At 38.2% G+C, this 115,363-nt stretch overlaps 4 protein-coding genes across 10 annotated transcripts; 1 reads left to right on the forward strand and 3 right to left on the reverse strand.

Moving 5' to 3' along the window:
- Positions 1 to 17,433: 17,433 nt before the first annotated feature.
- TERB2 (telomere repeat binding bouquet formation protein 2) lies at positions 17,434 to 52,989 on the reverse strand. Of its 2 annotated transcripts, none has more exons than XM_047861342.1 (7): positions 52,914 to 52,989; positions 52,718 to 52,799; positions 51,561 to 51,700; positions 49,179 to 49,240; positions 45,302 to 45,387; positions 37,653 to 37,741; positions 17,434 to 17,634 (listed from the first exon to the last, which is right to left on the reverse strand). In XM_047861342.1, the coding sequence occupies exons 1-7, from the start codon at positions 52,975 to 52,977 to the stop codon at positions 17,579 to 17,581; spliced, it is 579 nt and encodes a 192-aa protein (XP_047717298.1). In that variant the 5' UTR covers positions 52,978 to 52,989; the 3' UTR covers positions 17,434 to 17,578. The 2 variants fall into 2 exon arrangements, with proteins under 2 accessions (XP_047717298.1, XP_047717297.1); XM_047861341.1 differs by lacking the exon at positions 17,434 to 17,634 and adding an exon at positions 27,657 to 28,779.
- A 9,397-nt stretch (positions 52,990 to 62,386) lies between these two features.
- On the reverse strand, positions 62,387 to 113,628 carry TRIM69 (tripartite motif containing 69). Of its 6 annotated transcripts, none has more exons than XM_047861335.1 (7): positions 113,522 to 113,628; positions 77,247 to 77,723; positions 76,302 to 76,463; positions 73,002 to 73,235; positions 72,223 to 72,245; positions 72,016 to 72,140; positions 62,387 to 62,983 (listed from the first exon to the last, which is right to left on the reverse strand). In XM_047861335.1, the coding sequence occupies exons 2-7, from the start codon at positions 77,571 to 77,573 to the stop codon at positions 62,442 to 62,444; spliced, it is 1,413 nt and encodes a 470-aa protein (XP_047717291.1). In that variant the 5' UTR covers positions 77,574 to 77,723; positions 113,522 to 113,628; the 3' UTR covers positions 62,387 to 62,441. The 6 variants fall into 6 exon arrangements, with proteins under 6 accessions (XP_047717291.1, XP_047717292.1, XP_047717290.1 ...); XM_047861336.1 differs by lacking the exon at positions 113,522 to 113,628 and adding an exon at positions 101,832 to 102,035 and having other exon boundaries at positions 73,002 to 73,243; positions 76,302 to 76,397; positions 77,354 to 77,723; XM_047861334.1 differs by lacking the exon at positions 113,522 to 113,628 and adding an exon at positions 101,832 to 102,035 and having other exon boundaries at positions 76,302 to 76,397.
- LOC125167452 (G2/mitotic-specific cyclin-B1-like) lies at positions 78,529 to 94,465 on the forward strand. The gene is given in 2 exon segments (XM_047861590.1): positions 78,529 to 78,592; positions 93,401 to 94,465. Coding segments are annotated over 2 exon segments (1,101 nt in total). The 3' UTR covers positions 94,438 to 94,465.
- Positions 109,397 to 113,641, reverse strand: LOC125167339 (E3 ubiquitin-protein ligase RNF4-like). The gene is made up of 2 exons (XM_047861343.1): positions 113,522 to 113,641; positions 109,397 to 110,872 (listed from the first exon to the last, which is right to left on the reverse strand). Exon 2 carries the CDS (start codon positions 110,612 to 110,614, stop codon positions 110,045 to 110,047), a length of 570 nt encoding a protein of 189 aa, XP_047717299.1. The 5' UTR covers positions 110,615 to 110,872; positions 113,522 to 113,641; the 3' UTR covers positions 109,397 to 110,044.
- Between the last annotated feature and the right edge of the window lie 1,722 nt (positions 113,642 to 115,363).

The raw sequence follows: 115,363 nt of genomic DNA on the forward strand, positions 1-115,363 counted from the left end.
ATAGTGGTGGCAATGTTGCTGGCACAGAAGAGTGGAAGCAAGGGGACCCGCTAAAGGTTACTGCTACATGCCAGCTGAGGATGGTGACTGAGATAAATCTTGGAAGTGGAAATGGAGTGAAGCAGGTAGGTCCAAGATTTATTTTGGAGCTAGGCAAGGGACTTGGTAAGGATTGGTTTATAAGAGTTGAGGAGAAGGTAGCTAGAAGATTTACTCTCAGATTTCTGACATGATTACTGGATGGATGAAGGCTATTATCTGATATGGGCAGTACTGAGGGAGGAGGAACAGATTTGGGGGAAAGATCAGGCAGGTAATTTTGGGTAGGCTAAGTTTGAGATATCTGTGAGACATCTAGGAGAAATAAACCAGGTCTGGGAAAGTCTCGGTTTGAAAAGTCTATACTAAACTTGGAAACCATTGGTAATAGACTGTATTTAAAGGAATAAAAGAGAAGGAGGTAATGTAGGGAGAGTATAGAATGAAAAAAGATACACTTCAGGTCCAAACATTCAGCATCCAACAATGAGGGAGCAGGAAAAGGAAAAAGGAACCAGCAAAGAATCCTGAGAATAAGGAGAATCATATTAGGGAAAGGCAGTGTTTTAAGAAGGAAGCAGCCAGCTGTTAAATACCAATGAGAGGTCAAGATGGAAATCAAAAAGTATGGAGTTAGTGGAGTTAGCCATAAGGAGATCATGGGTGTTCATGGCAAAGTGTTTTGGCATGAAGATAGGAGCAGGAGCCACACTGGTTTGGGATCGTTCATATATTCATTTAGTAAACACATAGTAAGTAATTTATAACATGTCAGGTATAAAATATTGGGGAAACAATAAACAAGACAGAAACAATCCCCATTCAGGGAGGGGAATCCATTAAATAAATGACCACAGAAGTATTGATTCTATCATACTTAAGGTAAGGGCTATGAAGGGGCGCCTGGGTGGCTCAGTCGGTTGAGCATCCGACTTCGGCTCAGGTCATGATCTCACGGTCCCGTCCGGGAGTTCAAGCCCCACATCAGGCTCTGTGCTGACCGCTCAGAGCCTGGAGCCTGTTTCGGATTCTGTGTCTCCCTCTCTCTCTGACCCTCCCCCGTTCATGCTCTGTCTCTCTCTGTCTCAAAAATAAAATAAAATGTTAAAAAAAATTTTTTTTAAATACTAAATATTAAAAAAAAAAAAGGTAAGAGCTATGAAGAAAAAGGAAAGGATACCATGAAAATGTATAACAGAAAAACCCAGTCCAGCTTGAAAGCAAGGGAAGATTGCCCCCCAAGGAAGTGATGTATTAGCTGTAATTGAAAGACTTAGGTAGTCACAGAAGTGAGGCAAAGGAGAGAGAGGGTGTGTTCCAGGCAACACACACATAGAGTCCTAGAGGGGGAAGAGGTCATTGTTGAAAGTCAGCAGTGTGGCAGGGCCATGGTGAGCAAGGGGACCCAACCCAGGGGTGTACATAGGTCTTCCAGTATTTCATGTTGCTGAAATGCAGGAGTACAAGAAGAAATGTGTCAAGAATAAAGATCTTAGGGGGAAAGCTGGAAAATCACACTGCTTGAAGGTGAGGAGTTCCTTCTGAGGTACAAAGTCCATTTTTGTAACAAGGACAGGGAGTGTAGCTGGGAGCATAGAACCTCACAGAATTAGTTTGATTCTGAGAATCAGAGAAGATAGAGTTGAATAGGGAATCCTATTGACAAGTCTTACTTGCAGGAGACAATGGGGAGGAGCTGGCAGACGCTGTTATAAACAACCTGAAAGCTGTCTGTCTGTGGCTGGGAGAAGTAGGAGCTAAAAGAGTTCTTATAGGGGTACCTGGGTGGTTCAGTCCATTGAGTATCCAACTCTTGATTTCGGCTCAGGTCATGATCCCAGGGTCGTGGGATCAAGCCCTGTGTAGGGATTTTCTTGGGATTCTCTCTCTCTCAACCTCTGACCCTCTCTCCCACTCACACACTCTCTCTCACAAAAAAAAAGGAAAAGAAAAAGAAAAAGCTCTTACAGACAACCTGGGTTATAGAGGAATTTCCCATTAGCCTTGTCCTCTTCTCTTCATGTCATGTCTATAAATAGCTGGTCCAAAGTGATTCACTTCATTCATTAGTTATCAATAAAATTCCACAATAGGAACTGTATAAACATGATAAAGGAATAAAGGGAAGTGAAAAGAAATAAAGAATATTCACCAGAAAAAAAATATTGTTGAGGAACAAATGAAAGTTTTGATAGAACAGTTTGCCATAAAACTGAAGAGGGCATCCAATGTGGAGACACTCCACATTGGAGGTAAGGTGGGGGGAGGGGGCAAAGTAGGGGTGGGGGAAGGGCAACACAGGTACAGAACCTGAATGGGATGAGAAGGGCATCTTCACAGGGAAGTGGTATTAACATGGGGTGTCAAAGCCCTAAAAGGGTGAGGAAGAGAACACATGTGTTTAGCACAGCTCAGTGTGAGGTGAGGGAGACTGGGAATGATAAAGAGGATGACTATAGCTAAAGGCTAGTGTTGGGTATAGGAGCCTGAATATGTTGGGGACAGCATTTGCTCAGGTGAGGAGGGAGCCACAGAGATAAGAGATTGGTACACAGTGAGGGATTGAAAAAATAAGTACTACATTAAGGATGATGGGAGCAAGGTTTCTCACTATTGGAGAAGAGAGGTATACATATGGAAGGAAAAAAACAGAATGAACTCTGTGTGATGTTAGATAAAATTGGAGGGATCAGTGTGAGCTCATGATTTGCAATAGACAGAAATAAATAGAAGTATAAATATATGTGTGTACATACACACACATAATTCTCCATAGCTCTGTCTACAGAAAGAGCTTGGGTTGGGAACAGTGACACCTGATAGCAAAGAGTATATCTAGCACCCAAATCTTGGTTACCATACTCCACTATAGGAACCAGGGCTTCTTGAAGAAATGACTTAATCTAGGGCTGGAACAAGAAAAGTACAAGATGAACCTGGAACATCTTGTTGTGCCAGAAAGTAAGGAAATATTCCATGAATGATGGGACATATCAAAGGACACAGAAGCCAGCTTGAATTAACTACTACTGAACAAATCACAGGAAATTTGAGCATAAAAATAAATTATAATAATAACATATCATAACCCATTGAGTAAAATAAGAACAGTGAGTCCATACTGACAATAATCAATTAATAAATTGAAAGTTTGACAAAATATGTGTAGTTACATAACCCAAAGTACCTCCCTACAAAATATCTATTACATAGGGGAAAAGAGTAACTTTACAGTGGAGAAGCATGGTTATACCACCTTAATCAAGTGATCAGAATTACTATCATTATCAATGAGACATACTGAAATCATGTACCACTTGAAAGGATGTGATGAGAAGAAAACAGTTGAGATATTCATGCAAAAAAAATGCATAAGCTGAATCTAATCATGAGAAAATATTAGACAAGCTCAATTTGAGGAATATCCTGCAATAATTTGTCTGTAATCTTTAAATGAGTCATTGTCATGGGAGTCAAAGAAAGCCTGAAGAAATGTTTCAGATTGAAGGAAACTAAAAAGACAAGACAACTAAATCCAACACATGATTCTGAATTGTATCCATTTGCATAAAGGACATTATTAGGTCAATTGGTAAAAATTTACCAGGGTCTGAAGATTATCTGATAGTAATACCATGTATCACTGAGTTTGTTAATTTCATGAGTTTGATGGGGCAAAATGTTAACAATTGGGTTAGGAAATAAAGTTCTTTGGTTTTTTTTTCTAATTAAAAAAAAATTTTTTTTAACGTTTATTTATTTTTGAGACAGAGAGAGACAGAGCATGAAGGGGGGAGGGTCAGAGAGAGGGAGACACAGAATCTGAAACAGGCTCCAGGCTCCAAGCTGTCAGCACAGAGCCCGACGCGGGGCCTGAACTCACGGACCGCGAGATCATGACCTGAGCCGAAGTCGGCCGCTTAACCGACTGAGCCACCCAGGCGCCCCGGAAATAAAGTTCTTTGTATTGGATGGGAATGCAAGCTGGTGCAGCCACTCTGGAAAACAGTATGGAGGTTCCTCAAAAAACTAAAAATAGAACTACCCTATGACCCAGCAGTTGCACTACTAGGCATTTATCCAAGGGATACAGGTATGCTGTTTCGAAGGGACACATACACCCCCATGTTTATAGCAGCATTATCAACAATAGCCAAAGTATGGAAAGAGCCCAAATGTCCATCGATGGATGAATGGATAAAGAAGATGTGGTATATATATGATGGAGTATTACTCAGCGATCAAAAAGAATGAAATCTTGCCAGTTGCAACTACGTGGATGGAACTGGCGGGTATTATGCTAAGTGAAATCAGTCAGAGAAAGACAAAAATCGTATGACTTCACTCATATGAGGACTCTAAGAGACAAAACAGATGAACATAAGAGAAAGGAAGCAAAAATAATATAAAAACAGGGAGGGGGACAAAACATAAGGAACTCATAAATATGGAGAAAAAAATGAGAGTTACTGAAAGGGGGGTGGGAGGGGGGATGGGCTAAATGGGTATGGGTCACTAAGGAATCTACTCCTGAAATCATTGTTGCACTATATGCTAACTAATTTGGATATAAATTTTAAAAAATAAAAATAAAACAAGTTAAAAAAAAACAATGAAATAACATAGGATGCTAAATAGCCACATGCTCAGGATTAGAAATAGAGTGTAATACATGGGATGTTCATAAAATTTTAGGGATGAATGAAAATTTAAACATTTTGGGCATGGAGAAATGGCCCAGTATTATTTGCCTAATGTTTATATAGTATGTAAACATACTGGAAGAAACTTACAAAACTAAATGGTGTATATTCAAAACATTATTTTGTGTAATAAAAATTTTCAAAGAAAAAAGTTCTTTGTAGTGGACTTGCAACTCTTCTATAAATAAAATTTACAAAATTAATATGTATGAAAGAAAATTCAATAATTTTGAATTTGTATTTGTGTTGTATTTGCCTTTGTAAGACAATAGCATAAAGCAGAGATGAAAAAGAGAAGCAATAGTGAAATATTAGAAAGAAATGAGGGGCGCCTGGGTGGCTCAGTCAGTTAAGTGTCCGACTTTGGCTCAGGTCATGATCTCACAGTTCATGGGTTCGAGTCCCATGTCGGGCTCTGTGCTGACACCTCAGAGCCTGGAGCCTGCTTCAGATTCTGTGTCTCTTTCTCTCTCTGTCTCTGTCTCTCAAAAAAATGAATAAACGATAAAAATATTAAAAAAGAAAGAAAGAAATGAAATGTGAGCTGGAAGACCTCAGGAAGGAAAGTGGAATAAAACAAAATCATCCAAAAAAAAAAAAAAATGAAAGCAAAACTGGAAGTATCTCAACGGAGTAGGCACTGCTAAAACCAGTTAAGAGACATAGAGGACAAGATTGAGGAAAGTGAGCAAAATGAAATGGAAACAAACAAGTTTAAAAGGATTAGAGAAAAAAATGATAGATATGGAAGATAGGCAAAAGAGATCCAATAATTGCATAATAGATTTCCTGATGAAGATATCCAAAATAATAGGATAAAAAATAATTTCAATATATAATTCAAGAGAAGTTTCCAAAAATTAAAGAATAATTGAATCTCCCAACTGAAAGTTCATACAATGTGCAAGGAAATATTAATGTGGAATCTGAGAAAAGGTTACTTGATTACCAAGATAAATAAAGAATCCTTTGGGGAGCTAGGCAAATAATCAAGTCACTTAGAAGGGTGGAAAAATTCAGGCTTAGCTTAGACTTCTCCATAGCAACATTCATTGCTAGAAACAATACCTAAGAAGTCCTCAAGGAAAGTGTCACCCATATATTTTATACACAGTCAAACTGTGGTTTATGTAAGAAGGCACAGTGAGACATATTTGAATATGCAAGCACTCAAATATTGTTTCCATGAGCCTTCCTTGAAGTAACTACTAGAAAATAAACTTAAGCCAACCATGTGATGAATGAAAAACCTATGCCAAAAAAGAGAAGAGCTATTGATGGCAGAAGAAGGAGAAGAAAAATATACTAATTTCAATATTTGTTCATATTAGGGGATTGATAAGTAATGCCTAAGTAGTGAGAGTTAGGTGTATGAGTTACACACTAAAACAAAAATATAAGCCTTCTAATTTCTCAGAAAAAAATAAAAACAAATGCATGTCACATTTAGAGAGTTTTCAAAGAATCTGTAAAGAAATAGAAGACATCACATAAAATAATGTGAGAACTAAAATCAAATATACATCAATCTGATAAGTATAAGTAGGCCAAACTAATTTATTAACATAAAAGAAATTCAGATTGAATCATAAAGCAAAATCCAACTCTGTGCAGTATACAAGAGACCCAAAACAATAATTCAGAAATCTTTACAATTACAAACAAGAAGAGAACAGGGGTTGTAATTGAAATCAGGCAGAATTAATACCGGGACAAACAAGTGTTAAAGGTGACAAAGAGTAGTCATTTATAATGATAAAGAATGCAATTTACAATGAATTTACAAACTTATGAATATGTACCAAACAACATAGCATCAATATTAATATTAATAAATAAAACCACAGGATATGCAAGGAAAAATAGAAATACAGTAGTAGGAGCCTTATAGGTCTAAATTGCATAATTGATAACGTAGATAAAAGTTGGCATTCTGAAAAGAGAATACATTTTTTTTTAAATAGCCATGAGTAATTCACAAAAACTGACCCTATACTAGGCTAAAAGGAAAATCTCAGTAAAGTGCAAATGGTACAAATAAACAGGTAACATTTTCTAAACATAAGACAATCAAAAGATAGATAAGACTGGAGTGACTGGGTGGCTCAGTCGGTTAAGTGTCCGACTTCTGCTCAGGTCATGATATCGTGGTTTGAGTTCAGGCCCACCGCGGGCTGTGTGCTGACAGCTCAGAGCCTGGAGCCTGCTTCAGATTTGGTGTCACCCTCTCTTTCTGTCCCTCCCCTGCTTGCACCCTGTCTCGCTCTCTCTCAAAAATAAATAAATATTAAAAAAAAAAATAGACAAGACTTCTAACTGGTTTTATGATGCAAGCATAACCTAATACCCAAACCAGACAAGGATATTACAAGAAAGGAATGTTGCAAAAGAAAAAAAAAAAAGGAATATTGCCAGTAATCTGTCTCATCAATGTAGATGCAAAAATCCTAAACAAGACATTATCATGTCTAATTGCAGTAATACATTAAAAGCATGTATGGTTTTTAAAAGCTCAATAACATGATTAGATATGTAGTCAGGTTCGAACCACTCTTGTGCATAGTATAAGATGTCATCATCCATCACCAGGGAACATAATAGTAAATTCCCAATTGAGATGTCAGTTTGGAAGCGTGATTTTTCATAGTAATTTCAGTATTATGTAAGATGAGGCTGAACTTTGAAATCAGACTGATCTTGGGGCGCCTGGGTGGCTCAGTCGGTTAAGCGGCCAACTTCGGCTCAGGTCATGATCTCGCCGTCCGTGAGTTCGAGCCCCGTGTCGGGCTCTGTGCTGACAGCTTGGAGCCGGGAGCCTGTTTCAGATTCTGTGTCTCCCTCTCTCTGACCCTCCCCCGTTCATGCTTTGTCTCTGTCTCAAAAATAAACGTTAAAAAAAAAAATTTGAAATCAGACTGATCTTAGATGAAGTCATAATTCTATAATTTATGAAGCTATGTGATTTGGACAAGTTTGGGCAAGTCTTAGTGTCAGTTTTTTTCAGCTTTAAAATGAAAATGGCACTAGTTACTCCATAATATCAATTTATAGAATTAATGAGACAGTATTTATATGGGCGATGTGTTGGACTGACACCCCAAAGTAACCTCAAACTTAGAATAAAATCAGTGAGACCCAAATGAAAGGAATGAGATCGGACACCAGCAGATATGATATAGCCAAAGGGATTATTTGTAAACATGAAATAGATGAATCTCAGGGACATCCAGATCAAATTAAAGTGTCTCAGGAAAATGTAGACTGGATGGGACTAGATTAGGTTAGGCTTAAACCTAATCAATTACATAATGTGGGAAGAAAAAAATTCCTTAGCAGAAGGGGTTTTGGGTCTCCCAAACCGTCCTGGAGAGACAGTTCTCTGATCTGAGGATGTGAGGAGCCAGTCCTCAAAACAGCGACTTCCTGATAACATCTGTGGAAGCATCAGGCCACCCAAGCAGGGTGGCATCAGTCACTGCAAACATCTAGGCTTTCTAGTGACATTTTGACTGCCACACAGATTTGTTCACAGGAAAGGAAGATGAACCAATAGCATATCCATTCAATCCTCTTAGAGCTGTATGTGTGGAAATCCAAAAGCCCTAAGACCAGGACGTTGGCCACCTTACTTCTCCTAGTGCCTGGCAGATGCAAGTAAGGATACTCCATTACTTATTGTAGTTTCCATTTTTTTCTCCCATCCCAGCCTAGTCTGGTCACGTGTCCATAAGGAGGGAAAAAGGAGGCTTTGGTGATTCAGGTTTCTAGGGTGGCTGCTACATGATTCACCAAAGACAATGTTGTGATGATAATTTGTCAGATGTCCCAAGCACCAGCTAGAACTTACCCCCTCTGAAGAAAAACAGGTCTGTTAATGGGATGGCTCAATTTTTATACGGCCACTGCTGGTTCTTTATCTCATGTTTTAGACACAATCTTAATCAAATTCCCTCCCCTTCTCCTTGCCTAATTCTAAGCCTTTCTTTTCTTGTTTTCTTTCATCGTGTTTCATTATCTCTCAGAAATGCAGCACTCCTATCGCATACTTCTATCGCTTTTCCTTTATACTGTGCTTTTCTCCACTATCAGCCTGCTGGAATGCTTATCATTTTGACCTCATAAATTACTCTTTCTTCATAGTTTGTTTGCTGATTTGATCTTCTGTTGAATGATGCCCATATTCTACCCTTCCCGTAATAAGCTGAGTTTAACCACAGTCCCATCACGCCAGGAAGACTAGAACACACTGCTTTAACAAAACACCATTTATTCTTCATGGAACAAAATGAGACGTTTTCCTGAAGAAAAGTTATCATCTCTGCATGTCCCAGACGAATAGACTGACTGACCTTTAGAAGCTAAAGCTAAACTCTGTTTCAAGTCACCCTTCTCACTATGTCACCCTCTAAGGGTTGGCAAAAGAAGGATGTGGATTTTGTTCTGTCCACAGAGCAAAATTGATCAATTTGTCCACATTGATCAATTTGATCTGTATTGTTTGCACTTAATTCTTAATGGTCTCCAGCTGTGACAGTTAAATCAACAACATTGATTTCATTTTCAGTCTGTACAGAACACCAAGCCACAAGGGAAAGTGCATGACAGACTCCCAGTCTGTGGGGAAGGACCTCTCCTCCCCAAGAAAACATGCATCCACTCAAATGACTGAAATAGAAAAGTGGGATGGAGCTTCACAATTACTGTAAGGAGAGAGTAATAGGGGTGCTCCCCAAAGCCAGGCTGTGATAGTGGCTAAGAACATGGGCTCTGGGTTTAGTGTCTTGACTTGGAATTCCACTTGCCATCTGATTTTAGGCAACTGCTAAAGCTTTCAAGCCTCTTTTCTGTAAGATAGGGATATAGTCTCTACCTCATAGGGGTGTAGTGAGGATCAAATGAGATAATACACATGAAGTACTTAGCACAGGAATAATAATAGCTAATGTTTCTTAAGCATTTTCCTTACACCAATGTGGTAAGCTAAATAATGGCCCCAAAGACATCCAGGTGCTAATCCCTGGAACCTACAAATGTTACCTTATGTAGCAAAAGGGACTTTGCAGATGTAATTAAGGATCTTGAAATGAGGAAATTATACTGGTTGAACATGTTGTCCTTATAAGAGGGAGTCAAAGGAATATTTTACTACAGAAGAAGGCCATGTGATGCCTGAAAGCAAGACTCTACATGGCTGGCTTTCCAGATGGAGGAAAGTGCCACCAAAGAATGTGGCTCTAGATGCTGGACAAGACAAGGAAACAGGTTTTTCACTATGCCTTGGGAGGGTGTGTGGCCTTGCAGATATCTTGATTTCAGCCCACTGAAACAAATTTCAGACTTTTGACCTCCAGAACTGTAAATGTATGGTGGTGGGGTGCCTGGGTCGCTCAGTCTGCTGAGAGTCTGATTCTTGATTTCAGCTCAGGTCATGACCCCAAGGTCGTGGGATTGAGCCCCGTGTCGGACTCTCACTGAGTGCGGACGCTGCTTAAGATTTTCTCTCTCCCTCTGCCCCTGTCTGCCACTCACTCTCTCTCTCTTTCTCTCTCTCTCTCTCTCTCTCTGTCTATCTCTCTCAAAAAAAATGTGGTGGTGGTGTTTTTCAAACTTTATGGAGATATCATTGACATAACATTGTATAAGTTTAAGGTGTACAATGTGATGATTTGATATACATATATACTGGGAGATGTTTACTCCAATTGGGTTGGTTACATCCTTCAGCTCACATAATTACTATTTTGTTGCTGTTATGGGGAGAACATTAAAGCTGTGTTTTCATAGCAACTTTCAAATACACAATACAGTATTGTTAACTATAATCACCATGCTGTACACTAGATCCCTAGAACATATTCATTTTTAACTGAAAGTTGTACCCTCGGACTATCTTCCCATTACTCCCAACCCTCAGCCTCTGGCAACCACCATTCCACTCTGTTTCTGTGAGTTCAATGTTTTAGACTCCACATATAAGCAACGTCATATGGTATTTGTCTTTCTCTGTCTGACTTATTTCACTCAGCAAAATGTCCTTAAGGTCCATGGAACTTGTTCTCGCAAATGGAAGAATTTTCTTCTTTCTCATGGCTGAATGACATATGTTCCTTCTATATCCAATTTGTTGAGTGTTTTTATCATGAAAGGATGTTGAATTCTGTCAAAATCTTTTTCTGCAACTATTGAGACAATCATGATTATCGTCTTTCGTTCTATTGATGTGGTATGTCATATTTGTTGATTTGCATATGTTGAACCATCTTTGCATTCAGGGATAAATCCCGCTTGATCATGGTGTATGGTCCTTTTAGTGCTGTTGAATTTGCTTTGCTAGTATTTTTTTTTTTTTAATTTTTTTTTCAACGGTAATTTATTTTTGGGACAGAGAGAGACAGAGCATGAACGGGGGAGGGGCAGAGAGAGAGGGAGACACAGAATCGGAAACAGGCTCCAGGCTCTGAGCCATCAGCCCAGAGCCTGACGCGGGGCTCGAACTCCCGGACCGCGAGATCGTGACCTGGCTGAAGTCGGACGCTTAACCGACTGCGCCACCCAGGCGCCCCTGCTTTGCTAGTATTTTGATGAGAAATTTTATGTCTGTACTTATCAGGAATATTGGCCTGTAGTTTTCATTTCATGTCATGTTATTTTTTAGGAGTTTTTAAAACCTTATTTTAAAATATTTAAAAATTTTAATTCCAGTGTAGTTAACACACACCATTATGTTAGTTTCAGGTGTGCAATATAATGACTTAACAATTCCATATGTTACTCAGTGCTCATAAAGATACGTGTACTCTGATGTCATGTGGTGTTCTCACCTAGCGTTAGAATCGTAATGCAGGCCTCATAAAATGGGTTTGAGAGTGTTTCCTCTTCAAAGTTTGGAAGCATTTGAGACAAATTGGTATCAATTCTTTAAATGTTGGGTAGAATTCACTAGTGAAACCATCCAGTCCTGAACCTTCCTTTGTTGGGAGGTTTTCATTACTGATTCAGTCTTCTCACTTGTTATTGGTCGATTCAGATTTTCTTTTTTTTTTTTTTTTAATTTTTAAAATGTTTGTTTATTTTTGAGAGAGAGAGAGAGAGAGCAGGGGAGGGGCAGAGAGAGAGAGGGAGACACAGAATCCCAATCAGGCTCCAGGCTCCCAGCTGTCGGCACAGAGCCCAATGTGGGGCTCAAACATGCAAACTGTCAGATCATGATCTGAGCTGAAGTCAGACGCTTAGCCGACTGAGCCACGCAGGTGCCCCAGGGCTATTCAGATTTTCTATTTCTTCATGATTCAGACTTGGTAGGTTGTATGTTTCTAAAAATCTATCCATTTCTTCTAGGTTGTCCAATTTGTTGGTGTACAATTGCTCATAGAAATCTCTTATCATCCTTTGTATTTCTGTGGTATCAGCTGTAATATCTCCTTTTTAATTTATAATTTTATTTATTTGAGTCTACTCTCCTTTTCTTGGTAAATGTAGCTAAAAGCTTGTCAATTTTGCTTATCTTTTCAAAAAACTAGCTCTTATTTTTGGTGATCTTTTCTACTATCTTTCCATTCTCTATTTCATTCATTTCTGCTCTGATATTTATTATCTCTTTCCTTCTGATAAATTTGGGCTTAGTTTGTTCTTCTGTTTCTAGTTCCTTAATGTGTGAAGTTAGCCTTTTTCTTTCTTTCTTTCTTTCTTTCTTTCTTTCTTTCTTTCTGTTGGCATATAGTGCAACAATGATTTCAGGAGTAGATTCCTTAATGCCCTTATCCATTTAGCCCACCCCCCCTTCCACAATCCCTTCAGCAACCCTCTGTTTGTTCTGTATATTTAAGAGTCCCATATGTTTTCTCCCCCTCCCTCTTTTTATATTATTGTTGCTTCCCTTCTCTTATGTTCATCTGTTTTGTATCCTAAAGTCCTCATATGAGTGAAATCATATGATATTTGTTTTTCTCTGACTGACTAATTTTGCTTAGCTTAATACCCTCTAGTTCCATCCACATAGTTGCAAATGGCAACATTTCATTCTTTTTGATTGCCGAGTAATACTCCATTGTATACATATATACCACATCTTCTTTATCCATTCATCCATCGATGGACATTTGGGCTCTTCCCATACTTTGGCTATTGTTGGTAGTGCTACTATAAACACTGGGGTGTATGAGCCCCTTTCGAAACAGCACACCTGTATCCCTTGGATAAATACATAGTAGTGAAATTGCTGGGTCACAGGGTAGTTAGTTCTGTTTCTAATTTTTTGAGGAACCTCCATACTGTTTTCCAGAGTGGCTGCACCAGTTTGCATTCCCACCAGCAGTGCAAAAGAAATCCTCTTTCTCTGCATCCTCGCCAAAATCTGTTGGTGCCTGACTTGTTAGCCATTCTGACAGGTGTGAGGTGGTATCTCATTGTGGTTTTGAGTTGTATTTCCCTGATGATGAGTGATGTTGAGCATTTTTTCCTGTGTCGGTTGGCCATCTGGATGTGTTCTTTGGTGAAATGTCTACTCATGTCTTTTGCCCATTTCTTCACTGGATTATTTGTTTTCTGGGTGTTGAGTTTGATAAGTTCTTTATAGATTTTGGATACTAACCCTTTATCTGATATGTCATTTGCAAATATCTTCTCCCATTCCACAGGTTGCCTTTTAGTTTTGCTGACTGTTTCCTTTGCTGTATAGAAGCTTTTTATTTTCATGAGGTCCCAATAGTTTATTTTGCTTTTGTGTCCCTTGCCTCCAGAGACGTGTTGAGTAAGAAGTTGCTGTGGCTAAGGTCAAAGAGGATTTTGTCTGCTTTCTCCTTGAGGATTTTGATGGCTTCCTGTCTTACATTGAGGTCTTTCATCCATTTTGAGTTTATTTTTGTGTATGGTGTAAGAAAGTGGTCCAGGTTCATTCTTCCTCATGTCGCCGTCCAGTTTTCCCAGCACCACTTGCTGAAGAGACTGTCTTTATTCCATTGGATATTCTTTCCTACTTTGTCAAAGATTAGTTGGCTATACATTTGTGGGTCCATTTCTGGGTTCTCTATTCTGTTCCATTGATCTGAGTGTCTGTTCTTGTGCCAGTACCATACTGTCTTGATGATTACAGCCTTGTGATACAGCTTGAAGTCCGGGATTGTGATGCCTCCAGCTTTGGTTTTCTTTTTCAAGATTGCTTTGGCAATTCTGGGTCTTTTCTGATTCCATACAAATTTTAGAATTTTTTGTTCTAGCTCTGTGAAGAATGCTGGTGTTATTTTGATAGGGATTGCAGCTTATTTATTTCAGTTTTTTTTTTTTTCTTAATGTAGGTATTTCTGTCTGTAAACTTCTATCTTAGCATTGCATTTGCTGCATCCTGTAAGTTTTGGTATGTTGTGTTCCCATTGTAATTGCTTTCAGTATACTTTTTTAATTTCCCTTTTGATTTCATCTTTGTTTGTTCAGGAGTGTGCCACTTCATTTCCACATTATTTGTGAATTTTCCAGTTTTCCTACTGTTATTAATTTTTAATTTCATACTATTGTGATTGGAAAAGATACTTGATTGAGCTTTGGCTCAGGTCATGATATCATAGTTCCTGAGATCAAGCCCTACAATGGGCTCTCTACTACCAGTACAGATCCAGCTTTGGATCCTCTTTCTCCCATTCTTTCTGCCCCGCCCCCACTCTCTCTCCCTCTCCTAAAAATAAACATTAAAAAAATTATTACGGGTGCCTGGGTGGCTCAGTCGGTTAAGCATCTGACTTTGGCTCAGGTTATGATCTCATGGTTTGTGGTTTTGAGCCCTTGTGGGGCTCTGTGCTGACAGCTCAGAGCCTGGAGCTTGCTTCAGATTCTGTGTCTCCCTCTCTCTCTCTGCTCCTCCCCTGCTCACGCTGTCTGTCTCTCTCAAAAATAAACAAACATTAAAAAAAAATTAAAGGGGATCTGGGTAGCTGAGTTTTAAGCACCTGACTTCAGCTCAGGTCATGATCTCACAGTTTGTGAGTTTAAGCCCTGCTTCAGGTGAGCATGAGCCCCACTTTGGGCAAAACACGAGCCCCAGGTGAGCCCTGCTTTCTCTCTCTCTCTTTCTTTGCCCCTTGTGGGATTCCTTCTCTCTCTTTGTCTTTCTACCCCTCACTCACTTGTGCCCTCTCTTTCTCTAAATAAATAAATAAATATATATATATATATATATATATATATATATTTTAAAAAAGGAAAAGATACTTGCTACAGTTTCAATATTTTTTTTTATTTGCTGAGACTTGTTTTGTGACTTATGATCTATCTTGGAGAATGTTCTAGGTGTGTTTGAGATGAATCTGTATTCTGCTGCTATTGCTTGAATTGTTCTCTGTACGTTTGTTAGGTCCACTTGGCCTAAAGAATAGCCAAGTCCAATGTTTCCTTATTGATTTTCGTCTGGATGATCTATCCATTATTGAAAATGGGGAATTGAAGCCCCCTATTATTGTTGTATTATTGTCTATTACTCCTTTCAGATTTGATATTTAATATATTTAGGTAGTCCACTGTTGGGTACATATATATTTACAATTGTTATATCCTCTTGATGAACTGACCCATTCAGCATTATATAATGACATCCTTTGTCTCTTGTTAGTTTTTGACTTAAAATCTATTTTGTCTGATGTAAGTAGAGCTACCTCTGCTGTCTTTTCATTTCTACTTGCGTGAAATATATATCCTCTTCTACCCTTCACTTTGAGTCTATGTGTGACCTTGAAGCTGAAGTGAATTTTTTATTGGCAGCATATAGTTCAGTCTTGTTTCTTCATCTATTCAGCCACTCTATGCCTTTTGACTGGAACGTTTAATCCACTTACATTTAAAGTAATTATTGATAGATAAGGGCTTACTGTTGCCATCTTGTCCACTGGTTTCTGGTTGTTTTGTAATACCTTTCTTCCTTCTGTTCTCTCTTGCTTTCTTCTTTTGTGAACTGATGATTTTCCATAGTGGTATACTTCTTTCCCCTTCTTTTTATCTTGTATGTATCTACTATAGGTTTTTGTTTTGTGGTTACCCTGAGGTTCACTTGAAACATCTTATAGATATTATAATCTATTTCAAAGTGATAACAACTTCAACTATATATAAAACTCTCCCCTTTTAGTCCACCCCTGCCACATTTTGTTTCATGCTTTACATCTTTTTATATTGTGTTTATATTGTGTATAATTAATAATAAATTATTGTAGTTATAGCAGTTGCTAATACTTTTGTTCCTCAAGCTTTATATTAGAGGTAAGTGGTAAACACACCACTATATTACATTAGTAGAGTCTTCTCAATCTGACTGTATACTTGCCTTACCAGTACATTGTTTTCACATGTTTTTACATTACTAAGTAGCATCCTCTTGTTTCAGCTTGAAGAACTCTTTTCAGCATTTTTTGTAAAGTAAGTCTAGTGAGGATGAAGAGCCTTTGGTGGCACCAGGTCTGGGGGTCATAGTAACTTGTCAGCTCAAGCTGTTGGGGTCTACTACATCGACAACTACGTGGTCCTCATCAGGTGCTGGTTGCTCACCTGCTCTTCCTTTCCTGGTGAGGGGAGCTCTTTCTAACTTGGGAGTTCCCTCTTGGTGCTGAGCAATGCTAGCTGTGGGGGATGGGTTGATGCAGCAGAACAAAGCTATTCTTCCTTCCCTTTTTGTGCGGTTATTCTTAAGGTTTTTAACTGCATTGCTGACATTTATTAAGTGGATTACAGAGCTGTTTTTATTTGTGTATAACTGTCTAATGGTTGATCTTCATGAGGAGACCGAGGGGTGTCCTACTCTGCCATCTTGGTAATGTCACTCCCAAATGTGTATTGCTTTAAGCTACTGAGTTTGTGGTAATTTATTATAGCAACCTTGGTAAATGAGCTAGACATTATTCTAAAGACGTCCCTTATATTACTTCATTCAACTCTCACCTTTTCCCATCTCCTCATTAATCATGGAGAAGTGTGTTAGTAAGCAGATACTTACTAATCTACCATCCTCAGTTGGTGCCACCACACCCACCCTGTGCCCACATGTAAGAATCTTCCTCACCTACTTTATTTTTGAACAGGGAGGACTCTGAAGATCCTAGTGATTTCCCTCAAACCACTCCCACACAAATCCCATAACTCAGGGTCCAGAGTAAGATGGAAAGAAATTGCAACAGGGCAAAAAATAATTACATTTTCATTGGCTTGTTTTGTAAATCTGGCTTTTTGTATTACGTTAGGATGATGCATCTGTATTTACCTTAAGGTGAATTACAGTACAAGATGCATCTGTCTTTGGCTTCATCTATCAGGCTCTATTCTAAGTATTGTCCTTGGTTTGATTCCACAGGTCACACACACACACACACACACACACACATTCACACTCATAAACCATAGGTGAGTTCTCCTAGGAGAACCTGTCCTTTCTGCAGTTGTAGGAGGAATGGAGAGCAGCAGCAGTGTTGTCCTACTTCTGACACCTCTCTGCCTGGTAGTTTTATTTCAAGAGAATTCACTTAACATGCTCCATTGGGGCGACTGTGTGGTGATTTCTGATGGTAGATTTAGGGCTGTATGCTGGCTTTGCATGGCTTTGCCTTGAGTAACCTCCCTGTTCCCCAGTTTCTTCACCTATAGAAAATAGGATGATATCTATTTGTAGGGTTGTTATAAGGACTAAAATGATACAAGTGAAAGTGTCCTGGACATGGCAGTCATGGTGACTGGCATGCTCACAGCCCTTGCTGAAAGAGAACTTGGGCAGCCACTTTGGTCCACAGTTGATTGCACCGTGTGTGGGTATCTGATACCCCCAAGTCAGGCAGATCCACAGGCTGACCAGATACTAACGATGCAGTTTAATGGAGAAAGTTCTGTCTAAAAAGTAGGATAACAGCAGGTGGCTCTCTAAAACCTGAAATAGAAAATAAAGAGGGAATCGGGCAATTAGGGACAAGAACTGAAGCTAAAAAAATGTAAAGAAGGAAGAGGCAGGGCCAGAAGCAAGTTGTAATTGTGACAATTAATAAAAAAGAAACCTCATGTAGAAGGGATTCGAGAGGCCAGCAGAAGGGGCTCTCACACCCTACTACTTGTGAATTGCAGACCCTACTGGAAGAGAAAGATGTTGCAGACCCAGATGTTTACTATCCCAGCAGGAGGGAGAAAGTTTTTCCTCCTCCCCTGGCAACATCCTAGCCAGTGAGACTGTCACAACTTCAACCAAGAAGAAGCTACTTCGAACTTCCAGTTTACTGCAATGGACTTTTTGTTTATAAAAGCCTTTCCAACTTCCCCCTTTCCTCTATACAAGAGGCTTCTTCCTCTTTGTCTGGTCTTGCCTATGGTTTTGCTGTAGCTTGCTTGTCTACTATTCCCAAATAAACCCATTTTTACTGGTAAAATAACTGGAGTTTTATTTTTAAGGTTAATATAGTTTTTGAGGAGGGCTGAGTTACTGAGGAAACAGAAACTAGGAGTATGCAAAAGTAGTGAGGTGAGAAAAGACATAGAATGGATGCTAAGGAAGCCAAAAGTGGAGAACTCTCCCAATAAGGAAAGTCTCAGTAGCTGAGTCACATAAATGGCAGAACAGTAGAGTGAAGATTCATTAACTTCTGCCACTGAGATTCCTAGTGCCATCTTGGATTCAGAAGAGTTCCTGATGTTAGATTTCCATCATTTGCCTATCTTCCTTATTGCCACATACCATCTTAAAATGAATTCCTATTACTTGAGTTTGTCTATTGATCCTTATTTCTTGCAAAAGAGGTTAATTAAAACGAAAAGAATCCAAGTGGTAGTTCTGTGTCATTTTTTAAAATGGACCTTGAAACAGTGGGGCATGAGGGAAGCAGAATATTCCCGGCAAAGGAAATATTCAGGAGTCAGGTTTGGAGGTGAGAGAATATTAAAGATGTTGGTGGGTAGGCAGAATCTCAGAAAAATAGTCAGGGGATTGTGATCTCTCACAAAGGTAAGGGTAGTAGTGTAGAGTAGGGTAGTTGGGAACCTTGATGCCCAAAATGGACAACTTTACTCTGTTGTCAGAAGCTGGAGATCCTCTGCCAAAGGCTCTATGATTCTCACACCCTCAGGGTTTTATTTTATTAATACATATCATTTTTAACATCTTAAAGATCAGTCAACAATTTGTTATAAATTCTCTCAGGCAAGAAGTGTAGGAACTTGATTAATGACCAAAAACCTAGTTGTTATTATGGAAGATTCAGCCAGACCTGTCCCTTATCTTTGCTATTCAAAAGCTGTTTGTGTCTTCAAGGAAGCTGCTTGAAAGAAACACAGAAAACAAACCAACTCCCTGTCACATTTATCCATGTGGGCTGAGTCACAGGGAAATGCAGACAGGATAGAAACAAGTTTCCTATCTATGGACTGACTCTGCCCCAGCCCAGACTTTAGTGATGACTGAAGTCCCTGGGAGTTTAGATACAGGTCAGGACTGGTAAATACCATTGGTCCTGGGTCCTGATACAGTATCAAAATCTGTTTCCCTCAAATGTTTTCCAAATTTTTTAGGCTCTCTGAAGCTGAGAAACAGACTTTAGAACAGTGTTGCTCAATAGTAGTATAATACAAGCTTATATCTAATTTTATTATTTTAAGAAATTTAATGTTTATCTTATTTTTGAGAGAGAGAGAGAGAGAGACAGACAGACAGACAGACAACGTGGAGGAGGGGCACAGAGAAAGGGAGACACAGAATCCGAAGCAGGCTCCAGGCTCTGAGCCCAATGCAGGGCTCAAACCCATGAACCACGAGATCATGACCTGAGCCGAAGTTGGATGCTTAACCTACTGAGCCACCCAGGTGCTCCTGGTATGGTCTATTTTAATGAATATTCCATGTGCCCTTGAAAAGAACTTGTATTCTACAGTTGTTGGATATAGTGTTCTATAAATGTCAACTGAGTTTTTAATCATGTTACACAAACCATCTCTCTATAGATATATCCTTACTAATTTTAATCTGCATGCTCAATTTGATATGAGAATGGTTATGGAGATGTTAACATCACCTATGATCATGTACTTGTCTATTTTTTCTTTTAGTTCTAGAAAATTTTGCCTTATATATTTTGGGGCTATACAATTATATGAGTATAATTTTTATGTTCCTGCTGAACCTGAATCCTTTTATCATTATGAAGTGTTACTCTTTTTATCTAATAATACTTCTTGTGTTAAATTCTACTTTATCTGGTATTAGGTAAAGCTACACCAACTTTGATTAGTGTTTTGATGGTGTATTTTTTCCATACCTTTATTTTCAACCTTTCTGTGTCCTTATTATCTTATAATTGAAGTATTTAATCCATTTACATTTAATGTTATTACTGAGTTATTTGAATTTGAATTTAAATCTGCTATTTTAATATTTGTTTCCTGGGGCACCTGGGTGGCTCAATGAGTTGAGCGTCTGACTTTTTTTTTTTAATTTACATCCAAGTTAGTTAACATATAGTGTAATAATGATTTTAAGAATAGAATTTAGTGATTAATCACTTATATATAACACCCAGTGCTTGTCCCAAGTATCCTCCTTAAAGCCCCTCACTTGTTTAGCCCATCCCCCACCCAAAACCCTTCCAGCAACCCTTGGTCGTTCTCTGTGTTTAAGAGTCTGTTATGGTTTTTATATTATTTTTTTATATTTTATATTTCTCTGATTTTATATTATTATTGCTTCCCTTCCTTTATGTTCATCTGTTTTGTATCTTAAATTTCACATATGAGTGAAGTCATATGATATTTGTCTTTCTCTGACTTATTTTGTTTAGCATAATATACTCTAGTTCCATCCACATTGTTGCAAATTACAAGATTTCATTCTTTTTCATCATCAAGTAATATTCCAGTGTGTGTGTGTGTGTGTGTGTGTGTGTGTGTGTGTATTATAAATACACACACACACATATTCCATTGTGTATGTTTTTATATACATATATATACATACCACATCTTCTTTATCCATTCATCAGTCAGTGGACATTTGGGTTCCTTTTGGCTACTGTTGCTAGCACTATCAAAAACATGGGGGTGCATGTGCCCCTTTGAAGCAACACTCCTGTATCCTTTGCATAAATACCTAGTAGTGAAATTCTATTTTTAATTTTTTAGTTCTATTTTTAATTTTTTGAGGAACCTCCATACTGTTTTCTAGAGTGGCTGCAGTAGTTTGCATTCCCACCAGCAGTGCAAAAGGGTTCCTCTTTCTCCGCATCTTTTCCAACATCTATTGTTGCCTGAGTTGTTAATTTTAGCCATTTTGACAGGTGTGAGGTGGTATCTCATTGTGGTTTTGAGTTGTATTTCCCTGATGATGAGTGATGTTGAGCATTTCTGTTAGCCATTTAGATGTCTTCTTTGGAAAAGTGTCTATTCCTGTCTTTTGCCCATTTCTTCACTACATTATTTGTTTTTTAGGTGTTGAGTTTGATAAGTTCTTTATAGATTTTGGACACTAACCCTTTATCTGTCATTTGCAAATATCTTCTCCCATTCTGTTGGTTGACCTTTAGTTTTGCTGATTGTTTCCTTCACTGTGTAGACATTTTTTATCTTGATGAGGTCCCAATCATTTATTTTTGCTTTTGTTTCCCTTGTCTCTGGAGACATGTCAAGTAAGAAGTTGCTGTGGCCGAGGTCAAAGAGGTTTTTGCCTGCTTTCTCCTTGAGGATTTTGATGGCTTCCTGTCTTACATTGAGGTCTTTCATCCATTTTGAGTTTATTTTTGTGTATGGTGTAAGAAAGTGGTCCAGGTTCATTCTTCTGCATGTTGTTGTCCAGTTTTCCCAGCACCACTTGCTGAAGAGACTGTCTTTTTTTCCATTAGATATTCTTTCCTGCTTTGTCAAAGACTAGTTGGCTGTATGTTTCTGGGTTCTCTATTCTGTTCTATTGATCTATGTGTCTGTTTTTGTGCCAGTGCCATACTGTATTGATGATTACAGCTTTGTAATACATCTTGTAGTCTGGGATTGTGAGGCTTCTAGCTTTGGTTTTCTTTTTCAGGATTGCTTTGGCTACTGAGGGTCGTTTCTAGTTCCACACAAATTTTAGGCTTGTTTGTTCTAGCTCTGTGAAGAATGCTGGTGTTATTTTCATAGGGAGCCCTATATCTAATTTTAACTTGTCAAATAGTCATGTGACAAAAGTAAAAGGACATGGGTGAAACTTATTTTTATAATGTGTTTTATTTAACCCATTATATCCCTAATGATTTGGTTTGCTTTTTATGAATTTCTGAGAGAGATATATTAACAATCTCTCGGGGCACCTGGGTGTCTCAGTCAGTTAAGCGTCTGATTCTTGATTTCAGCTCAGGTCATGATTCCAGAGCCATGGGATCAAGCCCCATGGTAGGCTCTGCACTGAGCATGGAGCCTGCTTGGGATTCTCTCTCTCTCTCTCTCTCTCTCTCTCTCTCTCTCTCTCTCTCTTTCCCACTCTGTCCCTCCCCACCCCCCACTCACTCTCTCTCTCTAAAAAAAATTAAAAATTAAAATAATAATCTCTTGCTATAATTTCTGTATTTGCCTATTTCTCCTCTTATTTGAGGCTAAGTTACTGGGTCGTTGTGTCTTAAGAGCTCCCTAAGTCTACTTAATTCCTCCATATCCACTAAGTTGAGTTTAGAAAGTACTAATTTGGTGGGGTGCCTGGGTGGCTCAGTTGGTTGAGCATCCAACTTCAGCTCAGGTCATGATCTCACAGCTCATGAGTTTGAGCCCAGTGTCAGACTCTGTGCTGATAGCTTGGAGCCTGGAGCCTGCTTCAGATTCTCTCTCTCTCTCTCTCTCTCTCTCTCTCTCAAAAATAAATAAAGACTTTTTTATAAAGTACTAATTTAGTGATCTTTCCTCATCTGTTTTATTACAGGAACTAGAATATGCTAGTAATAATAGTAATGCAACTATATAACTTTTTCACTGAGCACCTACTAAGTACCTGGTGTTGTACTAGGTACTTTACATGTATTACTTCCTTGATCCTCACAATTTCCCTGTAACTTTGGCATTATGATCCCCATTTACCACAGACAGATTAAATAACTGGTCTAAGATCACTCAACTAGATATGCACTATATTGGAATTTAAACCAAGACGGTTTGACTCTGTGCTCTTAGCTACTCCTTTCTACTGCTACTGAGATGTGCCGCCCTTTCTAAGGCAGAAGATGTGAGTCCAGGTGTCATTTATGAGCATGTTTGCTTTGACATACTGCAGAATGCAAAGTGAATAGAAAAACACCAGATAAGGTACTCCAGGAAAGGTCTGTATATATTAATAAATTATTAATAGCTTCAAGTGAGTTCTTCTGGTATACAGTAGTAACAGGATGATAGATATGTCACTGGGTCACTAGGCCTTTCATTTGAGTATTTCAGGGAATCATTCATACTAAATAGGAATTTGTGCTAAATAGTATTTCTGGGAATAATTTGTACCTGGTAAAATATTATAGACATAGGTCTGGAAGGTCCCTCAGGGATCAATTATTCCAGAACACTTATTTATAGTACTAACAGCCATTATCTCTGAAGGTGGCATTTTAAGGGACTTTTACCTTTTATATTATTTATTTCTATGCTGTTTATTTTTTATAAGAACACACCACACATAATCAGAAAAATAAAATGATTATTCCTGCTAAGACAATTTAATAGGGAAAAGAATAGTCTTTTCAACAAAAGGTGTTGGATCAACTGGATATCCACATGAAAAAGAATGAAATTGTACCCTTACCTCATACCATACACAAAAATTAACTCAAAATGAATCACAGAACTAAATGTAGGAATTAAAACTATAAAAGTCTTATAAGAAAACATAGCTTAAATGTTCATGATCTTGGGTTAGGCAAAGATTTCTTAGATACAAAACCAAAAGAAAAATATAAATATTGGACTTGATCAAAATTAAAAACTTTTGTGCTGCAAACAATGCCATCAAGACAGTGAAAGACAACCCATAGAATGGGAGAAAATACTTATAAATCCATATATATGATATGTGTTTTATTTAACCCATTATATCCAAAATATATTTTAAAAACTATTATAGCTCAATAATAAAAAGACAACCCAAATTAAAAACGGGCAAAGAACTTGAATAGATGTTCATTTGCGAACTCAGGAGCTTTGCAAGTGAAAACTTTAAATGGCCTCAATTACAGAGGGCAAGGAAAAGAGTAAGGAAAAGGCAAAGAAAGAGTAAGACCACTCCAGATTGGTAGGGGGCAGATTTAATAAGCAAGGGAACTTACATACAAGGCTTGTCTTAGGCAGCTGAAAGATGAGTAGATCCCTGCACCTGCCTGCCAGAATCTTAAAAATTTATTTAGAGGCTTTAACTGATTTCAGTACATATATTGACCAGATGATCTTAACACCACATTACTCTCTCAAGTCTGCATCCTTGAAAATGGCTCTCACTGTGGGAACAGTGGGCAGAAAACACATTTCAGGGACATGGGAAACGATGAGGAGGCTCCAATTGCCCGGGTGAGGTTGTGGGTCAATCAGTGGTCACATCCTTTCCATAACTTCCTCTGACAATTAGACATTCCTCCAAAGAAGATATAAAAATAGCCAATAAGTGTGTGAAAAAAATGTTCATCATTAGCCACAGGGAAATGCAAATCAAAATCACGAGATACAATTTCACATCAAGATGGCCATATTAAAAAAAAAAAAGCAGATAATAACAAGTGTTGGTGAGGATGTGGAGAAATTGGAACCCACATACATTGCTGGTGAATATGTAAATGATGCAGTCACTTTGGAAAGCAGTTTGGCAGTCCTCAAAATGTTAAACATAGCTACCATGTGATCCAGCAATTCCACTCTTCTATACGAAAGAGAAACAGAAGCATACATTCACAGAAGAACTTGTACCTGAAATGTTCATAGCAGCATTATTCATAATAGCCAAAAAGTAGAAACAACCCAAGTGTCTATCAATTGATGAATAAAGTGCAGTATTTTCCATACAATGGAATACTACTTGGCAATAAGAAGGAATGATATAACATGGATGAACTCGGAATACATTATGCTAAGTGAAAGAAGCTTGTCACAAAAGGGCATTTTATATGATTCCATAGATACATTCATTCCATCCATACATTCCAGAATGGGCAAATCTATGGAGACAGAAAGATTAATGGCTGCCTAAGGCTGGAAGTGGGGATGGGGAGGTAGGACATGGGCAATGACTACCATGGGTAAAGGGTTTCTTTTTGGGGTGGTGACCATGTTCTAAATCAGATTGTGGTGGTAGTTACCCATCTCTGTCATGATACTGAAAGCCATTGACTTGTATCCATTAAATGTGTGAACTGTACAGCATGTGATTATATCTTAATAAAGCTGTTAGGAATAAAAAATGGCTATTCCATTAAATTGATGCAATATGATTTAAGGGGACATTCTATTCATTCATTATTAAGCAGTGAGATTATTTTCAGTTTTTCACATTGCTAACTAATGGTGTAACCAAATACTCCATTTGAAAGAAATATTTTTTACCAAAACTGCTATAAATCTAAACAATATGTGGGGCACCTGGGTGGCTCAGTCGGTTGAACGTCCGACTTCAGCTCAGGTCATTATCTCACAGTTCATGAGTTCGAGCCCCGCGTCAGGCTCTGTGCTGACCCCTCAGAGCCTGGAGCCTGCTTCGGATTCTGTGTCTCCCTCTCTTTCTGCCCCTTCCCCGCTCATGCTCTGTCTCTCAAAGATGAATAAACATTAAAAAAAATTTTTTTAAGTAAAAATTTTTAAAAACTGAAAGATATGTGATATGCCTATGGTCACCTATATATTTTCAACATCACAAATCTGTCAAGAGTTTACAGGTGTAAAGAATTAGTATCTTCCACACAGTTCTCTCCCATAGGATGAGGTCAGTGGCCTGTCCTTAAGCCTAACTTATGAATAGCTTAGCAGTAAGAGACACAAAATATAGTGCCTTAAACAAAACAGAAGTTTATTTGTCTGTCACATAAAAGTCTAGAGATAGGCAACCCAGAGCTAAGATGACAGATGTCTCCACAATGTCCTCAGGATCCCAGGATCCCGCTCTAGGCCCCAGGCTCAGTCTCTTGCTCTGTCAACAATGGGGTATAGTTCTTGCTATTATGGTTTAAATGATAGCTATCACACCCCCATTCCAAGCAACAAGATGAAAGAAACCAAATGAGTGGGGGAGGAAGGAAAGGGGACAAAGTGTATATGTCAGAGGACTTTAAGAAAAGCTCCCAGATGCCCTTTCTGCTGTGCCTCCATCCATTGACCGAAACATTGTGACATAGCCATACTTTACTTCAAGTGAGACTGTCAATATGGTCTTTATTCTAGGTAGCATGTGTCCAGATAGAAATTAGGGGTTCTATCATCATGAAAGAAAAGGACACATACATTCAGAAATAACAAGCAGACTCAGCCAATAACTCATAATTTATCTAATGTCATAAGACCCTACAAAAGCTAGAGAGAAAAATGGTCTGGTTACAAAGGATAAAAGAAATAAGATGAACTAAGAACTACACACTAAATTAAGCAGTATGAGGAAAGACTATGCCTAATAGTGAAAAGCATTAGAGGAGACATGTTTGCAAAAGCATAGAGAAATAACCAAAAGTACTAAAGTGGGGAGAGCATTTTTATAAGATGTGAGCCAAGGCAATATCCATCAGATACACTAGGCACATAAAAAGAAACAGCTTAAATGAGCAATAAGTAAAATCATACTGCCTTTCACTTCCCATTAAGACAGTAGACTTAACAAAACAGTTTATTGTTGCCTACTTTATTTGTTCATATGTTTCTAATTCCTGAAAGGCTCATGTTATCAACTGATTTTATTGATTCTGGTAGTATGTCAAGCATATACATTGCATCTGGCCTTTTCCATAGACTCCTAAAGATATAATTACTTTTGTTTGGAAATCATTTTGGTTGTAGTTTTTTCTCTACTAACACATGCATACTACATATATCAGAAAAAATACTTGAACGCTCCCAAGAAATCCCAGTGTACACAACTTAGTGTAAATTTACTTAATCCTTGTAATAAGTAATTTAAGATGCATAGACAGGCTTGGTTTCTATGCAAGAAATATTCAACTGAATGTGACTGAGATAAAATGTTCAAGAGCAATAATATTTAATATGCTTCAGGAAAAGGTCATTAACATTTAGTTTAGATTTTTTTTTAAATTTACAAGTTCAGAAGAGTTTAACCACAAATACAAATATAAATATAAATAAGGAGGGGCACCTGGGTGGCGCAGTCGGTTAAGCGTCCGACTTCAGCCAGGTCATGATCTCGCGGTCCGTGAGTTCGAGCCCCGCGTCAGGCTCTGGGCTGATGGCTCAGAGCCTGGAGCCTGTTTCCAATTCTGTGTCTCCCTCTCTCTCTGCCCCTCCCCCATTCATGCTCTGTCTCTCTCTGTCCCAAAAATAAATAAACGTTAAAAAAAAAAAATAATAAATAAATAAATAAATAAATAAATAAATATAAATAAGGAGAAGTTACCATATGGGAAAAACAGAACTTTCAAATGCTAATGCTGAGATTAGTGTTAAAATTTTGTATTATAAAGTTTGAGTCATGAAGAAAGACCAGGGCCCACATATACCCAAATGATCCAAACACTTAAAAAAAAGTGCATTTTCTTTAGTTAATTGTACAGTTGATATGCACTTCCTAGGTGAAAGTATAGTTTTGTTTTATTTTATTTTTTTCAAGTTTGGACTGCTTTATAGACAGAATCCCAAGCAGGCTCTGTGCTGTCAGTACAGAGCCCAATGTGGGGCTCAATCTCACAAACTATGAGATCGTGACCTGAGTTGAGATCAAGAGTCAGACACTCAACTGACTGAGCCACCCAGGTGCCCTGGAGAAAGTACAGTTTTAAAAAGATGATAGCTTCACAAAAAATATATATCATTTACAAATCTTCAAAAAGTACTAAACCCAACAGATTCGACACAGTATGACCATATGAATAAAGATAAGAAGTTGCTCTCTTGAAATCATTATATCTCATTACTATTTTAGCTTTTTTAGAAAACAAGCCAAGCATCTTGGCTTGTTTCTGGGTTCTCTTTGCAGATCTACTGTCACTTATATCTGTCACAGGCTACAGCATATACCATTGTGAAACAGTGGGAAAGCCCTGGCTTGGAAAATCAAGACAGTTGTGTTCTAGTCCTGTTTTGGCAACCAACTAGTCACCCTAGACAAGACATGCTCTCAAGGCCTTCACTTCCTCATTGTGCTCCAAGGTCCTTTCCAGCACTGTGATTCTAAGGTGACTTGAGGATTCATTCCAGAGGATACAACACTCATTTACATTAAATTCCTACTGGTACATGTTATCAGGAACTGTCCACACATGAAGTCTGAATCATTAAAGTGCTTCACTCTGTATTTTTCAAGCCAGAAACAGTAATTCAGAACTAAACAGTAACATTCTAATTTTTTAATTAAAATCATATGATCAGAATCATAAAACTTAACATTGAATCTAGAAAAACATATATAATTAATTGAATGTTAAAGCCAAAAGAGCATCTGGCAGAGAGGGAGAGAGAGAAAGACTGAGACTTCTTATAAAGTGTTTTTATGACATTTACTCTATAACAACTGTGTACTCAGGATTTGTGGACATAACATTACAAACTGGGGAGAAAATCCAGCCCAAATGTCAAAACACAGAGCCAAAATGATTCTGAATTTCCTTAAAAACACATTTTGAGAAGGAAAGAGAAAAATTCTTCCCCATTTCCCCAATCCCCTTGTCCCAAGGGGAGAGTGTAAAATTATGTACATCTTTGCTAATATTTTATAAAAAACAAATAACTAGATATAAGTACAATTTAACTTATTATTTTCTCTTCAATTTGCTTTTTATAGCTGACATGTTAATTTCATTTTGAACATGGTATGCCAAATATCCTGAGCTTCCAGGAATAAAGTCACGTAGCTCCCCAAGGAATTTCTTCATGGAATCAATTGATATATAACCTACAAAATTAAAAATATATATACATTTGAAATCCCATCGTACTATTACACTATTTGTTTTTCAATGTCTTTATTAGAATTAAGATTTTTAAATAATGTTTTTAGAAAGAAGTAAAAAGGAGAAATAATACCAGTGAGAAGATTCTCCATGAAACTTGATAATTATTAGGGAACACCTTTCTTCCCAACTCTCCACTCCGTCCAACCTTCTACCTCCTTTTATTTTATTTTAAATGTTTATGTATTATTGAGAGACAGAGAGACACAGAGCATGAGCAGGGGAGAGGTGGAGAGAGGGGGAGACACAGAATCTGAAGTAGGCTCCAGGCTCTGAGCTGTCAGCACAGGACACGGGGCTCAAACTCACAAACTGTGAGATCATGACCTGAGTCCAAGTCGGTCGCCCAAACAACTGAGCCACTCAGGCGCCTCTACCTCCTTTTAAAACACAAATATTTCGGGATGCCTGGGTGGTTCAGTAGGTTAAATGTACAACTTTGACTCATGTCATGATCTTGCAGTTCGTGGGCTCAAGCCCTGCATTGGGCTCTGTGCCAACAGCTGAGAGCCTGGAGCCTGCTTTGGATTCTGCATCTCCCTCTCTCTCTGCCCCTCCCCTGCTCACACTCCGTCTCTCTCTGTCTCTCAAAAATGAATAAATGTAAAAATATTTTTTTTAAATAATAAATAAAACACAAATTTTGATTACCCACTTTGACTACTGAGAGTGTAATGTCCAGGTTGGGGATAAAACATAAAGTACTTACACTAAAATAACTGGGAAATGTATCTGGCTTAGAGTGTAATCACTCAGAACCATCTATCCAACTAGCTACTAACAGCATCAACAGCTCATCTTCACCAGCAGAGCTGGGAACACTTTCCTACATGGCTAACACTGGGATAACATTGTTTAATAAGAAATTAAGGAAAGCCAGTATTACTGCTTAGTCAACAAGGGTTTTGGGTGTGAGCAATTTTGATGTCATTAATAATCTGAAATTGATAAGAGTATCAAACAACACCCACCTAGAATGCAGAGAGCTTAAGGACTCAATAACATTAAGCAATATTACCTTGATAGCAAGTGCTTATCTGAGTGATTATATTTTAAGTGTATTGTGTTTGTAGTTTATATTAAAACTGAAACCTAGTTTAAAAGTAAATACTGTATGAGAAAAACTCTGATAGAGCTCAAAGATGATTGAGTTTAAAACACCACCATCAACATGTGGTACATATGCATATAATTTGATTGCTTCTAATAATAGATAATAAATTCACAGCTAATAAATTAACTATGAATTCAATAATATAAAACTGAGTAGTGCCTTTAAAGATATTTTAATCATAATCATTTACTTCAGAAAATCTCTTGAAGTACTATCACTACACTCTACGTGGTTCATGATTTTTGCCTAATGACTAGGTTCTGTATAAAATAAACTAGTGCAGAAAAATATTAACATTTAGTTAACTGCACATATACACAGTATGTGAAGTTTCTAAAGATATGTATGAGGATAGGAGTTTTAAAAATAATTATTACATTGATAAAAATATTCCTATAATTATAAGAAGGACATTTATGCATCAGAAATAGATTATTGTAGCAGTTTTGAAGTAATTATGACTTTTGGCTGAAGTCAACTGATGCCCAATTTATACTAGCTTAAACAAAAAGGGAGTGTACTAGAAAGACATTGCCATATCAACTGAGCTTGTGAAGAAGGCAGACATGTTGCTGGGCCTCAGAAGTAACTAGCTCTCATTGTTGTCTCTTACTGGTATCCAGTTTTTCTCTAAATGTTAATTTCATTTTCCTTTCTTTTTTTTTTTTTTTTTTTTTTTAATTTTTTTTTTTTTTTCAACGTTTATTTATTTTTGGGACAGAGAGAGACAGAGCATGAACGGGGGAGGGGCAGAGAGAGAGGGAGACACAGAATCGGAAACAGGCTCCAGGCTCTGAGCCATCAGCCCAGAGCCCGACGCGGGGCTCGAACTCACGGACCGCGAGATCGTGACCTGGCTGAAGTCGGACGCTTAACCGACTGCGCCACCCAGGCGCCCCTCATTTTCCTTTCTTGAGGCAAGTTGGCTTTAGTAGAAAACATGGGCCCCCACTGCTCCCAGGTTTTGTATCTTAGAGCTATGGTTACCTGAATGAGAATGATTTGACTGGCTGCATTCCATGTCAAAAAATCTAGAGAAAAGCTGTGACTGGCCCAACTTAAATCAGGTAATCGTTCCCAAAGCAACTGTTAGAGGCGAAGAGCAAGCTCATGTTTTAGAAAATGACTGTTTCTGTGTAACCCAGATGAACTGGGGGGTGGGGCAGAGGGGCGAGAAAATAGAGTTCCTAGGAAAGGTATTCTTGGTGGAGGATTCCATAAGTGTCTGTGGTAACCAGCCTCCCAAATGGCCCTAAATGATCCCTATCTCTTAGTGTTCACAAGTTTCTGTAGTCTCTGGAAGGAGATTCTGTATTTGGGTTGGTCTTTGTAACCAATAGCACATGGCCGAAGTGATGGTTTGTCACTTCTAAGAGTAGGATATAAAAAGCACAGTGGCTTCTGTCTTGGGTAGGCTCTTTTCCTCTTGCAGTTCTCTCTCTGAGGAAAGCAAGCTACCATGATGTGAACAGTCCTTATGGATAGGCCCACTTGATGAGGAGTAGGGCCTTGAGCCAAAAATCAGCAAAGACCCAAGCCTGTCAACAACCACATGAGTGAGCTTTGAAATGTATTTACCAGTTCTAGTTGTGCCTTGGAGTAACTGTAGCCTGGCTAACAACTTGACTGTAACCTTGTGAAAGACTCTGAGACGGAAATATCTAAGATGCTCCTGGATTCTTGGCCCTCAGAAACTATCAAGTAATAAATGTTCATTGTTTTAAAACTGCTAACTTTTAGAGCAATTTGTTACACAGTAATAGATAACTAATAAAGTACCTATGATAGGTTCCCAAATTTTTAATTATCAGAACTTTTTGGTTTGAAAATTTTGCCTGCAAGATATTTACTATTTTTTTTATTAATAATACATGTAGCTATCAATCAGAACTTCTTCTGATAACCAGTGATATCAGACTGAAAGAATTTAATTCCAGTCAAAAGCAAAAAACAAACAAAAAACAGACCAAAAAAAAAAAAAAATCCCTTGATATTTTATAGGACATTTGGCACTATCTGAAGACATATTTCATTGTCACAATTTGGGGCCACTGGGTTCTAGGGCACAGCTCCAATTTGTATTTTCTGCAACCTAACATCTAATTAGTTCTATTTTAAGAGATTTAACATTCATTGAGCTAAATCTAACCCGTTTTGAGGAAGAGACAATAAAGTTATAGTCACAGAAATTACTACCACTGCCTAAATTAGAACTGTCATTCACTACATTCCAACAAGTTATTCCTTCCTGTACAAGCAGATGGGCATGATTTTAAAAAAGGAAGTACTTGTCATTTTATATCAAAATTAAAGACAAATGAATTATCTCTAAAAATTGAAACTTTCTTCCAAGAAAGTGCTATAAAATTTTAACATAGGGGCGCCTAGATGGCTCTATTGGAAAAGCATGTGACTCTTGATCTTGGGGTGATGAATTTGAGCCCCACGATGGGTGTAAAGATTACTTAAGAAAAATAAATAAAATTTTTTGTAATTTTTATTTAATTTTTTAATTTACATTCAATTTAGTTAGCATATAGTGCAACAATGATTTCACGAGTAGATTTCTTAATGTCCCTTACCCCTTTAGCCCATCCCCCTCCCACAACCCCTCCAGCAACCCTCAGTTTGTTCTCCATATTTATGAGTCTCTTATGTTTTCATTCCCTTCCCTGTTTTTATATTATTTTTGCTTCACTTCCCTTATGTTCATCTGTTTTGTATCCTAAAGTCCTCATATGAGTGAAGTCATATGATATTTGTCTTTTTCTGACTGACTACCCTCTAGTTCCATCCACATAGTTGCAACTGGCAACATTTCATTCTTTTTGATTGCTGAGTAATACTCCATTGTATATGTATATACCACATCTTCTTTATCCATTCATCCATCGATGGACATTTGGGCTCTTCCCATACTTTGGCTATTGTTGGTAGTGCTACTATAAACATTGGGGTGTATGAGCCCCTTTCGAAACAGCACACCTGTATCCCTTGGATAAATACATATTAGTGCTATTGCTGGGTATAGGGTAGTTCTATTTTTAATTTTTTTGAGGAACCTCCATACTGTTTTCCAGAGTGGCTGCACCAGTTTGCATTCCCACCAGCAGTGCAAAAGAAATCCTCTTTCTCTGCATCCTCGCCAAAATCTGTTGGTGCCTGACTTGTTAGCCATTCTGACAGGTGTGAGGTGGTATCTCATTGTGGTTTTGAGTTGTATTTCCCTGATGATGAGTGATGTTGAGCATTTTTTCCTGTGTCGGTTGACCATCTGGATGTGTTCTTTGGAGAAGTGTCTACTCATGTCTTTTGCCCATTTCTTCACTGGATTATTTGTTTTCTGGGTGTTGAGTTTGGTAAGTTCTTTATAGATTTTGGATACTAACCCTTTATCTGATATGTCATTTGCAAATATCTTCTCCCATTCCACAGGTTGCCTTTTAGTTTTGCTGATTGTTTCCTTTGCTGTTTAGAAGCCTTTTATTTTGATAAGGTCCCAATAGTTTGTTTTGCTTTTGTGTCCCTTGCCTCCAGAGACGTGTTGAGTAAGAAGTTGCTGTGGCCAAGGTCAAAGAGGTTTTTGTCTGCTTTCTCCTTGAGGATTTTGATGGCTTCCTGTCTTACATTGAGGTCTTTCATCCATTTTGAGTTTATTTTTGTGTATGGTGTAAGAAAGTGGTCCAGGTTCATTCTTCTGCATGTCACCGTCCAGTTTTCCCAGCACCACTTGCTGAAGAGACTGTCTTTATTCCATTGGATATTCTTTCCTGCTTTGTCAAAGATAGTTGGCCATACATTTGTGTGTCCATTTCTGGGTTCTCTATTCTGTTCCATTGATCTGAGTGTCTGTTCTTGTGCCAGTACGATACTGTCTTGATGATTACAGCTTTGTGATACAGCTTGAAGTCCGGGATTGTGAAACCAGCTTTGGTTTTCTTTTTCAAGATTGCTTTGGCAATTCTGGGTCTTTTCTGATTCCATACAAATTTTAGGATTGTTTTTTCTAGCTCTGTGAAGAATGCTGGTATTATTTTGATAGGGATTGCATTGGATATGTAGATTGCTTTGGGTAGTATTGACATTTTAACAATATTTGTTCTTCCTATCCAGGAGCATGGAATCTTTTTCCATTTTTTTGTGTGTGTCTTCTTCAATTTCTTTCATAAGCTTTCTATAGTTTTTGGTGTATAGATTTTTCACATCTTTGGTTAGATTTATTCCTAGGTATTTTATGGTTTTTGGTGCAATAGTAAATGGGATCGATTCCTTGATTTCTCTTTCTGTTTCTTCATTGTTGGTGTATAGGAATGCAACCAATTTCTGTGCATTGATTTTATATTCTGCCTTTTGCTGAATTCATGGATCAGTTCTAGCAGTTTTTTGGTGGAATCTTTTGGGTTCTCCATATAGAGTACCATGTCATCTGCGAAGAGTGAAAGTTTCACCTCCTCCTGGCCAATTTGGATGCCTTTTATTTCTTTTTATTTCTCAATCATGTCTGGTTGCTGAGGCTAAGACTTCCAATACTATGTTGAATAACAGTGGTGAGAGTGGACATCCCTGTCTTGACCTTGACCTTGGGGGGAAAGCTCTCAGTTTTTCCCCATTGGGGATGATATTAGGGGTGGGTCTTTCATATATGGCTGTTATGATCTTGAGGTATAATCCTTCTATCCCTACTTTCTTACAAGTTTTTATCAAGATGGGATGCTGTATTTGGTCAAATGCTTTCTCTGCATCTATTGAGAGGCTCATGTGGTTCTTGTCCTTTCTTTTATTAATGTGATGAACCACATTGATTGTTTTGTGGATATTGAACCAGCCCTGCATCCCAGGTATAAATCCCACTTGGTCGTGGTGAATAATTTTTTAAATATATTATTGGATCTGGTTGGCTAATATCTTGAGTATTTTTTCATCCATGTTCATCAAGGTATTTGGTCTATAGTTCTCCTTTTTAGTGGGGTCTTTGGTTTTGGAATCAAGGTAATGCTGGCTTCATAGAAAGAGTTTGGAAGCTTTTCTTCCATTTCTATTTTTTGGAACAGCTTCAAGAGAATAGGTGTTAACTCCTCCTTAAATGTTTGGTAGAATGCCCCTGGAGAGCCATCTGGCTCTGGACTCTTGTTTTTTTGGGAGATTTTTGATTACTAATTTGATTTCTTTACTGGTTATGGGTCTGTTCAAATTTTCTATTTCTTCCTGTTTCAGTTTTGATAGTGTATATGTTTCTAGGAATTTGTCCATTTCTTCCAGATTGCCCATTTTATTGGCATATAATTGCTTATAATATTCTCTTATAATTGTTTTTATTTCTGCTGTGTTGGTAGTGATCTCTCCCTTTCATTCTTGATTTTATTTATTTGGGTCCTTTCCTTTTTCTTTTTGATCAAACTGGCTAGTGGTTTATCAATTTTGTTAATTCTTTCAAAGAACCAGCTGCTGGTTTCATTGATCTGTTCTCCTGGGTTTTTTTGTTTTGATAGCATTGATTTCTGCTGTAATCTTTATTTCCTGTCTTCTGCTGGTTTGGTTTTTTTTTTTTTTTTTTTTTTTTTCTGTTCTTTTTCTAGCTCTTTAAGGTGCAAGGTTAGGTTGTGTATCTGTGGCCTTTCTTCCTTCTTTAGGAAGGCCTGGATTGCTATATACTTCCCTCTTATGACCACCTTTGCTGCGCCCCAGAGGTTTTGGGCTGTAGTGTTATCATTTTCATTGGCTTCCATGTACTTTTTAATTTCCTCTTTAACTTCTTGGTTAGCCAATTCGTTCTTTAGTAGGATGTTCTTTAGTCTCCAAGTATTTGCTATCTTTCCAAATGTTTAGTGTTTCATAGTGTTGTGGTCTGAAAATACGCATGGCATGATCTTGATCTTTTTGTACTTGTTGAGGGCAATAAATAAATAAATTTTTAAAAATAAAATTTTAATGTAGAAATTTAAAGAAAGAAAATAATTAGTAAGAAAATTTTTAAAAATCAGAAAATTTTACTATTGTTCTACCTATAAAATTAAAAAAAGACTATCACAAGTCAAAATTTTACTTTAAAAATTCTGGCTAATGATTATTTTTTATATTTTTTTTATTATTTTATTTTCATTTTTTATTTTAGAGAGAGAGGCAGGGGGTGGGGAGAGGGACAGAGGGAGGAGAGAGACAGAGAGAGAAAGAGAATCCCGAGCAGGCACTGCACTCAGTGCATAGTCTGACACAGGAGTCAATCCCATGACCCTAGGATCACAGCCTGAGCCGAAGTCAAGAGTCAGATGCTCAACTGACTGAGCCACCCAGGCACCCTGACTAATGATTATTTCTACAGTTCTTTTTCATTTTGTTTTTAATATAACACTATCATGTCTTTTGAATAGTCAGACAGCAATGAAACATAGAGCAGCATTGTTACGTGTCCAAATCTAAGCATTTGTCTTTATTGTGCTGATTTTAACATTTATCATTGATTTTTTAAAAATATTATCAAATGTTTGATATGTCCAAATGAACATGGGACATTTACTAACTGGTGGTAGAGTTGCCTGAAAAAAATCAATACCAGTAACATGCCACAACCATGGTTTAAGGGGTACTTGCATTTTATCTGAATGTTTAGGTATAGGGATAAGTCAGGGTAGCAGTCACTATTCCCAATATTAGAACTTAAGTACTTCTACATAGTTCATTGTCCTTTGCAGTCCACATTTACTCCTCAAAGCCCCAGAACTGACTTCTCCGCTATCAAAGCTGGGTAGCAGTTTTCTTTGATGTCCCTAAGATTCAGTCTCAACCTACACATTAAAAGTTCTTTTCAAAGTGTTTTTCTAAAGGCCAATTTATTACTCAGACGAACAGGAGGAAAAAAAAATGAAACAAATGGCTAGACAAAATGGTAAGAAGGAATAATACTATGAAAGAAGACATCTAGGAATCTGTGGACTACTTGCAAGAGGTAGTTTTAACACTCGTAAAGAAAGTGTGAGAAAAATACAAATGATTTTTAAAATGAAATTTCAAAAACCTGTATTTTTTAAGTTGCTGTATTTTAAAGACATTTTTTTTAAATCTCTATTTTAAAAAAAAATATCAATGACATTACTGAATACCACCCAGATCAAAGTATCTAACTATCCACCTCATTTAGCACTATCTAAGTCCCAGAGGCCACTTTTCAACTGGTTCCCTAAGTTCCATCCTCTCACATCAGCCTTAGTAAGCCATTTTTTCTTTACATCGGGCACTAGAAAAGCCAAATATGGAGTCCACGGATACCTGAGAACCTCTCTAAATTATATGTGAAGTTTGTGTATTATGTTTGTGTGTGTGTGTATGCTAGGGAAAGGGGTCTCTGTTTCATCAGATTCTCAAAGGAAACTATGATTAGAGTGGTCCATATAATTTATCTTCCAAATTGGTATGCCTGAGAGTAAAAAACTGATGCCAGGACAACAGGCATAAACTGGGACTGTCTTATGTAAAAACATGGATGTATATTCACACTACCAATAGACCAGTGTTTTAACAGAAAATATGGGGCCTATCTTTGGGTCAATTCTATAGATTTATTTAATGTAAATGATATCTCTTCTATTAGTATATGTAACAGAAGGGACTCTACTTGCCAGGCTAGTACAACAGCAGCTTTATTGTACAAAATATTCTTTTGTTTCTTCCCTACTTGGGTTTTCTCTAAATTTTATTTTAAATTACCTGTTACCATGTTGTTCACTGGATAATTCTGAAGAGGGAAGTACATCTGCTTTTCCATAACTGGAGTCCTTATAAAATGCTTTTCTGTGCTATAAAACAAAACATACAGAAAGTCATATTTATATTTGGGTTTTTTTCCTGAAAAATTATTCCAAGCAGTATGTAATCTATTTGCTCTTTTTTTAAAAAATTTTTTTAAAGTTTATGCAAGGGAGGGGCAAGGGAGGGACAGAAAGAGAGGGAGAGAAAGAGAATCCTAAGCAGGCTCTGCAATGTCAGTGAGGAGCCTGATGCAGGGCTCGAACCCACAAACCATGAGATCATGACCTGAGCTGAAATCAAGAATCAGATGATCAACTGACTGAACTGCCCTGGCACCCCAATAATCTATTTGCTCTTGATTAGATTTCAGTTTTTGGGTGAAAATGTTAAATGTGAACTTTTGTGCTTCTAAGTAATACAAGGGCCCATTCAGTTTTCCTGGCCACTTGACAAAGCAAATTTTTAATGTAGAAATCTAAGTCTTTTTTTTCAATATTCTGAAAAGCATAATAATTCAATAATACTTTATAATTAGATAAAATACATATATACATATGTAATCTTAAATATGCTAAAAAAAGCAGAGTGGGTTCTATTTTAAATAATCACAGCATTTTTGTTATTCAGTGTTTAAATAACTGAAACTCTGTCAACTAGTACTTCAATACTGTAATAAATAAAAAATGATATCTGGGAAAATCATGAGGTATACTAAGATTCTGAAGTAACTTCTGAGTTAAAAAGAAAAAAAGTTAAATTATTCCGAGTGTGGTTGTATAGTATAATTAATTACATTCTAACTTTTAAGAGCTAAGTAGTTTTCAACTAAAAGATCTTATTTTTTAACTATGCCAAATAACAATGTTTGCTATATTTAGCCTGTATATAATTAATAGCTAATATAATTATGAAAACAAAAACCTCAATAATTAAAAATTGGGGTCATCCTTTATTATTTTCCTTTAAAAATCTAAAATTACAGTTAGTATAGTAAAAACTTTATTTTCAATTTGTTTAAAAATTAGATTTCATCTGAACTCTTCTTCTTCTTCTTCTTTTTTTTTCATCTGAACTCTTCTAAAAGAAACTACGGCTCACTTAGGATAAGATCCTTCAAATAAAGCAAAATAATATTCCCAAAAGAATCAGAAACTGAAAAGGGATAACCTTTATTATTATTTATCAAGGCTCTAAAATTTTTGGCTAAGCAATGAGATGGAGGAGGAGAGGGAAAGAAATGGAAGACATATCTAGTTAAAAGGAAGAAGCAATCTTTCATATTAACAAATTACCCTGAAAAGCCAAGAGAATCAACTGAAATATTTCTAGAATCTTAAAGATTCCAAGTGGGTAGTTATAAGACAAATACTGCCAAATCAATCACTTTACTTTATAACAGTAATAACTAATAAAAAATAAAATGAAAAAAAAAGCTGATCCAATCCACAGCAGCAGCAAAATTCATAAAAATCTATAATAACCAACACAAGAAATATATGATTCTATATGTAGGAAAGTAGGAAACTTTACTCAGATACAGAAAAGAAAATTAGGGGTGTCTGGGTGGCTCAGTTGGTTAAGCGTCCCACTTTGGCTCAGGTCATGACCTCGCCGCTGGTGAGTTCTGGCCCTGTATTGGACTCTGTGCTGACAGCTGGCAGCATGGAGCCTGCTTCAGATTCTGTGTCTCCTGCTCTGTCTGCCCCTCCCCCGCTCATGCTCTGTTGCTTTCTGTCAAAAGTAAATAAACATTAAAAAAAATTTTTTTTAAATAAAGAAAAGAAAAATAAAGAAAAACAGAAAACATTCTTCTGGATAGGAATACTGAAAATTATAAAGGCCTAGGGATTCTCAAATTTAAGTTTAACACAATTCTCAATAAAACCCCAAAGGGATTTTAGAGGTTAAGAAAAAATAATTCTAAAATTTACCTGAACAACAACATATTAGAAAATCAAATAGGCAGACCGAATGTATAATAGAATGAAAAAAAAATACCTAGCAATAATCTTAAAAGACATACAAGATTTGTATGAAAAAAATATGAAAATGTTCCTTAAGGGCCAAAAAGAAAATTTAAACAAGTGGGGGAAAAAAATACCATTTTCTTAGATAGAAAGATTTGGTATCAAAGATAGTCTCCTTAAGTTAATCTATAAATTTTTTTTGTAATGTCACTAAAAATAATAATTTTTAAAAATATTAACAAGGTCATTCTAAAATTCAAATAGAAAAATAAACCAGAAAGAATAGCTAAGCATTAGGTAAAAACTAAGTAAGTACAAATAAACTATGGATTTAATTAATTATAAAAAATAAAATAAAAATAAAAGTCTTCTGTAAAAACAAAAAGAATAGCTAAGAAAATCTGAAAAAGAGTAAAGAAGAGAAACTAGCACTAGATACTAAATCATATTATAACTAACTAAAACAGAGTGGTGCTGTTGTATAACAAATGAATGGAATATAAAAATATAAAATCCAGAAATAGACCCAAATACTTACAGGGAACTAACCTATAATAAAGGTGGCATTTTAAGACAGTGAGGGAAAAGATGAATTATTGAATCAATAGCCACAAGTAGGGTAGCTATCTGTAGGAAAAAAAGAAAAAGAAAGTACATCCCCACCTCATATCTTATGTCAAGATATACTCCAAATGTGTCACAGATTTAAATTGGAAGATAAAGTCATCATTAAGAAGAAACCATAGCAAAAAATAATGATGATAATAATCTTTTTAAAAATTCTTTTAATGACTATTTATTTTTAAGAGAGAGACAGAGCATGAGCAGGGGAGGGGCAGAGAGAGAGGGAGACGCAGATTCTGAAGCAGGCTCCAGGCTCTGAGCTGTCAGCAGAGAACCCAATGCAGGGCTTGAACTCACAAGCTGTGAGATCATGACCTGAGCCGAAGTTGGACACTTAATGGACTGAGCCACCCAGGCATTCCACTGATGATAATAATCTTAAGAGTAGGAAGACTCTCCTAAGTACAATACAAAACCCAGAAAGCCATTAAAGAAAATGTTAATAAGTATGAATGTATACAGTAAAACATTTCTGCATGACAAAACCTAACTTTTTTTTAATGTTTATATTTGAGAGAGAGAGAGGGAGCAGGGGAGAGGCAGAGAGAGAGAGAGGAAGACAGAAGATAGGAAGTGGGCTCTGTGCTGACAGCAGAGATCCCAGTGCAGGGCTTGAACCCACAAACCATGAGACCATGTCCTGAGCCGAAGCTGGACGCTTAACCAATTGAGCCACCCAGGCACCCTCAAAACTTAACATTTTTATTTTTATTTTTTTAAATTTTTTTTTCAACGTTTATTTATTTTTGGGACAGAGAGAGACAGAGCATGAACGGGGGAGGGGCAGAGAGAGAGGGAGACACAGAATCGGAAACAGTCTCCAGGCTCCGAGCCATCAGCCCAGAGCCCGACGCGGGGCTCGAACTCACGGGCCGCGAGATCGTGACCTGGCTGAAGTCGGACGCTTAACCGGCTGTGCCACCCAGGCGCCCCAAAACTTAACATTTTTAAAGTCAAAGACGGGGACGCCAGAGTGGCTCAGTCGTTTAAGTGTCCAGCTCTTGGTTTTAGCTCAGGTCATGATCTCACAGCTTTGTGTGTTGACCTCACAGCTTTGTGGGTTCTAGCCCCAAGTTGGGCTCTGCGCTGACTGTGTGGAGCCTGCTTAGGATTCTCACTCTCCCTCTCTCTCTGCCCCTCCCCAACTTGCACTCTCTCTGTCTCTCTCAAATAAATAAACACATAAAAAATAAAGTCAAAAGACAATAGGCTAGGAATTATTAATTGTAATTTATTTCACAAAGAAGTAATTCTCTTAAAAGGTAAAGGGTTCTTATCAAAAAATAAAAATAAAAATAAAACTCAATCGATAGGAAAATGTGCAAAGGATATGAACAAACAGTTCACAGAAAAGGAGATACAAGTGATTCTCAAACATCTGAAGACACTCAGCCTCATTCATAATAATAGCAATTCAAACAAAACTAGAGTGAGATACCATTGTATACCTATTAGATTGGCAAAGACCAAAATATATGATAGCACACTGTATTGGAGAAGATGGTGCAGGTGAAAGAAGGGTGACTAACTATCCCAGTTTACCCTGGATTTAGGGGTTGCTCAGGAGACAGAGCTTTTCAGTGTTAAAACCAAGACAATCCTTAGCAAACCTGGATGTTTGTTGGTAAACAAACCTGAGAAAGGCACTTTTAAATATAACCAGTAGGAGCATAAATTGGTTTTACCTATATGGAAAGTAATTTGATAAGACCTATCAAGGATACAAATCTGCATACCTTTTGACCTAGCAATTCACCTCCTAAGAATTACCCTACAGATACTTGCACACATACAAAATGACATTACATGATCATCCACTGAAGCACCACTTTTAATAGCAAACTAGAAATGACTTAACAGTCCACTGAAATAAGGGACTAGGTAAATAAATTATGACAAATTCATACCGTGGAATACTATACAGTACAAAAATGAAAAAGCTCTTTATGTAATAATATGGAATGATCTCTAAGGTAAAATGATTGAGTGAAAGAAGGCAAGGGACTGAACAGGGCTTATAGTCTATCACTATTTGTGAGAAAAAGGAGAAATGAAAATATTTATATTAATTTGCTAGTATATGCACATATAAGAAACTAGTAATAATGGTTGCTTCTGAGAGAGCAATTGGCTTGCTAGGGACCAGTATTTTCATAGTGTCCCCTTTTGTATATATTAGATTTTGATAATTAAAATTTGAAAATAGAATAATATGTAGGCATGAAGAACTGAGGAAAAGATTTTTAAAAGGAGAATAATCAGTTTGGGACTTGCCTTGTCAGGTATTAAGATACGTAAATAAAGTTATATAATTTAAAAGAATATTATATTGAGAGAGAAATAGATCCACAGATTAATGGAATAAAACAGTCTAAAAATAGATCTCCATATACGTAAAAACAACCTATGACAAAGGGAAATTACCCATCAATTAGAAATAGATTTATTATTCAAAAAACCCCGTGGAAATTTCTTATTTGTAAAACAAAATCAATTTTGATCTCCTACTACCATAAACCAAAATAAATATCTGCAGAATTTAAAACTGATTTTACATTTGAATGGGCAAGAACTTTTCCAAGTATAAAAGCAATAGAAGAAATTATAAAGGAAAAGTGATCAGTTTAATGGTACAAAAATTTAAACTTGTATCTCTAAAATAGTATAAGCCAGACAACAAACTGAGGATAAAATGTGACAAACTGGCAAAAGGATAATATAGCTATTATATAAAGTTGTCAGACAAGTTGATAAGAAAAACAATGAGACCCCACACACACAAAAAAAGGGAGAAAGAATAAAAACTAACCACAGAAAAGGAAATATAAAATGCTAATAAACAAATTCAAAAAGGCTCAAAGCCATTAGTAATCAAAGAAAAATAAAAATTAAAACAAAATGTATTCGTATAAAATAGCAAGAAATGTACTAATGTTAGTGGTTATCTCCAAGTGGTGCGGTTGTTTATAATTTAAATTTTCTTTATTTTATTTTCTATTTTGACAAATCACATGCATTAAGTTTCCAACAGAATAATTAAATTCATGCAATTTTCAGAAGATTTTGGGAACATATTGAGAAGTGAAAATAGCATAGTGATTAAGAGTTTGGATTCTGGATCAGCTAGACTTAGCTTCAAATTCAGTTTCACTATGTAAGTAATGTTGGGTGACAGCTCTCTGAACCTGTTTCCTCAATTGTAAAATGAGGCTAAGAGTATTTATCTATCTTATAAGGTTATGAGAATCAAATGAACTGATTAGCTCACAGGTGTCTTGTTTTTAGCAAGTGTTTAATAACAGGTTCATCACTTAGTATTCAGTATCACTAGTAGTATGCCAACAAAAATATATGCTGAGTAGGTTCAAAGTATTTTATCTATGTTCACACTGCACCCTCTGGTGGTTCCACAAAGAAAAGGCTCTAGGTTAGATACCTACCTAAGGTATCTATCTATTCATATCTTTTGTCTATTGTTATTGTTTTTAGATTGGACATATTTTCCCCAGATTTGTAAGCCTCCTTTGTATTTTTTAAAGAAACTAGTTTTTGTCAGATGTTTTTCCCCAGTGTATATTTTTCTTTTGACTTGATTTATGGTATTTTTATTGCCACATACAAGTTTAAAATATCTGTGGTAGTCAAACTTAATCTTTTCCTCTATGGCTTCTGTGTTTTGCAGGACAACCATTTCTTGAAGAATTTATGTATCTGATATCTTTTCTAGTCAAGTGAATCACTGGGAGTTACCTTTTATTTTCGATTTCCCAGTCTTCTCTTACAAGGCCCTTAAGAATATCTTCATGGTCTTACCTCCTCTATTTTTATTTTTCTGCCTCTCTTTACCAGTTTCTTGTCTCAAACAGCATAACAAGTAAATTCAAAGGAGTGCTATACATAGATATCCCAAGCCTTAAAATATTGATTCTCAGACTTAAGTGGTAGAATATCTAGAAGTCGACCATGAAACAATGTTTTACTAAACTTAATTAAATACAAAACTTTGGGTAAATTAGATAACAACTAACTTTAAATTATAACAAATCAAATAGTAGGTACAAAAGGTATAAGAAAAAATTATGGAAGAAAAACTTAAAATTGAAAAAACTATATAAAATAAACCCGTTTTTATATTGAAGAGAGACAGCTACTATTGGATCATTTTTATTTCAGCAAATACCAGACATTTGAAAAGCCAGTACTCCCTGTGAGTATTTGAAAGCCATGGAACTGGAAAATACAGAATTAGGACTAGATTACGAATAAGACTGAAACAAAAGGGGCCTCTCATAGATTGGTTCTAACACAATGGCAAGTCCATGATTGTATTTTTAATTTCTTGAACCAAAGTGACTACATCACAAACAATTTAGAAAGGAAGGGGGAAAATCACTTAGAACATCCCATCCTAATAAAATTACTGCTAATATATAGTATATTTCCCTATTTAGAAAATATTTAAAAAGTAATATAACAGCACTACTCATACATAAATTCTTGTTTCTTTTCTGCAAGAATAGTCTAGCATAGTGGTTGGCTCTGGAATTAGACTGACCCAGTTCCAATCCAACTTTTCCCCACTTAATAATAAAAGTTTATATGGCTTTGGGCAAATTAATCTATCTAACCATAGATTTATTTTTCTGTAAAATGGCAATGGTAATAATTATAGTATCAATCTTGTAAGAAGATGGTGAAAATTAGAGGCGCTTGGGTGGCTCAGTCAATTAAGCGTTCCATTTTGTCTCAGGTCATGATCTCCTAGATCGTGGATTCAAGCCCTGAATTGGGCTCTGTGCTGACAGCTCTGAGCCTGGAGCCTGATGCAGATTCTGTGTCTCCCTCTCTCTCTGCCCCTACCCGACCCATGCTTGGTCTCTCTGTCTTTCAAAAATAAACGTTAAAAAAAATTTTTAAAAGAAAAGAAGAGAGTGAAAATTAAATGAGATAAACACAGTTAGTGCTCCAAGATGCCTACATTGAATTGAATCTCAATGAAGTAGATGAGTTCAATACCTTTTGGATAGTTCTTTTTTGTGATATATTGCTAGTTCACTGCTTTCCTTAAGGTCCTCAATTTCCTTTGGTGTTACTTCATCATGCTGTGGATAGCAAAAGAAATCACATTTTTAAAAATCACATCAATGATCTGATCAAATGTTTTTTCAGAAAGCAAAAAAGTAAATTAACAATATATACCGAGAGTCTTAACATTTTTATACACTTAGGTACATTCAATCTAGTTTGGTGTCAAAAACTTACAAAATTTTGTACACACACACAATTATACTATTTGTTTTTAGGGATATGTGATGAAGACCAGAATTGTTAAAATATCAGCTGTGGTTGTAGTAGATAGTAAAATGTGAACTAATGTTATTCGCCTATCAACTTTGGAAATTTTCCCTAATGTGGCCATATTACTTTTTAGTTTAGTGCCTGGATGGCTCATTCGGTTAAGTGTCGGACTCTTGATTTCAGCTCAGATCATGATATAGTTCATGAGTTTAAGCCTCGCTTTTGCACTGTTAGTGCAGAACATGCATGGGATTCTGTTTTCCTCTCTCTCTGCCCACCCACCCCCACACATGTTCTCTCTCTCTCTCTCTCTCTCTCAAAAATAAATAAATATTTAAAAGATAAGGAAAAAAACTTATTAATTTAAACTTAAAATTCTTGACTTGAAGATTCCTAGGCTTCCTATAAATTATAGATCAAAACTATGAAGTAAGCTGAACAAATTGTATTTTCCCTTCAAAATTAAAATGGAGTATTTAGCATGGAGTTATGAAAGAATCAAACATGTATTAAGTTTTTCAAAAAGATTATGTGAAAGTGACTCAGATACTGGTACCTATCACATAATATATTTACTTAATATGCCTTTGGGAAATATCTGTTTATGTCACAAATGTCCAAACAATAACATAACACTCCTCAAATTACTTACCAGATTTATGCATGTTGTTGCCATTCGATGAAGTACCTTCTACTTATATATTCTATGGTTATATTATTATAATTGCCTAATATTCAATATCAATCAATATCTTGAAAGAACAAGTCACTTATCATAAAATCATATAATTTCTAGAGCCAGTCATCAATACAGGCATGTTCTACTAATTTTTTCATAGAAAAAATATTGGACTGGGTTGGAGCAGAGAAAATTTGGTTCCATTTTGCTAATATCTAGTATGTGAACTGAAACAGGTTTTTACCTTCTCTTTACCTCAGGTCTCTCATTTCTAAAACTGAATGATTAAATTAATGAGCTTTAAGGAGCTTTTAGCTCTAAAGTTCTGGCTTACTCAATAATAACTGTCAAATAACAACCATTCTATCACCACTCGCGTCCCTGAAAACAATATGACAAGCCAAGGATTGGATATTTTGATCCTTAGTACAACATAGCCAAAGACACTAAAATAACAGTTATTTTCAGATGATGACAACTTGGGGGGGAAAAAAAAACAATTTAATAAAAGGAATACAAAACATATAAGTTAATTGCTTGGCTCCAGAAATATAAAGATTTCTGAAAAATTCCAAACACTGAAAAGTTAAATAATACAGTAAGTAGTATATACCTTTCACCTAGATTCGCAAAGCATTAACATTTTTATCACTCTGCTGGTCCATTTGAAAATACTTGCAGATAATATGACATTTCACTCCTTAATCTTTAACTTGTGTTGTTGGGTTTTTTTAATGTTTATTTATTTTTGAGAGAGAGAGAGAGAGAGAGTGGAAGCGTGGGAGGGGCAGAGAGAAGGGGACAGAATCCGAAGTGGGCTCTGTGCTGACAGAAGTAAGCCCAATGCATGGCTTGAACTTATGAACTGTGAGATCATGACCTGAGCCAAAGTCTGACAACTGACCCAAAGTCTGACGACTGAACCACTAGGTGCTCCTAGCTTGCCTTGGCTTTAAAAAGCATTCTTTTATTTTTATAATGCCACCATCACAATTAAGACAATTAACATTAATTAAATATTACCGACTAGTCCATCTTTAAATTTTTCTGATTGTTCTCAAAATGTCTTTTTTACTTTTTATTTTAAAAATATTCAGAATCGGGGTGCTTGGGTGGCTCAGTTGGTTAAGCTTACAACTCTTGATTTCAACTCAGGTCACGATCCTGAGGTTCATCAGTTCGAGCCCTGCATCAGGCTCTGTGCTGATAGTGCAAAGCCTGCTTGGGATTCTCTCTCTCCATCTCTCTCTGCTCCTCCCCTGCTCGTGTTCACTCTCTCAAAATAAATAAATATTTATTTTTTAAAATATCCAGAATCCAATCAAGGTTTATACATCACACTTGGCTGTATATCTCTTGATCTAGAACAGTGTTCCTGCTTTTTTTTTTTTTTATGGCATTGTTTTAAAGAGTCTAAGCCAGTTAGTTATTTTGTAATATGTCTCACATTCTGGAATTCTCTGAGTGTTTACTCATAATTGGATTAAGGTTAATTAGGTTAAACATTTTGAATAAGAACACTTTATAGAAAATATTGTATACTTTTATTATATCACCTCAAGCTGAACATAATGAGAGGTTATTCCAATATTGGTGATGCTAAATTTGACCAGTTGTTTAAGGTGGTATCTTCCAGATCTCTTCATTGTGAAGGCATATCGCTTACCTTTGTAACTACTAAGTAATCTGTGGGGTGATAATTTGAGATCATGGTTTTAACATCCATTAATGACCCTGCCTAAATCAATTATTTTACTGGGGGTGGTAAAATGGGGATTTTATATTCTACCAATGTTTCTATATTTAAATTTTTTAAAGTTTTATTTTTTTTTTGTATTTTGGGTTTTTTTTGTTTGTTTGTTTTTTGGGTTTTTTTTTTTTTGAGAGAGACAGAGACAGTACAAGCAAGGGAAGGGCAAAGAGAGAGGGAGAGAGAGAATCCCAAACAGGCTCTGTGCTGCCAGCAAGGAGCCAGACATTAGGCTCAAAGCCATGAACCATGAGATCATGATCTGAACCAAAACCAATAGTCAGACACTCAACCAACTGAGTCGCCTAGGCGTCCATGTATTTATTAGTTGCTATTTCATAAAGAAGTTTGTCTTATTCCATGTTTTCTTTCCTTCCTTCCATCACTCCTTCCTTCCTTCCTTTATTCCTCTTCCCACCTCATTTCCTCTCTTCCTTCTGTTCTTATTTTCCTTTCTTTATTCCTTTGGAGCATCACTACTGAATCATGGATTCTTTTAAATTTAATTCATTCTTGTCATTCTTTTTGATGCTCAAATTACCCCAAATTTGGCTATTGCATAAAAATTTTGAAGTAAGTCAAAAGCATAGGCAAATTTGAAGCAGAATAGCCAGAGCTATAAAACAATCAATTTTCAGTTTTGTACACATTTATTGACAGGTGTTATTGAAGATATTTAAGAAATGACACAACAGAGGGATTAGTAAATCAGAATCTATGCTGGCAGTAAGGGTGCCTAGATGGTTCAGTCAGTGGAGTGTACCACTCTTGATCTTGGGGTTGTGAGTTCAAGCCGTGTGTTGGGTGTAGAGATTACTTAATAAAATAAAATAAAATCTTAAAAAAAATTAAAAGGAAGAATTATCTATTCTGGCCATAAAAAACTGGGTAAATACTGTGCACCTATTACTCCCTTAACATTAGTGATAGAAGCAAATTTTCAAATTTTTTACGTGAATAATACAATAAAAATATCTCAATTTCATCAATGTGCCAGTGTAAAAACAATGTCAGACTAGATTATATTCAATAAAAGCATGTCCTTTAAATTCTATAATCTGGATCATTGACATTAATATGTCACAAGTAAACATTTTTAAGATTACATTGCTTTCAAAATTTTTTGAAACTGTAGATTCTAACCAAATACCTTTATTTACTCTTACCTTTTCTATCTGAAAATGTTGATCTTGTTCCCAAATAAAATTACCAAGTTTTCTTCTTATTTCTGTGGTAAGAAAAAAAAAATCCAATACTATTTTTTAAAGTAACTTTGTAGAATTTTCTGAAATTTACCTGAAGTCTGAAATTTCTAAGCCAGCATTATTCCACTTGCATCAAACTCACCTAAGATAGTTGTTTAAAATGCAGATTCCTATTGAATCAGATGAATGAGGAGGAGCTCAGGAATTTGCATTTCTAACAAACTCCCCAGATGGTTCCAAAGCATTATAAGAATCATTATTGTAAACTTTTTCTGCTGGAGTATAGGTCTTCATTAGATGTTTGTATCTTTAGGCCAACCATTAATAAAGAAGACAATCTACAGTCAAAATAAAAGGTATAAAATTCCTAAATTTGTAGAGTAGAGGTCCTCAAGAATTCAATAATTTGGTAAAAGAGGAGTGGAAGAGAAACATGTCTAGTGGGCATAGTAGTGTGTGTGTGTGTGTGTGTGTGTGTGTGTGTGTGTGTTATAAAAGTTTATTTATTTTGAGGGGGGAGGGGCAGAGAGAGAGGAAGAGAGAGAGAAACTCAAGCAGGCTCTGCACTGTCAATGCAGAGCCCAACACGGGGCTCAAACCCACAAACCAGGAGATCATGACATGAGTCAAAGCCAAGAGTTGGATGCTTAACCGACTGAGCCACTCAAGTGCCCCTAGGTCACATTCTTAATGATCTCTAAAGTTTCCATAGTAGCCCACTTGCAGACAAAAAGGTAACATCCCTCTAGACCTATGTCGTCCAATATAGTTGCCACTGTACTAATCGCTACCATATTGAAATGTATGGCTAGTCCAGATTGAGATGTACTAAAAGTGTAAAATAAAGTCTGGATTTCAAAGATTTAGCATCAAAAAAAGAATGTAAATATCCCAATGATTTTTTATTTGTTATATATTGAAATAATATTTTAGATACATTAGGTTAAATAAATATATTAAAATTAATTTCACCTATTAATTTCATCTATTTTTATTCACTGACTTCTTATTTATACTAGAGAATTTAAAATCAATATGTGGCTCACATTTGCATCTCACACTTCTACTAGACAATTCTGGGCTAGGTAGATAATAATGTATACTTTTCAATCTTAAAAAGGAGCATGTTTTCACTGAAAACAGATTTCTTTAATTTAAATACATTTTAATGTAAGATGCTAAACTCAAAGACAAGAGTAATAATTTAAAATCAGGTCAGATAGTCATTCTATAATATAAGCCCCATGAAGGTGGATATTCACTGATTTGCACAGTTTTTGAGTAAATTAGTTCGCCTATCCAGTCATTAATTTATTCATATAAATAAATTATTTTGGAACAATTTATTGTTATAACCAGCTCTCACAAGGACATCAACTGTGGAAGGAATCCAATCTTTGGGGTTTCTAAAGCTCTTCTATAGAAATCTTTTTCAAGTTGTTTTGTTTCGTTTTGTGCTTTGTTTTAAATAGTCTGTTTACTGGGACTTTGTTCTAGCTTCAGTCTGTCTTTCTAAGGACAGACACACATATATCAAGAATTGGGTAATAATGCAAGACCTAAAATGGAATATTTAAGGTTACCCCACAAAAGATAGGGAAATGATGTTCCAAGCAGGGAGTACTAAAAGAACCAATCTCAGAAGCAGTTTATTAACTTGCCCTTTATAGGATTGCTGAAATAATTAACATGAAAGTACTTTTATTTTTTTTTTAATGTTTATTTATTTTTGAGACAGAGAAAGACAGAGCATGAATGTGGGAGGGTCAGAGAGAGAGGGAGACACAGAATCTGAAACAGGCTCTGGACTCTGAGCTGTCAGCACAGAGCCCGACGTGGGACTGGAACTCACAGACCGCGAGATCATGACCCGAGCCAAAGTTGGACGCTTAACCGACTGAGCCACCCAGGCGCTCCAGTACTTTTAAAAGTGTAAAGAACAGGGGCACCTAGGTGGCTCAGTCGCTTAAGCGTCCGATTCTTGGCTTTAGTGCAGGTCATGATCTCATGGTTCGTGAATTGGAACTTGCTGAAGTTCACAAAACTAGTAAGTGTTGGATCCTAGCCAGTAGGCACTGTGAGGGCAAGATCTGCTTTTTGTCATATTCTGCACTGAATCCCCAGTATCTGGGTTGAAACCGGACACACAGTAGGAGTTTAGTGAATGTGTGAATGAACAATAAACAAAGCTAGAATATACACCCAAGGAAATGTGATCCCAAGTCCCTTTCCACTTATATTAAATGATGCAAAACACAAATATCTCTGAGAACAAAGCTCAGTAAAGTTGGGTGACCTGGCTGGATTTGGCTAACAGAGATTGGATGACTGATCTTTGCTAACCTTTTTGCAGGCATGCAGGAGGAAGAATGAAGTGACCTAAAGCCACCGAATTTTTTACTTCAGCATTAGCTACTGCAGAGAGATAGTAGGCATGAAAAACTGTAGCATTATCTTCTATGTAATCAAGGCTCTGATATATCCTAGGAGAAACAAAGGGAGATATTTTAGGTTATAAAATAAAGAAGAATTGGGGCGTCTAGGTGGCTCAGTCGGTTAAGCGGCCAACTTCAGCTCAGGTCACGATCTCACGGTCCGTGAGTTCGAGCCCCGCGTCGGGCTCTGGGCTGATGGCTCAGAGCCTGGAGCCTGCTTCCGATTCTGTGTCTCCCTCTCTCTCTGCCCCCCCCCCCCCCCCCCCCCCCGTTCATGCTCTGTCTCTCTCTGTCTCAAAAATAAATAAAAAACGTTAAAAAAAATTAAAAAAAAAAAAAAAGAAGAATGTATTCAACCTTTCAAAAGAAAGAATAAATGAATGAAAGTAGGGATAATTATGTGTGGGCAATTAGGACACTGGGGAATAAGAGAGTGGGGTGGGGTGCAGCCAGGGTGGTGACCAGACTTCTGCTTTGTAAACATAATGGAACAGCAATGTGAAGGGGGGTCGTAGGTGGGCAGATTGGAGGCAGAGCACCCGGTCTGAAAGCTACTGTTACATTCCGTGCCCGAGGTAATGAGGGCGTGTGCGAAGGTGGTTGCAGTGAGTACGAAGGGCTTTTACAGGGTACGTGACCACAGGGTACGTGTTTGGCCACTGACCGATTAACGGGGTGGAGTTGTTATTTCCAAGAAACTCCTATGGTTTTCAGTTTGAGAGCACAGGACTTGGCGCAGGTGTGAGGGGACAATCACGAGATTTGGTTTAAGCATATTGAATGTGATGGGCCTTCAAGGCACCACGTAAACTTGTGGGAGAGACAGCTGGAAACGTAACCCTGGAACTTGGGCGGACTCGTGAACCAAGTAGGAGGCCATGTCGCTGTGTCGGAAAGGAGAAGAGAAAGGTCATTTATATCCCTCCCCGCTTCCCGTCTAGGGCTGAAAACTTGCTCATTTCCAGTCTATTCCTGTGATCGATATTTATTAGGGGCTTGCAACTTCCAACGCCAGCTGCTGACTCATCGTGACCCAACAGGCACTGCTAGGTGGCCTTCAGGTACCTCAGCGTGTCTGGGTGGGAGGCATCACAGCTGAACAGGAAGTCGGCGGCCCTTGGGTCGCTGATGGAGCCCCCTTCGGCCACTGTGGAGGTAAGAGCACAAGGTGAGCCTAGCAACTACCCTGGGACCAAAGCACCAGAGCGAGAAGGGATGCTCAGTTCACCACCTCACCCACCCCTTCCGCCCAGCTGCCTACCCCAGAACTGCCTCAGTTCTCTGCCGACGCTGCGGCAGAACCAACCCCGCTGCCCTTGAAACATGGCGTCCGGCTGCTTTCGGGGATGTGGGGGCGGGGACCTACCGGGGATCGCTGATTGGTCCGAGGTGCAAAGCCACGCTCAATGATTGGTTCTCAGAGTAATGGGCGGGAAAAGCCTGCGGCAAGAAGGTGAGGAGTCTGGCTGGCACTGCTGGAGAGCTGACCGGCCCTGGGGCTGTGGAGAGACCGTTCAGCTTTCCCCTGACGTTGCGGAGAGCGCCTAGTCACGTTGGTGAGTTTTCAACCCTCGGTATTCAAGTTATTGTGCTATTGTTACAGGCATGGGCACAGGTTCTGTGGCATCAAGCGTTATTTTGCAGCAAAACTCATTGTATCATTTCATTTATAAGTGTGTCAGTTACAATCTCTAAAGATAAGGAGTTTCAAAAAAGCAAACCACAATACCATTATCACACTTAAAAATACTAATTCTTTAATATTGTCAAATTTCACCGGTGCCGAAATTTCCGGTTTTTTCAAAATTATATTTTTCTTTTACAGTTTCCACCACCACCACACTTCGCTTCCTTGCATCACTTTTGATAAAGTCTATTTTCCTGGTGGTGGGTCCATTAAATCGAAACTCTCAAAAATACTGATATAAAGCCTATAAAACATTTTACTATCTTTTTTAATGCCTGCAGGTTCTGTAACAATGGTTCCTTATTCATTTCTGTTATTAGCTATTTGTGCCTTTTTATTTCTTAGTCTCACCAGAAGTTTGTCAATTTTATTAGCCTTTTCAAAGAACAAACTTGTGGCTCTTTGTTGATACTCTTTTATGTGTTTCTTCTCTATGCCATTAATTTCTGGTTTTATAATTTCTTTGGTTTTAAATTGCTGTTCTATTAATTTCTTGAAAGAGGAGTGATTTTCATTCTTTTATTTCCTAATATGTGCAGATAAGGCTATAAATTTCCTTAAAATGTGTGCCGTGCCACAGTTTTCAAGTTGTCATTTTTTATTGTTCAATTCAACATATTTTCAGCCTTCTAATGTTATCTGATCCGTGGGTTATTTAAAATACTTTAAAGTTTCCAAACATGTGATTATTTATTTAGTTAGCTATTGTTAATGATTTCTGGTTTAAATGCATTAAGATAAAAAGAATATGGCCTATGCTTATAATCCTTGAAATTTGTTGAAATTTCCCTTATGATTGAAGTGTATGGTCAGCGTTATGTTTGTGTTTGCAAAGAATATTCTGAGTGTTGGGTACAGCATTCTGCATATGTTCATTGGGTCAAGTTTATTCATCATATTGTCGCATTTTTCTGCCAATTACTAAATGGAGCATATTAAAATCTCCTTTGTGGATTTATGGATTTCTTGTTAATTTTTTCTTTATATATATTGAAATCATGGTGTTAGGCACATGGTAATGTTTACTTGGTACTTTCTAGTTGACTGAACTATTAAGCACTTAAATAGGAAAGGCAAAACTTTGTGTGTGTGTGTGTGTGTGTGTGTGTTCAATTTATATTTTTATTTTTATTTTTATTTTTTTTAATATATGATATTTATTGTCAAATTGGTTTCCATACAACACCCAGTGCTCATCCCAAAAGGTGCCCTCCTCAATACCCATCACCCACCCTCTCCTCCCTCCCACCCCCCATCAACCCTGAGTTTGTTCTCAGTTTTTAACAGTCTCTTATGCTTTGGCTCTCTCCCATTCTAACCTTTTTTTTTTTTTCCTTCCCCTCCCCCATGGGTTCCTGTTAAGTTTCTCAGGATCCACATAAGAGTGAAACCATATGGTATCTGTCTTTCTCTGTATGGCTTATTTCACTTAGCATCACACTCTCTAGTTCCATCCACGTTGCTACAAAAGGCCATATTTCATTTTTTCTCATTGCCACGTAATATTCCATTGTGTATATAAACCACAATTTCTTTATCCATTCATCAGTTGATGGACATTTAGGCTCTTTCCATAATTTGGCTATTGTTGAGAGTGCTGCTATGAACATTGGGGTACAAGTGGCCCTATGCATCAGTACTCCTGTATCCCTTGGATAAATTCCTAGCAGTGCTACTGCTGGGTCATAGGGTAGGTCTATTTTTAATTTTCTGAGGAACCTCCACACTGCTTTCCAGAGCGGCTGCACCACTTTGCATTCCCACCAACAGTGCAAGAGGGTTCCCGTTTCTCCACATCCTCGCCAGCATCTATAGTCTCCTGATTTGTTCATTTTGGCCACTCTGACTGGCGTGAGGTGATACCTGAGTGTGGTTTTGATTTGTATTTCCCTGATGAGGAGCGACGTTGAGCATCTTTCATGTGCCTGTTGGCCATCCGGATGTCTTCTTTAGAGAAGTGTCTATTCATGTTTTCTGCCCATTTCTTCACTGGGTTATTTGTTTTTCGGGTGTGGAGTTTGGTGAGCTCTTTATAGATTTTGGATACTAGCCCTTTGTCCGATATGTCATTTGCGAATATCTTTTCCCATTCCGTTGGTTGCCTTTTAGTTTTGTTGGTTGTTTCCTTGGCTGTGCAGAAGCTTTTTATCTTCATAAGGTCCCAGTAATTCACTTTTGCTTTTAATTCCCTTGCCTTTGGGGATGTGTCGAGTAAGAGATTGCTACGGCTGAGGTCAGAGAGGTCTTTTCCTGCTTTCTCCTCTAAGGTTTTGATGGTTTCCTGTCTCACATTTAGGTCCTTTATCCATTTTGAGTTTATTTTTGTGAATGGTGTGAGAAAGTGGTCTAGTTTCAACCTTCTGCATGTTGCTGTCCAGTTCTCCCAGCACCATTTGTTAAAGAGGCTGTCTTTTTTCCATTGGATGTTCTTTCCTGCTTTGTCAAAGATGAGTTGGCCATACGTTTGTGGGTCTAGTTCTGGGGTTTCTATTCTATTCCATTGGTCTATGTGTCTGTTTTTGTGCCAAGGGCAAAACTTTTTAAAACATATGAATAAAACAGGGGAGAATATCTCTTGGTCCTCTGAGTAGAGAATAATTTTTTTTTTGAGAATAATTTTTTTTAAATTTTTTTTTCAACGTTTATTTATTTTTGGGACAGAGAGAGACAGAGCATGAACGGGGGAGGGGCAGAGAGAGAGGGAGACACAGAATCGGAAACAGGCTCCAGGCTCTGAGCCATCAGCCCAGAGCCCGACGTGGGGCTCGAACTCACGGACCGCGAGATCGTGATCTGGCTGAAGTTGGGCGCTTAACCGACTGCGCCACCCAGGCGCCCCGAGAATAATTTTTTAACAGACACAAGTATTAACCATTAGAAGATATTTGCAGTATAATTGGGGTGGCTGGGTGGCCTAGTCGGTTAAGCATCTGGCTTCAGCTTAGGTCACGATCTCGTGGTTTGTGAGTTCCAGCCCCGGTCACGCTCTGTGCTGACAGCTCAGAGCCTGGAGCCTGCTTCGGATTCTGTGTCTCCCTCTCTCTCTGCCCCTCCTCCACTCGTGCTCTCTCTCTCTCAAATACACATTTAAAAAAATTACAACAAATAAAAAGAAGATATTTGCAGTATGAATAACCAACAAAGGATGGGTATCTAGAACACAAACATAACCCTATGAATCAATAAGAGAGAAACAGCACAATGAAAAATATGGGCAAACACCTGAATAGACATTTCATAGAAGAAAATTAAGTGGCCAGTAAACTTAGAAAAATATTCTCAACCACGGGGATAATTAGGGAAATGCAAACTAAAACTACAAGATACCATTATGTACCCACTTTACTGATAAAAATTGAGTTAGCAAAGACATATAGTAATGGGAACTCCCACTTGGAGTGGGAATGTAAATTGGCAGTCACTTTGACCAACAATTCAGCACTCGTTACTTGAAGATGTGCATACCCTATGTTAGCATTTATTAGATATATACCTTGAGAAACTCTTGTTGCTGTTTACCCTTATACTTTGTACAATGTTTATGGCGACATTGTTACTAAAGTAACAGCAACAACCAAAAACAAAACTAGAAACAACCACTTATTTAACAACAGTAGGTAGGGAAGATAAGGAATACATACAACATGATTCCATTAATTTAAAGTACAAAAAACAGGCATAATGAAACTTCCTTTTTAGGGATACATTTATATGTAGTATATAGAAAGAACTAAATAGTACATTTGTTGAAAATATAGCTATGAATTATTTTCAAAAAGTAAAAAACCAGATACAAAATGTAGGATAATGATTACCCCAGAGCCAAGAGAGGCACACAGGGGGCCTTAAAAGGTTTTGATGCTATTCTATTTCCAAAACTAGATGGTCAATTAGTGGGAGGGTTTTTTTTTTTTATTATTCTCTAAATTACGCATATGTTATATACACTCTCTCGTGTGTATTTTATAATTTAATTTTTAAAAATAATCAAGAAAGTAAGTCAACTTAGGAGGATTTTTTTTTAACGTTTATTTATTTTTGAGACAGAGAGAGACAGAGCATGAATGGGAGAGGGTCAGAGAGAGGGAGACACAGAATCTGAAACAGGCTCCAGGCTCTGAGCTGTCAGCACGGAGCCCGACGCAGGGCTCGAACTCACGGACCGCGAGATCATGACCCCAGCCGAAGTCAGCCGCTTAACCAACTGAGCCACCCAGGCGCCCCAGGAGGATTTTATCTAAAGTAGTTAAACAGATACTTGGCATTAAGTAAATCACATTTACTCATCTGAAAAATAAGTTTGTCCAGAGCATCTTTTCCTTGGAAATACTTGGTAATCCAGTATTACTAACTTTTTCTTCTCCTGTATCATAACTACATTATACAGCTGTGCAATGATATCGCCACTGCTATTTTAAAAGTCAGTTAGTCACAGAAAAGTGCAAGGTGTTCTCCTTTTAAGGTTCTCACCTCAGTGAATCCTAACATACTGACTTTACCTTCTACTTTACCTTCTACTTCATATTTTGTTACTAGCAGTCTCATTTGTAGCCTGGGATAAAACAATATAGCCCTAATCACACCTCTCAGTGAATAACATTCAGAATCTCTTTCTAGCAGGGAAGTCTCATATTGGTGTTTTATGATTCATACTCATAGAAGGTTTTAATTATAATCTGAGTTCTACATAGAAGGATTGTTCAAATTATTCAGTACAGAATAACCAATTGTCTGGGGAAACTGGGAAAATAAATTTGTGTTATCTATGTTAAGATAAATGCTGGAGAGTTGAGGTAGTATGTTAGAAAAAGTATTAAAGTGAATACTTATAGATAGTGGAAAATGTGTATACACCTGTGGTCTATCCTTTGAAAAAAATATTCATTTTTTCTTTCTCTTTTTTAAAAAACAGCTTTACTTTATTGTGGTATAACATACATTCCATAAAATCTGCCCATTATTAGTGTACTGTTCACTAATTTCTAGTATATTTATATAACTCTGCCACCATCACCACAAAAAAAACATTTTTAAGAAATATATTTTCCAAATTCAGATTAGAATTTTAATTCATTCCTAGTCATCTTTTATTATCTCCAACGTAAGTGTAACTTTTCTTTAGAATTTTCTCCTTCTATTTTGGTAAATATTGACCTTCCCTTTCTCCGAATTCTATAGTACTTGTCTATCCCCAAGGACAGACTTCAGATACCAATGATCTAGAACTCTATATATGACTTAATGGATAGGAGCTAGGCCCCATTTTATCCCTCAAACTCTTTGTCATACTAATTGAAATTCTCTACCACTGTGTCTAAAATCCTATCATTAGAAAACTTTACTGCTTGGGCACCTGGGTGGCCTAGTCAGTTAAGCATCAGACTCTTGATTTCAGCTCAGGTCATGATCTCATGGTTTGTGAGTTGGAACCCTAAGTCAGGCTCTGTTCCAACAGCATGGAGCCTGTTTGGGATTCTCCCTCCCTCCCTTCCTCTCTAAATAAATAAATAAATAAATAAATAAATAAATAAATAAAAACATTTAAAAAAAGAATTACTTTTTAAAAAAGGAAATATTTACTTCTTGAATATGGACTATATATTAGCTAGTAAGTAGTACCATGTCAATGTTAAATTTTCTGAATATGATAATTTAGTACTGTGTTTATATAAAAGAGTACCTTGGGGGCACCTGGCTGTCTTAGTTAGAGTATGTGACTCTTGGTCTCGGGATTGTGAGTTCAAGCCCCACATTGGGCAAAGAGCTTACTTTAAAAAAAAAAAAAAAAAAAAAAAGAGAGTGTCTTGGTTTGTAGGAGATACTTGCTGAAGTATTTAGGAATAAGAGTCCTAATGCCTGTAACTTAATCTGAAGTTGCTCAGCAATAATAACATTAGCCATACTATACACTATACACCCAAAATCATATGGGATGGATGTGAGGGAGAGTGAATAAGAAAATGTGGCAAAATACTAATAATTGATAAATCTGGGTGGAGAATATAGGAGAGTTTATCATACAAATGTGCAGTTTTTCTATAAGTTTGAATTTTTCTTTTTTTAAAAATTTTTTTAATGTTTATTTTTGAGAGAGAGAGAGAGAGAGAGAGAGAGAGTGTGTGTGTGTGTGTGTGTGTGTGTGTGTGCGCAAGTGGGGGAGGGGGAGAAAGAGAGGGGGACAGAGGATCCAAAGTGGACTCCATACTGACAGCAGGAGCCTAATGTGGGGCTCGAACTCACAAACTGTGAGATCATGATCTGAGCCGAAGTCAGACATTCAACCAACTGAACCACCCAGGTGCCCCCCATGAATTTTTCTTAAAAAAATTTTTTTTAATGTTTATTTATTTTTGACAGAGAGAGAGAGAGAGAGAGAGAGAGAGAGAGAGACAGAGCATGAGCGGGGGAGGGGCAGAGAGAGAGGGGGACACAGAATCCAAAGCAGGCCTCCAGGCTCTGAACTGTCAGCACAGAGCCTGACACGGGCTGGAACCCACAGACCACGAGATCATGACCTGAGCCAAAGTTGGACGCTCAACCGACTGAGCCACCCAGGCGCCCCCCACCACTCGCCATGAATTTTTCTAAATAAAGATGAAAAAAAGTTTCGTTAGTTCAATAGTTCTCTGTCCTAGCTGACATTAAAATCACCTGAGAGCTTTTATTTTTATTTACTTTTTTTTAAACTTTTTTTTTTAACATTTATTTATTTTTGAGACAGACAGAGACAGAGCATGAGCAGGGGAGGGTCAGAGAGAGAGGGAGACACAGAATCCGAAACGGGCTCCAGGCTTTGAGCTGTCAGCCCAGAGCCCGATGCGGGGCCGGAACTCACCGACCGCGAGATCATGACCTGACCCAAAGTCAGACGCCCAACCGACTGAGCCATCCAGGCACCCCTTTATTTACATTTTTAAAAGATTTTATCTTTAAGTAATCTCTACAGCCAATGTGGGTCTTGAACTTACAACCCTGAAATCAAGAGTCATACACTCCATCAACTGAGCCAGCCAGGTGCTCTTTATCTGAGATCTTTTAGACCTATAAATGCCCAGACTCCACCTGCTAGAGATTTTTATTTAGTTGGTCTTGGGTGGGGTCCAAGCTTCTGAATTTAAGTCTCCTTAAATGAACTTTTTTTTTTTTAATTTAAATTCAAGTTAGTTAACATACAGTATAGTCTTAGCTTCAGGGATAGAACCCAGCGATGTATCTCTTACATATGACACCCAGTGCTCATCCCCAAAAGTGCCCTCCTTAATGCCCATCACACATTCAACCCATCCCTCCATCCACCTCCCCTCTATCAACCCTCAGTTTGTTCTCTGTATTTGAGAGTCTCTTATGGTTTGCCTCCCTGTTTTTATCTTATTTTTCCTTCCCTTCCCCTATATTCATCTGTTGATTTCTCAAATTCCACATATGAGTGAAATATATGATATCTGTCTTTCTCTGACTATTTTGCTTAGCATAATACCCTCTGGTCCCATCCATGTTGTTGCAAATGGCAAGATCTCATTCTTTTTCATCACTGAGTACTATTCCATTGTGTGTGTCTGTGTGTGTATTTATCACATCTGCTTTATCCATTCATCAGTTAAGGGACATTTGGGCTCTTTCCATAATTTGGCTATTGTTGATAGCACTGCTATAAACATTGGGGTTCATGCTTCAAAAAATCTAGTGAGGTTTCAGGCACAAAACAAGTCCTTATTACATTCTGATTGAAAGGGACTTATTTGTTTAAAGTAATTTCTTAAAAATAACCATCATAATGTCATGACTGTTTACCCAAATCAGCAGCTATAATATGATTATATTGTATATGTATTGCCAACACTGCAGGAATATTACCTATGGCATGTGTGTGTCCTTCCCAATGTGATTGATAAAACAGGGGGCTTTTATCCTGCCAAAGAGCTGTGCTAATTGTAATTTTAAAGGGCCAGTACTGCAGGTCCTAAATAACCTCCCTCCCCCCCAAAAAAAGCCTTTTAGATATAGAGGATGGAGCCCAGTTAGATGGGACTTCAAAGGAAAAGAAGGGATGGTTCATCAAGAGTACTGCTGAGATGAGTGATGCTAAGAGCTTTAGACTTAGAAGGAACACACTGGAGGATGAATATACTAGAGAAAATAAGATTAAAAGTATTAATATTTAAATTATAGGCAGGAATGATGAGGGGAGTCTGGCGGGTTCAGTCATTTGAGCGTCCAACTCTTGATTTTGGCTCTGGTCATGATCTCATGGTTTGTGGGATCAGACCCCGCATCGGGATCCATGCTGTTAATGCAGAGCCTGATTAGGATTCATCCTTAGATGAACCTCTTTTTTTTCTCTCTCCTCTCTTTCTGCTCCTTCTCCCACTTGCTCGCTCTCTCTCAAAATAAGTAAATAAACATTAAAAAATCATAATAAATAAATAAATTATAGGCAGGAATGATGAAAAGGACATAGTCAAAAGTACTCTGAAATACTTAAATGTATTTGAGTATGGAACAAGTACTCCCGAAGGTAGATTAAAGCAAGAAAAAGAGACCAAGAGAGTCAGGCTCATTGGACCAAAAACTATCTTGAGAGAATTCGAGACAAGATTATAAACTAACCCAGACCGTTTCCTATTTTTTCTATAAATTTCTGGAGCAGTTTTTTAAAAACTACAGTAACAAGTTCTAGAAAAGAACTGTATTGCAAATTGTATATTAAAAGATAATTAAATAGGAAGAAGAGTACACATCTGAAAATGTATCTACTAAGAGTCTTGTGCTGAGAATAATGACAGCATAATAGAATTTCTGGGCATGTTTGAAAAGGGTTCCCAAGCATCAAAACTCAAGTTGCGATTTGCTCCAGTAACAACAGTGTGATGATCATTCTCGTGAAGAGTGGCTCCTGTCATAGAAGACCCCAGAGAATTAGAATGACATCTTGAAAAGCTCCAGTGAAATCCACGTAAGACACTGAGAATGGAATTTAGTTTGTGAATCTTTCCTTCATTATTCCAGAGTTCCCCATAAATTGGGAAGAGAAACCAGTGAGACTGGTAAACTATTTCAATACCTCTTTAATAACGCTCTGAATTTACACAATAGTATGAGTAATTACTGTGGATGTAAGATATGCAATGGTTCTTTATTCTCTCCACCATCATTAAGGCAAGGACAGAAGTAGGGATAAAGTTTCTCCATGAAAGTGCTAGTGAAGGTGTAAATGTGGGTCATGGTTTTAGCATTGTAGAAAGACACCTGTCCTCCTTCATAATCCAGGTATATTCCCACCTTGTTGAGGTTGTTAGTCAGTTTCAGACTGCATGAAGGTAAATCTAGAGCCTTTAGATCAGTTTGGTTCCTTAGTCTTAAAAGCCAGAATCCTTGCTCAGGAGTTAGAGGACAGCTGCCCTTCCGAATGATGGATTCTCTGACGACTCCAACTGTCCACTTTGTCTTCTTTGACACATCCACTTCCCAGTACCACTTCCCAGATGTGAAGCCTTTTGAGCCCAGCACAGCCACACTTGAGTCAAACCTCTCTGGATCATCAGGCATTACCTGCTTAATGTCATCATGCCACACACTGGTTTGATTTTTGGAGAGCATCAGATTTGGGTGAGCTGTTTTAGGGTCCAGAGTTAATGGAGATAGGCCTAGTAAGAAAATAAAGCAGGGATAGGGAGAAAATGGATGAATATAAATTCCCCAAGTAAAAGACAGTATTTACACAGACACCAGTAATTTATCTTCCCATGTACATATACTCGTAGGCAGGTAATCACTTAAATACTTTTTATTGTTTTATACCCATGTGGCTGTATTCTAGATATCTTTTAATTTGTGGTAAAAATATGACTTGACTCTGAACCAATTTATGCTGTAACAAAGAAAACAATACAAATAATATTAATATGTTCGACCAAATGTAAGAAAATACAAATGCTGATGGGATAAAAATTAGGTAAGTTTGTCCTGGGAGAACTTTCTAAGGACAAAAAACATTTCAGTTATGATATAACATCTGTGAGATGTATTCTGGATGCATTGAGTAAACAAAGGCAAGAAAGGAATAAAAATAGTAGCTTATGTGGGAGGGAGGGAAGGTAAGGGCTTGCCTGTTACAGGCAGGTAAGTCTGAGCTAACTGGTAAGGGTTTAGAGGACAGTGGTGAGAAGTTTACATTTGGCTTAATAGATAATGGGACTTTTGAGATGTGGAGTGGTTTATGCCACTGCTATTCAGAGTGTTTGGTTACCAGTCTGGGACAAAATAGTACAGAAATTAAGAGTTAAGCTCTTAGAAATTTTCATAGCAATCTGACAGTAATTTTATGTCAGTTGAATCTAATAATTAAACAACCAGTCTTGTACTTCGTAATTTTCTTAAATTCCACTTTTTCAGGTAATTAATTTATACTCTGTTCCACAAACACATCAGTCTATGACAGGTTGAGATTTTAAAACCTGGTCCTTGGGGCACCTGGGGCACCTGGCTCAATCGATTGAGTTTCCAACTTCGGCTAAGGTTGTGATCTGGCATTTTGTGATTTTGAGCCCTGGACTCGTTGCTGTCAGTGCTGAAGCTGTCAGCGCAGAGCCCACTTCAGATCCTCTGTTCCCCATCCTCGTGCTCCCTCCTCCACTTGCTCTCTCTCTCTCTCTCTCTCTCTCTCTCTCTCAAAAATAAATACACATTAAAAAAACTGGTCCTCATCACAGGCCATTTGATAAGCATTGGTTTAGACAAGTAAATGGACAGCAGTATAAAAAGGAATTTCTAAATGAAGAGATGTTGGAAGAGTGTTTGGTTACCAGTCTGGGACAAAATAGTACAGAAATTAAGAGTTAAGCTCTTAGAAATTTTCACAAATTTTAGTTGTAAGATAATCAAACCTTGGCACAAAATTTGATAAAGGAAACATAACGACAATATGTTCACATAAAGGACACAGATACATACATACATACATTTGTTGTTAATGGATTTATTGATCCTTGGAAGTGAGATCAATCCAGTCCAGCTCTCTCTTCCCAGAAAAGCCAGAGTCTTATTTTTTATCATCCCAAGGATTTCTCTTCCAACAAGGGACTTTGTAGAATCCTGACTTTTTTCATATAGGCTGAATCTTCCCTCCCTCCCATATCCCCATTTACCTTAAGTTGTTGCTCTTTCCAATGCAAGGACTGGATTTCTTTGGAAGTATCATCCAGACTTCTTACCAACCTTTTTAGAACCTAGTCTGCTTTTGTCATCAAGCCTCTGACACCTCCAGCTAACTCAACCTGCCATAGCTCTGAAGATTCCTAGGAGTCAGCTTTGCCTTCCCTCTTTTCTTCTCATACCATATTCAACCAAACAGTAAATTCTGTGTCAGCTCCACCTTTAAAATGTAATCTGAGCCTACTCATAATATAGAGACAGATGATTTCTTAAATACTGCTGGCCTGGAACTATTTGCAATAGCTTTTTAACTGTCCTGTCTCCACTCTTGCCCATCCGCAACCTATTCTGCCATAATATGAATGAGATCATCCAGTTCTCCTACTCAACTCTTACACTTTCCATCACTCCCAAGATAAAATCCAGAGTCCTTACAGAGCAAATAGGACCTACATGATTTACCTACCTCTGTGACCTCATCTCCTAATACACATCTCCCTTATTTACTTTGATCCAATCACTTTTGCTTTTGGCTGTTCCTTGAATGTATCAAACTCATTCAGATTTTAGGGCCTTTACACTTTCTTTCCTTGTCCTAAAACACTCTTTCCCCATGTGGTTCACTCCTTCACCTTATTCCAGCCTTTGTTAATGCAAGTTCAGTAAGATGTTAGTGATAGAATCTAGGTAGGTATAGTGATGTTCACTATAAAATTCTTTAAGCTTTTCTGTATGTTTGGAAATATCCACAGTGAAACATAGGGAGGGGGAGTTACCTCTTCAAAGAGGTTTTTTTCTGGCCCTTCTGTCTAAAATAGCATGTTCATCTATTCATCACTGTCTGTACCCTATCTTACTTTTTGCTCATAAATACTTACTGAATGTACCTTACTTGACTTTCTTGACAATGGTTATCACTGTGTGACATTACTTACTGTTAGCATTGTCCATTTCCTCCATTAGACTGTAATCTCTGACAGGATGGGACTTCATCTGTTTTATTTCCTTACATACCTTCAAAATTGGGAACTGTTCCTGGGTATTCAAGTAACTATTTGTTAAATAAATAAACTTCAAAGTTCCATTTGAATCCTTGACATTAACTAATTCCACCACGTTTCATATTCCTGTTATCCTTGGCCAAAACCCATAATGTAGACCCATTCAATGATTTACCCTCCATGTACTCTTATCCCATTATCCCATTATTCTGTTCTTTGCTTCCTGTACCTTCACCCATCCTCCCATTGCTCCTACCAAACCCTTTCCACTCTGCCCTTCAGAACTCCCTCCCTAAGTAACTCTCCAGTATCCCCACTCTACAGAATTCTCTTATCACCTCCTTACTTTACAGAAACCTATTCTTCTCCAAAAAATACAACTTGAAAAGTCCATGAAACTATTAGTTTTCTAAATTCAGAGCCAGAGATCCAGGAGCCACCACCCCCACTTCTAGACCCTTACTCTAATCCTTATCCTCATGTAAAAATCACTCTTCTTTTGAGGCTCTTATTACGTCTCATATTACTCTCTATCTCTATTTGATGTTGTTATGTACAGACTTCCTGATTATATTCTCTGTGCTTTGGATTAGCTGTACACCACTATCCCACCTCCAGCTCATCATCTCAAGGGATTTCACTATCCTTTGGATATAGCCATTTTTCCATTCTTGTACATCCTTGGCTTTACTGCTAGTGATTTCTGACTCCATTCTCTAAAATCTTAAACTCAGATACCCCATTCTCTTATATTTTATTTTCTCACTCTCATCTCCCCCTACAACCATTACTTGACTTCATTAACAACTCTAGTGCCTCATTTCTCCTTACTATCCTGATCTGTCTGCCTTCTGGCTTAAAATCCTTCCCTAAACTGCTTAGTATTGGCAGCTTTATTGCCAATAACCTTATCATTTTTAACCTTGTGTCTGCAGCATTTGTCATGTAACTCTCCAACTCTGGATCTATCCAGCTGTCAAAATTCAAATGCCAATTCCTGACCACTGCTGGAGGAAAATCACAAAATTGTACATGTGTAGATATTATTACAGATTCATTATTTCCACTCTGTGCTCGACCATCACCCCTACTGTATTTCCTAAATCAAACTCTCTCCAGTTTCTCACAGCAATTTCAGACTTTTGGCTCTCTCCTCAAACATCTGTTCCTTCCTCACTGCCAGCAGATGACTTCTTCTCCTGCTTCATAGAGAAATTATAGTACATCTTATAGGGATCCCTCATTTCGTCCCATGTCTACTGCAAGTTCCATCTGATGAAAATTGTTTGCCTTTACTATTTTATCTCCTCTCCATTTTCAGAGGAAACTGAGGAAAGTCAGTACTTCTCTTTCTAGATCTCACTCACTCTTCCCTACTACCACCAGTTATCCACAGTCTTATACCATTGGTTTCTGCCTTTCTTTAGGCTGTTTTCCCTCAGTCTGTTTTAGAAAGCCCTCTTTTGGGGTGCCTGGGTGGCTCAGTCAGTTAAGCGTCCAGCTTTGGCTCAGGTCATGATCTCACAGTTGGTGGGTTCAAGCCCCATGTTGGGCTCTGTGCTGATAGCCCAGTGCCTGGAGCCTGCTTTAGATTCTGTGTCTTCCTCTCTCTCTGACCCTCCCCTGCTCTCACTCTGTTACTGTGTCTCTCAAAAATAAATAAACATTAAAAAAATTTTTTTTATAAATGTCCTCTTTTGGGGTGCCTGGCTGATTCAGTCAGAAGAGCATGCAATTCTTGATCTCAGGGTCATGGGTTCAAGCCTCATGTTGGGTGTAGAGATTACTTAAAATAAATAATTTTTTTAAAGTCCTCTTTTAACTCTGCTGCCATGTTCACATCCTCCCTTCTTAGTGAACCTTTGCAAGTGAGTGATCTATTCCCTTCACTACTGCCTCATTCCAAATCCCTCCTGAACCCTTCACAGTATAACCCATTCCACCCTTTTATTTACTTATTTTTTTTTTATGAAATTTATTGACAAATTGGTTTCCATACAACACCCAGTGCTCATCCCAAAAGGTGCCCTCCTCAATACCCATCACCCACCCTCTCCTCCCTCCCACCCCCCATCAACCCTCAGTTTGTTCTCAGTTTTTAACAGTCTCTTATGCTTTGGCTCTCTCCCATTCTAACCTCTTTTTTTTTTTTTTTCCTTCCCCTCCCCCATGGGTTCCTGTTCAGTTTCTCAGGATCCACATAAGAGTGAAACCATATGGTATCTGTCTTTCTCTGTATGGCTTATTTCACTTAGCATCACACTCTCCAGTTCCATCCACGTTGCTACAAAAGGCCATATTTCATTTTTTCTCATTGCCACGTAATATTCCATTGTGTATATAAACCACAATTTCTTTATCCATTCATCAGTTGATGGACATTTAGGCTCTTTCCATAATTTGGCTATTGTTGAGAGTGCTGCTATGAACATTGGGGTACAAGTGGCCCTATGCATCAGTACTCCTGTATCCCTTGGATAAATTCCTAGCAGTGCTATTGCTGGGTCATAGGGTAGGTCTATTTTTAATTTTCTGAGGAACCTCCACACTGCTTTCCAGAGCGGCTGCACCAATTTGCATTCCCACCAACAGTGCAAGAGGGTTCCCGTTTCTCCACATCCTCTCCAGCATCTATAGTCTCCTGATTTGTTCATTTTGGCCACTCTGACTGGCGTGAGGTGATACCTGAGTGTGGTTTTGATTTGTATTTCCCTGATAAGGAGCGACGCTGAACATCTTTTCATGTGCCTGTTGGCCATCCGGATGTCTTCTTTAGAGAAGTGTCTATTCATGTTTTCTGCCCATTTCTTCACTGGGTTATTTGTTTTTCGGGTGTGGAGTTTGGTGAGTTCTTTATAGATTTTGGATACTAGCCCTTTGTCCGATATGTCATTTGCGAATATCTTTTCCCATTCCGTTGGTTGCCTTTTAGTTTTGTGGATTGTTTCCTTTGCTGTGCAGAAGCTTTTTATCTTCATAAGGTCCCAGTAATTCACTTTTGCTTTTAATTCCCTTGCCTTTGGGGATGTGTCGAGTAAGAGATTGCTACGGCTGAGGTCAGAGAGGTCTTTTCCTGCTTTCTCCTCTAAGGTTTTGATGGTTTCCTGTCTCACATTTAGGTCCTTTATCCATTTTGAGTTTATTTTTGTGAATGGTGTGAGAAAGTGGTCTAGTTTCAACCTTCTGCATGTTGCTGTCCAGTTCTCCCAGCACCATTTGTTAAAGAGGCTGTCTTTTTTCCATTGGATGTTCTTTCCTGCTTTGTCAAAGATGAGTTGGCCATACGTTTGTGGGTCTAGTTCTGGGGTTTCTATTCTATTCCATTGGTCTATGTGTCTGTTTTGGTGCCAATACCATGCTGTCTTGATGATGACAGCTTTGTAGTAGAGGCTAAAGTCTGGGATTGTGATGCCTCCTGCTTTGGTCTTCTTCTTCAAAATTCCTTTGGCTATTCGGGGCCTTTTGTGATTCCATATGAATTTTAGGATTGCTTGTTCTAGTTTCAAGAAGAATGCTGGTGCAATTTTGATTGGGATTGCATTGAATGTGTAGATAGCTTTGGGTAGTATTGACATTTTGACAATATTTATTTTTCCAATCCATGAGCAGGGAATGTCTTTCCATTTCTTTAAATCTTCTTCAATTTCCTTCATAAGCTTTCTATAGTTTTCAGCATACAGATCCTTTACATCTTTGGTTAGATTTATTCCTAGGTATTTTATGCTTCTTGGTGCAATTGTGAATGGGATCAGTTTCTTTATTTGTCTTTCTGTTGCTTCATTGTTAGTGTATAAGAATGCAACTGAGGGGCGCCTGGGTGGCACAGTCGGTTAAGCATCCGACTTCAGCCAGGTCGCGATCTCGCGGTCCGTGAGTTCGAGCCCCGCGTCGGGCTCTGGGCTGATGGCTCAGAGCCTGGAGCCTGTTTCCTGTTCAGATTCTTGTCTCCCTCTCTCTCTGCCCCTCCCCTGTTCATGCTCTGTCTCTCTCTGTCCCAAAAATAAATAAACGTTGAAAAAAAAAATTTAAAAAAATAAATAAAAAAATAAAAAAAAAAAAAAAAAAAAAAAAGAATGCAACTGATTTCTGTACATTGATTTTGTATCCTGCAACTTTGCTGAATTCCTGTATCAGTTCTAGCAGACTTTTGGTGGAGTCTATCGGATTTTCCATGTATAATATCACGTCATCTGCAAAAAGCGAAAGCTTGACTTCATCTTTGCCAATTTTGATGCCTTTGATTTCCTTTTGTTGTCTGATTGCTGATGCTAGAACTTCCAGCACTATGTTAAACAGCAGCGGTGAGAGTGGGCATCCTTGTCGTGTTCCTGATCTCAGGGAAAAAGCTCTCAGTTTTTCCCCGTTGAGGATGATGTTAGCTGTGGGCTTTTCATAAATGGCTTTTATGATCCTTAAGTATGTTCCTTCTATCCCGACTTTCTCAAGGGTTTTTATTAAGAAAGGGTGCTGGATTTTGTCGAAGGCCTTTTCTGCATCGATTGACAGGATCATATGGTTCTTCTATTTACTTATTTTTTTAAGTTTCAGGTTATTTCTTTTTCTTTCTTCCTTTTTTTTTTTTTTTATTTATTTCTTTTTGAGAGAGAGAGAGAGAGCACGTGCATAAGTTGGGGAGGGGCAGAGAAAGAGGAGACAGAGAATCCCAAGCAGGCTCCCCGCTGTCAGTGCAGAGCCCAATGCAGGGCTCCAATTCATGAACCATGAGATCATGACCTAAGCCAAAGTTAAGAGTCAGAGGCTTAACTGACTGAGCCACCCAGGCACCCCCGCTCCAAATTCCACTCATTTAAAATTGCCCTTATTGGAAGATAACAACACACACCAGTAAACTTACAGTCCCAGCAGCCAAACCTTGTAACTGGCAGTACAGAGAATGCCCTGTCAATCAGCGTGTCTATAGCCCCAGAAGACATCTAGCCTGACTGCAGGCCCCACCCACCAACAAAAGCCTCTCAGGGGACAAGGCAGGGAGAGCACCCTAAAATTCAGTGCAACCACAGCCCTGGCAAACAGGCTGAAGGCAGGCATCTGATCTGACTGCTGACACTGCCCAACTACAAGCCCATGATGGCCCCAGACTGTCCTCTTAACATCACAGGGGCCAAACCCAGCCCACAATGGGCAAAGTGGGCCTATGAAGACAACTGAACTGAAAGCAAATGAGGGTCAGCCACAATAATGGGGTACACCCCCATAGGAGACACCCCTGAAGCTCCTGCTTCTGGTAAACAGGGGATATTGTGCTACAGCCACCACAGGACTTCTAAGAAGACCTCTACTTTCAAGATCAGGAGACATAACTGACTTTACTAATACATTGAAACAAACACAGAAAGTTAGACAAAATGAGGAGACAGAGGAATGTGTCCCAAATGAAAGAATAGGACAGGGGTGCCTGGCTGGCTCATTCAGAAGAATGTACAATTCTTCATCTTGGAGTCATGAGCTCAAGCTCTGTGTTGGGTGTGGAGATTACTTAAATAAATAAAACTTAAAAAGAAAAAAAGGAGAAGAAGAAAGAACAGGACAAAATCACCACAAAAGAGCTAAATTAAATGGAGATAAAGAATATGCCTGGCAAAGAATTCAAAGTGATGGTCATAAGATACTCATTGGACTTAAGAGTGGAGAATCTCGGTGAGACTTTCAACAAAGACATAGAAAATATAGAAAATCAGAGATGAAGAACTCAATAACTGAAATTTAAAAATACACCAGTGGGGAGACGCCTGGGTGGCTCAGTCAGTTAAGCATCTGACTTCAGCTCAGGTCATCATCTCATGGTTTGTGTGTTGGGGCCCCACATTGGGCTCTGTGCTGACAGGGAGGAGCCTGCTTGGAATTTTCTCTCTCTCTCCCTTTGAGCTCTGTTTTGCAGTGCAGAGCCTGCTTGGGATTCTTTCTCCCCCTCTCTCTCTATCCTTCCCTCACTCACACTGTCTCTGTCTCTCTGAAAAATAAACTTAAAAAATACAAAACATAAAGACAAATAAACAAATTAACCCGCATTTACCTTTGAAAACCTTCATGGCTGGTGTGAGGGAAACAAGGGGAGGGTTATTGTGTAGGACGACTTTCACTATCACTAACAGAATCACTGCTATCTATTGGCTCAATGGAGTCTTTCTTTTTGTGCAACTCTAACAAGGAACCTATCCAATAACACTTGCTTTTGCCTCCTTTTGAGGATTTCATGGAAATGTGGCATTGCACTGACAATTGCTCACAATCCCACAGAGAGAGAGACACAGGAGAGAGAGAGAAACCATTGGTTTAGTTATGATCATGGGACATTTGGTGTCACGTACTACTCATATTGCAAGACATCACTTGTTTATCAAGTTAAAATTTATTAGAAATGTTTGCTTGTCTTGCAGAATACTCACTGAACAAGTTACTTGCAATCCAAGGTTTTACTGTACTAATTAGGGCCACAGAAGAGTTCCCACAGAAGAAACAGAGACTGGGAGACCCAGGAACCAATAGCTATGACCCTCTGATACCTGGAGAGAGAGAGGATTGCATTTCCCTCCACATCATGTACTGGATGGGACCTTTGTACAGGCCTGGGTTCAACTTTCTGGAGATAAGCTCTCTGGGTATCAGCACCTTTGTTCCTTGTTCCAAGCTGCAGGGGACATAAATCACTTATTCTTAGACATCCTCCAGGAACTGGAGGAAGGATATTAATACCATATAGAAACACTTACCTATCCAAGAGAGATGTGATATCCTAGAAGAGAAAAGGAGCAATAAAGAAATTAGATGCCTGCTCATCAACTCCAGAAATTTCTTTGGTGATACTGGCCACCACCAGAATTTTATCATCAGTACTGAGATTCTGTGCAGATGTTGCCATTCCAATTCATCCCAACCTCCATATATCTTTTCTGATCGGTATCCTTCATCTAACCCAGGATAAACTGGCCTTATCTTATTCTGGTTTTCTAGTGTTGCCTTTTACATGAAACAAGGGGAGAAATTAATAGCTAGGCTATTTCTACCTATACTGCCAAATGGTCTCAGGAGAAAAATAGTGTAGGCTTTCCAGACCCAAAGCCACTTTCTCTTACTCTGACTAAGTAAACTTCTGAGTGCTAAGGTGATAATCAATGACACTTCGGAGGTGAAGCTTCAGATAGTAAATATTGGCAAACACCTTTCAAACAGGTCAATTGAAAGCCAATCTAAGTTTCAACATTCTTATTTTTGAGAAACAAATCTTCAAAATTCTTTATGAAGAAACATTAAAATATTAATAGATACCATTACTAAGGGCATTTATTATCTTTTTTTAGGAGGGTGAAGGCAAAGCTTTCTACTGAGTGTAAGGCAAAAGTAGCCTTCTGCATTTCTCCCAGAAAATCTTAAAAGCACTACGGCAGTTCTTTTTTTTCCCCTCCTGGTGGGGAAAAGCTGCTTCTATGTCTTTTCCAACCCTCTTTCCCCTAACTGGTGTACCCATAATTATGTTAATATGGAGTCTTACTTTGAGAAAGTCGAAGGGATCCTGCTGTTCCATCCGTGCCTGGATGCTCACCAACATCTCCTTGGCTAGGAGACACTGTTCCTGAAGCTGGTTCAGATTCAGCTCCATATCCTCGTTCAAGGCTTTCCCCTCTTCTCGGAGCTCATTTAAAATGTTCTTTTCTTTGCTGTGCAGGAACTGATGTAGCTTTAGAAACTCCAAGGAGATGTGTTGCTGCAGATGTAGCTTGTTTTCCTGGAAACCTCCATGATCATCACCATGGTAATTACTGAGACTAGCTCTTGGGGATGGGGGCCCACACCATCAATACTCACACAATGCGGGAAATACCATAACAGGAAAATGCATAAAAATGACTCTTGAGTATCATCACTTAACCATACTAATAGGAATCCTTTGGGAGATTTACTTTGTTTTTCTGTCAGTTTAATAGTTTAGGAAGGAAATCATCAAAAGTGGTCTTTAGGTTCCTATTACAGTACTGAGGTGGTAACCAATGCCATATAAGGCTGTGGGGTTAATTAATTAGTTAAACATCCTGCAATGAATGATAGTACTTTCCTACCCAGAAGTACAAACCAGTGTCTACCAAGTGATGCTGTCAGACTGGGGCCATAACGAGGCTGAAAGAACTATTCTTATCTAGAAATCAGAGCTGGGGGGAGGGTGGATGCCACTTCTGCTACCAAGACAACATAGAAGAAGCAGGAAATGGACAATGTCTGAAGCACTGAAATTGATAACTGCTACACTTAACACCCTTTTTCTCAGGTAACTGCAACATCCTGAGCGGTGAACCATCTGACATCCAGGCTTCTCAGATCCTTATCCTCATCATGTCTAGTGATCTCCCCTGTATCTACTCATTCTTTTAATCACACAGGACTTTATCATGCCCAGCCATTTCACTACCTCCAAAATTAACTCTTTAAAAAAAATTTTTTTTTAAGTTTATTTATTTATTTTGAGAGAGAAAGCGTGTGCACGATCACGAGCAGGGGAAGGGACAGAGAGAGAGGAGAGAGAGAATTCCAAGCAGGCTCCACATGCTGGCAGCACAAAGCCTAATGTGGGGCTTCAGCTCACAAACCATGAGGTCATGACCTGAGCCAAAATCAAGAGTAGACGCTTAACCAACTGAGATACCCAGGAACCCCAAAATTAACTTATTATGCTCACTTAGTCAGATACCTCTATAGAAACAATTATTGGGTATCATTGAAACCTCTTATTCATTGACCCCCTCCATTTCTGTTCATCTTCTCTGCCTCCATGTCCCCTTTTGTCCAGGTTGGATTCTATGGTCCATCATTATAATGGCACACTTAAAATTCACTCTATCCTCTAGCTCACACATCTCCAGTCTTCCTTTTGCCTATTTCACTACTATTCTCACTCTTATTTGTTGGTTTTGTGTCCTCTAACCAAGCTCTGAATATTAGAGTTATTTGATTTTTTTTCCTGGGCTCTTTCCCCTTCTCTTTCTACATTCTCTTTCTAGGTAATCTCCTCTTCTCACACAGATTTAAATCAGTCTGTATGCTGACTTCTTATTTCCATCCTAGACCAACTTCCAAGGTCTAGATTCCTGTATCCAACTACCTATTTGACATTTCCACTCACCCCTCACATCTAATCAGTCACCACATCCAGGTTTTGTTTTTTTTTTCAATCTCCAAAGTATATGCCAAAGCTGTTTATTTCTATCTCCACTGCTTCTCTTGTCCAAGCCACTCTCACTATTCTCTGGGATTACTGCAGTAGCCTTCTAACCATTATCCTGTCATTGTCTCTCTTCTCACAGCCACTGGACTGATATTTTCAAAATAAGATGAAATCATGTCCTATCTAAACCCTTTAATGCCTTCTCATTATTCATAGGATGAAGTTCAAAATTCCTAATTTATCTCCAAGGGCCCACATAATTGGGCCCATATCCACCTCTTCAATCTCATTTTGCTTACCATGATCTAATTTTATTAGCTTCTCTCTATTTAATATAGCAACTAGTTTCCTATCAGGACTTTTCCATATGTTCTTTGCTCTTCATAGAACATTCTTCTCCAGGCCACTTCCTTCATATTCCTCTCAATCAGTTCCCTTGGCTAAGTTACTTATCCTTCAGTTCTCAATTAAAACAAATTTTTTAATGTTTATTTATTATTGAGAGACAGAGAAAGACAGAGCATGAGCATGGGAGGGGCAGAGAGAGGGGGAAACACAGAATCTGAAGGAGGCTCCAGGCTCTGAGCTGTCAGCACAGAGCCCAACGTGGGGCTCAAACTCACAAATCGTGAGCTCATGACCTGAGCTGAAGTCAGACACTTAACTGACTGAGCCACCCAGGTGCCCCTGGTTCTCAGTTTTTAGTAGGTGATTTCTTCAGAGAATACCCTTTCCCTAGCCTAAATTAGTTCTTCATGTATATGCTCTTGTAGCACGCTTTGCCTTCATTCATAGTAATTATCACAGTTGTCATTTTATTGCTATTGATGGGATCACTCAATCCCATTAATCTGTTTCCCACCCTAGTGTAATATAGTATCTAGTATAATGCCTTACCCACTCAATAAATTTTTTTTTAATGAATGAATGTTGACTGTAATAGCTGAACTAGGAACTCTTACAACAGAAACAACATTCTCTGGAGACATTATTTCCATCTATCCTTCTTCTTTCTCTCATTGTGCGTATTTCTGTACAATGCCAAATTCCAGAGAATCCCCTCCTCCATAGAATAATTAATGAAGAAACAGAACTCCCAGTTTAGCCCCATAACCCAGGGACTGCTTTGCCAAGTTTCTAACTATTAGTTGTCCTAGATCCCCTGTATATATAAAACAGCAATAGTTTATTTATTTAGTTTGAGGGGAGCTAGGAAAGATCAAATCAGATGATAAAAACCAGCAATCCAAGAGACCTTCAATCAGAGGTAGACTGATGGTAAACTCAAAAGAAAGGTATTTCTTTGGACATAGTAATCCTTAGTGCATTTTTCTGATAAATTCCTTATTTTGCCATATATAAAGAGAAAGACCAGACAGATCACAAACCCAGAACAATCACCTAGGGATGGGGACATAAGAAGGATCAGCATATAATGGGAAAGTTCAGTGTGCTCTCTCTGTTGAAGAACCATTGAGAACTTACTTCACTGCTGTATTTCATTCTATCCTACAGTGTCCATTTTCTAATGCTATAGCCCAGGTGCCATTTAGTGTATCCTTTACACTCACATGGCTGAAGTTACAAGGAAAGTGTTCCAGGTCTATCTCATAGCCCCTCTGCCCTGCTTCTCACCTTGTAAGCAGCAATAGCATCTTTCTGCATATTCTTCAGAGACTGAAGTTCCTTCAGTGTTGTCTCCAGTTGACCCTGGTGGATGGTAAGCTCCTCCTGGGAATACCACACAGACTTAATCCACACTAACTCGGGAGACGAAGGACCATAGGGACATCTCTCCTAAAGCCCCAGAGTGTGAGAAGAAAAAAAAAAAAAAAAAAAAAAAAAAAAGCAAGCTCTTGCTGCAAAAATCTTTCCTTTACCCTGAACTACAATTCCTGTCTCTTCTAAGAATTGTGAAGAATATAACAAGCAGCAGAAAAATTTAGTTTTATGCTCTTATTAGCTTACTGTAGGGGGTTGAAGAAGGTAATAGAACTCTACATCTTCTACTCTAGAAGTTATACTGTTCTCACTGTCTCTACTTTTATGTACATTATTATCACTTAGAGCACTCATTTCCCATTTCTGCCCATTAAAATGCAAATGATTTCCCAATTCAAGCTTTCCTTCACCACACATCCCCTATTTCAGTTTTCTCTAATCTTCTCTGAAATTCTAAATATTTATGAATTTTACAAATGTGATGAAATTTAGCTCTCAATAGTAGAATGTCTTGCTTCTGTTGTTTTATTCATTTTGAACTTGCCTAAATTTCAAGACTTTTATAACAAGAGCAATATCTTGTACATCCACATTCTACCCAGTGTCTAGTAGAGTGCTGTCATTGCAGAGTGTAAGTAAATATTTGATTGGGGGAGGGAGGAGTAGGCTTAGAGCTACTCCACTGTTCTTTCCTATCATCAGCAACTCTAGAGAAAGAACGTTGCAAGATATGTTGTATTTTCTAAGCTTACTAATAATCATCTGAATAGAGGGGTGGGGCTGAAAGAAAGAAGAAAACCTACAAAAGATTTTTCCCTGCTCTCCTAAGGCATTATTCAAGGCCCAGGGCTCACCCACCATGAAGAAAGTGACAGCATCAGAGATCTGCAGGAAATCTTTAGACTGCCCCACAGACAACCGAGCATCTTTGCATTGAAAGCAGATCAGTTTCCCATCTGGCTTACTGAATAGTTTCAGGTTCTCTCCATGCTCTGGGCACTGTGGATGGCCCTTGAGTAAGGGTAGCTTCTTAATCTTCTCTACCAGCTTCTCTAGCACAAGGTTGAATGTACAGTTGCTATATTGACATAGCATCTTACACTCAGGACAGAATGTTTCCTTTGCTTGCTGCTTCCAAAAGTTTTGGATACAAGCCTGGCAGAAGTTGTGGCCACAGCTTAGCATCAATGGATCACGGAACCAATCATTACACAGTGGGCAGTGTAGCTCCTTAGTAATATCTTGTATCTGCACTTGAGAGGGTATCTGGGTGATCAGATCATGCACTTCACCATAGTTGCCTGGGTCGATGTTGGAGGAGGGGCTGGAAGATACCTTTGGGAAAAAAAAAAAAAAACAGCTAAAATGAATTTATCTTTCTTGCTGCCCATTTCAGCACTCCAGGACAGTGGGCTCCATTCCTTTTTTTTTTTTTTTTTAATGTTTATTTTTGAGAGATAGAGTGTGAGTGGGGGAGGGGCAGAGAGCAAGAGGGAGACACAGAATCTGAAACAGGCTCCAGGCTTTGAGCTGTCTGCAGAGCCCAATGCAGGAATGGAACCCACTTGCTGAGCTGTGAGATCATGACCTGAGCCTAAGTCAAACGCTTAACCAACTGAGCCACCCACGTACCCCTAGTGGGCTGTATTCCTAAAGGCGCTGAGAATTGGTGCAGCCAGAATAAAAGCACCAGCCTCCTCTTTGAAAGTGATCTGATAAATTCATTAGTTTCAAACATTATCATTTATCCCTACTCCCAGCTCTATTTAAAATATAATAGAGAACTAAGGCAGAAAAATCAAGAGTATTCAACCAAAGAATGTTTCTACTTGTATACCCTTCCACCCACTTTCCCCATGTGTTGCTTAAAAGTTTTACTTTCAATTTCCATTCTGCTAGTTACTTCCTTTTTGTTTTGTTTTGTTTTGTTTTGTTTTGTTTTGTTTTTTACAAGTCATGTACAAAGAACTGGAAGGTCAATCAGATTCCTCAGTGACATAATATCACCAACCATAATATCATCCAGGCCTTTCCCCTCCTTTTTAAAGAACACATTATAGAAATAACATATATACAGAAAAATGCAGAATCATGCATAAAACTCAGTGACTTTTCACAAAATGAGCACATCTGTGTAATCATGGCCCTGATCAGGAAACAGAAAACTACCACCATTTCAGAAGTCCCCCAGAGGCCTGCTTCAAGTACTGTCCCTCACCAAGGTTGACCCCTGTCTTGACTTCCAACACTATTCATTAGTTTTTCCTGTTTTTGAATTTTATACAAATACAACCATGTACTATGTACTCTTTTGTTGTTGACTTCTTTTGTCTACCTTACATTTGTGAGATTTATACATATTGTTCTATGTAATTGTAGTCCATCCATCCTCATGGCTGTATAGTACTACATTGTATGAATATACCATAATTTATTCCTCCATTCTACTATTGATAGACCTTTGGGTAGTTACCAGTTTGAGGCTATTATAAAGAGTGTTGCTGAGAACATTCCTGCTCATATGTAAATATACATATATAGATATACATATATATACATATATTTTTTCTTGTTATATACCTAAGAGTAGGAGTGGGTCATAGGATTGGCATACATTCACCTTAGTAGATACTGCCACACTGTTTTCTAAGTGGCAGTATCGATTTACATGGCCACCAGTGCTGTGAAGACTTAGCATATTCACTTTAGCCATTCTGGTGGGTATGTACCTGTATTACACTGTGGCTTTAATCTATATTTGCCTTATGACTATGGATATTGGGCCCATTTTCAAATGTTAATTGTCCATTTTCATCTCCGCTTTTGGTGAAGTGTGTATTTAGTGTCTTTTTTATTTATTCATAAGAGTTCTTCACATATTATAAATATGAGTTCCTCATTAGATACATACATCACACATATCTGTTTCCACTCTGTGGCTTGCCTTTTCACTTTCTTTCTTTCTTCTTAAAGGATTTTTTTTATTGTTTATTTATTTTGAGAGAGAGAGTACAAGTTAGGGAGGGGCAGAGAGAGAGAGAGAGGGAGACAGAGAATCCCATGCAGGCTCCACACTGTCAGTGCAGTGCAAAGCCCAACGTGTGGCTTGATCCCACAAACCATGAGATCATGACCTGAGCCAAAACCAAGAGTTGGATGTTTAATCTACTGAGCCACCCAAGCACCCCACCTTTTCACTTTCTTAATGATATCTTTTAATGAGCAAAATTTCTTAATTTTTTAAAACTTAAAAAGTTTTTAAGCATAACATACAGAAAGCAGCATGAAATAAATGTATAGCATATTGATTGAATAGATGAAGAGCCATGAAAGGAGAACCTTGCCAGTTACCCCAGAAATCATCTATATACATACACTCTACCACCTATATGCCCCTCCCAATATTCCTGAGATGATTACTATCCTGAATTTTGTGTTAATCATTTCCTTTGTGGCCTATCTTGATGTTTATATGAACAAAATTATATTTTATGTATTTATGACTTGCTTTCTTTGGTCAGCATAATTTTTGAGATTCATCTGTGTTGATACACAGAACTAAAGATCATTTGTTTTAATTTCTGTATAATATTCTATTGATGAAAATTTATTTACCCATTTTACTATTGATAGCCAATTGGACTGTTTTGGTGTTTTGCCATACAATGCTACTATGAACATTCTTTCACATGTTTCCTAGTACACACGTGCAAGGATTTTTCTAGGTTATTTAATGTTAAACCAACCTTCTTTTCCTGCAACTAATCCATCTTGATCATGATATATTAATTATGTACTGCTAGATTTGGTTTGGTAATATTTTATTTAGGATTCAACCTCTATGTTCATGACTGAGATTGCTTTTCTTTTCTTTTTTTTTTTTTTTCCCTTAAGCTATCCTTGTCTGGTTTTCTTATTTAAGTAATACTAACTGCATAAAATTAATTGGGGAGTGTGCCTTCTTTATCTCTTCTCTGAGACTGTGAAAAAATAATAGAATTATCTGTTCCTTGAGTAATTTGGTCAAACTCACCAGTGTACCTTCTAGAATTGATGCTTTATTTTCTGATTTTGTATTATCTGGAAGTACTGATTTACCTCTTGAATAGTTATATGATCATTTAGATTTCCTAAAAGAAATGAGAATCAAACTGGCATTGGATTTCTCTTCTGCAACACTAAATGCAAATAATAGAAAATGTCCATAAAGTACTGAGCGGAAAATGTTTGGAACCTAAAATTTGAAGTCTACACAAACTTTTATTCAAATGTCAGGACAAAATAGGGCCATTATTCCTGGAAGTGAAATTATTCCAATGGAATATACTCCCTATTCAGCCTTTCTTTTAAAAAAAAATGCTTAAAGATATACTCTTAAGTTCCATTTCTGGCAATACTGTGAACCATTTATCCTGGAAAACCCACCATTATAAAACACACAGAAATGCCAATTAAGATGTAACAGACATCCTTTGAAATGCATACCTGAGTGTACAAGAAAGTAAAGAGAAATTCCTAAGTCAAAAAAAAGAATATAGAACAGAAAAGCATTGAGGTAGGTTAGAGTTACTGAGACTCAGGAAAACTCAGATTTAACAATCCTTAGACCTGCACCAACGTAAAGAGTTGGACCTGAGACTTTTCAATAAAGTTGGGGTATTTGAAGAACTACAATTTCGGTGAAGGAGTGGCAAAGAAAGACAATAAAGAATGCTAACTACCTTGATCTGGGGTCTGAGTGAAAAATAAGCCTGAATTGGTCCATCTTTGCCAATCTCTCAATTGATACTCAACTGACCTTTCTTTAGCCTCATTCTTCTGTGAGTATAAGTGACTTTAAATTTAGAGTCATTACAGAATTTTGTCAAGACTGAACATTTCAGCAATCTTCTGTTTTTCTACTGTTGCACTATAGATTTTTCAGCTGTTTGGTTTCTATACCACTAAATCCCATTTTCTTTATTATCATGCAAAATTCCCTAATGTTTTTGGTCCACTGCTAGCTATTCCCTATGTTATAGCACAGTTATGGATTTATTCTTTGGTATATATACTTTATGGAAATTGTTTTAATGTTTATATATTTCTGAGAGAGAGAAACAGAGAGTGCGAGTGGGGGAGGGGCAGAGAGAGAGGAGGGCAGAGGATCCGAAGCAGGCTTTGCACTGACAGTACAGAGCCCGATGCGGGGCTTGAACTCATGAACTGTGAGATCGTGACCTGAGCCAAGGTCAGACACTTAACTGACTGAGCCACCCAGGCACCCCATTTTATAAAATTAGGATTTTGACAAGGTGGACAAGTAGGTGCAGCCTGCCATTTTGAGCTGGTAGCCCAAAGTAATACATTAAAACATGTTTTTTAATTGGAATATAGTTGACATACATATTATATTAGGTTCAGGTATACAACATAGTGATTCAATATTTGAATACATTGTAAAGTGATCACGGTAAATCTGGCTACCATCTGTCACCATACGAAGTTGTTACATACTATTAACTGTATTTCCTGTGCTGTACATTGCATCCCCATATCTTATTTATTTTATAACTGGAAGTTTGTACCTTTTAATCCCTTTCCTCTATTTTACCCATCCCTTCATCTTTCTCCCCTCTGGCAACCACCAGATGATTTTCTGTATCTCTAAGTCTGTTTCTATTTTGTTTTGTTTGTTCGGGTTTTTTTTTTTTTTCTTTTTTAAATATTTTAGAGAGAAAGAGTGCACACAAATAGGGGAGAGCAGGGTAGAAGGAGACAGAGAGAACCTTAAGCAGGCTCCACACTTAGTGTGGCCGGAGACAGGGCTCAATCCCAGAACTCTGGGATCATGACCTGAGGTCAAATCAAGAGTTGGACTTTTAACCACTGAGCCACCCAGTCACCCCTGTTTGTTCATTTAATTTTTTAGATTCCACATATAAGTGAAATCATACAGTATTTGTTGTCTTTCTCTGTCTGATTTTTTCATTTAGCATAATATCCTCTAAGTTCATTCATGTTGTCACAGATGGCAAGATTTCAGTCATTTTTATTCCATAGTGTATGTATGTATATACACATAAATAGATATAGATATAGATATAGATATAGATAGATATCACATCTTCTTTATCCAATACTCTATTAATAGACTCTTAGGTTGCTTCCATATCTTGGCTTTTGTAAGTAATGCTCCAATGAACATAAGAGTGAACATATCTTTTTAATAAAATTAATCTTTTTGTGGGGTGCCTGGGTGGCTCAGTCAGTTAAGCATCCGACTCTTGGTTTCAGCTCAGGTCATGATATCTGAGTTCATGGGTTTGGCCCCGCAGCAGGCTCCATGCTAACAGTACAAGGCCTGCTTAGGATTCTCTCTCTCCCTCTCTCTTTGCCCCTCCCCTGCTTGTGCATGCTCTCTCTCTCTCAAAAACAATAATAAATGTTTAGTGTTTTTGTTTTGTTTGGGTAAATGCTCAAAAGTGGAATTGCTGGATCATGTGGTGTTTCTATTTTCAATATTTTAAAGAACCTCCATACTGGTGTTGCTGCACCAATTCACATTATCACCAGTAGTGCATGAGGGTTTCCTTTTATCCACTTCTTCACCAACACTTGTTATTTCTTGTCTTTTTGTACTAGTCATTCTGACAGGTGTGGAGTGATATCTCATTGAGGTTTTGATTTGGATTCCTCTGGTGATTAATGATATTGAGCATCTTTTTTAAAAATTTAATGTGTATTTATTTTTGAAGAGAGACAGACAGAGCATGAGCAGGGAAGGGGCAGAGAGAGAGGGAGACACAGAATCCTAAGCAGGCTCCAGACTCCAAGCTGTCAGCACAGAGCCTGATGCAGGGCTTAAACTCATGAACCGTGAGATCATGACCTGAGCCGAAGTCAGATGCCCAACCAACTGAGCCACCCAAGTGCCCCAGTGATATTGAGCATCTCTTCATGTGTCTGTAGTCCATCTGTATGTCTTCTTTGGAAGAACGTCTATTCAGCTTCTATGTCCATTTTTTAATTCGATTACTTGTTTTTTTCTTTTTTCTTTTTGGTGTTGAGTTATATGAGTTCTTCATATATTTTGGATAGTAACCTCGTATCATTTGCAAATATCTTCTCCCATTTAACAGGTTTTTGTTTCATTTTCATGATGGTTTCCTTCACTGTGAAGCTTTTTAGTTGGATATAGTCCCAATTGTTTATTTTTGCTTTTATTGCCCTTGCCTGAGAAGACAGATAAAAAAAATATATTGCTAAGACTGATGTTCAAGAGTTTACTGCCTATGTTTTGTTTGAGGAGTTTTATGGTTTCAGGTATTACATTTAGGTCTTTAATCCATTTTGACCTTATCTGTGTATGGTATAGCCCAGTTTCAGTCTTTTGCATGTTAGCTGTCTAGTTTTCCCAGCACCATTTATTGAAGAGACTATCTTTTCTCCATTGTATATGCTTGCCTTCACTTAATCATCATAGATTAATTGACCATATATGCCAGGGTTTATCTCTGGACTCTCTATTCTGTTCCATTGATCTCTATGTCTATTTTCTGTGCCAGTATCATACTGTTTTGATTAACGTAGCTTTGTAGTATAGTTTGAAAACTGGGATTGTGATACCTCCAGCTTTGTTCTTTCTCAAGATTTCTTTGGCTATTCAGGATCTTTTGTAGTTCCATACAAATTTTAGGATTATTTGTTCTAGTTCTATAAAAAATGCTATTGGTATTTTGATAGATATTGCATTGAATCTATAGATTGCTTTGGGTAGTATGGATATTTTAACAATATTAATTCTTTGAGTTATGAGCACAATATATCTTTCCATTTGTGTCATCTTCAATTTCTTTCATTGGTGTCTTATAATTGTCAGAGGATAGGTATTTCACCTCCTTGGTTAAACTTATTCCTAGGTATTTTATATTTTATTCTTTTTGGTGCAGTTGTAAATGGGATTGTTTTCTAAATTTATCTTTCTGCTACTTCATTATTAGTGTATAGAAACACAATAGATTTCTGTATATAATTTTGTAGCCTGTAACTTTACTGAATTCATTTATTAGTTCTCATAGTTTTTGGAGGGGTCTTTCGGGTTTTCTATGCATAGTATTATGTCATCTGCAAATAGACAGTTTTAGTTCTTCCTTATCAATTTGGATGCTTTTTCTTTCTTTTTCTTCTCTGATTGCTCTGGCTAAGACTTCTAGTACTATGTTGAATAAAAGTGGTCAGAGTGGGCATTCTTGTCTTTTTCCTGATCTTAGAGGAAAGCTTTCAGCTTTTCACCATTAAGTATGATGTTACCTGTGGGGTTGTCATATATGGCTTTATTATGTTGAGTTATGTTCCCTCAATACTTGTTTTGTTGAGAGTTTTTATGGGGAATGGATGTTGAATTTTGTCAAATGCTTTTTCTGCACTTGTTGAGATGATCATATGATTTTTATCCTTCACTTTATTAATGTGAAGTATCACATTGATTGATTGGTGGATATTCTTGCATCCCTGAAATAAAACACACTTGATGTTGGTGAATGATCCTTTTAATGTATTATTGAATTTGGTTTGCTACCATTTTGTTGAGTATTTTCGTGTTTATGTTCATCAGGAATGTTGGCTTGTAATTTTCTTTTTACATAACATCCTTATCTGGTTTTGGTATGAGAGTAATGTTGGCCTCATGTAATGAATTTGAAAGCATTTCTTCCTCTTCAATTTTTTGGAATAGTTTGAGGATAATAGGTATTAACTCTTCTTTAAATGTTTGGTAGCATTTATCTATGAAGCTACATAGTTCTGGATTTTTGTTTGTTGGAAGTTTTCTGTTTTGTTTTTATTCAGTTTGAGTACTAGTAAACAGCTCAGTCAGATTTTCAACCTCTTCCTGATTCAGTCTTAGAAGATTGTGTGTTTCTAGCAATTTATCTATATCTCTTATAGGTTGTTCAGTTTGTTGGCATATAATTTTTCTAGTAGTCTCATAATCCTTTGTGTTTCTGTGATGTTGGTTGTTACTTCTCCTTCACTTCTGATTTTAGTTATTTGAGTTTTCTGTTCGTTTTCTTGATGAGCCTGGCTAAAGGTTTATCAATTTTGTTTATCTTTTCAAAGAACCAGCTTTTAATTTGATGGATCTTTTCTGTTATTATTTTTAGTTTCTATTTCATTTATTTCCACTCTTATCTTTATTATTTCCTTCCTTCTACTAACTTTGGACTTTGTTTATTGTTCTTTTCTAGTTCCTTTAGGTGTAAGGTTAGATTGTTTATTTGAGGCTTTTCTTGTTTCCTGAGGGAGACCTGTGTCACTATAAAAATTGCTCTTAAAACTGTTTTGCTACATCCCAAAGGTTTTGGAATGTTGGGTTTACATTTTCATTTGTGTCAAAGTATTTTTTAATTTAGCTTTGCTTTCTTTGTTGACCCATTGGTTGCTTAGTAGCAGGTTGTTTAGCCTCCAAGTCTTTGTGTTTTTTCCAGGTTTTCTTATAACTATTTCTAGTTTCATACTGTTATAGTAAAGAAAGACACTTGATATGATTTCACTCTTCTTAAACTTATTGAGATTTGTTTTGTATCCTAATATATGAGCTGTCTTGGAGAATGTTCCATGTGCACTTGAAAATAATGTGTATTCTGTTATTTTGGGGTGGAATATTCTATACATATCTGTTAAGTCCATCTGGTCTGTTATTCAAGCCATTGTTTCCTTATTGCTTTTCTGCCTGGATGATCTATGTATTGATGTGAGTGGGATGTTAAAGTCCCCTACTGTTATTGTATTACTGTCAACCTTTCCCTTTATGTCTATTAATTTTTGCTTTATATATTTAGTTACCCCTGAATATATATATTGGGGGAATAGATATTTACAATTGTTATATCTTCTTATTGGATTGATCACTTTATCATTATGTATTTCCCTTTTTGTCTCTTGTTACAGTTTTGTTTTAAAGTCTACTTTGTCTGACATATGTATTGCTACCCCAGCTTCTTTTTTTTCCCATTTGCATGGAATATATTTTTCTGTTCCTTCATTTTCAGTCTGTGTGTATCTTTAGGTCTAAAGTGAGTATCTTGTAGGCAGCATATAGTTGGGTCCTGTTCTTTATCTATTCAGTCACTTTGTATCTTTTGATTGCAGCATTTAGCCCATTTGTATTTAAAGTAATTATTGATAGATATGTATGTATTGCCATCTTGTTAATTGTTTTCTGATGTTGTTATAGGTCTTCTCTGTTCCTTTCTTCTCTTGCTCTCTTCCCTTATGAATTGATGACTTTTTTTTAGTTTTATGCTTGGATTCCTTTCTCTTTATTTTTTTGTGTATACATGTCCATTATAGGTTTTCGGTTTGTAATTACCATAAGGTTCATATATAATACCCTATGTACACAGCAATCTATTTTAAGTTGATGGTCACTTAAATTTGAACACATTCTAAAAGCACTACATTTTTACTCCACTTCCTCCATGTTTTATGTGTTTGATGTCATATTTGACATCTTTTTTACTTTCTATATCCCTTAACTAAGTACTGTAGATATACTTGATTTTACATTTTTTTCTTTTAATCTTCATACTAGCTTTATCAGTGATTGATCTACTACCTTTATTGTATGTTTTCTCTCACCAGTGAAATTTTTTCTTTCATAATTTTCTTACTTCTAGTTATGGCCTATTCTTTTCTGCTTAAAGAAGTCCCTTTAAGGCCAGTTTAGTGGTAGGATGAACTCCTTTAAATTTTGTCCAGGAAACTTTTTATTTCTCCTTCAAATCTGTATGATAACCTTGCTGGGGTACAGTGTTATTGGTTGTAGGTTTTTTTTTTTCTTTCTTTCAGCACTCTGAGTGTATCAAGACACTCCCTTCTGAGCTGCAAAGTTTCTGTGAAAAATCAGCTATTAGTTTTACGGGTGCTTCTTTGTATGTAACTAATTGCTTTTCTATTGCTACTTTTAAGATGATCTCTTTAGCTGTAATTTTTGACATTTTAATTATTATGTCTGTCTATAGACCTCTTTGGGTTCATCTTGTTTAGTGCTCTGTGATTCCTAGTCCTGGATGTCTGTTTCCTTCCCCAGTTTAGGGAAGGAATTGTTTTCAGCAATTGTTTCTTTAAGTAAGTTATCTGCCCCTTTCTCTCTCTTCTTTCTGTTCTGGGACCCCTAGAATATGTTAGTACACTTGATGTTGTCCCAGAGGTCTCTTAACCTATCCCAATTTTTAAAAAAATTTTTTTTCTTTGGGGCTCCTGCGTGGCTCAGTCAGTTAAGTGTCTGGCTTCATCTCAGGTCATAATCTCATGGTTCGTGGGTTCAAGCCTCACATCAGGCTCTGTGCTGACAGCTGAGAGCCTGGAGCCTGCTTCAGATTCTGTGTCTCCCTCTCTCTCTGCCCCTCGCCTGCTCGTGCTCTGTCTCTCTCAAAAGTGAATAAACATTAAAAATTTGTTTTTAATGTTTTTTCCCTTTTTTGTTCAGTCTCGGTGTTTTCCACTGATCACCTTTTCCTCCTGATCACTGATTCATTTTGCATCTTCTAATTTGCTGTTGCTTCTCTCTGGTGTATTTTCATTTCAGTTATAGTATTCTTTTTGTGTGTGAAGGGTTTTTGTTTGTTTAATACATCTGAAAAGAATGCATATACAAAGAATTGAGACGTGTGAAAGCATTGGTTCAACAGAATCTATAAGAATTAGGATTTGGGAAAGGTGGAGAAGATTACTTAAACATTTTTAAAAATTGGGAACTGCAACCAAAATAAGCAGATAAAATCCCTATTAACACTTATGAAGAGGGGCGTCTGGGTGGCTCAGTTGGTTAAGTGTCCGACTTCAGCTCAGGTCACGATCTCGTGGTCCGTGGGTTCAAACCCCACGTCGGGCTCTGGGCTGATGGCTCAGAGCCTGGAGCCTGCTTCTGATTCTGTGTCTCCCTCTCTCTCTGCCCCTCCCCCGTTCATGTTCTGTCTCTCTCTGTCTCAAAAATAAACATTAAAAAAAATTTTTTAAAAATATTTATGAAGAGTCTTCATAAGACTCCATGATTTTTTTTTTTTTTTAATTAAACTAGAGAGCCTTACCTAGCTACTCCAGGGTTCTTCATACGCAAAACAGAAATAAGGGGATTTCTCTGACTGGTCCCATGTTGTTAAATGTTCTCCCCACCTCCACTCCCACCCCTAGTTTCTTTAAGCAGGTCTTCATCCTCCCAACTTGAAAGAGGATGTGCATCATTCCATAGACATCTGTCTTCTAGCACCACCACTCACAGTTCCTCAATTTACTAGGTCTTTGTGTTCTAGGAACACCTTGTCATATGCTATTAAGCTGGACATCTATGCTAAGCATATAAGACAGTGACAGGGAAAAAAATGTTTTTTAATTACATAATCAATCCACTGGGTGTATTTCAAAAGGTGTAATACTTTTCTTCATTTATCAGTGAAAGAAGTTAGAAATTAATTTCAAAAAAAAAATCAGAAAATGACAAACAAATTTCCCTGAAAGTCACAGTCACATATAGAGTGCATCCTAGAAAAGAGGAGGGGTAACACAGGTTCCACCCGCTTTCATGAGTTTCATCAAGTACTGGACCTACTCAAGGGTGGAGAGAGAGATGGTGGAAGATGGCGGCATAGGAGGATGCTGGGCTCACCTCATCCTGCTGATCACTTAGATTCCATCCACATCTGTCTAAATAACCCAGAAAACCACCAGAAGACTAGCAGAACAGACTCTCCGCAGCCAAGCAAGACAAGAGGCCCACGGAAGAGGATAGGAAGGGCGGAGAGGTGGTGTGCAATACACAGACTGGTGGGAGGGAGCCAGGGCGGTGGAGGGGCAGCCTGCCTGGCATGGCAGAGCCCCTGAAGTCTGGCTTGCAAAAGCGAAGGGGCCAGACTCCGTGAGTTCTGACAGCCAGCGGGACTTAATATCTGGAATGTTAAAAGTCAACAGCCCTGCTCTCGGAGAGCAGGGAGGGCGAGAGGACACCGGAAAGGAGAGTTGTTGAGCCCTGGAAGGCAGAGCTCAGCTTGGCAGGGAACTAAGGCACTGGCAAGCGCCATTTCCCTCTCCCATCCCCCAGCCGAAATTCCAAAGAGAACCAGCTCCCCTCACCAAACTTGATTGCACCGCACAAATGCCCTATGCTGTTTTCTGTGGATCCATGCCTCCGATGGGCCTGCCTTCTTCCCAGTGCTACAGGCCCCTCCTGCAGGGGACCACGTACAGCAAAGTGAGCTAAGCCTGCCCCTCCCATTCCTATGCACCTTGTGGATCCACCCCACCTAATATTCCCTTGGCCAGATCCCATCAAAGTAGCACCACAAGCCTGGCAGTGAGCAAGTAGCCCAGACAGGGCTACACCACTCCACAGTGAGTCCTGCCCCTGGGAGAGAGGAAGATAAGGTACACACCAGTCTGACTGTTGCCCCAGTGGTAAACTGGGGGCAGACATTGGGTCTGACTGTGGTCCTGCCCACCAACACAAGTTATTCCGGATGGCACAGGGGAAGTGTCCTGCAGTTTGGAGCTACCACAGGGACTACCTAAAATGACAAAACAGAAGAATTCTCCTCAAAAGAAACCCCAGGAAGTAGCGACAGCTAATGAATTGATCAAAAATGATTTAAGCAATATAATGGAACAAGAATTTAGACTAATAGTCATAAAATTAATCGCTGGGCTTGAAAAAAGCATAGAAGACAGCAGAGAATCTATTGCTACAGAGATCAAGGGACTAAGAAATAGTCATGAGGAACTAAAAAATGCTATAAATGAGGTGCAAAATAAAATGGAGGCAGTCATAGCAGAGATTGAAGAGGCAAAGGAGAGAATAGGTGAATTAGAAGATAAAATTATGGAAAATGTCAAAAAAGAAGATAAAATTAAAGAAAAAAATTATAGAAAAAAACGATAAAAAATTATAGAAAAAAAAAGCTGAGAAAAAGAGAGATAAAAAAATCCAGGAGTATGAGGGGAGAATTAGAGAACTAACTGATACAATCAAACAGAACAATATCAGTATCATAGGTATTCCAGAAGAAGAAGAGAGAGAGAAAGGGACTGAAGGTGTACTTGAACAAATCATAGCTGAGAACTTCCCTGATCTGGGGAAGGAAAAAGGCATTAAAATCCAAGAGGCACAGAGACCTTCCTTCAGATGTAACTTGAATCGATCTTCTGCATGACATATCATATGAAACTGGCAAAATACAAGGATAAAGAGAAAATTCTGAAAGTAGCTAGGGATAAACAGGCTTTAACTTACAAAGGTAGACACATAAGAGTATCTAGTATACTATCTACTATAGTATACTATAGTATACTATCTACAGACCTATCTGCTGAAACTTGGCAGGCCAGAAAGGAATGGCAGGAAATCTTCAATGTGATAAACAGAAAAAATACGCAGCCGATAATCCTTTATCCAGCAAATCTGTCATTCAAAATAGAAGGAGAGATAAAGGTTTTCCCAAACAAACAAAAACTGAAGGAATTCATCACCACTAAACCAGCCCTACAAGAGATCCTAAGGGGGATTCTGTGAGTGAAATGTTGCAAGGACCACAAAGTACCAGAGATGTCACTACAAGAATGAAACCTAAAGGTATCACAATGACTCTAAACCCATATATTTCAATAATAGCACTGAATGTAAATGGACTAAATGCTCCAACCAAAAGACATAGGGTATCAGAATGGATTAAAAAAAAAAACAAAACAAGACCCATCTATTTGCTGTCTACAAGAGACTCATTTTAGACCTGAGGACACCTTCAGATTGAAAGTGAGGGGATGGAGAACTATCTATCATGCTACTGGAAGTCAAAAGAGAGCTGGAGTAGCCATACTTATATCAGACAAACTAGACTTTAAATTAAAGGCTGTAACAAGAGATGAAGAAGGGCATTATATAATAATTACAGGGTCTATCCATCAGGAAGAGCTAACAATTATAAATGTCTATGCACCAAATACGGAAGCCCCCAAATATATAAAACAATTACACACATAAGCAACCTTATTGATAAGATGTAGTAATTGTAGAAGACTTACTACCCCACTTACAGCAATGGATAGATCATCTAGACACAGGATCAATAAAGAAACAAGGGCCCTGAATGATACATTGGATCAGATGGACTTGACAGATATATTTAGAATTCTGCATCCCAAGGCAACAGAATATACTTTCTTCTCAAGTGCACATGGAACATTCTCCAAGATAGATCACATACTGGGTCACAAAACAGCCCTTCATAAGTATAAAAGAATTGAGATCATACCATGCACACTTTCAGACCACAATGCTATGAAACTTGAAATCAACCACAGGAAAAAGTCTGAAAAACCTCCAAAAGCAGGGAGGTTAAAGAACACCCTACTAAAGAATGAATGGGTCAACCAGGCAATTAGAGAAGAAATTTAAAAATATATGAAACAAATTAAAATGAAAATACAACAATCCAAATGCTTTGGGATGCGGCAAAGGCAATCCTGAGAGGAAAATACATTGCAATCCAGGCCTATCTCAAGAAATAAGAAAAATCCCAAATACAAAATCTAACAGAACACCTAAAGGAAATAGAAGCAGAACAGCAAAGACACCCCAAACCCAGCAGAAGAAGAGAAATAATAAAGACCAGAGCAGAAATAAACAATATGGAATCTAAAAAAACTGTAGAGCAGATCAATGAAACCAAGAGTTGGTGTTTTGAAAAAATAAACAAAATGGATAAACCTCTAGCCAGGCTTCTCAAAAAGAAAAAGGAGATGACCCAAATAGATAAAATCATGAATGAAAATGTAATGATTACAACCCGTCCTTCAGAAACACAAGCCATTATCAGGGAATACTATGAAAAATTATATGCCAACAAACTGGACAACCTCGAAGAAATGGACAAATTCCTAAGCACCCACGCACTTCCAAAACTCAAACAGGAAGAAATAGAAAATTTGAACAGACCCATAACCAGCGAATAAATTGAATCAGTTATCAAAAATATCCCAACAAATAAGAGTCCAGGACCAGATGGCTTCCCTGGGGAATTCTACCAGACATTTAAAACATAGATAATACCTATCGTTCTCAAGCTGTTCCAAAAAATAGAAAGGGAAGAAAAACTTCCAGACTCATTCTATGAAGCCAGCCTTACTTTGATTCCCAAACCAGACAGAGACCCAGCAAAAAAAGAGAACTACAGGCCAATATCCCTGATGAATATGGATGCAAAAATTCTCAACAAGATACTAGCAAATCGAATTCAACAGCATATAAAAAGAATTATTCACCATGATCAAGTGGGATTCATTCCTGGGCAGCAGGGCTGGTTCAACATTCGCAAATCAATAAATGTGATACATCACATTAATAAAAGAAAAGAACCATATGATCCTGTCAATCAATGCAGAAAAAGCATTTGACAAAATTCAACATCCTTTCTCAATAAAAACCCTCAAGAAAGTCGGGATAGAAGGAACATACTTAAACATCATAAAAGCCATTTATGAAAAGCCCATAGCTAATATCATCCTTGATGGGGAAAAACTGAGAGCTTTCCCCCTGAGATTAGGAACATGACAGGGATGTCCACTCTCACCCCTGTTGCTTAACATAGGGTTGGAAGTTCTAGCATCAACTATCAGACAATAAAAGGAAATCAAAGGCATCAAAATTGGCAAAGAGAAGTCAAGCTTTCACTTTTTGTAGATGACATGATATTATACATGGAAAACCTGATAGACTCCACCAAAAGTCTGCTAGAACAGATACATGAATTCAGCAAAGTCGCAGGATACAAAATCAATGTACAGAAATCAGTTGCATTCTTATACACTAATAATGAAGCAACAGAAAGACAAATATAGAAACTGATCCCATTCACAATTGCACCAAGAATCATAAAATACCTAGGAATAAACCTAACCAAAGATGTAAAAGATCTGTATGCTGAAAACTATAGAAAGCTTATGAAGGAAATTGAAGAAGATACAAAAGCACCTTAAAAGCACAGGCTTAAAAGCACCTGAGCCTGTGTCTGTACCTGTGCCCCAACCAGAGCCAGAACATGAGCCTGTTAAAGAAGAAAAACTTTCTCCGGAGCCTATTTTGGTTGATACTCCATCTCCAAGCCCAGTGGAAACGTCTGGATGTGCTCCTGCAGAAGAATATCTGTGTCAGGCTCTCTCTGATGTAATTCTTACAGTGAATGATGTGGATGCAGAAAATGGAGCTGATCCAAACCTTTGTAGTGAATATGTGAAAGATATTTATGCTTATCTGAGACAACTTGAGGAAGAGCAAGCAGTAAGACCAAAATACCTACTGGGTCGTGAAGTCACTGGAAACATGAGAGCCATCCTAATTGACTGGCTAGTGCAGGTTCAAATGAAATTCAGGTTACTGCAGGAGACCATGTACATGACTGTTTCCCTTATTGATCGGCTCATGCAGAATAATTGTGTACCCAAGAAGTTGATGTAGCTGGTTGGTGTCACTGCCATGTTTATTGCAAGTAAATACGAAGAAATGTACCCTCCAGAAATTGGTAACTTTGCCTTTGTGACTGACGACTCTTACACCAAGCACCAAATCAGACAGACGGAAATGAAGATTCTAAGATCTTTACATTTTGGTCTGGGCCGCCCTCTACCCCTGCATTTCCTTTGGAGAGCATCTAAGATTGGAGAGGTTGGTGTTGAGCAACATACTTTGGCCAAATACCTGATGGAACTAACTATGCTGGATTACGATATGGTACACTTTCCTCCTTCTCAGATTGCGGCAGGAACTTTTTGCCTTGCACTAAAAATTCTCGACAATGGTGAATGGACACCAACTTTACAGCATTACCTGTCATACACTGAAGAATCCCTTCTAAATATTATGCAACACCTGGCTAAGAATATAGTCATGGTGAATCGTGGGGTTACAAAGCACATGACTATCAAGAACAAGTATGCCACATCTAAGCATGCTAAGATCAGCACTCTAGCACAACTAAATTCTGCACTAGTTCAAGATTTAGCCAAGGTTGTGACAAAGGTTTAACTTGTAAACATGAGTTGGAGTACTATAATAACTACAAATAAAATTGGCACCATGTGCCATCTGTATATATTGTATGTTATGTTTATTTACTTTTAATAAAGTTTGTGGTCCTTTTTATTTCTTATACCTTAACTCATTTGAATGTGGCTACTTCCTTCTCAAAGGTAACCAAAAAAGGTGTGTTAAAGATATGATGGGGAATATAAAAAGTGCTTTCAGTTTATTGGGACCCAGCACATATATATAATTGTTACTTGTGTGGTTCTTGTTTTATGTACCTGGCTTTGCATTCTTGCCAGGTACATAATTCTTTGCATTCTTGCCAGGTACACACACCATTTACTGTGGTCATAAAGGCATTTAAAGCTGTTCTCTAGGCATACTGCATGTAAGCCCAATTATCTTGGAGAATATGCTGCCTTATTCTGTCAAAGGTCTGCCACCTTACCCCTAGTCCTCCTGTTTTCTGTTTCTTCTGGAAAAAAACAAAGGAAGCATACTTCCTCAAAGGGTTGTGATCTAGGCTTACAGATGTCTCTAGTTGTATTGCAAATAGAGTTGGTCTAGTTTTCATTCTCCTTGTAGTTTTGAGTTAAAGAAGGATGAGTTTCTGAGCAAAAAAGAAATAAAACCACTATTTTTATTCTACCATTTGAAAACCTAAGCTTAAATTGTTTTTGGCACTTTAACCAACATTTCTATGTATTTGGTTGGGGGAGGGGGGATAGAGATATTTCAGTATGTCCTTCATACACCACCTTGACCAGTGGTAATCAGTGCACATGTCTGTCCCCAAAGATTACAAGTTGAATTTCTCTCCAGCCCACAGGAATGGAGACTCAAAGTCAATATTAAACAGTGTTATGGAAAGGGTTATGCACTATTCTTTGCATACTTGGATTTTTAAACCAAGATGCATCCCCAATACCTACTAGATGTGTTAATTGTAGTTGCTGACATTCCTATAGTCCATGCTAAAGGTCAAGACTGCATTCATCATGTGGCCTTTACTCTCTCTCCCAAGCCACAGGTAAATAAAATACAGGTAGGATTCTGACCCATTTCATAGGCTGTTCAACAACCCAAGGTGTGACCTAATGGAAAAGATGATCTGGGCAAAATAGAACCTCCTGCGAATTTAACTTTAGAAATAAAATCAGGAAATTGGCAGTTGAAGCAAATCCTAAAAATTTGAAACATGAAAGGTCATGGCATGAAGACTCATAAAGGAAACAGAATCTAGGAGCTAAATTTTAATTACTTATTTTAAGTTTACTTATTTTGAGAGAGACAGCATGAGCAGGGGAGGGGCAGAGAGAAAGAATCCAAGTAGCTGTTGTCAGCATGGGGCCCGACATGGGGCTCAATCTCCCAAACTGTGAGATCATGACCTGAGCCAAAATCAAGAGCCAGACCCTCAACCATCTGAGCCACCCAGGTGCCCCAGGAGCTAAATTTTAAATAGAAGACATGGAGAGATGTAGGGTGGAGTCAGTAAGCTCTTAGAGACAAGAATTATAGAGAGAAACAAATGTGGAGAGTAACTGTGTTACATTAACCACAGCACTGTTATAGGACTCTTCTTGGATTCGTATGCCTACACAATGCCTTGCTATAGTAGGGGCTCAGCAAAAGAGTTGGAGTCGTGGATGTTTATCCTCATGGTCAGTGTGGTTACCTCTTGGTTACCTCTTACTTAAAATAACTTGTCTGAATCTCTGCTCTTGTAACAAACTCTCTACCCCAGCATGCTATAAAAACTGTTTTCTGAAAGCTTGCCATGGAGTTTGCTAAACACTCATTTAATGACCTACTCTCAATCTTCATCCTTCTTAACTTACGGGGTTAAGAAGTTAACCCAGTTAAAATTCTGTGATATGATTCTGTTCTAATTCTCCTTTCTCTGACCACTCCTCTGCCTTGGTTGGTTTCTCTTCCTCTTTCCACTTAATCTTAAGTGTAAACAATCACTATGGTCTATCTTCAGCTCTCTTCTAGCTCTGTACTCTCTTCTTCCCAAGGAAGCCATTCATTCCAAACTTTGTGTACAACTGCTATAAAGGTGAGCCCCCCAAATCTGTATCTCTGAGCCCATATCTTTGAGCTCGCAACAGGGTCCCTGAAACTCAATAAGCCTGAAACATAACTCCTCTTTCTCCCTAATCAGTTCCTGCTCTTGGCTTCCCTATTTCTGTTGCACCACCAATATCCCAGTTTTGAAATATGAGTCATCTTTGGGTGTTCTCTTTTTTCCCCCATCATCTAATCAATTATAAAGTCTAGTTAATAATAATAGAACTAATAATAATTGCTAACCCTTCCCTGCCTCAAATATCTTCTCTTGCTTTCCATAGCATACCAAAATAAGTTTTGTGGTGTTTTTATTTTGATTAAAAAGGCAGATTTCAGAATTCTCTACATGTTGCAAACTCATATTTCTAGTCTTATCTCCCATGGTTTTGTTGTACAGTAAAATTTTTTAATTTACCATCCTTTCATATATTAATGATTCATTTAAGTTCCATTAACCATTAGATAACAAAAAAAGTTTTTAAGTTTATTCCCTTTTTTTGTACTAGACTGAGTGGGCAATTCTATGGAAATAAAGAGGAAAAAATCTGTTATTCTCCACCCTCTCAGTATGTGCTTAGAAGACAAAACTCATAAAAATATGCCCCTCAGGGAATATGCAAGCAAAAACAACATTGCATTTTAAGCTAATCAGTCTGTCTGGAAAACTTAAAATTAGATGCATTCTGAATATGATAGAACTTGTGGGAGAACCTGGCCAGTTGGAAATTTAAGAGAAAGATTGTCTCTACCAGAGCTAGTTTTTAATCCTAGTGAATGCAGTATCTTTTGGAAATGGATGCCATTTAGGAGTTTTTATTCCATGTGTTTTAAAAATACATTTAAAGTAGACTAGTGGTTTCCAGGGCTAGGACAAGGTGGGGAATGAGGAGTGATTGCTAATGGGTATGGAATTTCTTTATGTGGTGACGAAAATATTCTAGAATTAGATAGTGGTGATGGTTGTACAACTTTGTGACTGTGAGAAAACACTGAATCGTAAACTTTAGAAGGGTGAATTTTATGATATGAAAATATATATTTAATGTTATTGTTGACATTATATGATTTTTTGTTATTTTGTTATTATTATTTTAATTATTTTAATGTCTTATTTTACTTTTGAGAGACAGAGCATGAGCAGGGGAGGGGTAGAGAGAGAGGGAGACACAGAATCAAAAGCAGGCTCCAGGCTCTGAGCTGTCAACACAGAGCCCTACGTGGGGCTCAAACTCACAGACCACGAGATCGTGACCTGAACCGAAATCAGATGCTTAACCAACTGAGCCATCTACACGACCCTGTTATTTTATTATTAATATCTTTCCAATTGATGTTTTGCCAATTACTCTGACTTTCAAGAATATAGCCTCTGCTATAAAATAAGGTTATTTTAATCATATTAACTAATATTTACTGACCATTTGCTGTGTGAAATGCTTTATGCACATTATTTCATTTAATCCTCATAACAACCATATGAGATCAGTATTATTCTTCCATTTTTAAGGAAATTGAAACTTAGAGAGGTTAAATAACTTGCCAAGATCACACAGTAATTAAGTGGTGGAGCCTGGATTTGAACTGATTATCTGACCCCAAAGCCCATTTTCCTAATCATTGAGTCAGCAGAGGGCAAATCAATGTTTTGTGCAATTTAATTCATTAAGTGGATCAAACCTGTGTGGCAAAACAGCTGGAACAATTTCCCACTGCTCTAGAGGGAAAAATAGAATTGAAAAACAAAGGAGATTCTGAAATTTCTCTACCTGGAAACCTTAGGAAATCACACCTACTGCCAGCTCCTTAGAGGAAGCCTAACCTTAAGGCAGAAGGAAAGAAATTCAAGTCCAGGATAAGAATTCATCCTTAGAAAGCTCCTGGATGGCAGCAATCACTTTTAAGAAAGCATATCCACCTCCTTCTACTCACCTTGCATATTCTTATAAGGAGAGAAAAGGCAAGGACGAAGTAGAGTAGTGAAATTATGAAACTTGCAGAAAAAAATGCTTAATTTTTCACAGGTTTTTTTTTTTTTTCTTCCTGAAAAGTTTTAGACTGTGAACTTTTGAAATCAGGATCAGCAAAATATTTAAAGGGATTTGTTGCCTTTTTTAAAGGGCATTAGTTGCTTTTCACCTTTCATTTCTTCAAAGTAATTTTTAAAAACTCTGATGGGCAGATTGCTGAAAAATTAGCAGAGCAGAGAATTAAGAGCAGAGAAATATAATTCATCTAAAACAAACTATGTGGCACAAACAGCTCAAGCACCAGAGCAAAATATATGCATGCTTCGTGTGCCCTGTCACTTTCACATAAGAAAGAAAGATTATGAACTTGTTCATTTAACCAGTTTGTCAGGGTTGAAAGAGATCATAAGTCATTTAATTAACTCCTTTCTAGCTACTCCCTGAACATTTGAAATCATGGGAAGCTCACTATTACACAAATTTTTAACTGTTATGAAAAAGTGTCTACTTTTACTAACTTCCCCTTAATAAGAATGTGGTGGGAAGGGACAATAGTAATAAGAGTATAGTAGTAGGAGTAGACGGTATTGTTTACTTTTCCCTCTAGAAATTATAAACAAAATAGGTATAACTCTGTTTCAACAGCTAAGAACAGATAAGACTAAGAGCAAACCTAAAGTTTCCATAACTGAGGAATCTTATCTTAATGCTTAATATATGTTTAATTAAACTTTATAAGAAGTAGAAGCTGATAGATATGATATATCAGAACATGATTCAGGTGTCACAATTTCTTGTTGATGAATTTCAGTGAGTTTTTTTCAGCTTTCTTTCTGTAAATACACATTTTCTTTTGTCTGTCAGGAAAACACCTGGTTCAAATGAATATAACATCCTTAATTTTAGCTCTGAAGAGATCTTAAAGGAATTCAATTAAAAATGTTTAACTCCTCAGCAAAATTAAAACACAACCTACTGAATAGGAGAGGATATTTGCAAATGATATATCCAATAAAGGGTTAATATCCAAAATATATAAAGAACTTACACAACTCCACACCAAAACACCAAATAATCCAATTTAAAGTGAGAAGTCATGAATAGACATTTCCCCAAAGAAGATACACAGATGGCCAATAGACACATGAAAGATGCTCAACATCATTCATCAATAGGGAAATACAAATCAAAACTACAATGAGATATCACCTCACACCTGTCAGAATGACTAAAATAAAAAACACAAGTGTTGGCGAGGATATAGAGAAAAAGGAACCCTGTGCACTGTTGGTGGGAATGCAAACTGGTGCAGCCACTGTGGAAAACAGTATGGAGGCTCCTCAAAAAATTAAAAATAGAACTACCATATATGATCCAGTAATTCTACTACTGGATATTTACTTAAAGAAAATAAAAACACTGATTTGAAAAGATACATGCACCGTTATGTTTATTGCAGTGTTATTTACAATAGCCAAATTATGGAAACAGCCCAAGTGTTCATCGACAGATGAATGGATAAAGAAGATGTAGTATGTATAATATATGCGGTGGGTTATTACTTAGCCATAAAACAGAATGAAATCTTGCCATTTGCAACAACATAGATGGGATCTAGAGGGTACAATGCTGAGCGAAATAAGTCAGTCAGAGAAAGGCAAATACCATATGATTTCACTCATATGTGGAATTTAAGAAACTAAATAAATTAACAAAGAAAAAGGAGACAAACTAAAAACCAGACTCTTAACTACAGAGAATAAACTGGTGGTTACCAGAGAGGAGGTGGATTGGGGGATGGGGGGAAAAAAGGCAAAGGGGGTTGAGAGTACACTTTTTTTTTTAACGTTTATTTATTTTTGAGAGAGAGAGAGACAGAGCATGAACGGGGGAGGGTCAGAGAGAGAGGGAGACATAGAATCTGAAACAGGCTCCAGGCTCTGAGCTGTCAGCACAGAGCCCGACGCGGGGCTCGAACTCACGGACCACGAGATCATAACCTGAGCCGAAGTCTGACGCTCAACCGATTGAGCCACCCAGGCACCCCAGAGAGTACACTTATTGTGACGAGCACCGAGTAATGTACAGAATTGGCATATCACCATATTGTACACCTGAAACCAATATAACACTGTATGTTAACTATACTGGAATTAAAAATTTTTTAAATGATATTATAGCTAATGCTAATTCCGTTTATAACTTTTCAGAATTCTAATAGGCATAAATAACTCCAGACCTCGCTGTAGTGAAAAAAAAAAAAAGATTTAATTCATCAATTTTGGAAGATGCAGCTAGAGCTAAAATAAAATAACTGGAAGACAAAAAAGAAAATGTTTAATCCCTGTGAGAATCAGTTTGGTTCTAAATATAAAATACCACATGTAATAGTATAACTAGCAAACCAAGTTATACATAATAAATTTTTTCAATCTAAAATAAAGTGATTAGGGGTGCCTGAGTGGCTCAGTTGGTTAAGCATCTGACTGTTGATTTCGGCTCGGTTCATTTCAGCTCAGGTCATGATATCATGGTTTGTGAGTTCGAGACCCACATTGTAGTACAGAGCCTCGGGGCGCCTGGGTGGCGCAGTCGGTTAAGCGTCCGACTTCAGCCAGGTCACGATCTCGCGGTCTGGGAGTTCGAGCCCCGCGTCAGGCTCTGGGCTGATGGCTCGGAGCCTGGAGCCAGTTTCCGATTCTGTGTCTCCCTCTCTCTCTGCCCCCCCCCCCCCCCCGTTCATGCTCTGCCTCTCTCTGTCCCAAAAATAAATAAACGTTGTAGTACAGAGCCTGATTGGGATTCTTGCTCCCCTATCTCTCTGCCCCCCCTCAATAAATAAATAAACATAAAATAAAATAAAACAAAATAAAAGTGATTAGTATGAGTGAAATAGGTAAAGGAAATTAACAGTACACATATCTTGATAAGCACTGAGTAACATAGAATTATTGAATCACTATATTGCACACCTGAAGCTAATATAACAGTGTATATTGACTATACCAGAATTAAAACTTAAAAGGAAAAGGATGGAACAGATCCATGCATACTGAAATAAAACAATCTTTAGACTATAAAAAAAAAATGAATGAATTAAATTAAGGGATTAGTTAATAAAGAAAGTACATTTTTGTATAGCATTTATTTTAATTTTTCTCAAAAGTTTATGTAGGTATCATTACTTGCCTACCAAGTAGAGTAAACCTAAAGAGAGTATAGCAGCTATAAGCTGTCATAAATTAAATAGTTCCCTGAATTTCCTTTCATGCTGTAAGATCCATACCCCCTTCTGTGATCTTGTTTTCCACACTATGCCTAGAAAATTAGCTGAGTTAAGGTAGGGTCACTTACCTCCATTAAGCTCTATCATTGGGCCACCAGGGAACAGAGGCAGGCACTTGAATCAAACCACAACAGGACGAGGGTAGCTGCAGACCAGGAATCAGGTGCCTGGTAGTTTGCTAAGAATGGGCTCAGAGCATGACAGAAGGAAGAAAAGTTCAGCAGCTGGGGATAGGGCAAGGCCAGAGTGAGTTCTAGCAGATTCCGTGGCAGTTTGTCAGTTGCTTTGATCATCATTAGCTTAAGAGAGAGAGAGAGCCTGATTGGAATGGCCTACCCACTCACCCCCATTTTTTGTGGGAGGAGGGGAGAGGGAAGGCAACCCAATTAGATTCAAGGTGGCAGTCTAATCTTAAGGTTCACATATTCCCATTTCTGGACTGGGATTCTCTATGAAAGAGGAAATAAATAAACATCATCATCTGCCTATAAGCATAATGCATGAGAAATAACCACATCATCTCTTCTCGTGATCCCAGTATTGAGACCCCACCTGAGTGGCTTTAATAGAGACCTATCCCACCTCTCAGAGTTCACATTCCATTGAAACAGCCCCAACTCTATTTCTGAGAAAGTAACAAATGCCTGGAAAACCCTAGGACCTAAGGAAGCAAGATGAGAAAAGCCTTATTTCAAACAGCTTTCTTGGGCAGTTTTAGTTCACAGAGATCTGTACCTAGATTGTGCTCTTGAGTGACCAACATATAAAGAGCCATCACAGAACCAGATTTTCTCTAACTCAATAGATTTCATTGAATGTCTAGCTCCTATGGAATGCCTGCTGTCCAGTCTTAATGCCCACAACAATTCCTCTGGTGTTTGGGATTGCCCAAATATGCCAATATGTGGCTTTGCACATGTCCCTTCTGCTGGGGATCCTCCCTCCCAACCCCAATCATTACCTCTTTAGTAAACTCTTCCATAACCAACCCCCTAAGCTTTACTCTCCTCCCCCATCCCTTGTACAATATATTTTGCTGGCTCTATACTGGAGTTTCTCAACGTAAGCCCTGTGGACATTTTGAGCTGGCTAAGTTTTTCTTATGGGAGGCTGTCCTGTGAATTTTAGGACAGTGAGCAGCATTTCTGGCCTCAGCTCTCCAAATGCTGGTAGCACCCTCTCCCCTAGTTGTGACAGTCAAAATTGTCTCCAGACATTGCCAAATGTCTGCTAGGTGTATGGGGGTAGAACTAACTCCCAGTTGAGAATCAGTGCTTTACACCTTTCTATAACTCTCTAGATCTTTGTACATACCTGTTCATAGTTATTTTGTTTGATTTCATGTCTGCCCCTTGTTTACTAAATTGTAAACAACTACAGGTAGTGCTATCTTGTTCACCATGACAGTACATGGCATTTGTGGGATAAAGCACCTTATCAACTAATCAGCTATGAAATTCTGATGTTGAGCTAGGAACTGTGTTCCTAACTTTAAAAAATTAATTTTGTTTCATCTTGAATATTTTTTTAACATTTTTTATTTGTTTTTGAGAGACAGAGACAGAGCACGAGCAGGGGAGGGGCAGAGAGAGAGAGAGGGAGACACAGAATCTGAAGCAGGCTCCAGGCTCTGAGCTGTCAGCACAGAGCCCTATACAGGGCTCAAATTCACAAGCTGTGAGATCATGTCCTGAGCTGATGTCAGATGCTTAACCAACTGAGCCACCCAGGTGCCTCCATCTTGAATATTTTTGGTGTTGGCTGAAATGTTTAACAGCATTTAGTAAAGATGATTGTACTAAATCCTAGAGTTTGCACATCCTTGAGCCTGTAGCTTTGGGGCAGTCATACTTACTGGCCTAGAAGACAAAAGCCTTTTCTCCCAGTAAAGAACCCAGAGAACTGAATAACGGCTGAAATGTTGAACTCCTCTGGGTATCAGTTCCTCCTATAAAATGTGACTTCCTAAGACTCCCCTTCTGCCTCTAAAGTTTGTGATGCCAAAACCTATATTGCATGAGGTCCCAAATCTCACAAAGGGGCACTTCAGCTTTTTATTTCACTATTTAAAACAAAATTTTTTTTTTAACGTTTATTTATTTTTGAGACAGAGAGAGACAGAGCATGAACGGGGGAGGGTCAGAGAGAGAGAGAGACACAGAATCCGAAACAGGCTCCAGGCTCTGAGCTGTCAGCACAGAGCCCGACGCGGGGCTCTAACTCACGGACCGCGAGATCATGACCTGAGCCGAAGCCGGACGCTTAACCGACCGAGTCACCCAGGCGCCCCTATTTCACTATTTTAAAAACAAAGTTGGGGTTAGGCAACGGGCGGTGATATCTAAGAAACTACACATACCAGATTTTACCATGTAGGGGAAAGAGTAAAACAAAAACAAAGTTATAAAGCAAAGTTACTTGTCTTTTTCCAAGCCTCAATCTTAACATATATAAAAGAGACGATAATACTTACCTCATAGGATTGTTGTGAGGATTAAATGAGATGACGTATGTAATGGGCTTAACAGCACCTGGCACATGGGAAGCACCCAATAAATGGCACTAGCTATTATTATTGTCATTGTACTGACACTGGTATAGTAAATTGTTTACAAATCCTCTCCTTCAAATTAACTTTCTGTCTTGAAATGTAACAAGAGATATAAGTAGATATTAATCTTCAGGGACTCCAACAAAGCTGAATACAAATCAAAAATTCAATTTTCTATCTTCTAGACTCCAAGGAAGTTACTGATAAGTCAGAGTTATATCTGCTTTTATGCTTCAGCTAGGACCTGGCAGATATTTCTATCATAGCTTTTATTACACTGCATTATTTCTTTCATTGTATTATAAATGTTTTTCACATCTATTCTCCACTAGCTGTGAGCTACTTGGAGGAAAGGACTCTTAAAAAGATGAATATCTTTTTAACCACATAGGCCTACCACGCTATCAAAATTTAATAAATACCAGGTAAGTGAGCAGATGAATGAATGAATTAATGAATGGCCCATGCCCAGCAATGCAGTGAACCTTCTCTCTTCTGGTTGGAGAATAGAACAGCTGTTGTCTCTGTAGGTTGGGCTTGTTCAGAGGAAAGGCAGAGAGAAGTTCAATCTCTGAAGGCACTTTCATCAACAAGGGAGCCAAGTGGTATGAGTAACTACCACCTCTATCCTGTCACACCACACTAGCAGCCCCTCTGGCCTCCCTTTAGAGTGTGGGTGCTCCTGGCGGAGCCACATCTGAGGCCATATGCCTTTTCATGCCACACCACAGGAAAAGGGAATATGCCCTGTAGGATCTTTTTGCCTGCTGACCGCTAAGGGGGTAAGGGAAGGGCCCATATCAAATGTTACCCTCATTAATGTCTCCCATACGGTGAGAGTGATCATGCTAGAACTGTCAGTGAATAGTCACTGGATAGTGAAACAGAAAAAGATTTTCTCAAAGTCAGAAACCTACCTGCATAATACCATGAAATTGAACTATGGAATTGGAGATAGAAGAAAACCGTGTGTTTTACTTCTAATACTATGTATTAAAAATGTCCAAAACTATTTTTTAAATATTTTTAAATATATTTTCTTAGTGTTTATTTATTTTTGAGAGAGAGAGCGAGAGAGAGAGAGAGAGAGCATGCTCAGGGTAAGGGCAGAGAGAGAGGTAGACAAAGGATCTGAAGCAGGCTCCGTGCGGTCAGCACAGAGCCCAGTGCGGGGCTCAAACTCACGAACTGTGAAATCATGACCTGAGCTGAAGTCAGACGCTCAACCAACTGAGCCACCCAGGTGCCCCTAAAACTATTTATAAATAAGGCTGGCAGAATAGCCTGCTGTCCCTAACCATGAATTACCCAGTAGGGCCCAACTTTGTCTGTTAGCCTCAGATCTCAACACAGCCAGGGAATACTGGATAGGGCACTAGGATAGCAGGGCCCACAGACAAAGGCCTGTACCTCCCTGAGACTTTTGTCAGTTCTAAGTACCCATGAGGCTGTCAGGAAAGCCCAAGGAGGCCAGTAGGTAAGAAACCTTAGGAGTTTGTGTGCATTTGTTCAAGTGTTGGCTGCTGTTGCTTCCTGGCTCTTGCTACAGGGAGACTACTATTTTAGAGATAGACACTGAGCTAATGATGTCATTGAAACCTATTTTACTTTATTAATACTCCCTGGGATAGTCATCCCAGTACACAGATTTTAATAGCATATCAGTGGGATCTAGTTGATGTAACTAAGGAAAGAACCTAAAAGTTTATCCTTTGTAACAATTTTAGGTTCTTGGAGAGTAACTTGTTTCTCTTGGCAGGTGTATTTAATATTTACAATAGGGATGAATTCAGTGTGGACTAGAGAATTGGAAAACACCGGACCTTGCTGAAACTTGAGTCTGACTTCTCTCCTCTGTCTCTCTTAACCCCTTTCTTGAATAGTTCAATTTCAATCTGTGGTTGATGAAATCCAGCTGTATTACAGCTCAAGAAATGTGGTTTTCATTCTCTGCTATAACTTCAGTGAACATCGGGAAATGATAGATGTACATTGCCAGATTATCTCACTGTGGGGCTAACTTGGTCTAAAGCTAGATCAAGCTTCAAGTGAGTAAATTTGAATGTCCATCTCTCCTAATTCCATTTCCACTCTGGCCAAATGAGCTTCTACTTTTCCAAAAAGGTACCTGAAAGCTAAATCCAAACTTCCACAGCTACTCCCCTGGAGTCCTATCATTGCCACCTTTGAACAAACACCATCTCCTAGGAGTTGCCACAGCTCAAAAGGTTTGCATAGCTCTGCTGGCTGTTCTAAAATGGAACTGCTAGACATCCGAGGGCAGGAGAGTACAGTGGACTACCAAATTCCTCAGACCAAGATTACTTCATCCTTTTCTTATACACTTCATGAAATTCACTTCTATTTTGAGAGGAAAGTCAACAGCAGGATCTTCCCTTCCTAATTCCACTACCATATTTTCCCCTCAACTTTTCAAACAGCATCTTTGGCCTTCACTGAAGATCATGCTGAATCCTTAAGAATCTTTCTCTGGAGGCTTTTTTCCAGGCCTTTTAAGGGCTCCTTAGCACCTGTAAAATAAACCCTAAACTCCATAACACAGCAAACAATGCTCTATGCATAATGTGGCCTTAATTCTTCTTTTCTTTATTTCTCACTTCTTTCCACAGCTAGGTACAATAGTCAGCCAAATTATTCAAGTTAGTATGCCCTGTGGCACCTCCATTCAGCTTCTGCTCTTACATCCTATTGGGTTCCTGCTCTTGCCTAGGTTTATGCATTGACTGCCTGTGATGTGTGAAGTGCCTAGTACTATGCCTGGAACACAGCTATTACTTAATGAATGGCAGGTGTCATTATCAATGACACTTTCTTCCTTCTATTTTTTGCATTCAATTAATGTTTATTAATAGTTGCTGTACCCTTAACTGTCCACACAAAAGGCTTTTCTTCTTTTTTGTTTTGTTTTGAACATTTAATTTTATTCAAGTTCTTATTTAAATTCCAGTTAGTTAACATACAGTGTAATATAATTTCAGGCATAGAGTTTAGTGATTCATCACTTACATACAACACCCAGTGTGCATCCCTACAAGTGCCCTCCTTAACCCAGCACCCATCTAGCTCATCCCCAACCTACCTCCATCCACTAACCCTGTTCGTTCTTTATCATTAACAGTCTGTTTCCTGGTTTGTCTATTTTTGAATAAATATGTTCATCTGTTTTGTTCCTTAAATTCCACATGAGTAAAATCATATGGTATTTGTCTTTCTCTGACTGACTTATTTCTTGCTTCAATTCTTTTTTTTTTAATTTTTTTTTTTTTAACTTTTTTTTTTTATTTATTTTTCGGACAGAGAGAGACAGAGCATGAACGGGGTAGGGGCACAGAGAGAGGGAGACACAGAATCGGAAACAGGCTCCAGGCTCTGAGCCATCAGCCCAGAGCCTGACGCGGGGCTCGAACTCACAGACCGCGAGATCGTGACCTGGCTGAAGTCGGACGCTCAACCGACTGCGCCACCCAGGTGCCCCTCTTGCTTCAATTCTTAAAAGAGGTAATATTAGTCTTGCTCCCACTAAAACAAATATTTGATCCCTGCCTATTGCTTATACTCCAAATCCCTATCATATTTTCCTTGATGATGAGGTGAACTAGACAATGAAGTCATAAAAGTCAGTGTTCCCAAGCATGTATTTGGTGACAGTAATCAGAACAGTGGTTGTTTGTGCGGGGGTGCGGGAGCGGGGGTTGGAGGGGGTGGGGGGGTGGGGGGGGGGATTGACTAGAAGGAGATATAAGGGAACTTTCTGGAATGACAGAATTGTTCTGTATTTTGATTGGGGTGTTGGTCATTATGAACGTATATATTTGCCCAAACTCATCTAATTATGCACTTAAGATCAATGCATTTTGTTGTCTATAAAATTTATCTTGATTTTTTTTTTAAAAAACTCAGAATCTCCTCTATTTTTTCCTCTGAAAGCAGAGCCAAAAACTCAAATGTCTACATGAGCTTGGCAGGTAAGGGAAATGTGTAGTGGGCTAGACAGGATACAATAGGGAGGGTTGAGGGCTGCTGACAAGCTGGAGAGACTCTGCTCTTTATCCTGATCACATGGACAAGATGTATAAAAGCAGAATCTGCATTTAATAGGCACCTCAGATGTTTCAGTCATTAGCCGGTTTTCTGATACACTGTGTGCTAGGTCACAGAGCAATTAATAGTTTCCAAAGTGGGGTACATAAAATGATCTATTGAAATGTAGGAAGATAATATTTAGAACTTTTTTCAATTTTTTTCATTTTCCTGTTCTTTTTCTTCCTCTTTTCACTTTAGAACATACAAAGGAACACACAGAAGAGAGTATACCACATTTATCTTGCATATCCTGTGCCACATCAAGCAACTGAAGCCTGGGGTATGGAACATTTCAGAGAATGCATTGTGTAGACAAACATGACACAGGGATGGGCACTGTTCCATCAGCACGACCGAGCCTCCATGGAGGAGAGCAGCACTGCTACAGCCATAGTAAGTAAGGAACAAACTTTACTGCCCATTTCATTCTGAGGAAAAAGGAGGGAGCACTGTAGAAATCTCATTCTCTCCAGTTCTAAAGTGCAGTCTGAACTGTGAGTGCTATATGATCCTCTGCAAAAGAAAAAAGAACTAGTCTGTGTTTGGCTGGGAGGTAGAGGGTGGGCAGTGGCCCTGGAGCAGCTGGGATGGTGGTGCAGTGATGTGTTTGTTAACAGAGAAGCGTGCCACTTGTTGATTAGCTGACCAGTGTGGTGGACACAGCCACACCTATAAAGCCAGGGTGACAGCATCTCCTCTGTGTTCTGGCAGGTCAGAAAGCACAGAACCACAACTCTAGATTCCCATGTGCCTAGGCAACTCCTCCAACTGGCCTCAAAGGCCAGCAGGAGTCTCAGAGGACATGGTGCCTGCCCATGTACCCACCTCTGCCCTGCTGGGTGGAGAAGTGGTCAGAAAGGACTGACTTCCTTCCACTCCAATGGAATCAGGAAATCCAGAGAAACCCAGAGACAGCACCCTACCTGGTCCATTAATTAAAATAAAGTTTCCATTGCTCTAAATAAGACCTAGTATATGGTTGCTTAAATAAGAATAAAGTTTATTTGTCTCTCAAGTACAAGTCCAAATTTGTATGGTGGCTCTGACCTGCAAAGTTGTCAGTCTCCCAGTCTCTTCCCATCTACTTGCTCCACCATCTCTAGGATGTTGCCCTTGTTTACATGATCCAAAATGCCCATATGTGGTCAATTAAAAAGTGATTACTATGAGAAAAAAAAGAAAAATTGCTTTGAGGACAACCACTAGTCTTCTGGCATATGATGACAACCAAAGTCCAGCCTTAAAGCATGAAACGAAAGGAATCAAAAAGTAGTCTCATAGTGTGTGAGAAATTAAAAAGTTTTTTATATACTCCAGAAAATTTTTTACATTTTTATTTATTTATTTTGAGAAAGGCAGAGAGAGAGAGAGAGAATTCCAAGCAGGCTGTGCACTGTCAGCACAGAGCCCAATGCAGGGCTTGAACTCACCAACTGTGAGATCATGACCTGAACCAAAACCAAGAGCCAGACGCTAACTGACTGAGCCACCCAAGCACCCCAGAAAACAATTTTTAAAGCAGCCTTTTTGAGTCCAGTGTATAGGATGCCAACAACCTGCAGTTTCTGCATGAGGACATGGAAAAATCCACCCAAGTTTTGTCTGTCCTGAATGATACGGTATACCTCATATATAAATACGGTGGTACTGATGACAGCTGATTTTTTTCAAACAAACTGGGCAATTTTTACTATATTTAAGGGAAGTGCAGAGGCAGCAACTACAGAAGATGTGGCCACATTCTGTAGAGTAAACATGTCGCCTACTCAGTTCAATCTCCGAGAACCCATCCATACAAATTCGACACCGGATATAACCAGGTAGTGTGCAACTTAAAACTTCTTCTTCCAGGGCATTATGGGAGGTCCTGTTGGTCACATACACATCTCTGTTTCTCCTCAGCTCCTCCTTATCACTGCTCACCACACAGTTGCCAGTTTGCCTTTGGAGTGACCTTTTGTTTCCTCTTGGCCTCCTCCTTTCTTCAGTAATCACAACAGAGTCGTGGCAAGTTAGGTCAATCACTGCAGGTTCTAGGGATTCACAGGTGAGGTCAACTATTTCATCACTTTCCCTGAGATCTATCAGTTCTGTTTCTAAGACCATCTCAGGAGTAGAGCCCCCTTCCCCAGCTGTACGGAATTCTCGGGTTTGTCTGGAATTCACCATGCTACTGCAGCACATTCTTGTATTCATTGTGCTTGTTGGATCCAGTCTTCAGAGAAATAAGTGATCTGTCCCCAAGTTTACAGTGAATGGTAAAGTCCCCAGCTGTTGGTCAGTCACTCTCCAACTTACATAAGAATTTAGAGCCCAGATTTTCTGGTGTATTTGAACTCTGATTCTGGTTCCAGTCCTGTCTCCACCTCCACAAGTGCTGTGTTCCCACGTGGGTGGGTGGGTTTGTGAGGCTTCTGGGAGCCACTTTTAAGACAACTCAATCTTAATTTTTAACTAAAAAAAAAAAAAAAAAGAGAAATTAAGTTTTGGTAATATCTAAATAAGATTGATAGTAGTGTAAAATGGATAGATATCTAAAGAAAAAAATGTGTTTTCAAAATACTTTAGTAGTTATGCATTTAAAAAAATTTTTTTTTTCAACGTTTATTTATTTTTGGGACAGAGAGAGACAGAGCATGAACGGGGCAGGGGCAGAGAGAGAGGGAGACACAGAATCGGAAACAGGCTCCAGGCTCTGAGCCATCAGCCCAGAGCCTGACGCGGGGCTCGAACTCACGGACCGCGAGATCGTGACCTGGCTGAAGTCGGACGCTTAACCGACTGCGCCACCCAGGCGCCCCAGTAGTTATGCATTTAAACAAGGTTTCAACTTTGTATCTTTCCTTATTCCATGTCCTAATGGGAAGCAGGAGAAGCCCAAGGGGCACTTACATGAAGAGAAGCACAGAAGTGCTGCATACCAAGAAAGGGTCACTATTTCATCCAAGATGCAGTGTCAGAATCTCAAGGAAACACTTATTTTTTACAAAGTAAAAATGGAGACCAATAAGTTCTTTGCACATTTAGGTCTTTCTTTCTTTCTTTCTTTCTTTCTTTTATTTTTTTTTAATGTTCACTTATTTTTGAGAGAGACAGAATGTGAGCAGGGGAGGGGCAGAAAAAGAGGGAGACACAGAATCCGAAGCAGGCTCCAGGCCCTGAGCTGTCAGCACAGAGACTGACATGGGGCTCGAATCCACGAACTGTGAGATCATGACCTGAGCTGAAGTCAGACGCTCAACCGACTGAGCCACCCAGGCGCCCCCTTTCTTTCTTTTTTTTAATGTTCATTTATTTTGAGAGTGAGAGAGAAAGAGCATGGAGGAGGGGCAGAGAGAGAGGGAGAGAGGGAATCCCAAGCAGGCTCTGCCCCGTCAGCACAGAGCCTGATGTGGGGTTCCATCTCATGAACTCTGAGATCATGACCTGAGCCCAAGCGAAGAGTTGGATGCTTAACTGACTGAGCCACCCAGGTACCCTGCACATTTGGGTTTCTAACAGCAAATAAGAAATGAACCAGTTAGTCCATGCAGAGGTTCGTCATGCCCAGTGTTCCCTTTCTAACAGAGACAGCGAGAGGAGTTTTCTTGAAGCATTTCATCCCAGATTCTGTTTTAGGGAAGAAGGGATAGAGTTCAAGCATTTGCATAGGGAGACTTGGTTTGAGTCTAGGCTCTGTGACACTGGGCACACAACGTAGACAGTTAAAGTTCTCAAAACCTCAGCATGTAAATCCTTTCTAAAAATTATTTTGTAATTTAAAAGTAATGCATCCTCAGTCATCATTAGGAAAATGCAAATTAAAGCCATAATGAGATACCATTTCACACTCACGAGGATGACTAAGATTTAAAAATAAATAATAAAAAGTGTTGGTGAGGATGTAGAAAAATTGGGATTCTCATATAGTGCTGGTGGAAATGTAAAATGGTGCAGCAGCTTTAGAAAACAGTCTGGCAGTTCCTCAAAAGATTAAAAATAGAGTTGCCATATGGCTCAGCAACTCCACCCCTAGGTGTATACTCAAGAGAATTGAAAACTTATGTCCAAATAAAAAATTTATACATGAATGTTGATAATATTATTCATAATAGCCCCAAAGTGGAAACAAGCCAAATGCCCATTAACTGATGAATGGATAAACAAAATGTGGTATATCCATACAATGGAGTATTTATTATTAAGCAATAAAAAAGAATAAGGTACAGATACTTGCTATAATATGGATAATCTCTGAAAACATATTAAGCAGTAGAAGCCAATCACAAAAGACCACAAACTGTATGATTCCATTTATATGAAATGTCAAGAATAGGCAAATCTAAAAAGACAGAAAGATGAGTGGGTCGTTAGACCTGGGGTGTTGAGGAGAAATAGGAAGTGGCTGCTAATGGGTGCAGGGTTTCTTTTGAGCATAATATTCTAAAATTGAGGTGATGTTTGCACAACTCTGTGAATATACTAAAACCCACCGAACTGTATACTTTAAATTGATGAATTGTATGGTTTGTGAATAATTTCTCAATAAAGCTTTTACCAAAACAAACACCTAAGCTGCCATAGGAATGTTACACAAAACAATGTGATACAATCTGGATTTAGACACAAGCCCTAGAACCTGGTGGGAAAGTCTGGAACCCGAAAGGAAAATGGAAAGAGGGCACCCTGAGGAAGGCACAGTGCTCAGGTCTCCACCGGAAGCGCCGACCTGCTTACCCAGGCAATTGTTCTCTTAGACCCCACAGACACCTGCTTTCCGCCAGATCACCACCCTCAAGTGTTTACCTTTCACAACGGGCCTGCCCACCACCACTGACCCCACCCACGTATCCCATTAATCATTTAGCTATTTTGTCCTGTCCAGCCCAGTCCTGCTGAGGCAGCTCTCCTGGGAGAATAGAACAGGAAGAGTGAGTTCCAGCCGCGCGCCACTTTCCAGCCTCTGGGCTGCTTCCCTTGGCGCCTGGACTGAGTCTGGGCGAGCCGAACCCGGGTGCCTGGCTACACTGGGCTGGGAAGAAGCCCCCAGAGGCCGCAGGGCCAGGGACAGCCAGTGGATAAGGAGAAGCAGAGGGAGGGGACATCACGGGACGGGGTGCTCACCGTGAACTTGCACCGGCAGGTGGTGGCATTCGGCGGCGAACACACCCAAGGTCACAAGCAAGGGGTCTCCGCGAGCGCGAGTTATCCACAGGACGGAAAGCGGAAAGCACTGGGGTTTTCCCTCCTTTTAAGCTGCTGTTTTAGTTTCTCAACTGCCCAATCAAAACCCGAGCCCGTGGTAGCTTGTCACCAGTCTCTAGGTGGAAAGCTGGTGTTCCAGGTTAGAAAAGGGGACTTTCCTGTCCTTACCATCTTTCTCCAGTCTCCTGTTTACTGATAAAAAGGAGGCACCGGATTGTTGTTTCCCTTTTATATCCTCTTATTGTTAGATCAGCAACTTCCCACCCTCTAGAAAAGTGGTTCTCAGTAGAGGCAGTAGCCTCTCTAAAAGTTTTGGAAATTTACAAGGCTGTTTTTAGTGGTCGCTACAGGCATATAGGGGCAGAGGGCAAGGGGCCCGGGCACCACCACCACCACCCCCCTCCCACACGCACACATTGTCTCTATCTATCTCTCAATATATGAAAAATCTGCTTTATAATCTGGGCTTTACAAGCACATGTAAAAATGTGTTTTATTTTTCAATTATTTCTTGGTATATATTGACTATTTACTATGCCAGAACAGTTACTGAACCAAAGTGGGCCCAGTTCTTGCTGAGTTACAGACAGCAACTACACCAAATGGAGTTGCCTCACAAGGTAAACTTTATTTGTACAAACAAGGAGATCATGGGGAATCATTTCCAAAGCTGTGTCTCCCTGAACCAGGGAAAGCAGGCTCCTTTAATTTAAATGTGGGATAAATATCCAGAAGGGGATTTTAACACTCTAATGAGGCTGAGGTAACAGCTAGGCCCTTTCTGAATCATCTGGGTAGGCATCCTCCTCAAATGTTTCTTTTTCAGTACCAGCAGTTTGTTAGTTTGTTTCTAAAAGGTAAGATTGACAGCTAGACAGAAGCTTCTAGGAGTTTAGTTCCTATAAGGTAAAATTGACAACTGAACAGAAGTTTCTACTAGAGATTTTCTTAGTTCAGGGGATTAGGCCAAGACTATATACACTGAATTTTCCAGGAATGCAAACTACCAGACAACGAGAAGGAAGATGTGTTTCAGGTTTTTGGTTTTGTTTTGTTCTTATGCTTGGAATTTTACCTAGATATTCTAACCATTTTAGGGGATCACACCACAGACAAAATTACCATTGTTGCATCCACACGACTCCTGAAACAGAACGCTATGGGCACCAGTGACAGTCACAACAAAGTTTATTACAATCAGAGGCAAGGCCGACGGATCGGGACCAACACTCTTGATAAGAGTGAGGCCCTGAACAGCCGGGGCACAGAGTTTTTAAAGCCGATCACATCGTTTTATCATTACCTGGGAACAGAACAGAGAAACAGTTCCCAGATGAGTTAGAAACAGTTGCCAGATGAGTTAAGAAACAGTTGCCAGATGAGTTAGAAACAGTTGCGGAATGAGGTGATTATTTTAGACTTTCTGCCGCTAAGTTGCAACCGGTGGGTCTCCTAGACCTTGCCTCTGATGCTCTTTGAGCTTTTGTTTCCTTCATTGGTAAAGCCTGATTTACAAGAGTATGAAGCGCAATTTACAAGAGTAAAGCAAGGCTGTTATCTCTTGACCTTCAGTGTCAGAACAAAGCTGTTATTTTTCAAGCTACTCCTTAGCCCTACACTACAATTTAACCCTTACACTGTATCTGAATCTGAGCCATCAGATTCAGTTATGGTGTAACTCTCAGTCTTCTATGTCACAGTTTACAGAGACCTTAGGCCAAGTTACAAGCATCCGGCACCTCTTACAATAGCCAGTACAGC

Source organism: Prionailurus viverrinus, chromosome B3 (assembly GCF_022837055.1).
Source record: "Prionailurus viverrinus isolate Anna chromosome B3, UM_Priviv_1.0, whole genome shotgun sequence".
In the NCBI taxonomy this organism is placed as follows: domain Eukaryota; kingdom Metazoa; phylum Chordata; class Mammalia; order Carnivora; family Felidae; genus Prionailurus; species Prionailurus viverrinus.

Coding starts and splice junctions, on each gene's coding strand:
- TERB2 (XM_047861341.1), bottom strand. CDS start 52,977: ATGTTTCAAGGGCAGCGGGGTTGGTTCTGCCGCAGCGTCGGCAGAGAA. Junction 51,701..52,717: donor TCCCACCCAGACACGCTGAG/GTACCTGAAGGC, acceptor TGTTTCTCCTAG/GATATATCAGAGCCTTGATT. Junction 45,388..49,178: donor AACATTTTCAGATAGAAAAG/GTAAGAGTAAAT, acceptor TGCTATCCACAG/CATGATGAAGTAACACCAAA.
- TRIM69 (XM_047861332.1), bottom strand. Junction 76,464..77,246: donor ATGCTGTCACTTTCTTCATG/GTGGGTGAGCCC, acceptor CTGGGGCTTTAG/GAGAGATGTCCCTATGGTCC. Junction 72,246..73,001: donor ATCCCTTCGACTTTCTCAAA/GTAAGACTCCAT, acceptor TTTCTCTTCTAG/GATATCACATCTCTCTTGGA.
- LOC125167339 (XM_047861343.1), bottom strand. CDS start 110,614: ATGAATACAAGAATGTGCTGCAGTAGCATGGTGAATTCCAGACAAACC.